Genomic DNA, 106,847 nt, shown 5'->3' on the forward strand with positions numbered 1-106,847 from the left:
CAAAACGGCCATGGTTCTACTCACGTTGAAGGTGCTGGAGAATCATCCCATCTGTCCTTGTAGTCAAGATAAGATTTTTACCCTAACATCTTGGATGGCTCAGCTCTTCATCATTGGCAAACATGAGGAGTCAGCCTTGGGCAGAGTGAGGCTGAGAGGGGCCCAAATTTCTCAAAGCTTCTCCAAGGAGAACACCTCCTGGTTTCTCCCTAACCCCTCCCAAGCTCCATCAGATTAGTCAGACCCCTGCTGGCCATGAGAGAAGCAAGCCCTCCAGAAATTTAACTGGGACTAGGCCAGGCAGGTTAATGAGAAGAGTAACTTGTTTGTATTCTTTAGATTTGGGTTCTCAGGGTATAATTACAATAGTGTACCTTCCAGTGTAATTTAATAACTAGTACTAAATCACCAGCATGCTTGAAAAAAGCCTGATCATGTCTGATAACTGAAGAGGAAAAGAAAGTGACCTGGAGTCGGACTGGTCAACCTCCCTTAGCCCTCATCAAGGAATAGTTGTAGGAGTGATGATGGGGGTTACATATGTGCACACACACATGCACATGCACACGTACACACCCAGATACAGATGTATAAAAGAAAAAGATTGCAGTCTAGTGTCCAAGCTGCTATGCATAGTGCCTTTTTCCCAAAGATGTCCCAGTGCTCCACATGGTGATCCTAACTTCATACAAATGGAGACCCAAGGCACCCCAGGAGAGAAAGTTTACTGCTCTTGGGCATGATCAAGCAAGAGTGTGCCTTCCACAGCAGTTATTCATTGTTTTGTAGAGTCTAATGGCAAGAACCTTGCTCAGCAGTGAACTCAGTTCATCCTGAAGTCCAGATCTTTTCTTTCTAAGAGGTCTAGGACATCATCAAACCTGCCTTCCTTAGACTGTGTGAAGGTTGCGCCACACAGTCAGCATGGGTCAGTCTCACTCATTTTCCTTGCAGGGATAAGCAGCCAGCCTGGGAAGCAGCTGTGTGCTTCACAATAGACTCTTTGTCTACATTTATTTAGGTGGAAAGAAATCACCTATTTGGTTATTCTCACTTACTAGCAGTTATGGCATAGAACTAAAATGTCTTCTAGCTCCCACTTATTTCCCACTCTAAAGTTGTGGACTTTCAGTTGCCCACTGGTAGAAGAGGACTTGCTTGGTGACTTCAAGATTAAACCTTCACTGTCTGTAATTTTCTTTCTTCTAAATCTACAGTGTATTATCTGAAATAAAATATGGCATATCCTAGCACATCTGTATCTTTGAAGACCTTTCTGGCATTTGTTATTTTAGCTGGCTCTTGTAATTTGTGCACAGATGGTTCTGAGTGTATCTCAAACATTTCAGAAAGGGACCATCCCTCCTACTAATTGGACTTTCTTTCAGTTACCTAACTTCTGTGTTCCACATCCGATTATATTTTTAAAAGATTGGAATTTGTATAAAGTAACTTCCAAGTTTTATAACGCATTGTTTTACATCTTTCATAATTAAAAGCAGCACAGTAAAGTTCTGTACTTGCATTTGGTGTCTTTTTTCAGCCCACATGTCATTGGCCTGGTATATCCCCTGAAGAAACCATTTGGGTCAGGGCTTCTTAAATTTTTTCCACTTTTCAAGACCTCTTTTCCTGTTTTGGCAGTGTTTGTTGGTGTGGCATGGCCTAAGGGCATGCAAAGTGAAGGTGCCTTGTATTCAGAACCAAGGCTGCAGTGAAGTTGTTCAATACAAAATGGGCAAGTGCTGTCAGAAACACCTGGGATTCTTTATGAGTTTGATTTTTTACTAATTTTTGGTTGTTGCACATTCAGAAAACTTTTACTGTTGCCAAATTTTTCATGAAACCCACAGTTTAAGAAGCTTTAGGTAATGGATAAGGGGAGGGTGCATTTGGAGTTGGGGTCTTTTTCTGGCCCTCATTCCTGACCACACAGACTGACTGCCCTTTCTTAAGCACCTATGAGGAGTATTGTCCTTCCCTGTTCTAGCTCCTTTGTATGGCTCCATAGGAATTCCCAGCAGAAGGATTGAGGCATTGATATGATGAGTGTGATTTTGCTGCACTGCCACCCTCCCCCCCTCAATTCTCAATTTATAGAATGTATTGCTTTAGTACATCACAGCTCTGAAGTCTCATCAGTGGGGGTCTTCCCTCCCCTGACACAGATTTCAGCCTCCCCACAACTTGGTAGATGGTCTTTGAAATTTCAGTTTGATTTAACTCAATAAATAACTGAAAACCCCACTTTTTGCCTGCTATTGGAAATTGAAGTTGTCTTATATCAAACCTGGTTTCCTGAGCCCATGACAAACCCTAAGCAAATGTCAGCTATTATTGTTAGAAGTTTCTGGGGGCCAAAATGTTTACTCTCCATCAGTTAATGTGGTGTTTTGTCCATAACTAGCCTGGGCTAATGACATGTACAGCTGCACACTTCCCATCTTGATTAAGAGCAGCTGAAGCTTTCTCTAGGCTACCAGAAGGTGAGTACAAGCAGATGCCTGGTGAATCCCAGAGGTGAACATTGTTTAAAGACCATCATTAAAAACGGTGTGTCCTAGAAATGGATTACAGCCCCGACCTGGGAGTGAGGTGGCATCAGCCAGCAGGCAGTGGCAAAGGGAAAAGAGACAGATATATTGGTTATTATTGTTAAAATACTTTTTTCCCTTGAGATCCAGAGGGAGGAGGATGGACGTGCTTGGAAATGACAGCAGTGTAAAAACAAAAAATATCCTTTTTGCCTGGGGAAAAGAGACTTCAATTCAGTAATTGTTCATTAAGCACCTACTGTGATCTAGGTACTGGGTGGAAAGAAGCATCCCTGTCATGGTGGATCTAATGTTCCGCTAGGGATACTCAGATAATAGGTGATCCCAACTTTAGATAGAAATAAACCTAGCAATTTTTCAAGTTTTTAACTTCAGGAATGGTATTCTTTTCCCCCAAAATTAATATCAGTGAGGGCAAGCTTTGGCAAACACTGAAGAAATGGTTTTGTAACAATATGCACAGAAAATGTGTGTGTGTGTGTGTGTGTGTGTATGAGAGTGTATGAGAGAAAGAGAGAGACAGAGAGAGACAGAGAGAAGGTACATTTACAAACAGACCAGAATCTTCAAGGGTTTAGTGCTTTCTGGGGGCCTTGGAGATAGAATGATAACAAACTAGCTGCTGCTTTTTTCCTGACTTCCCAGGTTTGTTTTTATGTTATGGTGTGGTTTAGAGGGGACTTTAGCCAAGGTTTCTGCAACTCCTGGGAATGACAGTAATTCTGGATAAGAGTCATCCCTGCTCTCAGTTAGGGGTGGGCATTTAATTTCATTTTCAAGAATGTTCACAAGGGACTGACTGCAGAGCTTTTCCCCATACCAAGGGTTGTCAACCCATTCTTTGCCCATCCACATTGCCTTGAGGTAGTAGTCCCTGAGAAGCTATCAGATAGCCTGGAAGCATTAGACTGTGTTTGGGCAAAATGCTGGTTTTAGAGTCTAAAGAGACTTGAGCTTGAGCCCTAGGTCTGACTCTAAGTTAACTGGACAGCCCTTCCCTAAATCTCAGTTTGCTCATCTGTAAAAGGGGGCTGCTTTTCTTATAGGATGGCTGTAAAAAAAAAAAGCAAACACCTAGTTAATATGAAAGTGCTATAGAAATGTGAACTGTTATTACTCTGGGATGAAAAGTCTCCAATGACCCAAAAAGCACCTAGAAATTAGGTTTCTGACTTAAGAACTCTGATCAACACAATGTCTAACAACAGTTCCAAAGGACTTAAGATGAAATGTGTTATCTACCTCCAGATAGAAAACTGAAAGATTCAGACAACAGAGGAATTGAGCACTAGGCCTGAAATGGGAATGACCTAAGTGCAAATCCAGCCTCAGACACTGGCTATATGACCTCAGTTTTGCCTCAGTTTCCTCAACCGTAAAATGGGGATTATAATAGCATAATAACCTTCCAGTGTTGTTGTGAGGATCAAATGATAGATTTGTGAAGCACTTAGCACAGAGCTTGACATATAGTCATATATAATATAATAATATATGTGACATATATAATACTGTACTATCCTTTTTTTGGAAATGGCTAATGTCAGAATTTGTTGTGCATGATCATATATATTTGTAATGTAATAATCTTTCATGTTCTGCTTGCCTTCTCAACAGGTTGGGGAAGGAAGGAGAGAGGGAGGAAAAGAATTTGAAACTGAAAATAAAATAAAATTTTAAAAACCGCAAAAGGTGAGATTTCTAAAAGATTTTAACATTTAAAATTTTAGTTTGCAGTAGCCTCCTGATTGGTCTCTGTTTCTCAAGTCTCACCACTCCATTCCATCTTTTACTTAGTTAACAAACTGATCTTCCTAAAATATTCATCTGATTGTCACCCTCTCACCGCATTCAGTAAACTCCCAAGGGTCTCTGTGATCTGCAGGATCAAATATAAAACTATCTATTTGTTTTTGCTCACTGCCCCATACCCTTTGATGCAGTGATCCTGAATTTTCTGTTCCCTTTCCTGACTCCACGTTTTCACTAGCTGTCCTCCATACACAGAATTCTCTTCCTCATTTTGGATTCTTCAATTCTCTGGCTTCGCTCCACGTCCCAACCAAAACCTCACCTTTTACAAGAAACTTTTCCCAATCCCCCTTAAGGGTAGTGCCTTCCCTCTGTTGATCATCTCCAGTTTATTCTGCATATGTCTTGTTGGCATGTTGTTGCCCCTCATATGAGACTTAAGTTCCTTGAGAGCAGGAACTATTTTTGCTTTACTTTGTATGCTCTGCACTTAGCACAGTGTGTGGCACCTAGTAGATACTTAATAAATGGCAGGATTTTTAATTAGATCCTGAACCTAGCAGAGCTAAAAATACATAGAAATTTAAAAATCTACTCCTGCACCTGGTATACAGGGGCCAAGTGCAACATCCCATAGTTGTGGAGATGAATTGAATTGAATCAGCTGGCCAGATGTGCTGCCTGGTCCTGAAAAACAACATTCAATGTAAGAGTTTGGTCCATAAGTTCTCTTTTAGAAATCACCTGAGAGTGAAACCACCTAGAAGAATGAAATGATTTACCCAGAATCACTCAGGTAGCAAGTACACAGAGCCAAGGTTTCATCGGGAGTCCCCTGACTCTAAATCCATTCCTCTTTCTGTGTTGCTGGTACCTCACTGGCTGTGTGTGCTTTACCTAAACAGGAAACCTCTCGCTTGAGGCTCATCTCACTGATAAGGCTATCATCCAAATATTGACTTCCAAGGTCCCTGGCAACTTCCTTTGATTTGGTTCTAGTAACAGCACAAGCAGACTCCTGTTAGAGCTTTAAGGTTAGCCCTATCATCGCTGAGATCATTGATAGCTATACTCTTATATGCCACCCCCCCACCTGCTCATCATTGGGCCCCTGGACTTAGACATGACCAATAGTTCTTAGAGACTCTGTTGCTACGCTACTGGTCTGGGGGATCTGTATGAATAGGACTTGATGATTCCATCCTGAGTTTGAGTGCTATTGCCATATAGCTTGTCCAGATGAGTGCCAGAACTTTCCCTGTGGGGGAACCAGAGAGAGAGACAGAAGGATATAGTGGGTAGAAGATAGGTCTTGGAATCAGGAAAACCTGGATTCAATCCCATCTTTGATACATGGTGACTCTGTGACCCCAAGGAGAGTCCCTCTCTGTCAAAAGCCCCAGACAACTCGAGACTATAAATTGCAGAATGTTTGCTGACCTGAATAGATAGGGGTAAAGGGGGTTTCTTTACTGGACGTTATATGCATCAGTAACCTCGAAGGTCAAGGACCCCTTCCCCTCACCCCCGCCCAAGAAAAATTTAAAAAGGAAACCAGGCCTAACTTCGCTCAACAAATAGCAAAATGTCCAACATGTATTCAGTCCCATTCAGGTCAAAGTAAAACCTTCTCTGTCCTCAACATCACCTTGACTGTACCATCAAGTTCACAAATCTCAGATTTAAAACAGGAAGGGACTTTATAAGCAATCTAGTCAAATCTTATTTTACAAGTAAGAAGGAAACTGAGACCTGTAGAAGTTAAGTGATTTGCTCAAGATTCAGCAGTAAAATATTAAGTGATATGTGACAATCTGAGGGGTTCAGATGACTTCAGATACATCTGCTCCCTCTCAGACTAACAGACTTTGGACACTTCATGAATTCTCCACAGGCCCATCTGATCTTCTCCTTCTCCTATTAAGGCTCCATCCTATTTGTAAAGAAATTTTTAAACAGCAGTTAGGAATTCTACCTCCAGGAGAGGCTGACTGTTGGGTTCTTCATACCATTCCTGCTGCCCATGGCTCTGACAGGCACTGCCTTTGGTTTCAGTCATGAAGCTGAGACCATCAGTGCATTCAAACAGCTTAATGAACTTTAATATTCACAGTCCCAAGCAGACAGGCCCTGAATCAGTGGAGAGTCAGAGATGGGAATAGCTAAGTATTCAAGTGCAGGAAGTTCTACACCAGCAGGTGGCAGCTGACTGCTACCAATGACAGAGCAGGGACTCCAGGGGAAGGATAGCTTATTCAGGCAGTGCTTGTGAACTGTACAGAGCAAAGTGCTCAGAGCAGCCTCATGAGGGAGGTATTACAATTATAATCATCCTCTTCCTGATGAGGAACCCAAGGACAAAAAAGCTGTGACTTGCCCAAGGTCACACAAGATTTGACTCAAAAGTCAGTGCTGCTTTGGCCATGCCATCCTGCATCCCTTGAACTGGGGAAGGATGGTGGAGGCAAGAGGATGCAGTTAGGGATGCCCCTAGGCGTCCTTGCCCATCAGATCATTTCTGAGGAGTAGGTGAAGTGCAAAACTGTCTGTTAGAGGTGATGCAGATGTCAGGAATACATTCTCTGCAGAGGACCAAATTTCAGTTGTTCATGTCTAACTTCTTTGGGGGTCTGGGTGAGGAGATTCTCAGTCAGCAGCAGCTAATTCACTCCATCACTGTGGAGAAGAGCCAGGGCCCATGCAACTGAAGGTAGGCAGATATGATTCTTCAAAGAGAGGAAGATGGATTCTTTAAACTCTAGTGAACATGAGCTTCACTTTAGTTCCTGGCAAAATTCTGAAATGATTTGTTAAATGGATCACAATTCCCAGGAGAGAAGTGGTGATCACTAGCAATAGATGTAAGTTCATTGTCTTCCTTCCTTCCTCCCTCCCTTCCTCCTTCCCTCCCTCCCTCCCAATCTCCCTCCTTCCCTCCCTCCCTCCCTCCCTCCACAGGATTAGTAGACTGGTAGACTAGGGGAATACTGGGATTCAGCAAAAGATTGTCTCAACAATAGCCTTGTGGACAAGATGGGGAGCAGTGAGCTGTATTACCATACAGTTGTTGTTCAGTTAGATGGATCTTTCTGTATCTCATACTGGAGACGTAAGACACATGTTGATTTTTCATTTAAATCTCTGTTCTATTAAACTGGCTATCTAGGACCTCATTTGTCTTTGAAAAGGCTTTAAAACCCTGTATTCAGTTCCTCAGCTAGTGAGTTCTCTACCTCTTCCATCTTGGGCCATTCACAAGAGGGAAATCTATAAGACATGAGAAGTTCCCAGTCCCTCCTCTTGCTGGTGCACCCCTTCCTTTGGTTACTTGTGTGATGGTGGCACCAGTTCCTGTGGACCTTCCCGCAATTTCCACAGCATGAGTCAGGGCAGTCACAAGACAGGAGAGAAGGAACTAACAGCTTCTCCCCTAGCCTTGATCAAACACATCCTGTCTGCTTTAACAACCACAAAGAATACCATGTTTTCCTGCCCAATCACACATTTCTTTCCAAGTATTATTACTTTTGATAATGATTTAAGTTTACAAGATCTATAGCAGATTAGCCTTAAATCGGTCCAGAGAGAACGTGCCTGCTGTGTCACCTAATCCACATAGGAATGCAGGCTCCCTGGCCCCACCTTCAAGTATTCCATGAGTAACAAGGTACCAAGGGAGGCATCTTCTGACCTCAGTCTGTGTCAGTCTAAATACACCCCTTGATATCTACTCCTTGTCACCAGTTATTTGATCCCAGGAATAATTTGGTAGGAGGGTGAAGTGGGGAGGGGAAATCCATAAGGAAAAAGTGTTTAGGGAACCAACAATTTGCCTCATTTTTTTTTTTTTTTGCCCATTATCTTGGAGCACCCTGACATACACAGGGGGCCTGCTACCACAGGTTCTTTGATCTGCTTTTCGAAAAGGAAAGGCAACTTTCAAGGGGTCAACAATCACTTTAATCAATCACATGTATCATTCTCCAATAGAGACAAATTTCTTAAGAGAAATACAGAGCAACAGACAGGCTTCCAATTGTCTGATTATAAGCAATATCACAGATCAACAGACAGGTCCAACTGTCTGATCATGGTTACCAGAGAGAGAAGCACCAACATCTGGGTTTCCTTAGAGTCTCATCTGGCCAAACAAAACACTTCCAGTCAGTAAGCACAAAAATAAAACCTCACCCTCAGAGTATTTATGCATTTTTTAGAGCTGGAATGCATCACATTCCTTAAGAACCAGTGCTTCATTAGAAACTTAACAAAAGGTATGGACCTTCCTACAAATCTTCCCTAATCAAAATCCCTTTAATGGGCAGGCTCACTAATGGGTGGGAAAGATCTTCTTTAATCACAAAATAGCAATACAAATACATATTCTGTTTCTAATTAAAGAAACTCTTGTTTCTGTACTTTACTCCTAGTAAAGACTTTTGGTTGATGAAGGCAAAATTCAGTCAGAGGCCTTTATACTAAAACAAAAACAGCAAAAGATCCCACTTTGCTTGCCTTTACAGCATCATTACTGAAATATATCAAGAACTAACTCCAGGCAGGAAATAATTGCCCATTGTTATATCACAGATCTATTCCAACCTAAAATTCTTGTTTTATTTTCTCTGAGTCATACCCCATAGTTTTGGGAATAGCAGCATCTCTCTGTTGTGTTTCCCCTAGAATCACAGAGTCATAGATTTAGAGCTAGGAGGGACTTCAGAGGTAATCTACTCTGTTTTCATTTTATAGATTAGGAAACTAAGGTCTAGATAGATAAGTGACTTACTCAAAACCACACAAATAATAAATGCCAGAGCCAAGATTTGAACCCAGATCCTCTGACTCTAAATATTTTCCATGGAAAAGCTCTCTGTGGTACTTCACTACCTCTTTGGAATCTGGAGTTCTACTCTGATTCTCATGGCCTTGGTAGAGGGGTCCTCTTCTACTAATTCACAAGAGGTTGGGCTACTTTAAAAGAAACTTACTAGTGACTTAAACAGGGGAAAAAATTAAGAATACCAGCCTTCAGGAAAAGAGCTATGAGCTGGGCTAGGCACTAAAGTTACTGAAGAGTGGTGGGAGAGAATTGGAGGGATGTAATAGAAGGTGAGTACACAAGTATCTTGGAGTAGGGAAAAGTGAGAGAGTAAAACAAGGCAAAGCAGTCATCACTAGACTTTGCCAGAGCCAGCACTAGCAGTTACAGCACCCTGGATAAGTAGCATAAAACATGCCCCCAGATTTAGTGCTGAAGACAAGTTCATTTCAGGAGTACAACAGAAACTTCTGAAAAGAGGGACTGTTTTATCCCTAGCACCCAGCATGGGATCTTGTATGTAGGAAGAACTAAATAAATGTTTGTTTAATTCAATTGAATTAAAGACTCTGTATGGGGAGAAACTCTGATACCTCATGTTGAGAGAACAGGAAGAAAGAAGCCAAAGTTGTGAAGACAGTTCAGCGGAGGTAGGTAGAACAGCTACTGGAGAAAGGTGCTATCTGGCAGCTTCTCATTCTACCTAATTATTCCTGCTACCTATATACTAAGGTGATTTTAATGTTGTTGTAAGAGGAGGGTGAAACAAGGATGTCCATTGTCACCACTGTTATTCAATATGGTACTAGAAATGTTAGTTTTAGTGATAAGAAAAGAAAAAGAAATAGAAGGAATTAGAATACGCAAAGAAGAAACTAAATCATTCTCTGTAGTCAATATAATGATATACTTAGAGAATCCTAGAGAATCAAGTAAAAAACTACTTGAAATAATAAACAACTTTGGCAAAGTTGCAGGATACAAAATAAGCCTGCATAAATCATCTGCATTTCTATACATTACTAACAAAGCCCCAACAGCAAGAGGTAGAGACATCCCATTTACAGTTACTGTAGACACTATAAAATATTTGGGAGTCTACCTGCCAAAACAAACCCAGGGACTATATGAACACAATTACAAAACACTTTTCACACAAATAAAGCCCAATCTAAATAAATGGAAAAACATCAGTTGCTTATGTGGGTAAGCCAAGCTAATATAATAAAAATGACAATTCTACCTAAATTAATTTACTTATTCTGTGCTATACCAATCAAACTACCAAAAATGATTTTATGGAGCTAGAAAAACTAATATCAAAATCCATTTGGAAGAATGAAAGGTGCAGAATATCAAGGGAATTAATGAAAAGAAATGATAGGGAAAGTGACCTAGCTATACTAGATTATAAATCAGCAATCATCAAAACCATTTGGTATTGGCTAAGAAATAGAGGGGTAGACTAGTGGAATAGGTTAGGTACTCAGGACACAGTAGTCAATGAATATAGCAATCTACTTTTTGATAAACCCAAGGACTCCAGCTTCTGGGATAAGAACTCATTGTTTGTTAAAAACTGCTAGGAAAACTGGAAAATACTGTGGTAGAAACTGGGCATAGACCAATGCCTGACATCGTACACAAGAATAAAGTCCAAATGGATACATGATCTAGGTATAAAGGTGGATACTATAAGCAAATTAGGGGGAGCAAGAAATAGTTTATTTGTTAGATTTATGGAGAATGGAAAATTTATGACCAAACAAGAGATAGAGAATATTATGAAGTACAAAATAGGTAATTCTGATTACATTAAATTGAAAAGTTTTGCACAAATAAACCCAATGCAACCAAGATTAGGAGGGAAGCAGAAAACTGGGAAAGAATTTTTGCAACTAGTGTCTGTGATAAAGGCCTCATTTCTCATATATATAGAGAACTGAGTCAAATTTACAAGAATACAAGTCATTCCTCAATTGATAAACGGTCAAAGGTTATGAGCAGGCAGTTTTCGGAGGAAGAAATTAAAGCCATCTATAGTCATATGAAAAAATGCTCTAAATCACTATTGATTAGAGAAGAGATGCAAATCAAAACAATTCTGAGGTACCACATCACCTATAAGATTGGCTAACATGACAAAACAGGAAAATGATAAATGTTGGAGAAGATGTGGGAGAGTTGGAACACTAGTTCATTATTGGTGGAGCTATGAGCTGATCCAACCATTCTGGAGAGCAATTTGGAACTACAGGCAAAGGGCTACAAAAATGTGCATACCCTTTGACCCAGCAATATCACTTCTAGGGCTGTGTCCCAAAGAGAATATAAAAATGGGAAAAGGACCCACATGTACAAAAACATAGCAGCTCTTTTTGTGGGGGCCAAAAACTGGACTTGAGGGGATACCCATCAATTGGGGAATGGCTGAACAAATTGTAGTGTATTAATATAATGGAATACTATTGTGCTATAAAAAATGATGAACAGGAGGACTTCAGAAAAACCTGGAAAGACTTACATGAATTGATGCTGAGTGAAGTGAGCAGAACTAGGAGAACATTATACACAGTAAGAGCTACAGTGTGTGAGGACTATATCTGATAAACTTAGCCCTTTACAGCAATGCAAGGACCTAAAACATTTCTAAAGGATTTGTGATGCAAAATGCCATCCACATCCAGAGAAAGAACTATAGAGTTGGAACACAGAATGAGGCAGACTATTTTCTTTTGTATTATCTTGTGTTTTGGTTTTGTTTTTCTCATGATTTCTCCCATTTGTTTTAATTCTTTTATGCAACATGACTAATGGAAAAATGTGTTTAATAAGAATGTATGTGTAGAACCCATATAAGATTGCATGCCATCTCAAGAGAGGGAGGGGTTGAGGGAAGGGGAGACATTTTGGACTTATGGAAGTGATTGTTGAAAACTGAAAACAAATTATCAAGAAAGAAAAAAAGAAAGAGGAGAGTATAGTACCTTGACACATCTAGGATCGCTTGTTAGCACAGGTTCTTAGATCTGTTTTTCTAAAAGGAGAGCAACTTTTGAGGGGTCAACAATCTTCTTTAATCACATATACCAACACAGAAAATACAAGCAGAGAAGTAAAGACCAACATACAGGGCTTCTAGCTCTCTGACCATAAGCAGTACATACATCACAGATCAACAGACAGATCCAACTGTATGACCATTTAGGGTTACCAGTGAGAGAAGCACCAACATCTGGGCTTTCAAAGCCTGGATGGAGGGCTTCTTAATAGCTACCCAGAGTCTTATCTGGCACATGAACCTTCTCCAAAGAGTAAGCCCCCAAAGCTTCCCTTAATGGGCTCCAACTGAGGTCTATTAATGGGAGGGGAAGGCCTTTAATTGTCATTGTTATAGAGGGTGAGTGCTTTTCTGAGTCCTTTAAATTGCATTGCCCCAAGTCAAACCCCCATTGCCTTGACCTAGTTGTACCTTTAGGGCAACTAGGTGGCACAGTGAATAGAGTGCCAGGCCTGAAGACAGGAAGACACCTTCCTGAATTCAAATCTGACCTCAGACACTTACTAGCTGTGTGACCCTGGCCAAGTCACTTAACCCTTTTTGCTTCAGTTTCCTCATCTGAAAAATGAGCTGGAGAAGGAAATGGCAAACCACTCCAACATCTTTGCTAAGAAAGCACCAAATGGGGTCACGAAGAGTTGGACATGACTGAAACAACTGAACAGCAAATAATATTAAGCAAGAAGCTGTGACTTATGTATTGGCCAGCAGATGGCACCATCTTCAAGCCATCAGCCTAGTATCTGTCAATGTCCATACATGGCTTTTCTCATTCTTTCACCTCTGACTAGGCGATGTTCCAACCACACAAAAGTAACCAACTCTACTCCTGGCCTTGGGTTATATGGAAATGAAGAAGCATGACCTGGAAAGTGTTCAAAATTACCCAAATTATGGAAACCTCTTGTTTCTGCTCTTAAGCCCCCAACCCACATTTTGGGATCTCTCGTCATTCAAAGAACTCCTTGCTTTTTAAATGAATTGCCAAAATGCTGTAAAAAGGAATACATGCCTAAGCACACTGGAAAGAGCTTTGTAACCACCCGCTGTAATGGAGATGCATGCAGGGTTGACTCCCCTCTCCATTCCTTCCCCTGCCCAATTGATAAATGGTGGGATTGAAAGTTTAGGTAACTTATTATGAAACACTCTTAGAAAGTGGAGCAGAGAGAAGAGGGGCATCATCTCCTATTCACTGCCTTCCTCAGCCAGTCTGATTCCATTGGTCAACAATGACAGACCCTGCCCCCACAGTCTTCAAGAAACAGTTACAGCTCTTATGCAGTCCCAGCTAGAGCAGATAGTAGTTTTTAGGTCTTGAGTGAATCCTACTCAAAAAGTTCTATTTGAGTGTAGGAGCTGATGGTTCTCTGTGTCCAGAATGACCAAGAAAGTGAGGCACTGTGCCTCTGCTGTTCCTGAAATCTTGACACTCATGGCAGGAATTTTCTTCAAGGACAAAGGTGAACAGCAACCAAAGGACTCTGGAAAATGTTTCCCTACCAATATTTCCTACTTTTGCCATGTTTTTCCCACATATATTGCCTGGTTCTTTGGGGAAGCTTGAGAAATACCCTTATGAGGCTGCTTTCCATTTCTAAGAGGGGAGTTAGAATACAACTAGTGGAAAATGAAATATATTTATCTTACTTCAGGAGCATATCAGGTTAGAACTAAGGGAGACTAATCACAGAGGATAAAAATGGAAGCATAAAAGGAATATTTGTGACCTGTAGTATATGTCTTTGTTGTTGTTCAGTCGTTTTTCAGTCTTGTCAAAGTCTTTGGGACCCCATTTGGGGTTTTCTTGGCAAAAAGACTAGAGTGGTTTTTCTATTTTCTTTTCCAGCTCATTTTACAGATGAGGAACTGCGGCAAACAGGAGTAAGTGACTTGCCCAGAGTCATACAGCTAATAAGTGCCTGAAGTCGGATTTGAACTCAGGAAGATGAATCTTCCTGATCGCAAATATATGTCTATCACTTAATAATAGCTAACATGTAGCTCTTTTAAGTTTTGTAGGGGGGTGGAGCCAAGATGGTGCAGTAGAAAGACGCACATACACTAGCTCATCACCCACAGCCCATAAAATACCTGTAAAGAAAGACTCTCAACAAATTCTAGAGCAGCAGAAGCCACAGAACAATGGAGTAGAGGAGATTTCCAGCTCAGGGTGACCTGAAAGGTCTGTCGCACTGAACTCAAAGCAGAGCCCAGCCCAGCCTTGGCCATGGGGCATGGCGCTGGGAGGAAGATCCAAGCAGGCTCTGAGGATGGAATCCCAACTGTAGTTGCAATGTTTGCAGATCCCTCAACCCACAGACACCAAAGGTCAGTGAAAGGGTTTTTTCAGCTGTCCTAGAAGGGAGCAGGGTCTTCTCGTAGCTCCGGCCTCAGAGGCTGCATCAGGCAGCACCAGCTCCCACAGCAGCCCACATCCATTGTTGGATGGTAAAACCCCTGGGGGAACTGAGCAGCTGATCCTTACCTCAGTCCTGTGCAGCCAACCCCCACCTAATACTCCTGGAGGAATTGAGCAGCTGATCTTTATCTCACGGCAAATGGCAGCCCTACCCCCACCTAAAGCCCCTGGGGGAATTGAGCAACTTATCTGAATCTCAGCCCCCAGTGCTGGCTTGGTGGAACTGGAGGCCAGGTGGTTGTGGAGAGGAAACTCTACTACTCACAGATTCTGGGCACAAAAGCTTCTGGTTGCTCCCAGACCAGTGTACACACTTGATTGTGCCACCTTGGAGGAACTGAGATCTTACAGATCCCCAGAGTATACCCTACTTTTGACAGAGGACCCAAAAGTCAAGTAACTGGTTGGAAAAGTGCCCCAAAAAGGGGAAAAATAAGACTATAGAAGATTACTTTCTTGGTGAACAGATACCTTTTCTGATGAGGAAGAACAATGCTTACCACCAGGGAAAGACATAAAAGTCAAGGCTTCTGTATCCCAAACATCCAAAATAAATATTCAGTGGTCTCAGGCCATGGAAGAACTCAAAAAAGGATTTTGAAAATCAAGTAAGAGAGGTGGAGGAAAAATTGGGAAAAGAAATGAGAGAGATGCAAGAAAATCATGAAAAGTGAGTCAACAACTGGCTAAAGGAAACTCCAAAAATGCTGAAGAAAATAACACCTTGAAAAATAGGCTAACTCAATTGGCAAAAGAGGTTCAAAAAGCCAATGAGGAGAAGAATGCTTTCAAAAGCAGAATTAGCCAAATGGAAAAGGAGATTCAAAAGCCCACTGAAGAAAATAGTTCTTTAAAAATCAGAATGGAATAGATGGAGGTTAATGACTTTATGAGAAACCAAGAAATCACAAAAAAAACCCAAACCCAAAAGAATGAAAAAATGGAAGATAATGTGAAATATCTCATTGGAAAAACAACTGACCTGGAAAATAGATCCAGGAGAGACAATTTAAAAATTATGGGACTACCTGAAAGCCATGATCAAAAAAAGAGCCTAGACATCATCTTTCATAAAATTGTCAAGGAAAACTGCCCTAATATTCTACAACCAGAAGGCAAAATAAATATTGAAAGAATCCACCAATCACCTCCTGAAAGACATCCAAATAGAGAAACTCCTGGGAACATTGTAGCCAAATCCCAGAGTTCCCAGGTCAAGGAGAAAATATTGCAAGCAGCTAGAAAGAAACAATTCAAGTATTGTGGAAATACAATCAGGATAACACAAGATCTAGCAGCTTCTACGTTAAGGGATTGAAGGGCTTGGAATATAGTATTCCAGAAATCAAAGGACCTAGGACTAAAACCAAGAATCAGCTACCCAGCAAAACTGAGTATAATACTTCAGGGGAAAAAATGGTCTTTCAATCAAATAAAAGATTTTCAAGCATTCTTGATGAAAAGACCAGAGCTGAAAAGAAAATTTGACTTTCAAACACAAGAATCAAGAGAAGCATGAAAAGGTAAACAGGAAAGAGAAATCATAAGGGACTTACTAAAGTTGAACTGTTTACATTCCTACACGGAGAGACAATATTTGTAACTCTTGAAACTTTTGAGTATCTGGGTAGTTGGTGGGATTATACACACACACACACTCACACACACACACACACAGAGAGAGAGAGAGAGAGAGAGAGAGAGAGAGAGAGAGAGGGAGAGAGAGAGAGAGAGAGAGAAAGCACAGAGTGAGTTGAATAGGAAGGGATCATACCTAAAAAAAATAAAATTAAGGGGTGAGAGAGGAATATATTGGGAGCAGAAAGGGAGAAATGGAATGGGGCAAATTGTCTCATAAAAGAGGCAAGAAAAAGACTTTTTAATGTAGAGGAAAAAGGGGAGAGGTGAGAGGGAAAACATGAAGCTTATTCTCATCGCATTTGACTCAAGGAAGGAATAAAATGCACACTCATTTTGGTATGAAAACCTATCTTACAATACAGGAAAGTGGGGTCAAAGGGGATAAGCAGGTTGCAGGGGATGATGGAAGAGAGGGCAATGGGAGGAGGGAGCAATTAGAAGTCAACACTCTTTGGGAGGGATAAGGTCATAAGAGAGAATAGAAGAAATGGGGAGCAGGATAGGATAGAGGGAAATATAGTTAGTCTTATACAACACGACTATTGTAGAAGTTATTTGCAAAACTACACATATATAGCCTATATGGAATTGCTTCCCTTCCCAGAGGGAATGGGTGGGAAGGGAGGAAGGAAGAGAAGTTGGAACTCAAAGTTTTAGGAACAACTGTTGAGTATTGTTCTTGCATACAACTGGGAAATAAGAAATACAGATAGTGCGGTATAGAAATTTATCTTGCCCTACAGGACAAAAGAGAAGATGGGAATAAGGGAAGGGAGGGATGTTAGAAAGGAGGGCAGATTGGTGGTAGGGGTAATTAGAATGCTAGGCATTTGGGGGTGGGGGGAGGGGAGAGATGGGGAGAAAATTTGGAACTCAAAATTTTGTGGAAATGAATGTTGAAAAATTTAAAAAAATTTGTAAAGCATTTTACATATATTGTTATTTGATCCTCACAATGACCCTGTGAAGTAGGTACTATTTTTATCCCCACTTTACAAAAGAGAAGACTGAGGCCATTTGCCATTAAATGACTTATATCAGTACAACTATTTCAGAAAGCAATTTGAAATTATGCAAATAGAGTGATGAAAATGTTTATACTTTAACCCAGAGATTACATTACTAGGTGTACATCCTAAGGATGTCATTGACAATAACTTTCCACATACAACAAAATATTTATAATGGCACTTTTTGTGATTGCAAAGAACTGGAAACAAAGTAAATGTCCATTAATTGAAACATCTAAACAAACTGTGGTACACGATTGTAATGGAATAACTGTACATTAAAAAATGGCAAATATGATTAATATAAGGAAGTATGTTAATAAAGTAAACTGAGTCCTCCAAAAGGCAATATACACAATGACTATTTTTGGTTTAGTCATTTTTCAGGTATGTCTCACTCTTCCTGATTCCATTTGGGGTTTTCTTGGCAAAGATACCAGAGTGGTTTGCTCCAGCTAATTTTACAGAGGAGGAGCTGGGGCAAACGCCCAGGTCACACACTTAATAAATGTCTGAGGCTAGATTTCATCTCAGGTCTTCCTGAGACTCTAGACTTAGTGCTCTATCCACTGGATCACCTTGCTGCCCCCACACGATAACTACAACAGTGTAAATAGAAAAAATAACCAACACAAAGTAATCAAAAAAGAATGATACAAAATTACAAAAAAAAAAAAACCCCAAGAATCACCTTAAAGAAGAGACAAGAAAATCTCCCCTCCTCACTCTACTGCTTTGCAGAGGAGGGAGATCTATGGGGATGAAACATGGGATATATTTTCAGACTTTTTGGATGTATTAATCAGTTTTTGCTAATTTTTATTTTTCTTTAAAATAATTCTATGTTATATGAGGTTATTCTTTGGGAGGAGTTATACTGGGAAATTTTGTGGTATATTAAAATTTTGTTTAAAAATTTTTTAAAATTATATGTTAGATTGTACAACCAGTAAACGTCAGAATTCCAATTCAGGTTTTTTTGCCTCAGTGTCCAGTACAATGCCACCTGCCTGCTTCTAGTTATGACATAGAAGATATTTAGACTCAGTGCTCGTTTGGGTCCTTTCAATCACAAATACAACTGTTTCATGCTGCACGTTATGGGAATGGGGAAAACAAATATTGTGTTTAAGGGAAATTAACAAGTCCAGAGAAAGAGAGCACACTCAGAGAAAGGCATGGTCTAAGCCTTGAATCAAAAGGGTAACCAGAAAATTGAGCAGGAATCAAGCCAGTTCAGACAAGAGCCATGGAATGGATGCCACCAACGCCAGAGGGTGCTGCGTGTGTCAGCCAGCCTGCATAGTCTGGTCAGAATTTCAGAGCAAGAGGTTGTCAACCTTCCCTTAGCTCTACTCTCTGCCCAGGTGATGCTTTGATGGAATGAATAGGTTCCATGCAAAAATATAACATACATATACATTAATAATGTGTGCATATCATTAATATGAGTATACATATTAAAAAGCATAACAGTAAAAAACACATTGCACAGCAAACACGTAATTGCACAAACAACACATAAGATCACGCTTACAAAGTATACATTACATACATTCCAATAATGGCTATCATTTGGTGACAGATTTCTCATCCATATTTTAGGAGGATTTATTTTTTTTGTTGTCAAGCCTTATCTTTCCCCCATTCCTGGACATTTTTACTTCATTATGTCTTTGGCATATACTTTACTAAGCAACCTATATCAGTTGAATTTATTTTAGAAAAGTGTTTATGCAAAATAGGTAGACTGAACATAACATTAATATCAAACAACAGCCAAGTATATTATATATGCAGAGTTTATTTTTGGGTCCTTCCAATCTGAAAAGCAGAGACCCTCTCTCTGCACTGGTCTCTATTTGTTTACCAGGTGAAGTTTGAGTCACAAGGTAGCAAGGATCTGTCTATAACGATCTTAGCTCTCCAGTAAAACTAAAGCCAAGTACTTGTGATTGACTCACTGACTTATTCCACTATCAAAACCTGGGTTATTTTTATAGGTTGCAGCTGCATTGACAGATAGGAGAGCAGCAGCCTGCAAGATACCACAAGAGCTTTCAGAGAGTGGGACTCCCCTGATTTCACTTAGCAGGAGATCAGATGTGGGCTTTCATCCCTTCAGCACTGGATAAAAGTCTACTGGATTTCCCCACAGAGAGGAAGCCTTTGCTTGTTACCCAGGGTACCTTCCAGTTCACATGGAAAAATTGTACATGCTGGAGCTATAAGCCCTCATGTCACCATGCTCTGCAAGTCCACCAGCTGGGAGGGGCATAGCCATACATCTTCTTCCCAGTAGAGAATTTGTAGTCCCTGTGAATACATGGGGAATACTTGAACATCTGCAAACATGCCTCATGAGCATTTGTACTCAGAATTGAACCACAAACTTGTGACTGGCTCAGGCTGACTCTTTGGTGTCTGCTGATACTCTGTTCCTTTGGGACCTCCACCACTGGAGTAGCAGGGGAGAAAAAGGAGATGCCTCTGGGTTCAGCCTTCCTGGCATTGGTTTCCTGGATCACAGGATGGTAGGAGTCAGTACCCATTCAAAACGATCCTAGCTCCAGAATCTTAGCAGCTAACTCATGCCTGGAGCACTATGAAAATCGTGCTCTCCTAATCATTACTGCAAACTACAGAAACAACTACACAACGAGGTCCTCCAAGGTGTCCTGGCAGCAGGTATAAGTGTCAACATGCCTGGCTCTCCATCAGTTTGTCTTCCTGTGGAGATCAAGTGCATGGATACCTCTCTCCTCTGTCCCTTTAGGAGCAGAAAAAGTCCTCTAGATTTCTCTAGGGGAAGTAGCCATTGCTTACTATCAGAATCTTCCCTAAAGCAAAAGCATGGGAGAGGGAGCAGGGAATTGATCTGTCACGTGCTGTCAATTTTTCTTTCCCAATGTCTTTGAGATCTGGCAGGGAGCATAGTATAGTGGATAGAGAGCAAGCCTTAAAGCCAGAAAGATTTGGATTCAAGTCCCATCTCCGGCCTTAGGAAAATCACTTAACCTCTCAGTGCTCTAGGGAACTCTCTCTGATCATAAGTCACAGAGAAGGTGATGATATGCATTGGAAGAGGGAGTTTACTCACATGAGAGTTCCCTGTTAAATCAACAATCTAGTCCCTATCCTCATCCCCAATGTCCTTGAGAAGTAGACAAGTCAGCCCAGTGCCTGACACATAGTAGGTGCTTAATAAATGTTTCTTCACTTCATATTATTATGGTCTGCTGCGGGGTTGGGTTGGAGCCACACCTCCTGCTCATTCATTAGGTTAAGGTCTTAGCAGGGAAATGGAGTAGGTCAGGGTAAGTCAGCCAACACAATGGAAGAAACAGCACATGGTGTCTTCCCTAAACACCATTACCATTCAAAACTCAAAAGTAAGACAGCATCCTTTCATTGCAGGTGAATAAGAGCTGCCTTGTCTGGTGGCTTGTCTGAGTCAGTGCTTTGATGGGTCTCGACAGGATGTTTTCCTTTTAGGCTTTGTCTTTGGAGGACCATTTTGACAGAAGGTTTCTATTACCCCTATGTTGCATACCGTGTTTTCTCCTTGGGGCCATAGTCATGCTTGTCTATGAGGCACTCCTACATCTCAGTTGCCTCTATGAGATCAGGGCCAGTGGACTGCATGTATTCCTGTCCATCTATGATTAGCAAGTGTAGCTGGAGGTGCCGTAGATCCAGTTCATAATTGAGGTAGGGCTTGGGGAGCACTAGATGAGAGTGGGGTAGATACACAGCCAGAAAGATAGCCAAAAGGCCACAGGGCTTACCACCTATGCTGTAGTCTCCATAGAGAGGGAGACAGACTGGACTGTGCAGTGCTGGGAGAGTTCCTAAAACTCTTAGGGTGCTTATGCAAAAAATGCCTGAAGGGAAACTGAAGTTCCCATATCACCTGGGGTGGGGGGTGGGGGGCCATGAGCCAGAAAAAGGAGAGGTTCCCAAAATGAATCCAGGTCGTTTGTGTTAGGAGGGAGCCCCAGACCCAAGGCTTACAAGTACTAGATTTCAGTATTCCAAGGATCTGTGATTTTCTTTCTGACAGCATCCCCTTTACTAATGCAGATCACCACCCCTCCTCCACACCCCAGTAGATGATCTCCATGATCCCCCAATTAAAGCATTCTGCAAGTGTACTAGGCACTACTTAAAGTGGAGCTATCTCCCACTTCCCATAAAATAATCTCTCTTGAGTTTCACTTCCTGGATTTGGTAAACAAGTTTGTGTTCACCCCATCAGCATCCCTCATGATTTCACAGGGGAACTGGACCTTGAATTATGTCATAGCAGGTAAGGGTAAATGCCAGGAGAGAAAACTATTAGAGCCTCTGCTTTAATAAAGGAGGTTCAACAGAGGGTCCTAGATTCCTGAGAATTTTATATTTTCCTTCTATCACTGTTTATCACTTCTGTCTTTTCTCCAGTCAATCTCATCTTTTTGCCTCAGAATCTTTCAGGATTCCTCAGAATCCTCACTCCCAAAGAAAAACTCATCCCTCTGCTATCAGCCTTTCATCCTGTAAGGCCACTGAAATTTTCCCAAGTCCTGTTAGTCTTAGCACTCATTTATACTCAGTCTTAAACTGCTACTTAAAAGCTTCACCTCTGGGGATCATGTTTATCCAACTAAATTGCAAACTCTTTCTTTAAGAGGAAGACCTTCAGTAAGAGCCCCCATAGTGGCCAGTTTATGACTTGTCTAGTGGATGGATGGTAGGAATGAAAACCCCTCTGGCAATGATGTCATTCCTGAGTTCTTTCTCTTGTGTCTGCATTGGTCCAGCTCTTGGCACCAAGACTCTCTTCTAATATTTGTTCTGTCCTTTTGTCTTTCCCATTTCATCATTAACAAATGTTCCTTTGTGCACAATGCTAGCAAAAGCTAAAGAGTGTCAACTTTCTTGGAGCCTTCACTTTTAACCATAAAACTGTCTTTAAACTATGCTTTGTCCTCTGTCACAGAATTCAGAAACTTCATAGAATTAAAAACAATTGATCAAGTCCATACTTTCTGAATACCTGGATAGATACAAAGAAAAAGAACACATGTCCCCAACCTCAAGGAGTTTAAAGCAATCCAAAGGATCGTAGAACCTTAGAATGTCAACATTTGAAAGAGACCTTAGGGTCCAACCTCCCTCTCCATAGAGGACTCCTCTCTCTGGTAGTCCTAATTAGTGGTCATCTAGCTTCTGTTTAAACATCACATAAATTCTTATATTGAGCCAAAATGAATGGGTGGATAAATGAATGAATAAAAAAGTATTTTAGAAAGCTTACTATATGCCAAGCAATATGCTAAATGCTAGGGATACAAAAATAAAAGTAAGATGGTCTCTCCTCTCATATAACTTACATTCTAATGGGGCAGACAGTGTGTGTGTGTGTGTGTGTGTGTGTGTGTGTGTGTGTGTGTGTGTGTGTGTGTGTGCGTGTGTGCGTGTGTGTGTGTGTGAATGGTGGCCAGGGAAGGGTGTTTTGGTTTGGGAAGTAATAACGATGGTAAGTAGAATCATAGGAGAGTTGATTGACATGTCCTTTCTAGTAGCAATGGCAATACTGATTTCATTATATTTCCAGAGTGGGAAGGGAGAAGAGGTGAGGCAGAGAGGTCCCATCCCTTGGCAGGGCAGGTGGTCAGAAGATGGCTATGGTAGAAGGTAAAACTTGAAGGGGCTCACTAGATATGATGGGCCATGGGAAATACTCACCAATTGCCTGACATAGTGCTTAGTAAGTACTTATTGAATCACATTTAATACTCTAACAACCCTGTGAGGTAAGCATTACAGGTATTGTTGGCCTCATTTTATAGGTAAGGAAACAGAACTTCACAGCTAGTAAGTGACAGAGGCAGGATTCAAACTCAGAATCTCCCAAACAGTCTCTCCCAACTCCAAGTCTGGAAAGTACAATGTATCCTTAATGTGGCTACTTATCTATGTCTATATCTATACCTGTATCTATATGCATGTGTGTGTATATATAGATGCAGGCATATGACAAATCCAGCTACAAGGAAAAGACATTGGCCTCAAAGTCATGTGATATTGGGTTGTTCAAATGACAACACTAGACTGAGGATTTAACCATCCAAATTATTCCAATTTGTTTCCTGAGACTTTTGTAATTTAACATATATTTGAGATAATGATTATAAAGAAAAGGTAAATTAAATTAAAGTGAAGCCAGTGTGACATGATGTTTTCATAATATAAACACAAAGACCAAAGTAAAACAAATCATAATAAAATGGGATGTTTTAAATAAAGCCAGTATGTTCCATATCTCTCCACAGACTTTGGAAGTGCGAATTTCTGGTGGCACCCAAAGCCCAGGCATGTGCACTATGTGGCCAGTTCAATATCCATCATGACTGCATTCCTATTTGAGCTTGCTCAAGAAGATAGATCTCCCAGCCCCAAGAAAAATGCTCTGCTCATTTTCTATGAGCACAGCCTCTGACTATGTCCTAGAGTGTAGACTTGGAAGGACTCTGAGAGCTCATCCAGTACAACTCTCTGATTTTCTAGACCTACAGCTGTGTGTACTCCTATCCTCTCATACAAATGGGCTTTGTTTCTCCATATTGATTTTAATTTCTTTTTGGGTGGAAGCTACCAAACACTTTTTATCTGCCTCTACTAGTTGGTTGGTTCGTCGGTTGGTTGTTGTCCTTCATTCTCAACGAGGACCAAAATAGCATCACCATGATAAAGGAGATGGTATTCAGTTTTAGGAAACACCAAAACAATATCATACCCAAATATCTCTTATGAATTCATATGCTGAGGTGTTACAATCAGTACATACAGCCTTATGGCCTTCATCCACCTCTTCTCACTTTATTTATCACCTCCTGAGAACTCAGATATTTGAATGGAATTATTTGAATGTGTCAAACTGCATGTGGAAGATAGTATTCAGTTTTAGGCAACACCATTTTGGGGTTTTTTTTTAATGATTTTTTATTTTTTCCTCAATTACATGTTAAAACAATTTTAACATTTTTTAAAAAGTTTTGAGTTCCAAATTTTATTCTTCTCTCCCTCCCCTCCCCTTCCCTAAAACAATAATTAGTCTCATAGGGGTTATACATATAGGCAGGGCCATTTTGAAAGGAGCTTGATAAAGTGGAGTGCGTCTTAAGGAGGGGCTTTGAGATTATGCTACATGAGAACCATTTGAAGCTTCAGAGGACATTTAGCTTGGAGAAGAGAACCAGGGGTACTGATAACCACCTTCCAGTCTTTGAAGGGCTTTGACATGGAAGAAAAAATGGATTTGTTTGACTTGGCCTCAGAGGCCTCTGAACCAGGAGCAGTGACCAGGCAGAAGTCACAAAGGCCTGATATCAGAAAAAACTCCCTAGCAATTGGAGCAATAGAAAAGTGAATTGAACTGCTGTAGGAGGTGGGGGGCTCCCCCCTCAATTGGGTCTTCAAATGGGAGCTATAGAGTTTTTTCTCAAGTATGTTTCACCCAAGGGGAGTCTTGTGGTACAGAATAAAACTTACTATTCTGACGTCCTTTCCAGCTCTGAGGTTTTGTGATTCAGTCAATAGCTTGCAAGTTCTAACTGAGCTTAAATGAGATCACTTCTCCTGTGATATTAAAATTCATGATGAGCTGAGTTTCATTTAATATTTCACAAGTAAAAAGACTGAACATATTTAAGACACATCAGCTTAATGTAGACAAATAGGATATTTTACATTTGGGAAAATTTTTGTAAGAATAGTGGCATATTGTAGGTAGTACATATTTTTGTTACATTTTCTAATAAATCAACAAGGATTTATTAAGCGCTGACTGTTCCAGGCACTGTGGTAAGCATTGGGGATGAAAAGAAAGGCAAAAGACAGTTCTTGGCTCCCAGGAAGCAAACAGTCCAGTGGGAGAGACAATATGCAGACAAGCTAGATACAGAATAAATTAGGTGTAATCAAAAGAGGGTAAACACTAACATTAAAAAGAACCAAAAGATAGATTGAATTTGGCAGATACACTATATCAGGTGATATAGAGTTTTTTAAATTTAAATTGATTTTTTTATGAACTAGAAATTCATCAACAAATATTACATAGGTCCAGAAAATGGAGCTTGTCCATGAAATTGCGAAATATAGCTTGTTTTTTTTTTAGTATATATTGTATTATATATTCATTATACAATGATTACATACAGTTTGTTTTCTTTTAGTAGATTATGCATTAATTATATAATTATATACAAGCTTGTTTCCTTTTAGTATATATTAAATTAAATGTGGTAGTACAAATATCAGAGTAGGGATTTATTGATCACTGATTGCCCGAACCCACCTAAAATTATTTGTTTTTATTAGCTGCCAAAATGTTAAGTAGGAGCAAAGGGATCCTGCTTCATTTGAATGAAGGGACTTGGTCATCTCTTGAAGAATTTGTATGAAGGAAGGGGGTGGAGAATCGGGAGACATTCCCAGGGTCTGGCAGTGGAGAGGAAGGGGACATCCAGAGCTGAGCCAGAAAGGCTGGACAGTCAAGGAGCAACCAGCAGAATGGAGAAAGAGAAAGTAGGACTGAGATGGACTGAGAAGGGAGATGTCTGGAAGGACCATCGGTTCTGTGCATTTAGGAGCAAAAGATTTGAGCCAATGCCCTCGGTTGTACCAACTTCCTCAAGAACAGAGGATAGTTCTAGAGTAGGGTTGTTTTTTCTCCAATTTTCCCTTCCATATGCATGATAATCAATAGATTCTCCAACAACCACAAACACAGCTGCTTCTTTACCCAAATTTCCCTGGTAATCTGAACTTTGCCTTAACCATAAAGGAACCAGGGGTTAGCAAAAGATAAATATAAATGGAAATTAAGATAAAGAGTCAAATTTCTGCTTAAATATTAGAAATTTTCCTGAAGGCTTGACTTATTTTTGTTCGTAGCTTTTCATTTAACATAAACTCCCTAAAACAACAGAAGTAATCACTCAGATCTGGTAAGTGGGTATTTTATCTGTAGGCTTAAAAGAGCTATTTTTGGTATCAGAGGGTCACAATGACATTGGTCCACTTGTGGGTGCCCCCTTCTGAAGCCCCCTCTGCTCCTCTTTGTGTGTTTCATTGACATTTCTTTCTTTCTTTCTTTTTATTATAATTATCATTTCCCCCATTATATACTTATATATATTCCCCCACTCCCTACCCCTCCCCACATAGAAAACTCTCTCTTGTAATGAAAGTATTGTAAAGCAAAACAAAGTTGTGTCTAGAAACATCCGTCTCATTCTGCTTTTACCATTTTGCCTTAACTCTCCACCAAGAGGTGGGAGGCAAGCTTTATTATCAGCAGGCTGGAACCAAGATTGGTCATTCCATTCCATTGATCAGAGTCTTAAATCTTTTAAAGCTGCTTTCCTTTATGATGATGGCATTATCATACAATTGTTCTCCTGATTCTGTTCATACAAATTTTCTCAGAATTCTCTGCAATCCTTTTTTATCATTTTTTTGGCACAATAATATTCCATTACTTCCATGTACATCAATTTGTTTGGTCATTCTATAGTTGATGAGCGCTCCATTCAGTTTCCAGTTCTTTGCTATGAAAAAAATCCTGCTGTAAATATTTTATACATATGAATCATTTCTGTCTTTGACTTCTTTGGAGTATATGCTCTGCAGCTGGGTGGAGCAGTGGATAGAATTCAGGGCCTGGAGTCAAGAAGACTTGAGTGCAAATTCTGCCTCACTGCTTAGACACCTACTAGCTCTGTGACAAATCATATAACCTCAGTTTCCTCATCTGTAAAGTGTAATAATAATAGCACTTACCTCTCACGGTTGTTGTGAGGATAAAGTGAGATTATAATTGTAAAGTGCTCAGCACAGTGTCTGTCATATATATATATATATATATATATATATATATACATATACATATATATATGTTAGCTATTATTGGTTAGTATCACTTGTATGCATACTTTAGTGACTTTTTGAGTATAATTCCAAATTGTTTTCCGAAATGATTGGACCAGTTTGTAGTTCCATTGACTGTGCATTAGTGTGCCTGTTTCCCCACAGTCGCTCTAGTAATTGTCGTTTTCTTTTTGTCATTTTTGCCAGTCTAATGGGTGTGAAGTGGAATTTTTGAGTTGTTTTAAGGTGCATTTCTCTTATTATGAATGGCAGAGTATTTTTTGATATGATTATTGATAGCTTGGATTTCTTTCCTATAGAACTGCCTATTCATATCTTTGACTGTTTATCTTTTGAGGAATGGCTCCTGTTCTTATATGTTTACATAAATTCTCTCTATATTTTGGATATCAGATCTTTATTAGAGAAATTTGCTATGAAGATTTCCCCCAACACATACACATAGAGTTAACTGTTTCCATTCTAATTCTAACTGTCATGTCTATTTGGAGGTTATTGTGCCATATAATGATGATTTAAATATAATTTCTCCCAGACTCCTTTCCAATTTTTTCAGCAGTTCTTGTAAAATTTTTGTTCAAAGTACTTACCCTAATAGCAAATAATCTTTATAATTACATACATCTATATTTATTCCTCTAGAGAGGGCTTTGTAAATGCATTCATATAATTCCTGTGGGCATCTTGGTAGAGTGAATTCACATGAGAAAGTGTTGCAATCAGTAGCTAGAATTATAATAATATTCTGTATGCTCTGGAGTAATTTTTAATGGCATGTCTTATTCCATCTCTTTTGATTAGATTTTGTTGTCATATACAGTCAGGCTAAGGATTTTGTGAATTTATTTTATATTCTGCTACTTTACTGACATTATTAGTTTCTTTTTTTCTATTTTTTAGTTGAATATCTAGGTTTCTCTAATTAACCCATCATAGCATCTGCAATAAAACAACACTTTTATTTCTTCTTTGTCTATATTTACTCCTTCTGTTTCCTTTCCTGTCTTATTGCTATGGCTAGTAAGTGTAGAACTATGTCAAATAATAGTGATGACAATGGACAACCTTAATTTACCCTTGGTCCCACTGGAAAGTCTTCTAGTAACTGATGCCCAGGGAGGATCACAGTGCTAGTTAACCATGATCCTAAAACTGCTTTTCTCCTTTCCCTTCAGCTTAGTCAATTTGCCAATTTCCTTTGTTTACCCATTGGCATGCCTTTCTCTGCCTAACATAGAATGAGGGAGTAGTGAAATTAGAGAGATGGAAACATGGAACAGTAGAACATTAGAATGTAGAAGGAAGAACTCTGAAGTGAACATTGAATTTAATGTCTCAGACTCCCCTCCACACACACACCCTAGTTTGGAAAGTGGTGGTGCAAGTCACTTAACTCCTGCCTTCCCTTTCCTTGTCTGCACAGTGAGGAGGATTGGACAGCTTTGAATTTTATGCAGTGTCCTCCTCTTCGTTTGTACTCTCTCCCCCTTTCCCCCACCTCCCAGTCTACGATGTGTACATCTTGTATGCACAGAGTTGCACGCATGCAGTCTCCAACAGTGGAAGGCAAGGTTTTTGAGGGCAAGCCCTGGTTTTGCCTATTTTTTTTTTTGTATCTGAGCACCTGGTATAAGCATTTAATAAAAGCTTGTTGACTAATAGATGCCCTGGAGCTATATGCGATCACAGTCCCGAGGAGGCGAGATTTAAATTGGGGTGTGTGTGTGTGTGTGTGTGTGTGTGTGTGTGTGTGTGTGTGTGTGGTGTACACTATAGTGGTGTGTGCAGGGTCTCAAAGCCTGCCACAGGTTGTGGGGTTTTTCTCTGGAGGAGGGGTGAAGGAAGGAAGGAGATAGTTCTGCTACCGTCGGCAGTGAGGCTGGGGCAGGGTCTAGCAAGCCCTGAGGCTGGTGCTAAAGACTGAGGCTCCAGGTTTGCAATCCTACTTCTCACTCTCGCCCTGCTGCAGACCTTTGGGTACCTTTGCTTAACCTTCTTGGGGTTCAGTTTTCCTGTTTGTAAAATGAAGACCTTGGACCAGAAGGTCTCAATTTCCCTTCCAGCCCTAGACCCAGGATCCTAGCAACCCCAGCTAACCGGGGCAGGGTGGACAACGTTGGCTTTGGAGTCGGGAGCGGGGAGTTCTCCCTCTGTCCCACAGGAAGAGTGAGGTCACCTTGCGGGGTAGAGGGGGGAGGTCCCAGGGTGGGGCGTCGGACCTCAGTCTCCGCCCCGTCTCTTCACCCCTCTGGGCTGCGGGTGGCGGGAGTAGGAGCGCTGTAGCCCCAGCGGTGGCTCTGGTCCTCCTGCGTGGCCCCCCAGCCTCGCCATGCCCTCCTACACCGTGACTGTGGCCACGGGCAGCCAGTGGTTTGCCGGCACCGATGACTACATCTACCTGACCCTCGTGGGCTCAGTGCGCTGCAGCGAGAAGCACCTGCTGGACAAACCCTTCTACAATGACTTCGAGAGGGGTGCGGTGAGTACTGGAGGAGGGAGAGAGTCCTCCTGGAGTGGTGCTTAGAGATCCCGGGACTAGCACTGCAGAGAAGAACCCCCAGAGCCCTGAGAGCCTGGCCTCTGAACCGGGAGTCTCGAGCTGCAGGAGACTTCCGAAGGGCATGGCGGGGTAGGGGTGAGACACAAAGGTTAGAGGGAGGGAAACTGAGGTCCAGATGGGGTGACATCACACGGATAGCACAGTCAGCATTCAAAACCTGGTCCCCAGACTAGAAATTTAGTCCTGGATCCCCTTCACCACACTCATGTAAGATAGAGGTTCCCCCTCTCTTCATCATCATGACCCCCTCTAGTTGGGTAGCCCTTTATTTCTCACAAAGAGGGTTTAAGTTCTAATCCCACTCCACTGCTCACCAGGCTAGAGGGAAGCCCAGAAATGTAGGGTGACTTATCCAGGGTCACACACCTAGTCATGGCAGCAGAACTGGGACCAGATTTCAGATCTTCTGACTGTCCAATATTGGACAGGGCCCTGTCTAACATACCAGAGGACAGGGTGGCCTAGTGGATAGAGCCCCAGATTAGGAATCAGAGGACCTGGTTGACTTCAAGTCCTGACATTGCAATTCAATACTTGAGTGACTGAATTCACTTTTCTGGGCCTCATTTTCCTCATCTGGAAAATGAGGGGGTCCGTAGAGATGTTCTGTTTATCTTGGCTCCTGTATGGTCTCTCTAGGGCCAGGCTGCCAGGGAGAGAGAGGCCAATTCATGGCACTAGGCTAGATAACCACCATTATCACCTTCACGAATATTGTTATATTTCATTGAAAACTTGACCGTCCCTGCCTTGAGCATTTAGTAAATAGCCACCACCCCAGCCAGTGACCATAGGAAGGAAGAAGCAATAATGATCACCCCTTCCTGGGGGTTGGCAGTTGGATTGATGGCCTACAGTAGACTGGATCCTACGAATATCTCTGTCTTGTCTAAGTCAGCCATAAGAATGTAGGGAGGGTTGGATTTGAAGTTTAAAAATCTGTATTCAGACTCCACCTTGACACTTGCTAGCTGCGTGCCTACAGACAAATTATTTCACCTCTCTGAGCCTGCATTTCTTGGCTCACAAGGCTGCTGCAAGAGAGTGTGAGCTATCAGCACGATTATGTAGAGATTACCTAATAGTTTTGGTCAGGGAGAGCAGGGAGCATCAGGCTGAAAGTGTTTCAAAAGGGACTTTAAAGAGGCCCAAAGCTTTCCCATTGGGGTGAAGGGGGAAGGCCAAAGACAGAGATGTGGCCACTGAATATTATTTTTTTCTTTAATCATTGTTAGGAAAATTTTCTGTCTGAAAGTGGAACCTGTGGGGCAGGGGATAGAGGGCAGAAAATGAGATCCTGGAGGTTTGCAAGAAAAGCCTGCATGACTCCCTGTTGGATGTGTTGTAGGCAAGAGTTAGACTGGACAGCCCCAAGGTCCCTTGGAATTCTATGAATCTGACCCCAGAGTCAGAAGCTGCGAACTAAATCCATCTTGGTAGGAAATAATTTCCTTCATTAGAGCAGATTCCACAGCAGTGCCAAGACAAGGAGAGGTTTGGAAATGATTCAAATATTTTATTGCAAGTTCTAATCTGCAAACATTTTGTGAGCATTTACTATGTGCAAGTGCTAGGAAGGGGGAGGAAGAGGGCGAAGAGATGAAATTAAATAGTAAATAGGAGGCCCTGGCCCTCAAGGAGATTACAGGCTATAGAGGTTCCAATAAGTTGTACTAGGGACTCTGAACAGATCTAATCCGGATAAAGTTGTCTCTAGATCTTGGAAGATGGTGGGACTGAATGAGTGGATGAATGAATGAATGAATGAATGAATGAATGAATGAACGCCATCAAAGAAAGAGGGTTTTTTTCCTTCCTAATTTAAATCTTCTCATTTGTCCATCTTAACAACCTAAAATAACCCACTAAAATACCCACTCTTCAGCATGCTGTTGTTCAGTCATGTCTGACTCTTCATGACCCAATTTGGCGTTTTCTTGGCAGAGATTCTAGAGCATTTGCCATTTCCTTCTCCAGCTCATTTTACAGGTGAGGAAACTGAGGCAAGTGACTTGCCCAGAGTCACACAGCTAGTAAGAATCTGAGGAGGGATTTGAACTCATGAGGATGAGTCTTTCTGATTCCAAGCCCAGTACTCTATCCACTGAACCACCTGGCTGCCCATCATGGTACTAAGTAGATAGAATTAGTGGAGATATTTTCTTTTCTGACTAACGCTGTTACAAGTTTGATTCTAAATGAAGTACCCAGTATCACTGGAGCCCTGCGTAGTAATGACAGGGATTGAACATCATTTTTTCTCTGCCTCCTAGGCTCTTATCTGAGTGGGATAAAGTACTTGGCATGCCAAAGGGACCTCATTTCACACTAGGGTCTTGTGATGGACTCCAAGCATGGGATATAATGAAGTTTCTGGGTAGTATGATCCATTTTTATTTAATTTTATATTGATACCTTTTGTTTTTCACATCACCTCCATTTCTTTTATAACAGAAATTAAAAAAGAAAGAAAAAAGTTGAGCAAAACCAACCTCCACCTCAACCATGCCTGCTATTCCATGCAATTGTATCATTCAGTTTGGATGACAAGTGTATAGGCGCAGAGATTTAGAGTTGGGAGAACCCCCCATGGTCATCTGGTTCAGTCTCCCTCACTTTACAGATGAAGAAAACAAGGCCTAGAGAGAAGTGACCAACCCAAGGTCACACATCTGTATTTAAATCCGAATCCTCTGACTCCAAATCCAGTGTTCCTTCTAATCAATTGAGCCACAGATAGTTATTAAGCACCTACTGTGTTCTCTCCTGGGTACTAAGGATACAAGGACAAACAAGAAGCAGTCACTTCTCTTTAGGGAGCTTGCAGCCTATGAGGGGAAGACAGAAGGAGAGGGAGGAGATAGATGATAGCAGTAACATTAGTTAGCATTTATATAGCACTATAAGGTTTTTGAAGCCTTTTACAAATATCTCATTTGGTCCTCACAACAACCCTGGGAGGTGGGGGCTAAAATTATCCCCATTTTACAGATGAGGGAACTGAGGCAAACAGAGGTTAGGTGATTTGTTCAGGTTCACATAGCTAATGACTGTCCAAGGCCATACTGGAATGCAGGTCTTCTTAACTCTATCCACTGCACCATCTAGCTGCATATGTTCAATTAAAAATATAGGCTATACTTTAAAAATACCAAAAGGGGAGGGTGTGGCGGGGGAGAGTGTGGCAGGGAAGCCAGGTGGTGAACTAAAGGCTAGTGAAATCAAGAAAATCCTCTTAGCACGTCAGCTGAGCCTTGAAAGGAGTTTTCTGGGAGTGGGAAGTAATGAGGGAAACATTCCAGGAACCATAAACAGCCTGCTTGAAAGTAGGAAGCAAAGGTGGGAGATGGAAGCCAAATAACAGTTATTTGGCTAGAAGATAAAGTGTATGAAGGGGCAGTAATGTGTAATTAGCTGGACCTCAGTTATAAGGGGCCTTAAATGCCAAAGAGCAGTTTCTATTTTAACCTCAAGGCAATGGGGATCCACAGAGGCTTCTTGAGTTGAGGAATGACATAGATTTTGAGCTCCAGGAATACCAATATGGTGGCTGTGTTGGGGATGGGTTGTAGAAGAGAGAGACTGCCTGGGTGCATATCTGAAGGTTGTCACAATAGGCTACGCAAGACAGGATGAGGATCTGGACAAGGGTGGATGTGGTATGAGTACAGAAAAGGGATAGACAGGAGAGATGATGGAGTGGAATCAGCCAGACTTGGCACCTCATATAATCACATTAATAGGATCTTAGATTTAGTATTCACAGGTTCATCTAGTCCTTTACTTACAGATGAGGAAACTGAGACCCACAGATGGGGAAGAGCCTTTCCCAGAAGTCATAGATATAAGAAGAGCTGAGGGTTAAGCCTTGTTCCTCTGCTCTGTCCTAACATCTCTTTAAAGTGTCCATTTTCCTGACTGATATTCGCCCCCTAAGTGACTTGGAACAAGTCATGTGACCTTTCTGGGCTTCCATTTCCTCAGTGGCCTCTTAGGAAGTCATAGCTCAGTGTTCCTGTGGTCCTCTACAGTGCCTGGCACACATGAAGGGGACCATGGTATCATGGGCTCCTTAGAGATTATCTGGTCCCATCCCACTCCTTTTCCAGATTGAGGGACTTTTTGTTCCATGAAACTAAATGAAGTGACTTGGCTAAGGTAACACCACGTAGTAAGGAGGATTGGCACCCAAGTGCTCCAGCTCCAGATCCAGCCCTCCTGCCTCCATGCTGTCTCCTATGCATTTTCATTTTGATGATGGTAATGTCTTTTATGGACAAGACTCGGGTACCTTCCTACTGACCTACTTTCTCCTTCTTCATCTCTCCTCCCTCTTGCACATCCATCTTTCTATGGAACCATGAAAATGTTATTGATGAATAAATAAGGCTAATAAGACCTCCACTAGAAGATTTTGTATGAGATTTGCATGATCAATATTCCATTTTCACAGACTGAAACCAGAGAAGGTGGAGAAAGGCTTAGAAGCACTCCAAGTCCTGGAGCCATGCAAACCAGCTGGGGAGACTGAGCCACTATTGTTGAAGAGCTCATTTGTGTGGGGTTGGTTTTTTTTTTTTTTTTTAGCTTTTTGAGAAAGTTCCTGTTGATGCAAAAGACTTTCACATTTTCTCTTGCATAGTCCCAGAGAATAGTTCCTCTTTTTCTGGCTCTAGCACATTCTGACATTTCTTCTCAGTAGCGGTGAAAGAGGCATCAGGAAATGTTTTTCTGTGAACAAGAGTGGCTTTTTCCCTTGGGGGAGATGTTTATTGTCGTCCTGTTCAGACCTGTCAGCACCTATCTACCTTTGGGGGCAGACCCGGCGGACTCTAGGAGTGATCATCCCTTGCTCATTGGTTTTTTAGTCTGGTACTAGGATTTCATCAGTGTGAGGAATTTTCAGTACTAAAACTTCCTCTGCTGATGCTGATTTTTGACTCCAGTAAGAATACTAAGGACCTTAGAAGTCATGTTGTACAGCCTTTTCATTTTATAGATGAAGAAACAGAGGCTAAGATGTTAAGTGACTTAACCCAAGATCACATAGCTACTAAGAGTCAGGATTTAGACCCAGGTTCTCAGTCCAAATCTAGCCCCTCCATCCATTATACCATTCTGCCTTTCTAACTTAAAACCTTAAAGAGTGTTCAGGAGTACTAAGAACCTAAGTGACTTGTCCTTGATCACAAAGCCAGCATATATCAGAGGTTCCAAGGCAGTCCCCCTCCTGCTGCCTCTGCTTCTTTGTTTGTTTTTTCCCTAGAGGCCATGAGGTGTCATAGTGGCTAGAGTTTTAGTAGTTAGAGTCTGAAAGATCAGAATTGAACCCTGCCTCAATCACTTTTTAGCTACATGACCCTCAGCAAGTTACTTAACCTCTCTGTGCCTCAGTTTTCTCATCTGTAAAATGTGTACTTGAAAGGAAAAAGTTTGAAGGGAAGTAACTCTCACAGAAAAATAGAACTTGTTGCCTTCTCCCTCTCCCTCTCCCAGGTCTTCCCATCTTTCTTCCTCAAAGCTTAAATATGTAGCTGGTTTTCACTATGTCCCTGGCTACAACCAGGGGCAATGATACCTGGCTTTACTCTGGCCAAATACCCACAGTTCTGTTCTTCCTCCCTTAGCTTTTTCTTTTTTCTTTGTCAGATTCTGCGCGACCTGAGCTCATACTATGCTTACGCTATTTTTTCTCCATCTCTTTTTCTTCTCCTCTTTCTCCTCATCTTCCCTTTCTTCCATTGCTTCTTTCTCTTTCTTCCTCCTCCTTTTCCCCCTTCCTCGATTCCTCCTCTCTCTCTTTCCTTGGTACCTTTTGCTTTCTTGTAGTTGCAGGGCTTTCTGGACTTTCTGATACTTAACAGTGTCAGAATAAAGTTCAGTATTGTTGAGAACTTACTTGTCATTTGCCTGTGGACAACACGGGAACATTCATTTTTAACAGAATGAAACAAAATCAACACATTTTCTAACTGCTCTCTCCAAAGCCACCTGTGATTTCTCCACTGCTAAATCACTGACCTTTTTTTGGTCCACAGGTTATTGGACCTTTCTGTGTATGACTGACCACTACCTCCTCCAGGGACACTCTCCTCCTTTCCCTCCTTCACTGGATTTTAAAATAGTTCTCCTTCTACCCAGATGACTCTTTCTCAGTCTTCTCGCTAGTTAACGTTTTTTTTTCCCCAAGCATAGATGACTTCTGTCCTGGGCTCTCTTCTTCTCTACTCTACCTTGATGAGGTTTCTCCATTGGATATTATATTAGCTCATGATAAAATGGGTGCATTTTATCATATCCTCATAATCCTTGAGGAACCATGCAACAGAGCCCATAGGAGTTAGGGCACTCAGCCTTCTGTGACCTGTTCCTGGTTTGGATTTGGAGAGCATGCCTCAGGGGAAAGGGGCCTCCCTTTTTCTCATACTCATTGGCTTGTTGAATTCTCCCCTCCCCCAGCTCCCTAGGAATAATTTTAATGATAGTAAATTAGATTATGGCTCACAAAGCTAACAGGGCCTCTAAAGGAAAGAGGTAAAAGGAGAGTTCTCAATGTACACAGTATTAACTGGTCAGGCAACAGGTAATTCATATTATACATACAAGGAACACTAATTTCAAAAAAAGTCACAAGTATCCATGAACAGAGCTGGGATCGGTAACAACTTGGAACTACTTGTACAGTATGTTAGGATCATAACATTTGTGCTTTGTCAGAACATAAAGCATCTTGCAGAATTGCTAGACATTTTGATTTCATCTTGGCTGGACAATGTCCAAACAACTGCTGGTACATGTCTGCTTGTCAAATGGGCCAGTCTTCTCTCTGAGGAAGAGGTTTCCCCTGCTGTCGCTCGTAAGGCCTCCAGTCCTGGACATCCATCCAGGGATCCTTGTTTTACCTAAGATCTGGAAAAAACAAACATTAAAGGGATAAAGGCATCCCGACTCCCCTCCCACCCGTCTTCCTAGTTGAGTCCATGTCACATGGGAAGTGGTGGTAGAATTGCCATGATACCAGCGTAAAGAAGGGCTCATTTTTCTGCAGTCCTTTATTGGAGTCCCATGAGGGTTATAGTCAAGACAGTCCCATTTATACCTTTTAAAAGGTCCGTTAGCCAATGAGGGCACTTATCACTGGCCATTCTGCCTCTTCTAGATCCCAAAGCAGCTGTAATGGATTGGGGCAAACTGGAATGTAAAAATCTGTTAGTATCAAGAAACCAGTAAACATAAAGAATGATATCATGGGTGGGAATTGGACTGCCTCTTTTAGTTTGCACCAATCTGCTCCTTTGAGAATCAACTTTAATGGGATTGTTTCTTCTGGTACTTAGCACAGTCCCTGACACATAGCAGGCACTTAATCTTTATTGACTGTATCTTCCTCAGAGAGACACATTTGAAACCAGTGGGATGTCTTCTAAACCCGAAGTAAGGGCTCAGTTCCTCAGTCCTCGGAAAAATTGCTTAAGTAAGGACCACACAAGACCCACAGTATACAGAAAGGCAATTTCCTCTTTTCAACCTCAGTGGCGTGTCGGTCAATCAGAATGCTGAAAGTGTTTACCCTTTGTGTAAATGATAAGACAAGGAACTACTTACTCATGTTCAGAACTACAGAGATATTTTAAAATTTCACTAATCAAGTGAGATTACATTCAGATCTCGCAAAATACACAGAAATACCGAAGTGGATCATTGAGCTAAGTGGATCATAAAATACTGGAAGATAATGGAATGGCATCCATAGCCATTGTAGAAAGATAGAAAATGTTTAATCAACAAATAGAATTATAGAAGACAGATGAATTTTAGTACTGAAAATAAAAATGAATTTTTGCACAGCCCAAAGCAATGTGCCTGCAGTACTTACCTTATAGTGTTGCTGAGAGTCCCTAATGAGCCCACAAACATTTTACAAACCTTGAAGTAATATATAACAACAATAATAATAGCTAAAATGTAAATACCACTTGAAGGTATGCAAAGGGCTTTCCAGATTGAATCTCACTGGAGCCTCACAAATGTGTGCAATAGATGCTACAAGTGTTATTCCATTTTACATATGGGGAAACTAAGGCACCGAGCACTCCATAGAATCATAGGATTGTAGATTTCAGTTGAGTCCTACCCTCTCAGAGCAGTCTTTTGACATGGTGGTGAGTTTTCTTTCCCAAAAAGTTCAGCACAGCTCTCCTAATTTTCATGGCACCATCCTGTGATTTAGATCTACCTCAGAAGGTAAATAGAATTTGGGGATCACTGAATAAGGAGTAGCCTTCCCCTTAGACCTGTCCTGCCCAAATAACTAACTGCAAAGAAACAGGTCTCCTTTTGTCCAGGTATTTGCTGAATTCACCCCTTGGGAAAAAGAAAGAGGAGAAATTTACCTGCCCTGCACAATGCACATAACAGGCACTTCATTAATGCCAGCTAATAGCAGTTAATACATTAATAGTTAATAATTAATTAATAGTTAATAGAAGTTGATCTATTTCTTGAGCAAAATTAGGTTTCTATGTCTCATTTTTCAGTGGTGTGATTATTCTTGAAAATGAAACTGTTGGTATTTCCTGGAGAATCTCAGTTCAATTTAACACAAATCTGTTTTTAGCCACCTTTTGATGTATACCAGGTCCTATACTAGACACTGGAAATATAAAGAAAAAGATTAATAGCCCTTGCTCTCAAGGGGTTTACATTCTACTTGGGGTCAGAAGATAATAGATTTAGAAATGGAGGAGAGTTTTGACATCATCAAGTCAAATTTCTTTATTTACCAATGAGAAAACTGCAGTCTAGGGAGGGGAAGGGAGTTGACCATGTCATGCAAGTAGTAAATGGCAAGGCAGGATTTGACCCCAAGTCCTCTTGACTCCAAATCTAGCCCTCCCCTGCACAATGCTGTCTTTCTTAACATGATATGATACAAATTCAGGTAAGTATAATCCAAGGTAAGCAGTGATGAGAGCAAAGGAGAGATTCAGACAAAGTACACTAAACCTCTCTGAGGTTGAAGAGAAGCTTTTGTCTTGAAGGAAGCAAGGAAGTCTAAATAGGGGAGGAGGTGATCCATGAGCTAAGCTTGGGAGGAAGATAGATTCTGAAAGGCAACAAGAAGAAGCAAGAAAATTCTAGGCCTGGGTAAATGAACGGAGGGAGTATGTTGCTCTAGAGTTTACGAAGTACCTAATGGTCCAGTTTGGCTGGAACGTAGTGTGTATGAAAGGATGGGAAGAAAGACTGGAACAAGATAGTAGAAGACCTTTAGTGCCAGGCTAAGGAAAATGTATTTGATCCTAGAGGCAGTAGGGAATCACTAAATAATTTTGATCAGGGAGTCCGATCTGTGTTTTAGGAAAAATATTTCAAGAGTGGTCCAAAAGCCAGATTGGAGAAGGGGGAATTGGAGGTAGATAGAACCATCAGAAGGTTCAAGCAATAGAAGTGATGAGGGCCTGAATTAAGGTGATAGCTGTGTGAATGGACAAAAAATAGAGGGTTCAGAGATTTTATTATGAAGATAGAATTGATGGGCCTTGGCAAATGATTAGCTATAAAGGCTGAGGTATAGAGAAGAACCAGAGATGACTCCAAGGTTTTGGACTTAGGTGACAGCAAGGATGTTGGTACCATCACTAAATCTGATCCTCTCCATAGACAGAAAAACTACCTCAAGTAAGGAAGTCCTGAGTTTGAATTCTGACTCAAACACTAGCTGTGTTATCCTAGACAAATCATTTAACCTCTATTTACCTCAGTTTCTTCATCTACAAAAGGGGATAATAATAACACCTACCTCCCAGGGTTGTTATAAGGATCAAATAATATCATATCAAATAATTATCATATTTGTAAAGCACTTTGTTATACAATGCTACAGAAATGCTATTGTTGTCATTGTCATATAACATTGTTATTCACACACTCTGCATTTTAGGTTGTTTTGTTTTCTATTGTTTCATTTCCACCATTTCATCACTTGCCGCCTTGTCTTTGCATCATGTCTAGAATCTGTTTCTCCTCATAAGATCCCTAACTTCTTTAAACTTAGTTCACCACTCTTTCCTTGTTTCCCCAGGGATTAGCACTCTTCCTTTTTAAAGGATTTTGTATTCTTTGTGCAGACTTTGTATGTGTGTTTGTATATATGTTGGTACCTATGTGCACACACACATACACATATATGACTGTATTGTACCCACCGCCACCCCCAGCAGACTAAAAGCTTCTTGAAGGCAAGGAGTATTTAGTTTTTAACTTTATATCCCAAGTGCTTTGCCCATATGAAGTGCTGGTGTTGGACTGAACTCCAACTTCAGATTCTTTCACCACTCATTTTGCAGAATTTCCCATATTCTTACAAATTTGTGCCAACTACTTATAGATTTTAGATGTTAGATTTCTATCATAAATGTTTATTGCAGATTTCTCTCCCCCTGCCCCCACAGTTTTCTTTCCTCTTCATTCTAGATACCTTGCTTTTTGATTGTGCAAACGCTTTTTGTTTTCTTATATAATCGATTCAAGTATTTTGAACCTTTATAATTTTACTTAAATCATGAAGAGTTTTTATTTTCTTCACAGCTGTAAAAGATATGATTCCATTCCCTTCAACATTGTTTTAATGATTTAAAACACTGGATCATTGCTCCATTTGGAATTTATTGTGGTGTACAGGGTACAGGGTGTCTCTTTATATTTTTCACCAAATTGTGATCCATTTTTAACTGAATAATGTTCTGGTGTTCTGACCACCTCCCTCCCCCCACGACCTGTATCTTAAATATTTACTCATTATCTCTTCCCAAAGCCAATTTGTTTACTTCAGTTACTAAATGATACAATTTAGCTCCTACTTTGTTTTCCCATCAATGGTATTTACATTGAGGTATATGTTAATAAAGCCAATTGTTTCTTTCATACATTCCCATAGTAGTTACAGTTTTCGTTATATAAACACTCAAACTGTCTTGTTGTACTGCCTTTCCCCCCAAGGTGGGGGGATTCAGTCTGTGATTCAAACAACTCCACTACTGTTTTATTACCCCTGTATAGAAATTACATGGAGCCGATGCTTGGTTATGAATAGTTTTCAAGTTCAATGGGAGTTTTTCTTGTTGAAGTTCTTCATATCTATTTGTAGTATCAAAGATCTTACATGACCTTGGCTGATTCTCTAGGAATAGCTGAAATTCTTGTGTGCATTATTAAATGATCATTGATAGTATCATTATCAAGTGATTATTTATTAATATTGTTATTAAATGATATTAAATGACTTGGAAACATTAAGCCTAATCTATCTAAGGAGACAGTTTTAGGATGAAGTGTAATTTCTCTAGATTCATAACATATGATATACCAGCTCTTTGTATTATTCCTTATTATGGGTGAAAAATCTTGAGTAATTAAGATTACTTTTTTTTCATATGAGATTTTTTTTCCCTTGGTTCATTTTAAAATAATTTCACTATCATTATAATTTTGGTAGCTACTGATAGACTATATGGGTGAGTTGAATCTGAGTTTATCCTTTTTTTGCCATTTAGTGTATTCCATAAATCTTCAGTATGTCCCAATTTTAATATTTCTGAGAAATTTTCTTGCGTGATTTTCTGAAATCATCAGATTCTTTTCTTTTTTATCCTTTTTAGGAATTTCATCATTTCTTAGTTTATTTCTCTGAATCTCCTCTAGTTCTTTTACCCTTGTTTGAAGGTTATTGGGTAACTTTCAATCGTGTTTATTTTTTAACTTATTTTTGCTGATGGTTCTACTACCTTTACTATTTCTATTTCCAGTAGAACAATTCTACTTCTCATCCACATTTTTTATGTTATTCATGGATAATTCCAAGTTGTTTAAGTTTTATTGTTCTCTTGTTATGTGCCTTTTTTCTTTTACTTTTTCAGTTTTACCTTTATTTAATTAAGCACAATTATAATCCACAATTATGTCATATGATAGTTTCAGCTCCATTGATGGTGGACATTATTGGTGTTAAAGTAATCTTTTCCCTCCCTTGATATCTCCCTTTCAATTTTATTTAATGTATAATATTTATTCATTGTTATAAGACTTTTAAAAATCAATTTGCTATATCTTATTCTTTGCTACAAGTTTCCTTTGGCAATCTATTGCTGCCTTTTTTAAGAAAGATGCTGGAGTCAGATACTTGTATCAAGTATGCCAAGGTATCTCTTGGCAAGGGAATTAAATATCCATGGGGATAGGGGAGAGAGTGGAGTCTCAAATACACCATTAATCTTCTGTTTGTTCTCCTACAAAGCAAGACAATTTCAAATGATTACTTTGTATTAGTTGACGTGGATCTGTTGGAAACTTGAATATGTCTATTAGATTGCAAGTTGGATTTGCCTTTTATTCTGTACAGGTAGATTCTTATGATGTGACTGTGGGTGAAGAACTTGGAGAAATCCTTCTGATCAAAATTGAAAAACGAAAATATTGGCTTCATGATGACTGGTACCTTAAGTATGTCACTGTGAAGACTCCGTATGGAGAATACATTGAGTTCCCCTGCTACCGCTGGTTCACTGGGGAGGGTGAAATTGTCCTTCGAGATGGGAGAGGTGAGTGCTAGAAGACTTCCTTCAAGGGCCTAGATTGCAATGTAAATATGTCCTGACAGATGCTATCCCTACCAGAGAACTAAGGTCATGGGAATCATTTTGTCTGACACCAGCAGTTTGGAGGTGAGGAAGCCCAGAGAGGTTAAATGACTAGCCTAAAAACACACAAATACTCAATACTAGAGCAGGCATTTGAATTGAGGTCCTCTGATTTTAGGTTTCTTTAGGTGAGTCCATGGGTTACTAGTAGCTCAGTGCCCTGTGAACATTTATATCTTAGATCTAGTTGGTTATTAATACCTGAGCTGAGAAAACAGCTCTTGCTCTTCTGTAGGTCAATATTGCTTGAGATCATTAAGACTGATGGGCAGCTGGGAGGGGGTCACTAAATAACTGTGAGACTCCAAGACTCTGTATCTTGAGAGTCAATCTCTGGGCCTCAGTTACCTTACCTGTAAAATAAAGGATTTTCACCAGAGAGTCTCTAAGGACCCTTTCAGCTCTAAGCCTATGATCCTATGAATAATTAAGACCCAGAAAGAATCTGCTTAATTAAATGTGAAGGATGCCAGGTAAGTGGGAGTAAATCTTAACCACCTACCATTTCTAGAACTGATGTGCACAGCTTCTAGGCTTGATAATTTAATAATTTGTGCTTTTGGACACAAACCTAGGTACCCTTCTGACTTCTTAGCTTGGGACTAGAAGGGTTCATGGAAAGCCTCACCTCATTGTCTGACATAAACTGACCTTAGGACTTGTTTTTCTTGCTTGAAATCCCTCTTCTCTAATATAAAGTGTAAGATTTCTGAGTGGGAGAGCTCCATTCTCTTAGTAACATCCCCTCCCTGCCATGGTCATGCTCCTCTTGATCTCCTTTAGCCAGTGATGCCAAAATTCAGGACTGAAGAGGCCTTGATGGATGCCTAGGCTTGCCAGGACTTCTGAGAACAGGATCTGATACCATAGAGCCTCCATTCCTTCCTAAAAGTTAGATGATTCCCTCGGATTGTATCTCTACTTGTCTTCTCTTCATTCCTTCACAGCAAAGCTGGCTCGGGATGACCAAATTCATATCCTCAAGCAGCACAGACGCAACGAACTGGAAACTCGGCAGAAACTCTATCGGTAAGTTGTGGTATTGAAACAATTTGATGTTGTGATCCTGGTTCCTGATAAAGCCCTTTCCAAAATGTTTGCACATTATGGCCTGTGTTCCAGTGGACATGACCTGCTTGCAGTTCTCTGTATGTGACATTCCATTTCTTGGCCCCAGGTCTTAGCACAGGCTGCAACCCCCCCATGCCTAAAACACACTGCAATCTCACCTCCATCTCAAAGAATCCCTGTATTTCTTCAACTGACCCCTCCTCACAAGAAGCCTATCCTCCTCTTCCCTATCTCCCAGATACCTCTATTACTGGGTTCCTTTCCTTATGAAATTGTTTTGTATCTCTTTCATGTTTAATTTTCTATGTAGGTGTTATCTCCCTAATAAAATGTATGCTTTGTGAGGGCAGGGACATCCATTTCTGAGTTTGTGTCCTTAGTGCCTGGCATAAGTAGGTGCATAATAAATGATGGTTGAATTAAATTGGATTCTTCATGTGAGCAGCTGCCCAGGTCATAAAACTCTCTGGCACAAAGTTTCTGTGACCCTTTCTGCTTTCATGTTGCCATGGAGTGAGCTCAGAGTGGCTGACTTGCTTTTCCCCCTGTCTCATGTCTCACCACTAGATAGATGAAGAGGTGGGAGGAGAAAAGGGGATTCAACAGAGCTAAATAACAGCTGTATTGACCCCTGGGAGGGGAAGAGGCATCCATAGGCTTGAGGGAGGGTAGGCACTGGATTCCTCAGACCTACCTGGTTTAAGGTGGGGCAGCTCTTTTCCCCAAGATCAGACCTAGCTAGAGAAAGGGAATTTCTCCCTGTATCAGGAAGTGGATGGGAGGACCTATACATCATCCTTCTCCAAAGCTCTCTTTTTCTCTCAGCTGAAATTAGTAACATTTAGCCCAGCTGTGGACAAGTGATTTCTTTATGGGCACAGCTAACTGTTGCAGCCCTAGCAACTAGTGTAGCAAACAGCTGTTGGGCCTTCTAAAGGGAAGTTGCCACTGGGAGAGGTTCCTGGAGCTTTTTCTGAAGAGGGTGGGGAAAGGCTGGTCTTCTATTACATGAGTTGACTTTGTTTCATCAGAATAACTTAGCATATCCCAGGGAAAGGTAAATATAGACAAAGATGATCAGGGGGACTGCATGAACATCAAGTTTGAAGTTGGATCATGAGATCACAGATCTAGAACAGACGGGACTTTGGGGGCAACTCGTCCAATTGACTCATTTGACAGATGAGGAAACCAGTGGAAGACAATCCAGGTGGTGAAGGCCAGTGCCACGTCATGCAAAGACTGGTTGAAATGATTAGGAGAAGAAAGATTAGGAAGACAGGGAGTTAAAATCACAGAATGTTAGAGTTGGAGGTAACCTCTGAACTCTTTTTTCTGTTGTAGATACCTTTGGCAGACTGGTGAAGCCTATGTACTTCTTATCACAATAATGTTTTTAAATGCATAAAACAAATATATAAGATTACAAAGGAAATAAATTATGTTGAAATATAGTTATCAAATATTAAAAGAAAGTTCATGGTACACAGGTTAAGAACTCCCTGATCTAGTCCAAACTGAACTTCTCTAAGTAAAAGACTTCTCTAATAGACCCAGCATTTGCTCAAAGACTGTGATGACTTTGATTTGGTTTGCTTGATCTTGTTTCCATGTCCCACTGTGGTTCATTCAGCTTTCAGATTTACTGTGGCTGCCCCTCAGGTGTTACACTTCTGTTTTCCTCTGTCTTCTCTATACTGAGTCAGACTTCCTGGAAATTATATCCGTGATATCCTGGCCATCCTTAGATTTCTCAGATTTGCCCTGACCAATAGGTTAAAGTACATCCTGTTTAGTCTCAATTCAGTGACTTTTAGTCTGATGGAACCCAAGACCAAATACTGCCCTCTGGCCAATCTCCCAAATGGCAAAGACGGAAAACCTTTCTGAGCTTCCACATTTCTGCTCTTTGTCTTCAGTAGCTGAAGCCCCTACCTTCCCCTGAATTGCTTGCCCAGTGCTAGTCATGCCCTGAGGCCATAATGTCTTAAGTTCTTTCCGTTTTCCTAGCACCTGTTGCTTCATGTGAAGTTCTTGCCCTTATTTAGATGAACATGTAGAAATTGATAAGATGGTGGGCCTCCAGAAGGGGACAACCCAGCTGGCGAAGGGCCTCAAGACCTGCTATCTAGAGACAGATGATGTTTAGACTGAAAAAGAGAAGACTACAGAAGGGATAGAATCACAGAGTTGGAGAGAAAGCCATAGAGGGAAAGTCTTACCCCCAGAACAATCACTTCAACAGTATATGTGACAATTCACTATCTGACCTTTGCTTGAACACTTTCAGTGATGAGAAACCTGCTGCCTCTCACAGAAGCCCATTCCACTTTGGGAAAGTATAATTGTTAGGAAGTTTTTACTGAAATCCAGTCTAAATTTGCCTCTTTGCAACCTCTACCCATTGGTCCAAGTTCCACCCTCTAGAACAAGAACATGTCTAAGCCCTCTCCCGAATGACTGTTTCAGGTACTCAAAGATAGCCATAATGTCCTGACTCTACCATCTTCCCCATCCCGAGTACAGGGAGAAATCTCCAGTTCCTTCAACTAATCTTCTAATGTATGATGGTGCAATGGAAAGACAACTGGATTTGAATCCGAGGACTGAGTATGAAATCCTATCTTCACTATCTCCTAGCTGTGTGACCACCTGTCTGTTATTTAACTTCCCAGTGTCCCAGGTAGCTATGACTGATATGCATCAGCAGAAGGTTCCACACCAAGATTGCTACCCCATAGCCATGCACTCATAGCCCCAGGCCCACTCCCACAAAACAAAATACACTTTGAAGCCTATTTTATCTATTGAATTTCCATAATACTTAGAAGGTTCAATTTGCCTCCTTGAGTTGGAATCACTACTTCACTTTATTTGCTTCTTGATCTCCGTATTTCCACATTGCAATCCTTTTGTGGATTTTGTCACATGAATTTTCAAGTCTCTTTGTTGCTACCCGTCTTCCTCCATTTCCATTTCATGCTTTGTCTCAGCTTAAAGAGTCGGTGCTTGAGTGTCAAAATTCAGGTGTTATTGCATCTCACTTCAATTAAGGTACAAGTCAAGACACCACCCATGATATCATTGTTCCCTTTGAAAATGAAGGACAGACAACAATAACCAAAAAATGCACCTCATTTACTACCAAGATCCTGCTAACTCTTTAAGATGCAAGTGTCACAGAATCATAAACTCTCCAAGATAGAAAGGACCTAAAGGCCATCTCCTCTAGTTCGACCCATGCCCCGAAAACAATCCTTTCCGCAATATACCTGACAACGTCTCAGAATTTCATTGAGAGGGACCAATGACTTCCCAAAACAATTCCATTCCCCTTTCATCAGCAGCCTTCAGATTCTACCCATTGCTTCCAGTTTTGCTTTCTAAAACGAAGCAGAACAAATCTCAACCCTCTTCCCAATGGGAGCCCATCAAATAACTGATGGCAGTGATTACGAGCTCCTGAGCTCTTCCTCAGGCTAAATATTCCTAGTTCCTTCAACCAATTCTCCTCTGGCATGAATTGAATGAGACTGCTCACACCAAAACAACTTAGACCTAGGGCCTTTATTGCCTTTTGAAAATTCACAATTCTTCTAGCTTAGAATGAATCTCAGGCATCTATCTGAACACACCAAGCATTTTTTTTTCCTTTGACTTCTTTCTCTCTCTCTAGTTACATTTTCCCCTCTATTTTCAAACATCATCTTCAATTTTTTTTCCTACTTTCAGCTGTTTCCTCTTTGGATTGTTTATTCATCACATCATATTTCCTTCTTCCTATTTAGATCTTAATTCAGGAAGCCCTGAATTTTGCACTGTTTGCAAAAAAAATATCCTTAGATCTCTGGAAGTAACTATAGTGCTTTGAAGTGAAATAACAACTGAGGAGAAAGCCAGGAAACATACATACACACACACACACACACACACACACACACACACACACAGATTTTTTTCTTATCAGACATGATTTTATTGATATAAGAAGCTCTCTCCCAATAAGAAGCTCTCTCTACTAAAGCAAAGCAATACCTGCTCCTTAATTTCTAGTCTCAGAGAGTCATCTCAGGTTAAGTAACTCGTCCAGGATCACACAGCTAAAACATGTCAAAGGCAGGACTTGAGACCAGGTCTTTCTGACTCATCTGAGGGGAACCATGGCAAGATTAAAGAGAGAAAACGAGGCTTGGAAAGCCTTTTTTGGTGAGTGACTCAAGGAATCAAGCAGGGATAGGATTGCCTTGCTGCAGTAAGGGGCCTGTTGATGTCATTTATTATGAATTATTAACACACTCCGTTAACAGGGTATTATGACCTATCCAGCTCAGTTCAGTGGCAGATGCACTGGAATAGAGAAAGTGGGTAGTTTTGTGTGGGCTGAAGTTATGAACAAGGGATGAGCTGTGATTGTACAAAGCGCAAAGGGATTCTAGAGTAGAAGACAAAAACAGAGCTGAATCTGGCTAACTATTGAGTCAAGATTGCAGAGGAAGAGAGATGAAGTCAGAACAAGAAAAATGGCCTAAAACACGGAGAAGAGGGGTTGGAGATTGTCAGGGGTTGTCGCTCCAACAATCAGGGTGAAGAATGGGTTTTTAGGAGTTTGAGGCATTAGAGAAAGATGGAGAAATAGGAAACTGTGGTCAGGCAGTAGAATGTCAAAGTTTAAAATTAGTAAATTAATTTTGAATAAATTAATAAAATTTGTGATAGTGAGATGTGGTATACAATGATGGTCTAGGTGTGATTGAAGAATTGGGAGGTTGAGGGATTTGAGAAAACATAAGCATGGATATTGAAGTCACCTAGTATAAATGGTAGGAGTTGGAGAGGAGAGGAAGACAATGAGCTAGGTCCTGAACTTGAGAAAAGAGGGAGAATGATCTTGGGGCCAAATAGACAATTACCACCATAATCTAAATTGGTTAAGAGATGTGAATACTGTGATCAATATTAGCACTATATAGTAAGACTATAAAAGTAGGTTGAAGCCAGGTGGTGAAGGACTTTACATTCCAGATATTTGATCTTAGAGGTAATAGGGAGCCACTGGAGTTTATTGAGTAGGGGAGTGACCTGGTCACACCTGTGCTTTAGGAAAGTCACTTTGCCACATGTCAGTGTCATTCTTTCAATTAATAGTTTCCCTTTAACTTTCCCACAGTTTTTCTCAGTTCTGGTTTCCTTCTTCTTCCTTCTCAGGTGGATGGAGTGGAACCCTGGATTCCCCTTAAGTATCGATGCCAAATATCACAGTGATTTACCACGAGACATTCAGTTTGATAGTGAGAAAGGAGTGGACTTTGTTCTAAATTACTCCAAAGCGTAAGTCTTTGAATTCGAGAGCTTGACAAGCTCAGAGAGCACCCATTTCTTTCTATTTACATACGTAAATTTGAAAGCCAACTGAACTTGGAAATAGCCTTAGTCTTTAGGAAGCCTGATGCTGGTAGATTGGTTCTCAGGGCAAACTTATAGGCTGGTCTGTAAGAATGGGTAAATGAATGGCTAATACTCTCAACCAGATTCCTTCAATGTCTGTGACTTGGCTAGGGAAGCCAAACCTTCTCCAGTTAGCACTAAAAACAACCATATGAGAACAACTAAAAAGGGATTCTGGCCTCTGCCTTAAGGTAGCATGAACTCATGTAACCACAATTACTACCCCTTCAGTTTTGCACAAAATTGATCCACTGTGGGTATTTTTTAAAAAGTGGAATTGATTTTTAGTTTTTACATCATCTTCATTTCCCAATGTGTCACTTTTTCCTTCCCCTCACAGGAATAAAAAACAAGGAATAAAGGAATTTTTAAAACCAAAATAAAAACAAGGAATAAAAAAATTACAAGGCAAGGCAACACACATTTACTGAGCAGTTATCTATGTGCCAGATACTGGGCTAAATTCTGAGGATACAAATACAAGCAAAAAGAAAGACAATTCCTGCCCCTAAGAAGCTTTCATTCTGATGGGGGAAGACAACATACCAAAGGGAACTGAATAGCTTAGAGTGTAGAACACAGAAGGGATCCTTTTAGGGGAATGGTATCCAAGTCTGGAATATAGCACAGAAGGAAGGGGAATGAAGTGTGGGTGGCCTGGGCTATCTCCAAAATGGAGGACTCTAAAGGATCTCACCAATGGGAGAAGGACATGACATGACAGAGGGATATTCTAAGATGAGAAAGTCCAGGATACTGAGGGAAGTTCCACCAGGAGAAGGAAACTGAGTAATAGTGGTGAAGATCATGGAGGGGAAAAAAGAAGGGGAAAACAGATCAACAAAACTCACCAACACATCCCCAATTCCAATAGCATTTTTAGGGTTCCACACCCATAGTGTTCTACCTTTGCAAAGAAAGGGGGCAAGAGCATTTTTCTGTCTTTGATTTGGGATCAAGCTTGGTCATTATAAGTTTGCAGCATTCCATTTCTGTGATTTTACTGTTCTTTTAAAAAAAACATATGATTTATTAATTTTTCCAGTTTTCAACATTCACTTGCACAAGAATTTGAATTCTAAATTTTCTCTCCATCTCTCCCACCCCTCACCCCAGGAAAACATGCACCCCATCCACCCCTTCCCCCAGTCTATCCTCCCTTCTATCACACCCCCTTCTTCCATTCCCCTCCCCCTATTTTCCTGAAGGGCAAAATGGATTTCTATACCCCATTGCCTGTACATCTTATTTCCCAGTTGTATGCAAAAGCATTTTTAACATTCATTTTTAAAGCTTTCATTTCCTTATTCTCTCCCTTCCTCCCTCTCCACTCATCCTTATTGAAAAAGCAAGAAATTCGATATAGGTCATATATGTGTAGCCATGCAAAACACTTCCATAACAGTTATTTTGTGAAAGATTAACATACAGTTGACTTTTTTCTGTCCAGCCTCCATGTATTCCATTCTCTCCCTTGATCTGTTCCCCCACAATAGTGTTTGCTTCTGATCATCCCTTTCCCCAATTAGCTGTCTCTTCTATTATCTCCCCTCTCCTATTCCCTTTCCCCCCTGCCTTCCTGCAGGGTAAAATAGATTTCCATACCCAAATGAGTGTGTGTTATTCCCTCCTTAAGCAAAATCCCATGACAGTAAGGCTCACATATTCCCTTTCATTTCCCTCCTCTTCCCCTCCATTTTAAAAGCTTTCTTGCCTCTTTTATGTGAGAATATTTTATCCATTCTACCTCTCACTTTCTTTTATTCCTAGTACATTCCACTAAACAGTAAATTTTATATTTTGGGTATTCTCCCTTCATATGCAGCTCACCCTGTGCCTTCTGTAAACATACATACATACATACACACATATATATACATATATATACATATTACACACACACATTCATCCATATATACATATACCTACATATATATATAATATACACATACATACCCATATACACCTACATTATATATATGTGTGTGTGTATGTGTGTGTATATATGCATATATATGTATGTATATATATATATATATATATATATATTCTTTCTAACGACTTTAATACTGAGAAAGGTCCCATGAGTTACAAATATCTTCTTTCCACATAGGAATGTAAACAGTTCGACTTTAATGAGTTCTTTTTGGTTTCTCTTTCCTATTTACCTTTTCATGTTTCTCTTGATTCTTGTATTTTAAAGTCAAATTTTCTATTCAACTCTGGTATTTTCAACAAGAATGCTTGGAAGTCCTTTATTTCATTGAAATTCCATTTTTTCCCCTGAATGATTATACTCAGTTTTGCTGGGTAGGTGATTCTTGATTTTAATCCTAGCTCCTTTGACCTCTGGAATGTCACATTCCAAGCCCTCTGATCACTTAGTGTAGATGCTGCTAAATCCTGTGTTATCCTGATTGTATTTCCACAATACTTGAATTGTTTCTTTCCAGATGCTTGTAATATTTTCTCCTTGACCTGCGAAGTCTGGAATCTGGCTACAATATTCCTAGGCATTTTCCTTTTGAGAACTCTTTCAGGAGGTGATCAGTGAATTCTTTCCATTTCTATTTTACTCTCTGGTTCTAGAATATCAGGGCAGTTTTCCTTGATAATTTCTTGGAAGAAGATATCTAGGGTCTTTTTTTGATCATGGTTTTCAGGGAGACCAATAATTTTTAAATTATCTCTCCTGGTTTTTTTTTCCAGTTTTCACATTGTCTACTATTTTTTCATTCTTCTGGTTTTGTTTTATAATTTCTTGATTTCTCATAAAGTCATTAACTTCCATCTGCTCCATTCTAACTTTTAAAGAACTATTTTCTTCAGTGAGCTTTTGGACCTCCTTTTCCATTTGGCCACTTCTACTTTTTAAGACATTCTTCTCCTTATTGGCTTTTTGGACCTCTTTTGCCAGTTGGGTTAGTCTGTTTTTAAGGATCTTATTTTCTTCAGTGTTTTTTTGGGTCTCCTTTAGCAAGCTGTTGACTCGTTTTTCATGACTCTCTTGCATTGTTCTCATTTCTCTTCCCAATTTTTCTTCCACCTTTCTTACTTGATTTTCAAAGTCCTTTTTGAACTCTCCCATGAGACCATTTCACATTTTTGGGGAGAGGCTTTGGATGTAGGAGCCTTGACCTTGCTATCTTCCTCCGGTTGTATGCTTTGGTGTTCCTCTGGTTATATGCTTTGATCTTCCTCATCAGAAAGAAAGGAAGAAAATACCTTTTCATCAAGAAAGTACCCTTCTATAGTCTTATTTTTTCCCATCTTGGGGCATTTTCCAGTCAATTACTTGACTTTTGAGCCCTTTTTCAAGTGGAGGGTATACCCTCCTAGTCTTTAGAGGTTTTGTGTAACTGTTCTCTGAGATATCTCTAGGGACCTGTAAGTTCTCAGTTCCTCCAGGGTGGCATAATCAAGGGAGAGGTGTTTACTGCTCTGGTCTGTGAGCAACCACAAGCACTCTTGTCCTGGAACTATGAGTCGGATTCCCTCTCCACAACCACCACCAGTTCCACCATACCAGTGCTCCTTCTCACCCCAGAACTGCCACTCAGGGCTAAGACCCAAATTAGTCACTTGATTCCCCCACTGTCTGTAGGCTAAGAGCTCCAGACATAGCTGCTGATGCTGCAGTGGCTGCTGCTGCCCTAGGGCAGGGCCCCAACCAAGTTCCCCTCTCACTCAGGTGTAAGAGCTTTCTCACTGACTTTTGAAGCTGTCTTTGGCATTTGTGGGTTGAGAAATCTGGAAACCACAGCAGCTGCCAATGATCCAGAACCCTGAACCTGCTCCAGGCCCATCTGTGCCAGCGTGACCCACACTGGGCTGCGCTCTGCTCTGAGCTGGTACAATAGACCCTTCCTGTTGGCCTTCCAGGTTGTCTTGGGCTTGGAATCTGTTTCACTCTGTCGTTTTGTGGCTTCTGCTGCTCCAGAATTTGTTTAGGGTCATTTTACAGGTATTTTAAGGGCTTCTGCCATGTTGGCTCTGCCCTCTGATTTTACTGTTGTTCTTTCTGGTAATCATGGTATACATTGTTTTCCTGGTTCTACTTACATCATTTTGCATAAGTTCATATAATCTGTAGGATATTGTAAATGATTAGTTAGGCAAGATTGATCCCCACTTTACTCTTCTTTTAAAAACTTTGTTGGTAATATATATCTCTATCTATATATCACAGTCACTTCTAGATATGCCACAATCCTTCTGAACCCTCAAAATTGACAAACAAATTAACCATCACTGACAACACATTGCAACAGTCCCAACCTAGCCCCTGGGGAGATGTCCTCAGCATCCAGCCATGACCTTTTTGGCCATTGAAGCCATTCCCTTCTGATCCTCCTCTCCAACCCTCAAGAGGCAGCCTCATAGGTCTCAGAGGTGGAATTCTCCCTTCCCCCACCAGGGTACATCTAAATGATGCCAAACATCCAGATGAAATCTGGAAAAAAAATTAGTTCCACAGCCTGCTCTGTGTCCCAGTTCTCCTGACTTTGCCCAAGAAAATTGGGCCTAAGAGCTCCTTCCAGGGTCATTCTACATCTCTACCATCACTTGGGCCACATGATGCCCCTGCTGGGAACTCCTTCATTTGTCCACATCTGGACAATTCTACATGGATGATCACATTTCTCCCTTCCCAGGGACCGAAGTCCATGCTTGGATCTCTTGACTCTGTATCTATGCTCCCAATTCCCAGGGTTCAGATCATACACATACTGACCATACCTGGCCATAACTTATTCATTGTGTAGTATATCAGGTACTGGACTTGGAGTCAGGAAGAATTGGGTTCAAATCCCACCTCAGCAATTTACTATCTAAGTGACCCTGGGCAAGTCACTCAGCCTATCTCAGCCTTAGTTTCATCATCTGTAATAATAACTTGCAGCTATATAATACTTTAAGATTTGTCATGTGCTTTATATATGCTATCTCATGCATAAAGGTAGGCAGATACTGTTGGTAAAATGGATAATTCCCATTTTCCAGATAGGAAAACCAAGGCTAGGAGGAGTGAAAAGATTTGCCCAGGGTCTTATAGCTAGTACATGCCTGAGGCAGGATTTGATTTCAGGTCTTCATGACTCTGCTTTTAGTGCTTTCTAAACTGCCTCCGAGCTACAGATATCCTTCCACATCATGACTTTCTCCATTGTAGTTTTGATATATCACAGGTTAGCATAAAAAATTAAATGGGAATTTGGGGGGAGTTTTTCAGAAGCCACAGACAACACATGAAGGCCAACATATGACACAGAAAAAGTTTAGAAACTCAGAAATGCATAAAATATATATATAGTGTTGTATAATATCAACATATTTCATCTTTTAATACCATAAACATGCACACTTTCTTTTTAAAGTTAAAATAAGTAAAAGTTAAAGCTTTCAGAAAGAATGTGAAAGCCAGTAGAGAATACACAAAAGCTAGAAATGTAGAGATATCCTAAAAAGTTTAGTAACTTAATAGGATGACAGGCACCCAAGGCAGGCAATGTGGCACAGTGAACAGACAACACGATTTGGAGTTGGGAAAACCTGAGTTCCAAACCAGCCTCAGCCACTTATTAGCTATGAAACCCTGAGCAAGTCTTTTCACTCCTCTCAGCCTCAGTTTTCTCATCTGTAAAATAAGAAGAATAACAGTGTTCATCTCCCAGGGTTGCTGAAAAAAATAATATTTCATCCAAATTAAGCAATATGTCAAAAAGTCTTCAGTGTTCCACAACCATAGCTTCTTGCTCTGCAAAGAAGCAGAAAGAGATCTTGTCTTTTGATCCAGGATGCTTGGTCATAATACTTTTATAAGCATTCAGTTTTATATATCTTGTTCTTTCTATTTTTGTTGTCATGGTCATTGTACATATTGTTTTCCTTGTTCTGTTCATTTCACTTTGTATCAGTTCACTAAAGTCTTCCCATGCTTTTCTGCATTCATAATGTTCACTTTCTTATAGCACAATAATATTTTATTTCATTCACATACTGTAACTTGTTTAGAAATTCTCCAATAGATGAGTATCTACTTATTTGGGTTCTTTGTTGCCACAATAAGTGCTGCTGTGAATATTTGGGTATATATGGGACCTTTCTTTTTTTATGTTGATCTCCTTGGGGTATGTGCCTAGCAGTGAGATCTCTGATCAAAGGGATGGAAAAATTTAATCACTTTCTTCATGTAGTTTCAAATCATCTTCCAGAATAATTAGACCAACTCATATCTCCATCAAGAGTACATTAATGTGCTGATCTTTCTACAATACACCTTATTGATTATCCCTATCTTTTGTACATTAATTTTTTTTGCAGATTTTAAAAATCTTCTATCATTTGTTATGAGGGAGGGCTTCCTTCACTATTTACTGTGGTGTTGTTGTGTTTGTCCTTTGTTCTTGAAGAGGACCATGACTTGAAGATGATGACATGACATGACTTTGATTTGAATGAGGGAGGGCTGTGCAAGGTCACCAACTTTACTTTCTTCTGAGTCATCTGGTTCCAGTGGCTTGATATTCATCAAGATGACGGAGATGGGTCAAGATGCAATGTGAGACCCTGGCCCTTTCAGGCTAAGGTCTTATCACATTCTCACTTTGAGTGAGATACACCCATTCAATGAATAGGCTTCTTTAAAGGGATGGTCCCTTTAATAAAAAAAAAAATCAAACTGGGAGAGGAAGACTCTCAAGGTTCCTGGGTAAAAGAGAAACAGTTACTATTTAGTAATTATATTTAGTTAACACATGCTATTGATTCTAGCTCTGAATTTATCACATCCTTGTATTCCCACTGCTATGACCCCAGTCACAGATTTCCATTGCCACCTATCAGGATTTTTGAAATGGCTTCCTATGTAGACTCCCTTCCTCTAGTCTCTTCTTCTCCTTCATCTCAGTGCCGGATGAGTCTTTTTAAAATCTAAAATGTCACCCCAGTGGTCAAAAATCTTTTAATGATCTTTCTTACTTACTGACCAAATATAGGTCAGACTCCTTACTCTTGTGTTCAAGTCCTTCAGAGAGAAGCAACATGATACTAAAGAAAGAATTCTGGATTTGAAATTGGAGAGACTGGGTTCAAATCCTGCCTCTTTTACTTACTACCTGGGTGACTCTAGGTATACCATTTAACTTCTCTGAGATGTAGTTTTTTCATGTGTAAATGGAAAGAGTTGGACTAAATATTTTCCAAAGTACTCTTCACTTCTAAATCTATCATCCTAGGCTCCATATATGCTTATATTTAAATGGGGGAGATGATATATGTGTCCCCTCAGAACACTGTCATCATCAAGGGTCATATAGGGACTTTAATTTCCCAGAGGGTATGGGATTGGTTTTCTTACATTTTGAAAATCTTAAAAAGAAGGAAGAAATGAGGCAAGAAGATGAATGTGCTAGGAAGGGAAGGAGGAAGAGGAAAGACAGGGAAAATTGTATCACAAAATGAGGTTGTACAACTGGTCAACAAAGGGAAGAATACACACCCAGATTTGGGGACAGAAATACATTTTATTCAACAGGAAAACAAAAGGGAATATGAAGAGAGCAGGATAAGAGAAAGGGTAGATTAATGGGGGGCAGGTATTAGTCTTAAGCAAACAAAGTCTAACTAAAGGAGTGAAGATTTCAAAGAGGGGCTTTAAAAAAAAAGAAAGACAGAATAGACACCTGTTATTTGGCTCTGGAGAGAAGGGGAAATACAAGGGAATAGGATGGAGGGAAATACATAGTTAACATTCACAACTGTGAATGTGAATGTGATGAACTCACCCATAAAGTGGAAGAGGATAGCAGATTGGAATAGAATATGTTGTTTATAAGAAGTAGAACAGAAAGATGCACACAAAGTTAAAATAAGGTGCTGGAGCAAAATGTATTATATTTCAGCTGAAGTGTAAAACAAAAGGCAGGTAGCAATCGTAATCTCAAACAAAGTAACAGCAAAAATAGATTTAATTAAAAGCAACAAAACTACATTTTTCTGAAACCATAGACAATGAACTAATATTAAAACTAAAAATATATGCACTGAATGGCATAGCATCCAAATACTTAAAGGAAAAGTTAAATGAGTTTAAGGTAAAAATAGATAATAAACTTATAGTACTGAGGGACTCCAATTTATCTCCTCTAAGATCTAGATAAACCTAACAAAAAAAGAAATTCTAAGAAGAATTTTACAAAAGTTAGATATGATAAGCCTCTGTAGAATATTGAATGAGAATTTAAAGGAGTATAAAAATTTCTCAACTCTACATGACACCTTTACAAAAGTTGGCCATGTATCAGGGCACAAAAACTTTGTAGAGAAATGCAGAAAAACAGAAATATTAAGCATGTTCATTATAGATCACAGTGCAATAAAAATTATATTCAATAAAGGGCAACTGATATAATTAAAATTGATTGGGGACTAACAATTCTGAGAATGGGTGGGTCAAAGAACATATTGTAGAAACAATAATTTCATTTAAAAAAGTGACAGCAGTGAGATAACATGCAGAAAATTCTGGATTGCAGTCATATTAGTCCTTATGGAAAAATTTATATCCCTAAACACTTTCATCAATTAAACAGAGAAAGAACAGATCAATACATTGGGCATACAACTAAAAATAACCTAGAAACCTAACAAATTAAGCCCTTTCCAATTAGACACCAAAAGAGAAATTCTGAAAATCAAAGAGCTTAATAAAAATCTATTGAATTAATAAGTAAAACTAGGAGCTGTTTTTTTTGGGTGGGAGGAATTAACAATAAGGCAATTTGATTTTGAAAAGAAAGAAGATTATAGAGGAGAGAGGAGGAGGGGGTAAATGGCAGTCTGAAGTTGGAAAGAAGAAGGGCAAGTAAAGAGAAAAATAAACCAGGAGTTTAATAAATGTTTGTTGAATTTGTCAAATATCTGGCTGCTAGTAACCCTGAGTTAATTTTTGCATTTCCTCCAGAAACTTGGCATTGACTAGGCAAACTCCATGTTGATGTGTTTGAGACTACAACAAATAGGTTTTAAGAGGGACATCTGAAGAGGTTGTTATATAGTGAAACTGAGCCTCATTGGTGATATTGACCTCTATCTGGCCAGCCTCACGCCGAGTCAAAGGGTTTTTATCTTGGCCCTTTCCCATTCCACTTTCACTTGGTTCTCTGGGAACTATAATCAGATCAATAATATGACTCCCATTTCTTCTGGAAAGGGTTTGTCAATGGATTGCCCTTTGGCTCCACCCACCATCCCTGTGACTCCCCAGTTAAAAATTTCCTTCTTTGGCCACAACTCTCTACATATGTTGTCTTTCCTCTATCTGGTTTTTGTATTTGTATGTATTAAAGTATACATAAATGTTTACTCATTTAACCATTCATTCATTCATAGAGCACGGAACTAATTGAAGGAATGTTATCACTGGGAGAGAGAGAATGCCAGCCCATATGGACATGAAATGTGTCCTATGATATATAAGCTTTGGCATCTGGAGACATAGGTATGGTGGCTCTGGCGGTCCTTGAGGCTTCTCTCATCTGTATTTAATTTCACTCTGGGAGTATATTTCAAGTGTAATGCAATGCCAGACTAGCTCTGAGATGCCTCTGCTTTGCCATTTAAGTCACTGATGGATCTACCTCTAAGGTATTCCTTCTGGTAGAAGACAGTATTGGACACAGCAGAGAAATAAGGAAGTTCTTCAGGATAACTTCTGAAGGCCTTGTAGAATTTAAGCTTCTTGAAGAGAGAGCCATTTACATTTTTTTTATCCTCAGCAAATAGTGTAAAAAATACTAATTGATTGGTTATCTTGAAATGGAGTCTCAATGTACAGAATTAATAGTGCTCCTTTGACAATTTCTCGTAAGGCATCATTTTAGCTCCCATAGCTGTGGTAGAACTGAGCTCATGACCAGAAGTTCCTGTTTTTAGGTGCACAATGATCTCTCTGACTCAAAGTCCTGGTATCTTCCACCCTCACTGTCCTTCCACACAATGAGCTGCGGTTTTGTGGTCTCTGGGTGTTTGGCGTTTTGTCTTCATCAGTTCGCACTTTGTTCCCAAGTGATGAGGCCAGGATTAGAAAACACCACCTTCCTTATGTGAAGTGGTTTGTACCACAGATGAGGTCACAGAATCACAGAGTCTGAAAGTTTGGTGGGGAAGGAGCTGCCATCTTATACTGAGTCAGTCTTTTCTGTAATATAGTAGGCAAGGTCTCAATTGGCCAGTGACCTCTAGTGAGGAGAAGTCCACTACACTATATATATATCACTGTCTAGGGAGTCATAGGACCTGAGTTCAGATTCCACTTTGGTCACTTCTGTGTGGACTTAGGTAAATCTCAACTTCTATAGACTTCAATTTTGTCATCTTTCAGATAAGGTGATTGGCCTTAAAGGGCCTATGAGGACCCTTACAACTCTAGATCTGTGATCCTGTGATCTTCCTCTTCCATTCTGGGGTAGCTCTAATGGTTTAGAATTGTTTTTTTTTTTAATTTTTGAGACAAAAATTCATCTCTTAGCAATTCCCTTCTCCAACCCCACCTTCCACCCTCACTTCCTTTGCTTCCTACGTCTGTTCTTTAGAACTTGGTAGAAAAAATTTGGGGCAATTAAGTGGTACAGTGCATAGAGTGCCAGGCCTGGAGTTAGGAAGACTTACCTTCATGAGTTCAACTATGACCTCAGACCCTACCAGCTGTGTGACCCTGGGCAAGTCATGTAACCCTGTTTGCCTCAATTTCCTCATCTGTAAAATGATCTGGAAAGGGTACACTACTCCAGGATCTTTACCAAGAAAACCTCAAATGGGGTCATGAAGAGTAGGATATGACTGAAAAGTGACTCAACAACAAGAAATAGTTGAATCTCTTCTAGGATCATAGATATAGAGATTTAGAGCTGGAAAGGATTTCCAACCTTCTCACTTGACAGATGAAAAATCTCAGTTCTAAAGAGACTGAGCTACTTTCCCAAGGTCACATAGATAAGACGTGGTAGAGTTCAGGCTTCTCCTGCCTCCAAACTTAGCCCTTAGCTTCTTTGCATTCTGCCTTCCAGAAACTTCCAGCCTAGGAAATAGGATGAAAAGCACACAAATAACTCTGATGTAATTACCTCAAGAGAGGTAGGGACAGAGTGCCGTCGGGGTTCAGAAGAAGCCTCAGCCAGTTGAGATTTATGGAGAGAAGGTTCTTTAAAGAGTTGAGTTTAAAGAGAGAGATAAGATTTGGACAAGTGGAGCTGGGGAAAGGAGAGTGGAGACACGGGAGGAGGGCATATCTGAGAAACAGCCAGCACTAATGGAATCATAGAATGTTAAGGTAGGAGGGACCTTGGAGATCACTTGCTGCAAACTTCCCATTTTTAAACATAAGTTTTCTTGATATCTTTTTTTTTTTTTTAACATGACAGTCATTTCTGGAAATCCCTCCATCCTTCTCCCTCTGCTCTTCCATCTTACCTTTCAGATCAAATCTTCCCTTGAAGTAAAGAAAAATTAAGCAACAACCCCTGATATGGTGACCACATATGGCAATGTATATAGTATCCTATCCTGGAAGTCCCCTACTTCTCTGCCTTGAGGGAACAGGGGGAGCAAACCTGCCTTGTTGTCTGTGAGGAACTAAGCCAATCACATAGGGGTTTTTGACGCTTTTGTCCAGTTTTGCTTGAAGTAGAGGATACCTTATCAGGAAATGGTGGGAGATAAGAATCATAGAAGAATTGGAAGAGATACCAGAAGTTATTTTTATTATTATTACCATAACCTAGTCCCATGCCTTATCTGAAGTTTGTGTTTCATGTAGAACATTCCAGATGGACAGTCATCCAGATTGAAGACGTGTAGTGATGGTTAAATCACCACATCACAAGGCAGCCCATTCCAGTCTTAGTACAATCCTAGTTGTGAAGACGTTCTTCCTTTTATTCAGTCAAAATCTGCCTCTCTGGAGCTTCTCTCCATTGGTCCTACTTCTGCTCTTTGGGCTAACCAGAAGAGGTTTAATGTTTTTTGTCCATGACAATCTATGGATGTATTGGTGAATGTCTAACAGTTGACTAGCTCAAAAAAAGTATGCACACAGCACACTTCTAAGTTTAATTTTCTTTATTAAAATTTTCTCTATCACTCTCTTAATTTTAGTCAGTCCACAAATCAATATATCAAGGCCTGATTTGTAGAACTGCCAATTTCTAAGGCTTTCATGCTCATATGGAAAATTTGATCATCAGCTGTTATGAGCAAATTCAAGCTGTCTCCAGAACATGCTTGCCAACCCTTTAAATACAGGAAGACGGATCACATCCCCCATCTCTACCACCCTGTACCTCCCTACAATCTATGATTTCTCATCATAGAATCATAGATCTAGATTCAAGGGGACTATAGTGGCCATCCAGTCCAACCTTTACATTTTATAGATGAGGAAACTGAGGCACACAAGTGTGACCCAAAGTCACACTGCATCAGAGGAAAGGTTTAAATCCATTTCCTCTAACTCCATCTTCTTTTCACTGACTCCAACTGGTCTCCACATGACATAGATTTGAGTCTCTTCATCATTACACTTGTCCAAGATACTCTAAATGAAGTCTAACTAACTAGGGTAGAAACTAGCAGGACTCAGCTCCTTTGTCAAAACATCATTAGCCTTGGTGTAGTAGATTTGTATTTGCAGTCAGAAGGCATGGATTCCAAACACAATTCTGTTACTTACTAGTGTGACCTTGGCTTTGTCATAAGTTCCCTGGGCTTCAGTTTCCTTATCTATAAAATGAAGAATGATGTCTTCTGAGGTCCCACTTCTAGCTCCAAATGAATGATTTTTTTTAAAAAGCAAATTTTTCTCTTTTGTCTTCCATATCATACTCTTGACTCCTATTGGACTTTCACCAAACCCTTTCCCCTTTCCAGTCTTTTCTCCCCCACAAGAGTTCAATTCAGCAAACATTTATTAAGTGTCTTTTATGTACCAGATCCTGGAAATACAAAGAAAAAAAATATAGCCCCTGTCCTTAAGGCACTTACATTCTATTTGTATAAAAGGGTATATTTTCTCTCCATATCTACCTTATTTGTACTTGAAGCATTAATTTTTCGAGCACAGATGTAGTATTTTATCTTTATTAAATTTAATTTTGATTCTTCTAATGATTAAATGTTTTAAAACTAATTCCACTTCTATAACATAGGAATTAGAATGGCTCACCTCAGGCAAGTTGGGGCCAGGGTAAGAGGAGCCAAAGATGAGCCACAGAGGTGGGATTTTTATACAGTAGGTAGTGGGAATCCATTGAAGGTTCTGAGCTGTATAGGTTACAACATAAACCTGTCAAAGCCTGCTTGGGCCCTGACTGTAAGCCACATGGGCAACCTTTCTCATGCTTATAATAAGTTAAGTATATACGGGTGACTTCGCAAAGAGCAGAGACACAGTTGTTTGGTTTCTCTGACCACTTCCAACTGCTCAGTACCTAGTTGCAGTGAGTCAGCAGGGGTGATAAGAAAACACATCCTATAAGGGGAAGTTGAGTAAAAAAGACCTTATTTCCCAAGGTAGGAAGACAATGCAGAAGTGGCATTTATGTGGGCATCAGCCTAATACCCCTCCCTACCACAGGCGAGAGAGAGTCTAGAATGGGTTTCGGCTCCTAAGCCTAGATTGACTGGCCAACATGAACCTTAAGTCAAGTATGACTGTGTAAAAACACCTCAAAAAGCATAAAATAAAATAAGGCATAGTTATTGTTACAATATCTCATTTTCATTCCCATTTGAGCTGCTGAGTTTTACTGGAGAAAGACATGAAATTATGATGATTTCATCCACTTTAAATGTATTCTGTCTCATCTTATCTGAACCCTCTGCTGCCCCACAGCCCTTCTATTCTACTGCTACACACTCCAACACTTAAAAGAATGTCTGGCACCTAGTAGGTACTTTGCAATTGCTTGTTTATTTGACTGCCTTTCTTATTACCCAAAATGACAGTTCCAAACTGTTTCACCTTTTCTCAAGTGCCCAGTCACATACCATCTGTTACATATAGAGCAGGTGACTTGACTTCTTACATCATTAAGAAGATTGAGGCCATCTGACAGATCTTCCTCCATTTTCATCTTCTCTACTCCCCAACACTTCTCAATACCACCCACTCCTTCCTTCTTCCTTTCTGATTAAGAAGAAGTATCCCTCCTCCTCACTGAGGCCAGTCCTTCCCGCACTGTTGATCCCATTTCCTCCTGCATTCTCTGTGACCTTCTTCCATCCATCTTTTCTTCTCTTATCTATTTTTTCATTTCTTCCTCTCCTTTAGTTTCTCTACTGGCTCCTTTATATCTGGTTACAAACATAATCAGCTCTCTCTCATAAGGTTAGAAAAGGATACAAAAACCAACCAGACAGTTGCATTATTCCTACCTTGTTAAAGCTGACATGTACTTTTAAAAACTGTAAATAATGTAAGCTGCAAGTAATGAAAGTTAAATATTTCAATTACAGTCTTTTTTGTTCTTACAGCCATTTTTTCCTTGAGTATATTACTACTTTGTTGATTATTTTTATAACTTAAAAATATATAGTTTTAAAAGTGTTGACAAACCACTGTTTACAAACCATCATTTTAATAATATGCTCTAGAATTTTGCCAGGAGTTGAAGTCAGTTGAAGTCAGTCTGCAATCTCCATTTTCATCCCTTCCATCCTGCAGAATGCTTTAAAGAAGTCACTTTAGCAATCTTTCAGTGCACTAGGATGAGGTTCATTAGATTCATCAAGGACACCCAGGTGTCCTCTTCCTATCTCCTTATCCTGTCCTGTTGTGGATTCCAGCTCTTTGTTAACATTTTGTGTTCAGTTCTTCCCAGGCCAAGGATCATTCTCTTTGAAAGAGAAAATGGGAGCAAAATAAGCTTGGAGTAGTTCTACCTTCTCTCTGTCTTCCATCAGCATTATTCTAACCTACCTGGGCAATGGTCCTATCCTTTCTTTCCTTCTCTTGCTGCCCCCATCATAGTTATTACAAAGCCCTTTCTGTTGTCTCTAGTATTTGGTCACCTATCACAGCCCATTCTGAGTTTTAGCACTCCTGACCACTCTTACAAGACTTTGCCCCCGAGTTTATCCTCTATATCCTATCCATATTTCAAATGCCTACACATACTTTTCTTTTTTTAAAAAATGACTAGATCTCCCTATCTTACCTAGGCTGGCAATGTCATGGTTACCCATGGCCTTCAATCAGGATGGGGGCTTTAACCAACTCCTTTTCTGATCTGGACCCCTGCTCCTAGAGACTCACCATATTAATGTTGAACTTAACACAGCCCTGATTGGCTTAGCCCACTTCAGCAAAGAACTTCAGAGCTCAAGACATCCACCAACCTCTGTGTCAGTGATTATAGGGATGACAGATATATACCACCGCACCTGGCTTCTCTACATGCTTTTAATCCAAGTTAATCAGTGGCCATCTTTAGTAGTTTCTTTAAAGAACTCTTTTTCTTAGGATCAAAGATCACAAAAGGGCAGTGCTGGGGTCATCTAGTCTACCCATCCCATGAAGAAACTTAAGACAAGAGAGGTTAAGTAACATGTCCAAGACCACAGAGGTAGAAAATGCCAGAGCTGAGACTCAACCTCAGGTCCTTTGACTCAAAATAAATGCTTTCCACACTGCTGTCTCTCTTTCTTCCCCATTAGAATGGTTTCTCTTTGTGTTGTCAGAATTTCATTCTCAAGAGTCTCCTCTTCCTGCCTATATGTCCTTTAAAATCACTCCCCTGTAGCTTTAGGGGTTGAGATTCTCTCTCTGCTTTCCCCTAACCATTCTCTAAGTCTGGGATACATATTGGAATACCTCTGACTTTCCTTTTTTTTTTTTCTCACTTGCCCCTAATGTTCCTATCATTTTCACTTCGGTGACCAGTTCCTTCTTGGTCAGAATCAGGTCCAAAATAGAAGTTCCCCTTGTTGTTTCCTCTACCTTTTAAAGAATTAGTCTAGTCTTATTGGAAGAATTAAGACAACAATAGAAATAGCTAGAATATCATGTACCATTGAGTAAGTCTATTCAAGAGTTACAAAATAAGGTACTATGGTTAGTCTAAAGGGGAAACTCACACTGAGGTTATGATCCTGGTCACTTGGGTGCTATCAGTAGAAATAGGGAAATTGGGGCAGGGCAAGAGAGACAGATATGGAGTCAGGACTTGAACATACTAGAGTTTGAGGCAGTGGATAGAGCTCTGAGCCTGGAGTCAGAATGGCCTGAGTTCAAATTCAACTTCAGATACTAGCTGTATGACTTGGAGCAAGTCATTTCACCTTTGTCTGCCTCAGTTTCTTCAGCTATAAACTGGGGATAATAATAGCACCTACCTTTCAGTGTTATTATGAGGATCAAGTGAGATAATATTTGTAAAATGCTTAGCACAGTATCTGACACAGAGTAGGTACTGTGTCAGGAGATCCAGGTGGAAATATCTAATAGCATTTGGAAATATTAGAGTAGAACTCTGGGGAGAAGTGAATGTAGAGGCAAAAACTTGGGAGTCATCTGCAGAAAGGTAATAGCTGAAATCATGGGAGCAGATGAGATTTGCCTAGAGATAGAGTATATAGAGAGTAAAGGATCAGGTTTAAAACTATAGGGAGTACCTGTGTTGTTGTTTTTAATAGATTTTTATTGACATCTTTTATTTTTACATTGCCTGAATTTTCCACTGTATTCCCCCTCCCCTCCCTGAAAGCTGTCCCATACAACAAGTATTGTGTTTATTTGTAAAAGAAAAAGAGGAAGAAAAAGGGAGAGAAAACAACAAAGGCAATGAATACATAAAAAAAAAATCTGACTACAAGTACAGTTCTCCACACCCATGTCTTCAGCCTCCCCACCAACACACGTTTTTAAGGGACAAAAAGAGCAGGAGGATCCATCAAAAGAGAGAGAGGAGTGTATAGAGAGGTCAGAAAAACCCAGAAAGTTCAGTGTTACAGTGTCACAGAAGCCAAACAAGAGGTTATCAAAGAGGGGGCCAGTCTGATGGGGTACTTGGGTGCCTGTGCTTGGACCCCAATTCTAAAATCACATTTTGCCCTAACCTCAAAACACAATCCCAGACAGTTTCTCTCAAGTCCAAGGACATAGTCTGACCTAGCAACAATCATTCTCTCTTTCCTGATACAGCAGCCAACTGCCCCTATAGAACTTATTAGTCTGGGCCATCTGTGTACTGGCTGAATGGGCTGTGCACTGGATCATAACGACATTTACTACTCACTGATCAATCATATGTATCCTAGACTTAGACGTATGTATACTTCCTTACAATTATCTTGTCTAACAAGACATTGATGTAAGCAGTCTGGTATTCCTTAGTCAGTCCTGACTGATAGTTGACTTAGTGATCTTTCAGGCCTAAAGCCACACCTCCATGTAGCCCTCCCTTGGGCTATTTCCTGAAGAACTTTGGGTAAAATACCTGCAAAGTAGATACTAAAAGTGCATGTTCCTTTAAGAATTAACCACTCTTTAACCACTCCCTAATCCCTCTCTGAATCACCTACTTAGCATAGTTGGCACATGTTTTACTTTACAATATCCTATACAAACTTTACCTGGTTGCAGGTGTCCTAACAAGTCTTGCCTGCTGAAAAGCATAATAAATCTTTATCACCTTGACCTCAACAATGCTTGAGTCTGTGAATTCTTTTCCAGAGGGTCCATGCAGGGAATTCCAGTCTTGGAGTTCCTGTACCTCTGTCTCTCCAGCCCTCATCACGTCCACTGTGTCTAGTACCATGGAGAGTTCAAAAAATGTGAGGAAAATAATCGAGAGACTTAGTGGTTAGGAGAGCATTAATGACTTTCACAGGATGACAGATCCAGAAGTGGAGGATCTTAACAATGTCTCCATTTTCAGTTACCAAATGAAGAAACTGAGGACTCAGAAATTAAGTGACTTTCCCAACATCATACAGGTAGCATGTATCAGACGTGGAATTTGACCCCAGGTCTTTTTACTCTAGAGTTAGGACTCTTTCCACTGTACCATGTTTCAATAAGGTGATGGTAGAAAGGAGGCAGAAACCATATTATAAGAGAGAGTAGACTCTTTAGAAGTTTGGCATTAAAGAGGAGAGGGCATTATAGGATGATAACTGGAGGGAGTGACAAGGTCAAAAAAGTTTTTGTTTGATTTAAATAGAGGAGATCTCAGAATGTTTTAGGATTCATCACAGTGAACTGAATGAAAGAATTGTGTGGATTGAGTTTGGTTCTTAAGTAATGAGTCATTATGGGAATGAGAGCCAAACTCAATCCAGCAATGTATCCCAAAATGTATCCCCAAAAGATCTAGAGATCTTGGTGGGCTGTAAGCTCAATGTGGGTCAATAGTGTGATGTGATTGGCAAAAAAAAAAGTTTAATGCATTGACAGTTGTACTTTGCAGAAACTAGGGAGGAGAGGTGATGGTCCTGCTGCGTGTTCTGGGCAGACCACACCTATCATATAGTTTTTAGATCTGGGGACCACAGTAGGAAGGACATTGATAACCTTTTAGAGGAGAACAACCATAATAGTGGGGGCTTCAAGATCAAATCAGATGAAAATAAATAAAATCCAATTTAAAAATCAAATTCTATGAGAATTGGTGGGAAAGAAAACTTATGGGACACACGATCATTTTCATCAAGTATCTGAAGGATTGTCATAGGGAAGGATTGTCATGTCTACTGAACCCCGGAGGGCACAAGTAGAAGCAGTAGATGGAAAGTACGGAGAGACAAATGGAAAGAAAAGCTTTCTACAAATGAGATCTGTCCAGCAGTGGAATGGGCTGCATTGGAAGGGAGTGAGATACCCTTTCCTGAAAGTTTTCAAGCAAAGACCCAATGACCCCTTGTTGGATTTGTTGTAGAGTCACTTTATTTAGAGTGAAGGACAAACAACAGAAACAAGACTTAGGTATAGCTTGGACTCAGTAGTGGCTACCGAGGTTATGTTCAAGTCAGATTCCATCTCTGATTCTGAGTATTTTCTTCTTATTAGCTCCTTTTTGTTTCACTGAGACTAACTATAAAGAATGTGCTTTGACTTGATTACAAATATGGGCATCAAATGTGTCCTTGCCAGTTTCCAATCTTCTGCTGAAGGTCTTTCCCCACCCCCAGGAACCTATCCATTGTTTCATGTCTGGAGTACCTGGCTTTAAGCTGTCAGTTAACTCTGGCTAAGGTTAGTTATCTTCCATGGATTAAATAAAGGATTAAAACTATTGAAAACTTCAAAGAACCAGATAGCAGGTGGGAATGTTCTCCCCCTTCTCACTTCTGCCTCTTGCAATCCCTGGCTTTTATCACACGTTCATGAAGCAGAATTCTAAGGGCTGGAGAGTCAGTTAGACTCTTCTACTGTTCCTCCAATTTAGCAGCAAAATGAATATGGGCATAATAAGCAGTTTTTTGTGATAAGTACCAATAAGAGGTGAAAGCCAAAGCTGATGCAAAATAGATACTAGTGAATTTTATTTGCAGGATAAGAGCTTCATCTGGCTCAATCCATATGGATAGTGAGTATGAGGAGTGCCTGGACTGACAGTTTCTTTGGGTATTACCAGTCCTGCCTATCTGACTACCACTTCTCAGCCTCCTTTCTGGCCCATGTTCCATACCTTGGCTCCTTAATACGTATGTAGACCCTAAGTCTCTGCCCTGGGTCTTCTCTTCCCCCTCTTCACTTTCTCTCATCTCCAAATGCTCTTGATGATTGGAGTGCTAAGTGGCCATGCCAAGCCTGAGCTTGGAGACAATCTTTTCTACACTCATGATTGGTCTTTGAGGAAATTTGGACTTTGTAAGTATTCAGTTGGCCTCAAATGTAGGCACCTATTGACTGAGGTTGAACTCATGGCACCTAATTAACCTAAAGATGATAAATAGTCGGTGACTTTGAATGGTAGTGACTTATCTCAGGATGAGATGTCTGCTCAACTTGGGTACTGGTCATAATCCTGATGATGCCTTTAACCAAAGATATTGTTATCTCAGAATTTAAATGTTGGGGAGAGGAGATAGGGCAAAACCTTTTGCGGGAGTTATAGGGAAAATAATCTGCTGACCTTTAGCGTGTAACCTAATGAGGTTTCAAATGGCTATGCTGCAAAATTGACTCAACATTCAATCAAAAAGGATTACAATAAACTATGTTTAATATAATTTTTTTTTCTGTTTAGGAAAGGCATCTCCCCCAAAGGGAACTGCCCTGACCATTTCAATAGAAAATAATAACAATAGCAATCAGAAAAACAGTAAACCATTCTGACTTGATCCATCAATTTGCCTCACTTCTATAGGTGGAAAATCACACGTTGGTAACATATCAGTTGCACTTTAAACTGGGGAGGGGGTCACAACCGATGACTAAGGACCATCCAAGGCAACTTCCTTCCTTCCTTCCAGACCAAGTGCAGGGCCATGTTCTGTTGTTCAGTCATTTCAGTCGTGTCTGACTCTTCATGACCCCGTGTGGGGTTTTCTTGATAGAGATACTGGAGTGGTTTGCCATTTCCTTCTCCAGCTCATTTTATAGATGAGGAAACAAGGTTAAGTGACTTGCCCAGGGCCACACAGCTAGTGTGAGCTAGTCTGAGGTCACATTTGAACTCAGGACTTCCTGAATCCAGGCCCCCACATTTTATCCACTGTGCCACCTAGCTACCCTACATCCTATGTGACAGCAACAATAAAATAGTGATTTATAAAAATAATAGCACTTTAAGGTTTGCATGTCACTTCACACAGGCTATCTCATTTGATCCTCATGACAACCCTGTAAGTAGGAGTTATTATCCCCATTTTACAGAAGACAACTCTGAGATTCAGAATAGTTAAGTGACTTGCCCAGGATCACAAAGCTAACAAGCATCTGAGGCAGGATTTAAGTCCAGGTTTTGTTGACTCCAAATCTAGTGATCAAGCTACACCTAACTACCTACCCAGAAAATTCTACCTTGATTCTCTCACCCCTACCCACCTAATGCCCGGCCCCCTAAGAATTACTTTGTATTTAATTATCTGTGTATATCTTCCTGTACCCTTCATTCAATGCAGGGAAATTTTCAGTTTTATATTTGTATCTAGCACACAACAGATGTTTAATGAATATTTATTGAATAAATGTATCTAAGATATATAAAAAGCCTTTAAAAATACAAGCCAACCCAGGCCTATGGGTTTTTCATGGTTTCCAGGAGCTCCTGGTGTGGATCTTCCAGCATCAGCTCAGAGGCTTTTACCTTCAGAAGGTGCTTGGGACACCAAGGGTTAAATGACTTACCCAGGGCTACCCAGTCAGTGTATGTCAGAGGCACAACTTGAATCTGGGTCTTGCTGGCTCTGAGGGTAACTTTCTATCCACTAGACTCACCTTTCCACAAACATTAAGCCAAGACTTACGGGATTCAGAGCTCTGCCTGTGAGCCTACTCAAAACCTAAGTTTGTGGGTAGAGGCCTAAAGTGGGGGTGGCATGGGAAGGCAAGGGAAGGAAGCCCTCACTGATGAACTTCCTGTCTTCCTTTCAGAGACTCTTAGGGCATCTAGTCCATTGGGAAACTTTTTGGCAATTTCCTCTAAAAGATACTCCCAAAGTAGCTATGCAGCTTCTGCTGAAACACTTTCAGGAAAAGGGACGCTTCTGCGTTATGAGGGAAATCATCCCACTTCTAGAATGTTCTAATTGTTAGGAAGTAATTAATATTGAGCTGGAAACTGCCCATCTACAATTTTTAGCCAAGCTCTTTCCTATAACCCTCTCTGCCACAAGATGGCCCCTCCAATCCTCAAAGTAGCCCTCCTGTCATCACCACCCAGCCTTATCTTTTCAAAGCTAACCACCCCAGGTCCTTTATCCCATACATCCTCATACAGTCCATATCCTGGCCCTTTCACTTCAGCTCCCTCCTCCCAACAAGGGCTACCATTGCCCTTCCTAAAGGGACATTCTCAGAACCCAACACTCTATTTCCAATGAACTCTCACTAGATCCGAATGTGAGGGGACTGACTCCGTCCTCCCTCTTTGCATTCCCATTGCCTGGCACATAGTAAGTGCTTTATAAATGCTGGTGGGTCAGCTGATTATGTTTTGGTGTTAACTGTTTCTGTCCTACTTTTCCTCATGAGAAGGTCATTCTCCTTGAGAGATGAATAGAGCCGGCCTTCTCCCTCTGGGCCTCTTTCATGTCTGGCCCGAAGCCACCCTCATGTTTTCGGAAGTACCCCACATAATGCGGTTTCCATCTTTGCCATTTTGCCACTTCCATAGAACTGGGATGACATGGCTGTTTCCTCCCATTTCCTCCCGTTCTATAAAGATATTTTTCCCTTCCTGAAAACTTGGAAATGCTTTCACCCCACTTTCTTCATGATGCTGTAGGACTTCCTCAATTTAAGAACACATCCAAGTCCATTAAAGGAGTAGTTCTCTTTTGAGGGATTTAGGGCAGAGGGAAGTATGACTCTACACACTGGCTGAGGACCTGGGGTTGCTTCTGGTCACTTCTGCAACAAGGTCTGCTGGACACATCCTACACAGAAGCTTTTGGATACAGCCAGCCCTGCAGTCATTCTGGTAGATGGGTAAAATTTTAGATCTGCATTTTCAGGTCAGCCTTGTTAGTATATAGAGAAGGTGGCCACCTGTATTGCACTATGTCAAAGGCACGGGGTAGTTTTCTCTTCTACCATATCCCCAATTATCTTCTTGTCCTTCCGTTGATGGATGCCTGAAATTCCACAATTAGATTTTAATTCCTTTGGAGTAAGGCCACTAACCTATACTATATTTGTTTCCCCTAGAGGAATGACTAATTAAGCCTTTTTTGGGTACCTTATTAGTGTGAATATATTTATCAGGCCTTCCCTAAGTATGACAGGGAAAGAAGACAACATTAGAACACTAAAGCAATTGACGTCTTCCAGAATGAGGAAAAAGAGGTCATTTCAGAGCACAGAAAGCCAGGCTCCTGATAATTTTGCCATTTGCCTTTGGGTACGGTTCCTATTCAAATGCCTGATGCTTCCTCAGAATAGGCTGGGCAGACCACAGGGTGCCACGCCAGTCAAGTGGACTGTCAGGAGCAGTCACTGTTGATATCTCCCTTTGTTCTGGAGAGATGCAGAAAAAAAGCCAAGAAAACCCTGCTCTCATTGGAGGAGAGTCTAATGAAACTATTCAGCGTGCCAACCAAGACATCTGTCAGCTATCTAAGCTGTTCAGATGGAGGGAAGGGCTTGACCTTGACCCTGGAGACCTACAGTTGGCTCCCGAAGGGTCCTAACAAATGACCCTCATCCACTGGTAACTAGTAAATAGGACATCCATGGCAGTGTTTTAGATCTACTGATTTGATCTGATTGCAGGAGATAACTTTCTGTGTTCTCCAGTGAGAAAAGAAATTCCTCAAGCCATAATATTATCTTTCATCTGCAGTGAGTCAGTATCAGGGTAGAAGAATAGGGAAGTGCTCAGCAGGTGTTATCAGCAATGTCGTTGCTGCATCCCTCTTGTGGTGACCACTCGCTCAGTGTCTTTCCTGTCTGGCACCTCAGAGACGCTGAAGTCATACATAAGACTTCTCCAGGGCCACCCACAATGTGGGGAGGAACAGAAACACAGCACCTAAGGACAGTTCCTCGGGAACACTAGACCCTCAGAACCTCGTTACACAGCAAGGAAGAGGTCACTCAGATGTCTTATTCTCCCTCTGTCCAAGAAAATCATCTCTGTGCCTACAACATCAGGACCAGCCTAGGAATGCCAGGGAATCTGGGCTTTTCGGATTATCTGAAAATAGCTTCAGAATGGGAAAAGGACCAGTGCCCTCTTGAGGGGACTTCACAGCAGCTGCTGCCTTCCTGCTCACAGTACAGTTGTCCTGCCTCCCTTCTTGTGGTAGAGAATCAAAGTTTTACTATAGGCTGAGTTCCTCCTCTAGAACTCCCAGTTGTCCATTTTGGGGTTTTGTTTGCTTTTTCCACTCAGCTCCTAAGTAGCTCCTTTTTGTATGGAACATCTCAGAGGAGACCCTTCCCAGTTAGTCCTGTAGCTTCTCACTGGTTTGTGTGTATGTTTGTGTGTGAAGCTGGTGGTCTTTTCTTCTAATAAAGTTAATAGTGGGGAGTCCCAGGATCACAGAAAGCACAGAGTCCATCTAAACCAACCCCGACATTTTACAGATGAGAAAACTGAGGCCCACAACAGTTAAATGACTTGCCTTGAGGCAGATCAGAAGAAAGTAGCAGAACTGGAATTTGAGCCCAGGTCCTCTGACTCCCAAACCTGCCCTCTTTCCACCCCATCCGTTTGCCTCCCTCTGCTAAGATCCTCCAATGCCTCCTCATGGTGTGGAGGAAACTCTGGATGGTTGAAGCCCCCATAGAAGGGTACAAGTGCTGCCAGTTTCTACCAGTCTAGAAGGACTATGAGTATGGGCTGGTGAGGTACGTGGGTTCTGTCATCTCAGGCCCAGCATGGCCACATATGGAGAGCATTGTCACCAGAGAGGTGGCACCAAGTGATATGCTTTGGAGCCTTGGTAACTCCTGGAGCAAAAAGGGGCTAGAGCCTGTGCTGGCGTGGGGGCATTGACACCAGGGATAGCCCAAGTCTGTCCTTGTAGTGTGAAAGCAAGAGGAAGGAAGCTGGATCCTGCAGAAATGGTGACCCCGGTGCAAAACATGCACATGTGTTGGCGTTTTTTTGGGGGGGGGAAGGGAATAAAAGGAATGCTTTGTGATACTTAACAGAAAGAGAAACTAAGGCACGCTGATTCCTCATTACAGTTCAGATCAGATACAAGAGTTCCTGCATCACAAACCTCCACAACTAGAGCGACCTTCAGAGGTCATTTAATTTGACTCTCCCCCCATTTAAAGATTCAGAAATTAGGCTCAGAGAGTGACTTGCTCCAGGTGACTCGTGTCAGAGGTAGAATCTGATCTGACTCCAGAGCTACTAAGTTAAGTGCTTGGAGATACAAAGACAGAAAGGAGCACTCCCTGATTTCAAGGAGCTTATTTGTTGGTGGGGAAAACAACATATACACATATACTCAAAATAGGTGCAAAATAAATACAAGCTAATTTGGCCCCAGGGCAGGGGAGCCCCTTAGCCGTGGAAAAGATCAGGAAAGACACAACATAGGAGGTGACAGGCTGAGTTTTGAAAGAAACTAGAGATTCTAAGATATGAAATAGAGGGAGAATGTATTCTAAGCATGGAGCACAGCCTGTGCAAAGGCACAGAGGGAGGAAATGAAAATTAATAAATGAACAAATAAGTGATTAGTGGCACTTATTATGGGCAGAACAGCATGCTAAGCACTGTGACTACAAATTTAAAAAGTGGGACAGTCCTGGTCCCCAAGGAGTTCACTTTAATAGGGGAGGGGTGGCTGGAGAGTCACAAGGATGGTATATTAGTTAATCCACAGGGCAGTTAATTGACACATCCTTTCTAGAAGCAATGGTAATAGCGATGTTATCACTGTGCCCAATGTGTGAGGAATGTCAAAAAGGTAAGTTTGACCAGACAGAAAAGTAAGGGCAAGGGCAGCTAGGTGGCATAGTGGATAGAGCACTGAGCCTAGAGTCAGGAGGTCCTGAGTTCAGATGTGACCTCAGATACTAGCTGTGTGACCCTGGGCAAGTCACTTCACCTCAATTGCTGAAAAAAGGAAAGAAAGAAAAAAAATAAAGGGTAATTAAGCTTGAAAATATAGTGTGGAGCCAGGTTCTGAGGGGTCATTCTCTGTGTCTATCAAAATCTTACTCATCCTTCACAGGGCCATGGAATTTAGAGCTAGAAGGAGGGGATATGCTGGAGGCAGCTCAGACTGACTGACTATTACATCTTCAGTGTAATCATTGATACCTCAGAAATGGGCAAACACTATAAATCAGGCCTTGATTTATCGTTTTGTTGATTGTCTAGACTTGGGAAAATGATCGGGAAAGTGTTAATATGCAGATTATACTTAAAAGTATATCATGTTTATCTTTTTTTTTCTTTCTGGAGAGCTAGTGGTTAAACATTTCCTAGCACACTTCTGGCTAGTCGGGATCTTAGAGACTCTCACTTTATAATTGGAGGAACTAAGACCCAGAGAGAGGAAGTGTCCCCAAGATCACACAGCTGGTCTGGGGTAGATTGGGCCTCCAAGGTCAGTGCTCTTTTTAGGACCCAGTTAAGGTCAGGTGCTCCAATCCACAGCGTTCTCTCTCACCTTAGAACTCTACTGGGGGACCCTTAACCATCAGCTACCTCGAGTTATCACCAGTGCAATACACACCTTGTTTTCTTTGTTTTTTTTTTTTTTTATTTATTTAACTTTTAACATTTATTTTCACACAATTTTGGGTTACAAATTTTCTCCCCTTTTATCCCCTCCCCCCCCCAGACCCAAGCTTTCTAATTGCCCCTGTGATCTATCTGCTCTCTCCTCTATCCTCCCTCCCTGCCCTTGTCTGCGTCTTCTCTTTTGTCCTGTAGGGCCAGATAGCTTTCTTGACCCCTTAACCTGTATTTCTTGTTACCCAGTGGTAAGAACATTACATTTGGTCCTAACACTTTGAGTTCCAACTTCTTTAGCTCCCTCCCTCTCCACCCCTTCCCCTTGGAAGACAGGCAATTCAATATAGGCCATATCTGTTTAGTTTTGCAAATGATTTCCATACTAGTTGTGTTGTATAGGACTAACTATATTTCCCTCCATCCTATCCTGTCCCCCATTACTTCTATTTTCTTATGGTCCTTTCCCTCCCCATGAGTGTCGACCTCGTATTACATTCTCCTCCCCTCCCCTCCCCTCTATCCTCCCCCCCACCCTGCTTGTGCCCCTGTCCCTCACTCTCCTGTATTATGAGATAGGTTTTCCTATCAAAATGAGTATGCATTATATTCTTTCCTTTAGTGGAATGTGATGAGAGTAGACCTCATGTTTTTCTCTTGCCTCCCCTCTTTATCCAACCACTAATAAGTCTTTTGCTTGCCTCTTTTATGAGAGATAATTTGCCCCATATAACTTCTCCCTTTCTCCTCCCAATATTTCTCTCTCACTGCTTGATTTCATTTTTTTTTTTAAGATATGATCCCATCCTCTTCAATTCACTCTGTGCACTCTGTCTCTATGTGTGTGTGCGTGTGTGCATGTGTGTGTGTGTGTACTCCCACCCAGTACCCAGATACTGAAATGTTTCAAGAGTTACAAATATTGTCTTTCCATGTAGGAATGTAAACAGTTCAACTTTAGTAAGTCCCTTATGACTTCTCTTTGCTGTTCACCTTTTCATGGTTCTCTTCATTCTTGTGTTAGAAAGTCAAATTTTCTTTCCAGCTCTGGTCTTTTCATCAGGAAAATTTGAAAGTCCTCTATTTCATTGAAAGACCATTTTTTTCTCCTGAAGTATTATACTCAGTTTTGCTGGGTAGGTGATTCTTGGCTTCAGTCCTAGTTCCTTTGACTTCTGGAATATCCTATTCCATTCCCTTCTATCCCTCAATGTAGAGGGTGCCAGATCTTGTGCTATCCTGATTGTATTTCCACAATACTTGAATTGTTTCTTTCTAGCTGCTTGCAATATTTTCTCTTTCACCTGGGAATTCTGGAATTTGGCCACAATGCTCCTAGGAGTTTCTCTTTTTGGATCTCTTTCATGCGGTGTTCTGCGGATTCCTTGAATATTTATTTTGCCTTCTGGTTCTAGAATCTCAGGGCAGTTTTCCTTGATAATTTCATGGAAGATGATGTCTAGGCTCTTCTTTTGATAATGGTTCTCAGGTAGTCCCAGAATTTTTACGTTGTCTCTCCTGATTCTATTTTCCAGGTCAGTTGTTTTTCCAATAAGATATTTCACATTATCTTCCATTTTTCGAATCTGCGTGGTATGTTCTGAGATATCTGTCTTTCTCATAAAGTCCTTAGCGTCCATCTGTACCATTCCAGTTTTGAAAGATCTATTTTCTTCAGTGAGCTTTTGAATCTCCTTTTCCATTTGGTTAATTCTGCTTTTGAAAGCATTCTTCTCCTCATTGGCCCCTTGCACCTCCCTTGCCAACTGAGTTAGGCTAGTTCTCAAGGTGCCAATTTCTTCAAGATTTTTTTGGTTCTCCGTTAGCAGGGAGCTGATCTGCTTTTCATGCTTCCCCCTCATCCCTCTCATTTCCCTTCCCAGTCTTTCCTCCACCTCTCTAACTTGATTTTCAAAATTCCTCTTGAGCTCTTCCATGGCCCGAGCCCATTGGGTGGGCTGGGACACAGAATCCTCGATTTCTGTGTCTTTGCCTGATGGCAAGCATTGTTCCTCCCCATCAGAAAGGAAGGGAGGAAGTGTCTTTTCTCCAAGAAAATACCCTTCAATAGTTTTATTTCTTTTGCCTTTTCTGGGCATTCTCCCCAATCAGTGACCTGACCTCTGAATGTTCTCCTCACACCCACCTCGCCTCCTGGTCCTCCCAGCCAGCGTTTGGGGACTGAGATTCAAATGCTGCTTCCTGCCTTAGGGTTTTTGGCGGGGGCAGGGCTGCTAATCAGTGTGAGAATTAAGTTCAGGTGGTCAGGGGCAGGGCTGCCTCTCTGGCTCAGTTCCCTCAGGGGGTTTATGCACAGACCTTCCACAATGGATCCAGGTTCCCGCCCGTTTGGGGAGCCCCGTCTGTAGCCGCCTCTCAGCTTCTATCTCCTGGGGGGGCCCGAGCCATGGGGGCACCCCACTCCCCTCTCAACCCGCCAAAGAGACTCTCTCACCTACCCCCGTCAGTCACCTGTTGGTGGGGGGGCTTGTGCCGCCGCTGGAGATCCCGTCTCTGGAGCCTTCTCAGATCTGTGCCTCTCGGAGCCGCCGCCGGCAGGTCCGGGCTGGGCTCCGCGTCAGCAGTGCAATGGACCTTTTGCGAGAGGTTTGCAGGTCCCTCTGTGGGTGGGGGGACCCACGTGGCCGCTGGAGATCCCGTCCCCGTAGCCCTCTCGGATCTTTTCCTCACGGTGTCGTGGCCGCGGCAGGGCTGCCCTCTGCTCCCCGTCTTGGCGCCCAGTCCATGGCGCGAAGGACCCCCCGCGAGAGGTTTGCAGGTCTCTCCGGAACAGAAATCTCCCTCGCTCCAATATTCCGTGGTCTCTGGGTGCAGAATTCGCCCTGGGTTGGTCCCCTCTAGCCATTCTGTGGTTTGTGGGTTCGGAGCTATGTGTATGTGCGTCTTTCTACTTCGCCATCTTGGCTCCGCCCCCACCTTGTTTTCTTTGTGACCAAAGACGATGTTATGCATCTGGCTTGTGTCCTCCTAGGGCCAGCACAGCCCTTACGGGGGGCCCTTGACTGAGGAAAGGCTTCCTGCTGGCATCCCTGTTGTGTAAAGTTGGCACAAATGAGAGAACTGAGGAGTAGAGCAAGCCTGACCAAACTCTGCCTGCCCCCTGACTAATTCATCATTCTCATCTCCACTGACCAGACTCAGAGATCCCTAAGACCTTAAGTGAACATAGTGATTCAGATGCTTAGGAAACAGAGAAAAAGAGAAAAAAACTAGTGCAATCGTGGGACTCAAACTTTCCTCTTGGGTCTAGACCAGATTAATAGGATTAGAATGGGAAGGGGCATCAGAGGTATCTGACTCAACCCCTTCATATTACAGATGAGGAAACTGAAACCCAAGTCACATAGCAAGGGAGTATCTGAGGTGGGATTCAAACTCAGGTCTTCCTGATTCCCCACCCCATGCTCTTTCTCTTATACCAAGCTGCCTCCATTGGATGCCCTCTTCCAAGGTCAGAGTAAAGCCCAGTGAAGCTTGGCTGGAACCATCAGGAGAAGCACTTGGAGGGGGCCCTTTGTTTGCTGGGGCCGAGGGTCTGGGCTCTGCCAAGGGTCGTGTGCCCTTGCAAGGGCAAGACTCCATCCATCCTCTACAGATGATGATCTCCCTTTGTATGCAGGATGGAGAATCTCTTTATAAACCGCTTCATGCACATGTTCCAGTCTTCCTGGAGTGACTTTGGGGACTTTGAGAAGATCTTTGTCAAGATCAGTAATACCATTTCAGGTAGGCTGCCCATCTGGGTGTGTGGCACACCTTCTTCCCTCAAAGTGAGAGTGTGCCTCCTTGAAATCAAGGAGAAGGGGATCTTTTTCTTATGTTGGCCTCTCCTGAAAATTGGCAAAGGGTCCCTGGATGCCAACTCCAGAAATACAGCCTGGTCACTGGAACAGGATGGGCAGGGTTGGCAGCTCCTGGTGTGATAGGATTCCTTATTTCCTTTGAAGTTCAGTTCAAGAGCCATGTGCTATGTGAGACCCTACCTGATCCCCATGGCCAGTGGTGCCCTCCCCTGCTCATTATTCTGTCTGTCTGTCTGTGCCTCTCTCTCTCTTTGTAGACAGATGGATTGATGGATGGACAAGTGGACAGACAGATATGGAAAGATAGTTATAGATAGATATCTACTATACGCAGATATGTGAATATATCTGTATACACCGATACACACATACTTACACACATATTCTAGTGGAAATTATATTTCCACTAGAATATAAGCTCCCTAAGGACTGTGTGGGGATAGGGACAGGACCTATGATTTCATTGGTATAGGGAGCTCGCTGATGAGGAAGCTCCCTCTGCTGATGCAGATGGGCACCTTGTCTATGATTCATAGTCTCTGGGAGTTGCCTCCAATTCTGCGAGTTTGGGTTAATTCACCTGAGGTCACATAGGCAATACGTGTCAGAGGCAAGTCTTGAACTCAGGTGTCAAGATCAGGAACTTTTGCATTTTGGACTTTGTATCGCTAGCACCTAGCACAGAGCCTAGCACATCAGAGATGCTTAATCTATGCTTGTTAATCAACTGGTTAATTGATAAGGACAGAATCATGATCAAAGATACAGATGTAGCGGGCCCAAAGGGTTGCTTCTATGCCCTTTCCCTACCAAGGGCTTCAGTTCACTGGAGAGTGAAGAGGAGAGTTGGGTCAACTTCTCTTTTAGGTAGATTGGAACCCTTATGGGGCTCCTGGAGCTGATCCCTATACTCCAGTGTCTACTGGAAGACTAGTAACAACCTGAATCAAGAGACAGCCCCATGGTATGGTTGTGCTGGTCCTGACCTAAACCCTTGGAGACTTACTATAAACCATCCCCAGAAGACACAGACCTTTGGGTTTCATTGTATTGCTCGAGAAAGAAAGCCCAAGCTGGCTCTCATTGATCTGCTCCTGGATCCCCGGGGCTCTCTGCTAGCTGGCTGAGCTAGGAGGTGCCAAGGACTCAGTGGAGTATTGTTTCCCCCATAGAATATGTCATGCAGCACTGGCAGGAAGATTTCATGTTTGGCTACCAGTTTCTGAATGGATGCAACCCAGTCATGATTCAGAGATGCACCAAGATCCCAGAGAAGTTCCCAGTGACCACAGAGATGGTGGAATGCAGCCTGGAGCGGCAGCTGACCTTGGAAGAGGAGATCCAGGTAGCAGCAGCACCTTGGCCCAATGGCTGCCTTCCTTTCTTGCTTTCATTATTAATAGAAAGTTAACTCTTTGGGACAGGGATAGTTTCATTTTTCTTGTATCTCCAATGCTGTGTGCCTTGCCTAGAACAGAGTGATGGTCATTCCAGTCATTTCAGTCATGTCCAATTCTTTGTGACCCCATTTGAGGTTTTCTTAGCAAAGATACTAGAGTGGCCATTTCCTTCTCCAGTTCATTTTATAGATGAGGAAACTGAGATAAACAGGGTGAAGTAACTTGCCCAGGGTCACCCAGCTAGTATATGTCTGATGCTAGATTTGAATTCTGATTCCCTCTGTACCATCTTGCTGCCCCATGGTACATAGTAGGCATTTATTAACTGCTTATTGATTATGACATGAATCATATGCTTGAAGGGCAGGGAGTGATTTAGACTTGTGATTTCATCAGTTTAGGGAACTCTTGGCATGGGAAATATCACCCACCTATGCAGATCAGCAACCCCTCTATAGTTTTAGAACACTGATAAGGACACAAAGCTGTTGAATGACTTGTCCATGGTCACATAGTGTTTTGTAGAGGCAGGTTTTGAATCCAGATCTTAGTGATGCCAAAATTGTCCTTCTCTCAGCTATGAAATGTCCTAGAGTAGAAGTTCTTAACTTTTTGTGTGTATCCTGGACCCTTGGAAAGTCTGGAGAAGTCCATGGAATCTTTCTCAGAATTATGTTTTTAAATGCCCAAAATAAAACACCAAGGATTACAAAGGAAACCAAAGGTTAGTGAAAATGAATGTAATTCTTTTCTCACCAAATGTCACAGGCCCACTGAAATCCATTCACCCCTGCTCTATTGCAGAATATTCTTTTAATAGCTTAAGACTGCACTAAGACTTTTGGTACACCCTGTGTGTAGTAAAATGTAATATGATCATGTATTTATGTTGTCTTCATAACATCATTGTGAAACAGAAATACCATATCATAGATGGAGAGCTAGCCTCAGATCCAGGAAGACCCAGGTTCGGGTGTCATCGGTTCTGACACATATTAGTTGTGTGACAAGCCTGAGCAAGTCATTTTTAACCTCTAAGTAAGTATCTAAGACACTGAGTTGCAGATAAAGTTCTGACATACATTAGTAGAGGGACTTTTTCTCTTGGGATGTCTCTTTCCATTGAAATGGTAGACCCAGATCTGGGCTCCATCTCTCTTCCTATCCTACTGTTGTCAACAATAGCTCACATTTCATCTTATTCTTCAACAGTCAGGGTTGACTGACTTGCCCAGGGTCATACAGCTAGTAAGTGTCTGAGGTCAGATTTGAACAGAGGTACACCTTACTCCATGACTAGTACACTCTCCACTGCGCCAACTAGCTGCCCCAGGAGCTCACATTTCAATAACACTTAACAGCAGCTCCTCCGACCAACAGAAAAAAAGCACACCATGCTGGCTTGATTATTCCCATTGAGCAGACAAGGAAACCAAGGCATTTGCCTATAATCACCTGCTCCAAGTCCAGTGCTTTGCCCTCTACTCTGAGCTGATGGGAGGATCTCAGAGCTCATAGAATTATAGACCTATAGAGTCCATCTAGTCTACTCTCTTTGTTTTATAGACAAGGACTCCCTAAGGCCACATGGGAAGCATTTGAACTCCCCAACCTCTGACTCCAGAGTCCATGATCTGTAACCAGAGATTATCTGATCCAACTTTTCACAGAGCCACTGGGCTCCATTCTGGCCTATGAACCACTCATCATTATTATCTACAATTTGGATGATGATATAAAAAGCAAAAAAAAATTACATTTCCATAGCACTTTAAAGCTTATAAAATGCTTACCCTGCAGCCATCCTGGGATAGGATGGGCAAGTATCAATATCATCTCATTTTACAGATAAGAAAACTGAGGTTCTGAAAGTTATGTGTCCAGGGTCTTTGACTCAGGATAGCTGAGAATGGGAACCTGCCTAAGTATTGTCAACCATGGCTCCTGGCTCCTCCTGCCCTTTGGCATTAGATACTCTATTCTGTTTCTATTACTTAGTCCCTAGTGTTCTTGATAGTGGTGACAGCAGTAGCCTCAGTTTTTGGCATCCCATTCTTGTACCACCCAACACTATCAGAGAAACCCAGGTGAGCCTCACCCCAGCCTCCTCAGTTCCCTGGCTACCCAGTGATAAGACCAGGCAAGTTGTCCTACAGAAGGCAGTTGGTCAATGAGTCAACAAGGGCCTGTTACATACCTGGCACCATGCCAAGAACTGGGGCTACAAAGAGTCAAAAAACAATCCCTGCTCTCCTGCAGCTCCCAGTCTGATGAGGGAGACAACATGCAAACAGCTATGGACAAACAAGATAGAGACAGGATAAAAGGCACATCTTAACAGAGGAAAGGCTTCCTGTAGAAGGTGAGATTTTAGCTGGGACTTAAAGGAAGTCTCTGAGGAGGTGCAGATGAGCAGAGAGCATTTCACAAAGGGGAGGACAGACAGTGAAAATGTCCAGAGGTGGGAGGTGGAGTATCTTCTTCAAGGGAATAGCCAGGAGGCCAGTGACTCTGGATCACAGAAAACCAGTGGGGAGGGAGAGGTATGAGGAGTAAGAATGTTAAAAGAGGAGTGGGAGGAGCATTAGGAAGGACTTTGAATGCCAGTCAGGATTTTCTGTTTGATCTTGCAAGGGATAGGGTGCCACTTGCATTTATTGAGTTGGCTGGGAGGGGGAGGTGACATGGTGAGACCTGGACTTTAAGAAGCAGACTTATTCTGTCTAGCTTCAGGAGGTAGAATTAGGACCCGTGGATAAAAGTCACAGCCTGGAACATTTCTGCTCCACATAAAAGAAGCATGCTCTAACAATTAGAATGGTCCAACAATGGAACACACACCATCACTGGCAGTAGTCAGGCAGAATTAGAAATTAGGTGATAGTTTTCTCTATCAGGAAGGAAATTCAGAAAGGAAGTTCAGGGTTGCTCTAATCTAAGTGAAGGAAGTGAGAGCTAATGAATCACATGTTAAAATAAAGCTCCAAAGTTTACCAAGTACCTTTCTTACAATTACCATCTGAGGTGGTTGATGGACGTATTATAAACCCCAGTTTACAGATGAAGCTTAATGACTTATCCAGGGACACGGAGCTAAGAAGTGTCACAGCTAGGATTTAAACCCCAAACTTCTGGGGCTGACTCCTCTGCTCTTTCTACTTATACCATCCTGCTGCTGGGCAAATAAAACTCGGCTTGGTGACCGTGCTTATTGTAAAACAATGTCCCAGAGAAACTCAGCAACTCCCTGAGACCTTTGATAAAAGCTGCCACAGCTAATTAGCAGACCCCTCCTTCAGGATTCACTATGACTCTTTAGGTAATGCCAATTGCCTCATCTCTCCAGAGATGCCAGCTTGTCTGAAGTGCTCAGAACTAGATATAGTTGCCAGCTGTCTGCACAAGGCAGAAGTCAGACAGCAGGACTTTTACTTCCTTGGTCTTGGACACTGTTTCTCTCTCAATACAGTCTAGGATATTTTTATTATTTTTGACTGCCTATGTTGTCTTCCAGCTTCTTCTACTGTGTTGGGGGGTTCGAGGTGAGAGGGTGGGACAGGGATGGTAGAGGTGTCTGAGGACAAGTCAAAAGCAGAGCTTAGGATTCCATGGAAACTCCTCCCATTCTCTGTCACAGAACCCACTGCTTCAGTACTTTGGGGATGGGGTCAGGGGAGCTGGAGAGATTAGTCTGATCTAGTCCCTCTCCATGGACCAAGATTTCATGTTACTGGATTGTCAGTCATCCTTTGAGGTTCCTTCCAGCTGAATATGAGATGAAAAATTGACTTCTAGTTGAGAAAATGCACCTGTTTCCCATGATCACAGAGGTGAAGATTATGGAGACTGAAAATTGCACAGTCATTGGGGTGATTAGTTTTACTTACCTGCTTTTTTCCCCTTTTTCCTCTTTGTAACATGGGGTGGCTCGGTGGGTGGAAAATGGAGCAGGGCTATATTCAAAAATTAAGGTGATTTGAAAACAAAATTAATATAAACAGGCTTAAAATTGTCAATAGAAAAAAAGTGGTTTCTATTCCTTTTGACAGCAAGGGAACATCTTCATAGTAGACTTTGAAATTCTGGATGGCATCGATGCCAACAAAACGGACCCATGCACGCTGCAGTACCTGGCAGCCCCCATCTGTCTGCTGTACAAGAATCTAGAGAACAAAATCGTCCCCATTGCCATCCAGGTAGGTCGCTCCTTAGATGACACCAGGCTAGGGCTGTTAGCATTCTGACTATGAGGGTGAGATGTGTGCTTGCCACCTTCCAACAATGAATGGGCAACCCTTCACTGATGTCCACTTTGTATATAACCCTAACCCTAACCCTTGTCTTGGAGAGCGAGGTGACCCTGAGTTCTAGATGGCTTTACCACGATAGCGCAAGGCCTGGTAGCCCTTACTAAGCTATGAAAATTTCAGATAGGGGCATGATGATGGTCAGTGTGCCTCTCATTTGAGAACCGACTTGCTAAGTCCTGGGAGGTTCATGGGCAACTTGGCTGCTGACATTTTTACACACTGCAACTCCTGAAGACAATCCCTGAGTTGTGGAAGGGTCTCAATATGTATCAGCAGAGGGAGTAGCCACAAGGAAGGAAAAGAAGAGACATGGAACAAGAGCTTGAGGGACTGAAGGTGGGGTTGGGATTGGTTTGTTTTGTTTTGTTTTCTTAGGATAAGGAAGATCTGAGCACTCTTATAAGATGCGCTTCAGTCTACCCTCTTATGGCCCCATTCACCATCCAAAACCAAATACACCTCCATCACTACTCTTCCCCCTCATGTGTGATCTCCCAATATTAAACCATAAGCATCTTGTCTGCCTTCACTTTTATATTTGTATTCCAGCACTTAGCACTTAGTAAGCACTTAATAAAAGTCCCCCACCCCATTCAGTCATTTATTCATTTAGAGGCAGAGGAGGAAATAATAGTAGAGAGGAAAATGTGGAATAGAGAAAAGGACATGGCATCAGGAAGGTCATCATATGAATAATGAGTGTTGGAAAGGATTTGGAGAGACCACCCAACCTTAGAGATACAAACAAAAGGGGGACTGGCCCAGGCCCTTCCCTTAAATCTCCTCGAGGGAGAATAAGCCACGTACAGAGTGACCAAACAAGGAAGAATGCGATAAATACTCAGGGGAAGTCATCCAGAGAGGCATGAGAAATGTGAAGGAGGTCATGAAGGAGAAGACTCAGCCTTCTTCCCATTCTCTTGGACTGGAGAAAAGGGGAGTGGAAACAGGCATTTATTAAGGCCCTGTTTGCCAAGCGCTTTACAGATGCTATCTCATTTATCTTCATATCAACTCTGAAAGGAGGTGCTGTTATTATTCCTATTTTACAGTTGAGGAAACTGAGTCAGATAGTGTTAAGTGAGTTGCTTAGCATCATGCAGCTAAGAAGTGTTTTAGGCTATATTTGAACTCAGGTCTTCCTAAACTCCAGGTCACGTGCTCTATCCCTTGAGCCATCTTGCTGTCTAGGGCAAAAGAAAAGTGGAATATTCCAGAGGGGGACAGGATCTGCTACCCTGTAGTCTCCAGAGTTGAAAGAAGACTTCAAAAACTCATTTCAGCTACTTCCTAGCTTCCTGGTACTGGAGTTTGAAGGTTTCTCAGGAGTCATAATATAACCCCCTCCTCTGACAGATGAGAAAACTAAGGCCTGGGTGGGTTGTGACTTGTCCAAGCAGAGAGTATAAGCCAGAGGCAGGATTTGAACCCAGGTCTTCTGTCTACAAAACCAGTGCTCTTCCCTCAGATCAGAATTCATTAACACTAGTCCCAAACACTATGCTTTTCTTTGCTTCTTTTTTTAGTAATAATAGCACAAATTTGTAAAATGCTTTACACTCTTCCAAAGCACCCGTTGAGGGGGTCAGAGAGGGTGTAATGTGAGGTCTGCCTGGGAAGGGCTGAACCAAGCAGAGAAAGATGGTTCTGAATGTCGCAAACAACTCTCCCCTGATACTCTCCCCTCTCCCCCTGCCTTACACATGCATGCCTCCACATACATGTGCATACATGTGCATTTATGCACACATGCCACATGGCTGTCACCATCTCTTTTGTCAATAGAAGAAATGGTGGAGAGGGAGAAATCAGAGCCAAGGAGACAGATTTATGGAGGGGGGTGTCAGTCATGCCTTTCTATTTTATACCTTCACTCTGCCCCCCAAGGATGGGGAGTGACCATTTCCCCCATCTCCCTCCCCCTCCTCTCTTCCTTGGCTCAATGGCTCAACTTCCTCATCCAGTGAAATGTACAATTAAGCTCTTAAAGCTTATATTTAGGTGTGACTGAAGGCACCAACCTTATGTCCGGCCATGGACAATGTGAAGAGTGACTTGTCCAGAAGCAGGGCCCTTCTGGAACCAGAAGCAATGTGGGCAGTGGGGACGTCACTGACCCATGCTCACACGACTAGTGGCAAACTTGACACTAGAAGCCTCCCAGTTCAAAGCTCCATCCACTGCTCTAAATGCTCGTATCTATGGATAATTAAGCCTTAGAGAGGCAGGTGGAATCAGGAGAGGCAACTGGAACCAGGCACAAAATTTCCCTGAAGGATGAAATAAAGGAATATTTTAGCATCAGAAGCAAATGTGACTCACTGAGTCAGAGAAAGAAAAAAAAGGTAGTGGGATCCAGTGAGGAGCTGATGTTTCATTCAGTGCTGAAATGAGGAGAGACATTTCACAGGACCAAGGGACGCAGGAAGCCAAAATTTAGAACACACCCCAGAACTCCAGAAAGTCGGAGGGTCTAGATCAGTGGTTTGTGCTTTTTTTTGTATCATTGATCTCTTTTGGTCTAAGGACTCTTTCTCAGAATAATGTTTTTAATGCATAAAATAAAATATACAGGAATATATAAGAAAGCAATGATACTGAAATAATTATTAAAAAAAGATAAAAAATAAATCCACTGACCCAGATTAAGAGCCCTTGGTCTAGAATTTAGACTGAATTTGTTTCTCATGGGTCAGAGCTGAGAATCTGAGACTTATTCAGAAGAGGGATCTGTAGGACTGGAAAGACAGTGAGGTATATTAGGAGGGACAATGGGATGGGTAGGCATTAGGGGATCTCCTTGGGGTCTGGTCCTGAATCTCCAGGAAAATTACTTTGAAGAGCTTTCTCTTCTCCTTGTTAATCAATGGTAAATAGACACAAACCTGAATTACGGAGGCACTTGGTGCAAGGGATGGGATATTAGACTAAGAGGCAAGAGTACTGGATTCTAGTCCTGACTTTGTGTGATTGGAGAGTGCAAACAAGGGCAACCAACGTGGTGAAGGGCTTTGATCGAGTCCATGTCATATGAGGGTCAGTGGAAGAAAATGGAGATGCTATCCTATAGAAGAGAAGAGCCAGAGGGGACATGAGAGCTGTCCTCAAGGCCTAGAAGGACTGCCAAGCAGACAAGGGATTCATTTTTTCTCCTTGACCCCATATGGCAGAAGCAGGATCAATGGGAGGATGAGACACAAAGAAATACTTTCTAACATTTCAAGCTGTTCAAAGTGGAATGGGCAACCTCAATAGGTGATGGGTTCCCTCCCTGGAGGCTCATCTAGAGGCTGAAAGACTCCTTGTTATGTAGGTTATAGTGAAGATTCTATTTTGAATCAGACTGAACTAGAAGGCACATGAGATCTTTACCAACTCCAAATTCTGTAATTCCATTAACTATTTCCCCTCTTTGGTTTTCCACTTGTAAAATTAGAGGGTTAAACCAGATGGTGACTAAGTTTAGACTTGCCTTATAACACTAGATAATCCACAAGTGTGCCCTAGGAGCCAAGCATTCTAGCTTTTTTTTTTCTTTTCCTAATTTTTCAGATTAATCAAACGCCAGGAAAGGATAATCCCATTTTCCTCCCTTCTGATGCTAAGTATGACTGGCTTCTGGCCAAAATCTGGGTTCGATCTTCTGACTTCCACGTCCACCAGACCATCACCCATCTCCTGCGAACACATCTCATGTCCGAGGTGTTTGGCATTGCCATGTTCCGGCAGCTCCCAGCTGTGCACCCTGTTTTCAAGGTATAACAAGTTGTCTACCTCACCTCCAGAGAAACTCAGGTGAGAAGGGACCTTGATGAGAGAACAGGAAAAAGAGAGGGAAAAGAGGAGGCAAGAGGGGACAAGAGAAAAATGAAAGTAGACTAATGAAAGCAGGCAAGATTGTGGTTGATATAAGGAAAGACTTCTTGACTGATGAAGTAATGAAATGGGATGGATAGGGAGGATGAGATGTTTTTCAACTAAAAGGCATTTATTTTCTCTATCTCCCCCCCCAAAGAAAAATAAAATCCTTGTAACAAATATACATAGTCAAACAAGATAAATTTCCACACTGGCCACATCCAAAAAATATGTGTCCTCCATATTTAGTCCATCATAATCTCCATTGTGATATTAGTAGCAATCTTTATCACTGGTCCTTTGGAATCCTGTTTGATCATTGTCCTCATCAGAATTGTTAAGTCTTTCAAGTCTCAAGTCTTACTTCGCCAAGTTGTTATCATTGTATAAATTGCTTTCCTGGCTCTTCTCATTTCCCTTTGCATCAGCTCATCCAAGTCTTCCCAGGTTTCTTTGAAATGGTCCCTTTCATCATTTCTATGGCACAGTAGTATTCCATTACATCCCTGTGGCATCTTGCTGGGCACCCCTTCAGTTTCCAGTTTTTTGCCACCACAAAATAAATATTGTTGTACACATGGGTCCTTTTCTTTCTTTGTTCTCCTTGGCATCCCAAATTTCTGAAAAAGAGAAGAGACCATTCCCTGTGTTGTGTAGCTTAGCTGCCTGAAGGCAGGAGGAAGGATTTGGGAGTTCCTTCCCACCTTCGGGGTGCTCCCACTTAGCTCTTCATTCCATGAGATGCAGAAAAGAGGAATTTCCTGTATTGTGTGATTCATTCAACAATTAGACAAACATATATCAAACCCCTGCTATTTCTGGGCATTGTGCCAGGCTCTCGGAATTCACAAAAATCGAAACAGTCGAGGCCTTTGAGGTGGCAGATACATGGTGCACATGAAACAGCGTGAGGACCCCAGGATGGGAGAACCAGGACAGAAGGAAAGCTGAGTTTTCTGGCCTTCGCATGAATAGTGGCTTGCTTCTCTGGGCTACCAGTGATCATCAGTGGCTGAAAATTAAATTTTATATTCTTCTGATTATGCATTAATATCATTCTTCAGTGCCCAAGGGAAGAATACAGTGTACTCAATCAACAGGCATGGAGGGTTTTTTGGCAGGTGTCACCTAGGGTAGGTATCTCCACCCTTTAGAGCCCCACAGGCCATAATATGTTGCCCTTTTGTTCAGCAGAATAGGTAACTGGATTAGAGTCTTTGTGAAGAGAAATAAAGGTTTACATAGTACTATAAAGAAATGGAGCAAACATGCAAAGTAAGTTTGAGACAGCTGCTCTGGGGCTCCCACTAGAGCTTATGTCTGGCTTGGAAGCATCAGCTGGCCCAGCACCAGCGGGAGGGCAGGGGGAAGGGTCACTGACTCGTGTGTTGTCATTACGGTGGACCCTACGTCTGACTTGGCTTCTCGCCTCCTCCACAGCTCCTGGTGGCTCACGTGCGCTTCACCATCGCCATCAACACGAAGGCCAGAGAGCAGCTCATCTGTGAGTGTGGCCTCTTTGATAAGGTAGGTTTCTTTTTGCTTTTCTCCTTCCTTTCCTCCTTTGCCCAGCCTTACTCTCAAGAGCTGACCAAGGGATGTCCTTCTTTTGTGCTTCAGTTGTGAGGGTTGCAAACTCAATCTATAATGCCAATAATGTTCACCAAACACAAAGCAAGGAATTGTATTAAGTGCTAAAAGTTTAAAAAAAAGATAAAAACAAAGCTGTTCCTGCCCTCAAGGAGCTTATGTTCTATTGGGTGAGTACAACATATACACACACAAGGTGATCTGAGGAGGCAAAAGGCACAAAAAACTAGGGGACTCAGGGAAGAAGTCATGAGTGGAGACAAGGATGCTGAGAATAACTGTATTCCACCTGAGCCTTATGCAAATGTATGGAGGGGGGAGATAGCATTTTATTGAAATAGTTCAATTTGGCCAGACTCAAAATGGAGAGAGTTTATAAAATAGAGAGAGGTGAGATAAGGCTGAAGACCTAGGTTAGAGCCAGATTTCTGAGAATTTTAAATGCCAAATTGAGGAGTTTGTCTTTTATGCAGTAGGTAATAGGTAATCACTGAAAGTTTCTTGGAGGGGGGCAACATGGTTAGATGTGGGCTATAGGAGGATTAATTGAAGAGAGAAAAGACTGAAGGCATGGGTGACTAAGGCAAGAGGTGACAAGATCTTAACAAGGGTGGCAACTCTGCCTGGAGAGAAGAGATGTGAGAAATATGGAAGTAGAATGAGCAGGACTTGACACTGGATTGTATATGAAGTATGAGGGAGAAGGAGAAAATAGTCAAAGGTGAGTCAAAGGTCGTTTCTGGGAGGATGGTGATGCCTTCAACAGAAATAAGGAAGTTTGGAGAAGGGAGAATGAGGATGCATTCCGTTTGAGATGTTGATGGGTCATTCAGGGGTCATTCATGTGGGCCTAGGGTACAGAAGAGATGTTAGGGGTGGATAAATAGGTTTGGAAGTCATCTTTGTAGAGAAGAAGGATCAGGATAGGGCCTTGGCAGACACCCAAATTAGGATAGATGACTTTAATTAGTAATACAGTAAAGGAAACTGAAAGAAAGTAGTCCAAAAGTTGGGAGAAGCCACTGAGACAGAGCAGTGTCATGTGAGGAGACAATTTCTTCCAGGAAGAAGAGTAAGGTCAGAAATTGCAAAGATGTCAAAAAAATTGAGGACTGAGAAAAGGCTGCTGGATTTAGCTGTTTGTAAAATTATTGGTAACTTTGGAGAAAGCAACTTCAGTAGAATGGGGTCATCAGAAGCCAAACTGAGAGAAGTGAAGATGACATTAGGTGGTAAGAATTTGGGAGCACTTGGAAGACTTTCTGGGGGTTTGACAGTGAAAGAGAAAAGAGATTTATGGGCTGAGGGGATTACATTCAATGCTTGCCATGTGCTGGGCACTGGAATATGAAGCCAAAAAAAGAGACCGTTCCTGCCTTCAAAGAGATTTCATTTCAAAAAACATGTAGAGATAATGAAGAGTGAAATGAGCAGGGCCAAGAGAATGCTGTACCCAGTAACAGCAAAATTGTACTAAGCATAACTGACTGTTACAAATACTTGAATCAACTACAAAGGACCTATGAAGGAAGATGCTATCAATATCCAGAGAAAAAACTGAGAAGTAGAAGAATGCATAGTACAGTTTTACATACACATACATATTTGTGTCTAATGGTAGCCTTCTCTAGAATGGGTTGGGGAGCGAGGAAGAAGAAAAAGTGCACAACGGAGAGCAAAAGAAAACTTAGAAGGAAGTTCTGAAAAGCAGGGTAGCTTTGAAAACAGTATGTACTATTTATTACATAGTTTTTCCAAAAAAAAGTAAACAGTGTGAAATGGAAATTCATGGTATATTGAATCCTATTTTTATGCTGTGCTGTGTGCATGGAAATGTTCTTTTTTTGTCTTTCTGTATGTGTGTTCAAAATGAATAATTTTTTTTACATTTGTGGGATGATGGAGGGTCTAGGATAGAACCACACTTTTGTGTAGCAGGAGTAGAAGTGTAGGTCATGATCATTAAGGAGGTTCATGAATTTGGAAGCAAGATGTTTAAATGGACATCATTGTGAGTCCTGACCTTGCCAAGTATGAGGCAAAAGCAGGGCTGGAGGAAGAGACTGTGATCCAGAAACCAAGAGCTGGCAATAACAAAGATGTAGATTGGACAATAAGAGATGGAATCACTTCAGCTCAGTCCAGTGAGTATGTACTAGAACATGCTGAAGAAATGTTCATTGACTGCCAAGCACAGTGTGAGTCATTATGGATGGATGTAAAGGCAAAATTAAATCATCTCTGCTTCCAAGGAACTTAAATTATCTTGGGGAGAAAGGACATACACCCACATGAGTAAGTACAAAACACATCATTTAGGGGAGAGGCGAGGCAGGGAGGGCTACTGATGAGAGTGCCCAGGGCCTCATCCATTGCTCATCGTTGGAGCTCATCTGAGGGTGCTGAGGGACAGCAGCATCAGGCAGTGGCCATAGGGAATATGGGGCAGGCCAGCTCCTCCTCTTGGCCCACTGTGTCAGGGGAGGTGAGAAAGAAGCATCTGCACTGGAGAAAGGATGAGAAGGAATGAGAAGAATGCTAGATTTCCATGAAGATGGGCAAAAGAGGGAAAGATCTGGATGAAAGGAGAGTTTGTTAGCAATGGTGCCCAGGGGACACAATAGAATGGGGGCACAAGAAGAGAGGATCTAGCGAGAAATGGGGCAGAGCTAGCAAGGAACGAGGGCAGAGATAGGAGAACATAGGGTTTCTGTAGATGGGGACCAAATTGCAAGCACTAATAAGGAGAACATGAGGTTTGCCAGCCACAGGACAAGGAAAATGCCATCTCCTGAACTCAAGATTTTTTCTGACTTCCCCCACAGTTGCTAGCATCCCCCCAAAATTATTTTGTATTTTATATTTATTTATATGTGTACATGTTTGGTAAAACATAAGCTCTTTGAGGGCAGGAACTGTCTCTTTTTTTGGCTTTGTATTACCATGTCTAACACAGAACCTGGCAAAAAATAAACATTTAGTAAATTCTTTCTGAAAAAATAAATGGATTGAAGTGCTATATTGATTGAAATTGGAGACAAAAGGGTTGATGGTAATAGGTAAAGTCACATGGTGATGAAAGTCATTAGTTCTGGGCAGCTCGTGACAGGCACAGACACTTCCCTTCTGACCCTTTCCATCACATTCTTCTAAGGATGTGGTACCAGGACACAGGAGATCAAAATCAGTGGTGGCTTGGAGGATTGTATATCATGTCATGCTGTGGCATGGGCTCTTGGTGATGCACAGAGGGCTGAGTGGACACTGCTTTGGAGGGTGAACTTTCCAACAGCCTTTAGTGAAGACTTCCATCTTCCTTGGTCTTGGTAATGTGGGACTGAGTAAGTGCTGGGCAGGTAGCCAATGATCAGTTGGGAAATTACTGCAATACAGCACCAAATAGGTGAAGAGGGTTTAACTGAAGCAGGTGCCAAGGAGAATAGAATAGACACAGTAGATTTGATAGGTATGGTGGAGCGCTGATGATCGCTTAATTATGGGGACTTGAGAGAATGAGAAAGGAATCAAAGATGTCTCCAGTGTGGGTGATTTCTGCAGGAATGGGGAAGTCTAGATTGTAAGGTCCTCAAGAGAGGGGGACTATGTCCTAGCCCTCTTTGCATTCTCCCCTCACCTCCATCTAGCCCGTGGTAGGGATTTAGTGTTGAGGTCAATCATGATTTTCTTTTGTTGATTCTGGAAGGGAGAAGGCAGGGATGTCCTCCAAGCATGTTTTTTTTTTTAATTTTTAAACATTTTAATTTAAAGTTTTGAGTTCCAAACTCTATCCTTCCCTCTCTTCCACCCTCCCTGAGAAGGCAAGCAATCAGATATAGACTATGCATGTGCAATTATGTAAAACTTTTCCATATTAGTCATTTAGCACAAGAAAACTCAAAGGGAAAAAATGAAAGTGAAAACTAGCATGCTTCAGTCTGTATTCAGTCAATATCAGTTCTTTCTCTGGAGGCAAGTAGTATGCTTCATCATTAACCTTTTGGAATCATTTCCATTGCTGAGAATAGCTAAGTCATTCACAGATCTTCATTGAACAATATTGCTGATACTGTGTACAATGTTCTCCTGGTTGTGTTCACTTTATTATATTATTATCATGTAAGTTTTTCCAGGTTTTCCTGAAATCATCCTGTATCTCATTTCTAACGGCACAATAATATTCCATTATAATCATATATCACAGTTTGTTTAGTCATTCCCCAATTGATGGGCATCCCTTTGATTTCTAATTCTTAGCCACCACAAAAAGAGCTGCTATAAATATTTTTGTACAAGTAGGTCCTTTTGCATTTTTGGGGTATCTTTGGGATATAAAACTAGTAGAGGTTTTGCTGGAACAAAGGGTATGCGCAGCTTTATAGCCCTTTGGGCATAGTTCCAAATTGTTCTCCAGAACAGTTGGATTGATTCACAACTCCACCAACAATGCATTAAATGTCCCAGTTTTCCCACATCCCCTCCAACATCCATCAGTTTCATTTTTTGTCATATTAACCACTATGATAGATATGAGGGGGTACCTCAGAGTTGTTTTAATTTGCATTTCTCTGATCAGTAGTGACTTAGAGTATTTTTTCATATGACTATAAATAGCTTTGATTTCTTTGTATGAAAACTACCTGTTCATATCCTTCAGCCATTTATCAATTGGGGAATGACTTGAATTTTTATAAATTTGACTCAGTTCTCTATGTATTTGAGAAATGAGGTCTTTATCAGAGATACTTTTTTGTAAACACCCCCCCCCTCCAATTTTCTGCTTTCTTTGTAATTTTGGTGAAACTTTTAACTTTATATAATCAAAATTATCTATTTTATATTTTGTAATGCACTCTGTATCTTCTGTGGTCCTAAATTCTTCCTTTACTTACAAATCTGACAGATAAACTATTCCATGTTCTCTTAATTTGTTTATGATATCACCCTTTAGGTGTAAATCATGTACCCAATCTGGCCTTTTCTTGGCATATGGTTTGAGATGTTGGTCTATAGCTACTTTCTGCCATACTGTTTTTCAGTTTTCCCAGAAGTTTTTTTAATCAAATAATGAGGTTTTGTTCCAAAAACTTGGATCTTTGAGTTTATCTTATTCTAGATTACTACAGTCATTTACTATAATGTAATTTGTACCTAATCTATTCAACTGATCCACCACTGTATTTCTTAGCCAGTACAAGATTGTTTTGATATTTACAGCTTAATAATATAGTTTGAGAGGTAGGCCAGCTAAACCACCTTCTTTCACATTTTTTTCGTTAATTCCCTTGACATCCTTGAGTTTTTGTGTTTTTTTCAGATGAATTTTGTTATTATTTTTTCTAGCTCTATAAAATAATTTTTGATAGTTTGGTATGGCACTGAATAAATAGAATAATTTAGGTAGAATTGTCCTTTTTCTTATATTGGCTCAGCCTGCCCATGAGCAGTTAATATTTTTCAAGTTGTTTAGATGTGACTTTATTTGGGTGAAAAGTGTTTTATAGTCATGTTCATATAGCTCCTAGGTTTGTTTTGGTAGGTAGACTCTCAAGTATTTTATATTGTCTACAGTTATTTTATGTGGAATTTCTCTTTCTATCTCTTGCTCCTGGACTTTATTGGTAATATATAGAAATGCTGTTGATTTTCGTGGCTTTATTTTATATCACCTAGCTCCTAGGACTGTTGCAAGGATCAAATGTCATATATGTAAAATGCTTTGCAAACCTTTGAGCCCTACACAAATGTGAGTGATGAGTATTTCTCCTGTTAAAGGCCAATGCTACTGGGGGTGGAGGACACGTGCAGATGGTGCAGCGGGCCGTGAAGGATCTGACTTACCAATCGCTGCTCTTCCCTGAGCACATAAAGGCCAGAGGCATGGACAGCAAAGAAGATATTCCATATTACTTCTACCGGGATGATGGCCTCAAGGTCTGGGAAGCCATACGGAGGTGAGAAATTTGGCCCTGTGGGACCCTAGAGAACCACTTGGTTTCTTCTTTTGTAATTCTTCCCCATCTTAGCAGAGGAAAGAGAAAGTACATCAAAGATCAAAGATCTGTGCTGGAAGGGATCTTGCAAATCTTCTGGTCCAGATGCCTCATTTTATAGATGAGGACACTGGAGATTAAGTAAGATGCTGAAGGGTCCCATTGGCAGGATTTGAACCCAGGTGCTGTGTCTCCTTTACCCAAGCAGCTCCCTTATTGTTGACCGAGGACCAGTGGAGTTGTATGCAGTGACCTAAAATAAGAGTGGAACTCTTGAGTCCAGGGGACTGTCCCAATCTAACATCATATGGATAATTGAGTATTATGCTCTCAGGACATGATGGCTTCTCCTTCTTCTTTAGTTTCACAACGGATGTAGTGGAAATCTACTATGAGAGTGATGAGGTGGTGATGGAGGACCCAGAGCTCCAGGACTTTGTGAATGACGTTTATGTCTATGGGATGAGGGGCAAGAAGACTTCAGGTAGGAGGGCTCTGCCTTTTCACCCCTGATATTTCTGGGAATGCTTCTAGCCTATCCCCATTACAGATAATGCTTGCTGAAGGTTTTAGATAAATAGTATTTATCATTTATTCCTAACACTAGACAGCATCTTTAGTGGAAGATGAGAATGGGATCATAAGGGAAGACAAGAAGGTACTTTTTGTGTGTGAGTCCATCCCTGTAGCCAACCCTCTCCAATCTTTCCCCTTCCCATTTTCTTGCTTCCATGGAGCCCTTCTCCCTCCCTTCCTCACCCTCAGCAGCTAGAGACTACAACCTCTTCCAGCTCATAGGGAGAAGTGGTTTCTCCTCCACTATTGTTGGCTTCTTCCTCTTCTCTTTATCCATCCATCTCTATGGTAGCAGTGTCCATGTTCCTGAGAAGTCAGACCAAAGCTGAGTCAGCTCTAATACAACTTCTGTGTATCCCATGTAGGCTTGTCTCCAGAAGATTTTTCTGAAGAGTGCATTGCCCCAATTATCAATCACTTGTATGTCATTTGTGTCCTTGTTGATAAGGACTGCTCTGTACTATCATGTAGACTTTGTAAAATGAATACTCTACCTAAAATCCTAATCCCCTTTCCCTACCTCCCATATCCTGATCTACAGCACCCAGGTCAAGTTGGAGGACAGTGATCCAGACAAGACTACTCCCAATAGTTCTGTCTGGGATAACCAAAAGATCCAGTCCTGGCCTCATTTCCGGATGTCTCTGGGTGCTGACTCAATTCAGGAAAGAGTATAAGAGCCCAATTTTGTTTGAGATTTTTTGTGCCCCTCTCAGACAGCATTCAAATACCAAATATGATAAGAACTCTGGCTGGTCCCAAAAACAAATGTCAGACAAGTCCAGGCCAGACCTTTGGAACCTGACTTTTGGTCTAAACTCATGTCCTCAGAGTAGCGGAGGGAAGTTCCCAGAACTGGCTCAACCTCTAAGACTAGTTGGTGTATACCTAGCAGGAATGAATAGCAAGACCTGAGTAACCTGGTATATTCCAGGAGCTCCGACCTGTTCAGCCACTAGGTGACTAAATCAGAAATAAAAGCTTGAACCTACCCTTCAGCTCTGGACACCACAAATCTCAGACCACTAATTCATATAAACTAAGAGTCACTAGATCCTTGAACTCTCCCCCTTCCTATGGAGGACCCAGACTATATGGTGTGTGTAAGAGGGGTAGAGTCAAAGAAACTAGAAGTCCTATGGCTCAGACCAAGTTTTAGGTATGGTCCATTCTGTTTCATTATAGACACCTATTTAATTCATCTTTTCCTGAGGTAGCCCAGACCACTTCTGGAGGGCTGAGGAATTTCTTCCTTATCTTAAGCTGAAATTCACTTCCCTGTGATTTCCCAATGGTTCCCAGTTTTGACTGAGTGCAGTATCTGCTCATTCCTGTCTCTGCTTTTTGGAATGTGAAATTTTTGTCAAGATGCCCCCTTTGTCTTCACTGGGGCTGCTCCACTTGTAGGTCTTGGCTCCCTTCATCAATGGGATTGAAAAAATGATCTGGAGCTCAGCGTTCACTCACCAACCTTTTTTATCTTCTCTCTGCAGGATTCCCCAAGTCCATCAAGACCAGGGAAAAACTGGCAGAGTATCTGACGGTGGTGATCTTTACCGCTTCTGCTCAGCATGCTGCGGTGAATTTTGGCCAGGTACAGAAAATTGTCTTAAGAGGCAACTGGAGTGGGAAGGTGTTGAGTCTACTGGAGGCTACATTGACTTACATAGCAGAGGATGGAGGGTAGAGAAGAAACACCACTGGGGTAAGGGTGAGGGGTATATTGGCAAGGTTGGAAATTCAATATGCATCAGTCACTCAACACACACTCAACACTGCAGTTGGTGCTTTGTGGGGAATTGTGTTCATGTTTCATGATTCAGTCCTTATCTTCAAGCCATTTAGGAAGGAGAAGATTTATACATGCCAAACAATTTGAAAGCACAACATGACAATAGGCACCCCAAAAACCAGGATATGTTATCATTAGGGGGGAGTAACCACACTAATGAAATCCTAGATCCCCCAGGGTCTCAGTATGTGTGAACCTGTGCATATTGATTCATTGCTGTAAATCAGAATGGCATGGAGTTATCAGGGAAGGCTTTGTGGAGGAGCTGGATATTAAGATGCATTTTAAGAAATGTTAATGACTTTGAGGAGGCAGAAGGGAGCAGAGAAGGCATACCTGAAAGGAAATTAACATAAGGTAGAAAAGTAGAAATAAGGGGTTTATTATCACAATCAGGGAGATAAGGCTGTTGGACTGTAGGTTCATCAGAGGAAAACTATATCTGCTGCCAAGTGTATGTATGTACAGCCAACATACCTCCCCTGGGAGGCTGCTTGTAAGCAGACTAGAACATCAGAGAAACTTCAGACCTCAGGTGCTGTCTCTAAACTTGTCCTTCTACTCATCTCTGGAACTGAGTGTGTTGGAGAGGAGATTAAATTAGCCAGTCAAACCTTCTTGGCAGCAGTTCTGGGGATCCATGTTCTTGGGTGACTTTATGTGATTCTGTTCTCCCATGTCTTGTGTGTTCCTGGTAAAGTCTTGTGTATTAAATAGTGCTGCAAGTTGCATGTGATATTGAGAACACCCAAGGCTAGGCATCATTTAATCCATTAGTAAGCATTTATTAAACACCTACTGTGTGCTGTGCATTAGAGATGCAAATACAAAACTGAGGCAGGGCCTACCCTCAAGGAGTTTATAGTCTATCATTCCTGGATATAACAAAACCCACAAATGAAAACATTTGGATCTTTGGGAGGGCTTAATGGCAGCATTCTGTTCATTGGAGCTGCATGAGCTATGTGGCTCTCCTCAGAATTTGGGTCTAGATAAGAAAGAATAGGGAAACCAGCTTCATCTAGGACCTGACTCCTGACGACAAAGGCTTCCTGGAGAAATAATGAATCCAGATCAGCTGTGAGCCTGTGATCCCAGAGGGTTATAAGATAACTAACCAACTGTGCTGGGAGGTATTCCAGCTTCTTGAGCTGACTATTGAAAAAGTTGCTTGCCCAGAATCATTTGTAGACCTGAGAAGATTCCCTAAGTCCATCCCAAGCCAAAACCCAGTGAAGGTCACTATGGTGACCCCAAAGTCACCCAGAATTTGGAAATAGTTACTTTTTTGAGCATTGAGTACCAAGCTACCAAGAACAGGCCAGATGTGTTCACCCTGTGGCTGCTCAGGCCCACCATGCTACCTTCTAGCTGTCCTCGTCTTCTGCCTCCTCAATCCAGCTTCTGGCCTCAGATGCTCAGACCCTGGCTCTCCTCTAGGCCTATGAGATTGGGGAGGAATCTCCATATATAGCTCATATCCAGACCCAATCCCCTTCTACTGTCCACCTTTAGCTTTGGACAGGGATCAAATCAGCACTAGCATTCCTGGAAAGGATAAGTCAATCCACTGCCCATCAGCTCCACTCACCATTCATATAATTTCCCAGACCAAAACACCCTTTCCTAGAAATCTCTTCCTCCTCTCCATGTGGCTTCCCCTATTTGAATGTAAACTCCTTGAGGGCAGAGATTGTCTTGCTTTTGTATTGGCATTCCCAGGATAGCACAGTGTCTGGAACACAGTAAGCACCTGAAAAACTATTTTTCATGCATTCATTCAACAAGGTCCATTTGCTACATGAAGAGTGAGCTAGTGAAGCCTCATAATGGCTCTTCCACTGTAACCAGTCAAGTAGACTTGTTAGAAGCTCCATTCAGTGAATTCTGTCTGGCTAAAGTCAAGAGTACCAGACGGTGCAGGGGCCAGAGTTACAGAACTCAAAGGTGGGAGGGGGAAGCTATTTGGAGCAAAGGACAAATAAGTGTTAGAATAGGTTAGTAATGGTCATGAACTTATGAATCATGGACTTCATGGATGGCTTTGAAATTTGCTGCTTGTGTGACTTTGGGCAAACACTTAAAGCTCTTGGGACCTCAGTTTCCTTTTCTGCAGAAATGAGAGAGTTGGACTTGTTAACCACTGAGATCCCTTCCAATTCTAGATCTATGGTCTTAAGGGCTCAGAGATCATATGGTCTCTGCCCAATGCCGTGGTTCCCTTGACTGCATCCTAACTATATGTCATCCAGCCTCTAATTATAGACGTTTACTGAAATCACAGAAAGTCTGTGGCAGCCCAGGTCGCTTTAGGATTGCTGAGGAATTTCTTCCTTATCTTGAGCTGAAATTCACTTCCTTGAGACTTCCCATTGGTCCCTACTTCTTTTCCCATGAGAACTCTTCGAACATGTGCTTATAGTGATCATGTTACAGTGGAAATAACAGTGGCCTAGATGTCTAAAGGCCTTGGATTCTACTCTTGGCTCTGCTACTAATTATAGGCATGACTTTAGACAAATCCCTTCATTTTTCTGGCTGCAGTTGATACTTTCTCAGGTCATCCCTACCCAATGAGCCCTTCTTTGTCATCAAACCAGTTAATCATAATCAAAAGCCAACAGGGCCAATTCTGGCGATTACACAACCAGAGCATCCCATCCCTGCTGAGAAAAAGAAAATGAATTATCTTCCATTTTTCCCAGAGCAGATATTATTTGCAGTTAATTAATGTTTTCATTTACATTATTGTAGCAACTGTGTTCTGTTTTCTTCATCCCACATCACTTCATACAAGTCTTCTCATATTTCTTTGAACTGTTCCTCTTGGTAGTTTCTAATGATTCAATCATATTCTGTTAAATTCATGTGCCATAATTTATTCAGCCATTTCCAGTTGATAGGCAGCCACTGTGATCCCAGTGTTTTGCTACCACAGAAAGTACTATGAGGGCTTTCTTGCAGTCCACGTACTCCTTGGGCTATATGAGAGAATTTTCAAGGAGTTTGGTCACTTGTTTTCCAGAAGGAGGTTGGACCAATTCAGCCAGTTGGTCAATCACCATATAACAAGCACTTACTCTGTCACAAGTCCAAGAGTAGTGTGTTAGTACATCTGCCTTCCCACATGCCCTCCATCAACAGTTTACATCTTTTATCATCTTGCCAATTTAATGGGTGAGAGATGAAACCTCAGAGTAATTTTAGTTTTCGGTTCTCTTATTTGGAACATATTTTCCATATGGTTGGTAATAAGTTTACAATTCTCATGTCCTTTGAATACATTCGGGAATGGCTCTTGGTCTTATACATTTTTGTCCGTTCCCTTTATTTTTTGTATATCAGACTTTTATCAGAGATATTTTATGCAGAGATTTTTTTTCTTTGGACTTCATTTTTGACCCAGTTTGTTCTACTTTTCCAAATTTGACAATCGTTACCAAATAGGAGGCAGAAGTAGAAACTGGAGTATAAACATAGTTCTGCTTTCTTTTGGTCTTTTGGGAACATCAGACCATCTGCTGCAAGAAACAGACCTACCCCTTTCCTTGTTTTTCTTCTTGTCCCAAACATATCCTTAAAAAGCTCTTTATATTTTTCTTTTTTACCATTTTCACAAGTTTCAGCTAATTCTGAGTTTTTAGCCTTCCTGACATTTTTTCCTAACAGTGGCATTCATGCAACTGCTTTGTATTTGCCCATGACTCCCATCTCTTAACTCATGCATGCCTGTCCTTATCAGAGAGCTCACTGTGCAGCCATCTCAGTCAGGTATTTTAGATCCCTGCCCAGTTTCTTCCCTCTCAGGATCATACTCACTATTGTATTGTCAGAATGCTTCATTCTTAAGAGCCCCTCATCCTTTTAGAAACATCTGGCCAAAGACCAAACCAATGACTTCTTTAAACCTTTAGTAATCATTTTAGTAGTCTATATTTCCTCCTCAAATTTTTATATAAATAGTGATCTGTCTACATGTCATATCCCCCTCCTGTCAGTAAAGGAAATGTTGTTAGTCTGTATTGGCCAGCTCATGATGAGCCCATGCTGGCTCTGATTACCATTTCCCATCCTAAGTGCTCACAAACCATCCTAAGACATTTTAGAATTTTGCCAGGAATTTGTCGAGTTTATATAGACTTCACCATCATTTCTTTTCATATAGAAAGTGCTTATACATTTTTCATTTATTCATCATCGTTTTTGAAAGTTGGGACATTTGCATTCTCCTATTCTGTAGAATTTTTTTCTGAGATCCACAATAGGAATTCAACAATCACACTGACCAGTGCTTTCAGTATCCTGGGATTGCAGGGTGCCCTGCAATCACTAGATACTCTCTTCATTTATCTTAGGAATCAATTCTCTATTAACCATTTTTGATTTATCCTTGCCAGTCTGATAATTCATCTCTATAGTAGAAAAAAATACACAAAATAGAATCCTGCCTTCTCTGTCATCTATTATTCATTCACTGAAACAGCAGCACCCCCAGATCAATGATCCTGCTTCCAATCCAGCTCACAAAGCCAATATTCCTGTGGAGAAGGGGCCAGCCCTCTCTATTGCCAACCCATGGCCATCTACCTATAGGGCAGGTCAGCCAACCTAGCTAAAGCAGCAAGGCACAGCAAGGGAGAGACAAGAGGTGGCATTTACCAGGCAAGTTAAATGATCACCATTGACCATTATTACCTCCTCTCTGATCCCAAAGGAGATATCCCTAGGCATTGTCCTCCTCAGATGATCGAAATCATACTTACCTGATTTTCTGTTTGGTCTCTGCATCCCAAGTCCCTGAGTGATTTGCTTGTATATAGTAGGTACTTAACAAAAACCTGTTTGATGGAATTAGAAGGTGGGAATTACTCAGATGAGGACGAAAAGAAAACACGTGAATGACAAACTGAATGCCTTCATGTGCTCCTGTCTGTCTGTCTCTTGGTGAATAGTATGACTGGTGCTCCTGGATTCCTAACGCGCCCCCAACCATGCGGGCACCGCCCCCAACAGAAAAGGGTGTGGTCACTATTGAGCAGATAGTGGAAACTCTGCCAGACCGGGGGCGATCCTGTTGGCATCTGGGAGCTGTCTGGGCACTGAGCCAGTTCCAGGAAAATGAGGTAGGTCTGAGACTGCTGCTCCTTTATATATTTGGAGAGCGGTGGCACTGTGGAATGGTGGCATGGTGGAAAGAGTGGAGGGAGACTTGGTTGCAGGTTGCACTCTTGACCCTTGCTGGTCATGTGCCCCAGGCACCAGGGGTATTAAACCCAGAGAGGAATGGGGCTGCTAAGAGGAAAACCACATCTTCACATTCTCTGTGGTATCTTGTTGGACACTTCTCAATCACATTTTAATGGGGCTCAGGCTGCACTGGGGAAGGGCAGACATCATATGGGTTGCCTCTGCTTTGCCAAGACAATATCCCATATCCTGGGGGAGGGAGCTTCCTCACCAGACTTCCCCACTGTAAGCAAGCCACGGATTCAGGAAGAATCAGGTCGTATGAGTGATGTGAGAGAAATTGTTATTGAGAATAACACTGATAGCTGGCACTTAACCTCTGCAGAGTGTTGTCTCTTCTGATCCTTATGACTGCCCTGGGAGGCAGGTGCTGTTATGATCCTCATTTTACACATGAGGAAACTGAGGCTGGCAGAAGTTAGATGACTTGTCTGGGGTCCCACAGCTAGGAAGCAGCAGGATTTACACTCAGGTCTTCCTGCTTGGTTTTTTGGTGGTTGTTCAGTCATTTTCAGTCACGTCTGACTCTTTGTGATGCCATTTTGGGTTTCCTTGGCAGAGATACTGGAATGGTTTGCTGTTTCCTTCTCCTGATCATTTTACAAATGAGGAAACTGAGGCTAACAGGGTGAAGTGACTTGCTCAGAGTCACACAGTTAATAAGTATCTGAGACTGGATTTGAACTCATGAAGAGGAGTCTTTCTGGCTCCAGGCCTGGTTGCCCCTGCTTTATGCCCATATAGAACCTTTAATGTCCATTAGCTCATCAGTCTTCTCAGCCATCTATCTTGTGAGGTATCATCCCTCCCCATTTTACACCTGAGGAAGCCGAGGTGACCCAAAAGAGAAAGAGCTTCCTCGGGAGGTAATGAGTTCCCCATCACTAGAAGGTGCTTGGTGACCACTTGGGGGATGCATTGCTGCGGACCTTCCTTTTCAGGAAATGGTTCCATTTGATAACCACTTAAGTTCCTTTTGATCATGTGATCTTGAGGTGCTCAGGTTAAAGGGGGGGGTACAGTTTAGTGACTTGCCCAAGGTCATAGCCTACGTAGGAGCCAAACTAGGTCTTCTGGATTTAAATTCACTTCTCTTTCCACTATGACTTACATTTTATTTCCACATTTATTTATTTATAAACCTCTCAAAGGTAAGGGATTCATAGTGTCATAGATTTGAAGGTGCTTTGAAGCCCAGAGAAGATGACTTGCCTGGGTCCCAAGGAACCATTTCATTTCTTATTTTTGTATCCCCAGTGGTGAGCATCATGCCAGGCACATAAGAGGCCCTAAGTGAACGTCTGAATGATTGTCTTGTTATAGAAAGTTGTACCAATGAAGAACTCAAAGAAAGGCGTGTTTGGTCTGGAAAGGGAACAGGATTCACCTAACAAGAGGCAGCGGGTGGGCTTGCCTGGGTGGTGTGGGGGTGAGCAGAGAGGCTCTGGAGGCGAGTGCAGGACAGTGGCAAGGCCTGACCTGTACATGTGTATCTTGGCCCATCAGCTGTTCCTGGGCATGTACCCAGAGGAGCATTTCATCGAGAAGCCGGTCAAGGAGGCCATGGTCAAGTTCCGTAAGAACCTCGATGTCATTGTCAGCGGGATCACTGAGCGGAACAAGAATAAGAAGCTGCCTTATTACTACCTGTCCCCAGACAGGATCCCCAACAGTGTGGCCATATGAGCCAGCCTCCAGCTCCAGCTCTGGGGACCAGGAAGGACCATTCTCTCACTGAAGCAGAGGGAAGGCCTTTGTCTCCTCTGGGGGTCCGAAGGGACTTTCCATGCTAGGTGCCTACACCTGAACAATCCTCATTTTAGCAAGAACCTCTCAGGACATATTACCAGCCTAAGGAGCTTACGATGCCACTCTTGGGGTGTCAAACCATAGGACATACAATGCTATAGCCCCCATCCTAACAAGGGTCTTCCCTACAGAAGCCTTTGTGTCCCAGCAAAGTGTAGAAATTGAGACCCTCCCTCTCAATTCCCATCATGTACCACTTTCCACCAGGAAATTTGTACCTTCCCTATAGCACATGAAATCTGAATGATCACAAAACAAATTCCTGCTTGCTATGGAGAATGGAATTTTCTGGCACTGAAAATATGTGCCTTTATAGAAATACTATTAGGTGGTCCCTCCTGCCCCATCCTGAGTGTCCCACACTGGACAGCTGCCTATTTGTCCAGTCCTGGCTCTGCTTCCAGGCTATCTGGTCATGAGCCCCTTGGATCAACTGGCACTAGACCATGGTGATTCATGAAGGGGTTCAGCTGATTAGCCAAAATGTCAAGTTTAATTGAATCACCTGATGCTCTCTAGTTCTGGTTAGAACTCCTGGCTGATGCCTGGGTGTGTGGCCTCCCCACTCCCCCAACCCCTATGGAGCACAGGGACCCAGTGAGAATGGGAAACAATCACTTCAGGAATGACAAGCAGGAGCAGCAGCAGCAGCAGCCTCGGATTGTGCAGTCAGTTTTAGAATGTAGAGGGGTTTCTTATGGTTTTCTCTTTTATTCTTGTATTTGATAAAATTAAGATTCCTGCATTTTCATTACTCTTTTTGTCATGACTATTTCGAAGGGAGCAGAGGACACAACCCCTAGCCATCATCTCCAGGTGAGGGGGCAGGGCAGTGATGGAGCTGACAGCAGGCAGGGCCTCACATTCCTACCACTTCCTCTCCCTCTCCCCCACATCAGTAATCACAATAATAACAGAGTTTTAAGGTTTGCAAAATGCTTTACAAATATTAACTCATTTTCAAAACAACCTGGTGAGGTAAGTGCTACTGTCATCCCCTGAGAGTTGGTGACTTGCCTAAGGTGACATGGTAAGTGTCTGGCACAGAATTTGAATTCAAGTCTGAGTCTAAGGTTGGTCCTCTTTTCCCTGGCTGCCCTCTGTGTGTC

General features: G+C 41.5%; 1 protein-coding gene across 1 annotated transcript; it reads left to right on the plus strand.

Annotated features, from left to right (window-relative positions):
* The first annotated feature begins 29,440 nt into the window (after window positions 1–29,440).
* On the plus strand, window positions 29,441–106,483 carry ALOX5 (arachidonate 5-lipoxygenase). The gene is made up of 14 exons (XM_072628507.1): window positions 29,441–29,681; window positions 42,163–42,361; window positions 43,408–43,489; window positions 48,737–48,859; window positions 78,983–79,089; window positions 80,339–80,511; window positions 84,616–84,762; window positions 88,429–88,632; window positions 90,175–90,261; window positions 96,097–96,275; window positions 96,677–96,798; window positions 98,384–98,484; window positions 103,635–103,805; window positions 105,436–106,483. Exons 1-14 carry the CDS (start codon window positions 29,532–29,534, stop codon window positions 105,613–105,615), a joined length of 2,025 nt encoding a protein of 674 aa, XP_072484608.1. The 5' UTR covers window positions 29,441–29,531; the 3' UTR covers window positions 105,616–106,483.
* The last annotated feature ends 364 nt before the right edge of the window (window positions 106,484–106,847 follow it).

Source organism: Notamacropus eugenii, chromosome 1 (assembly GCF_028372415.1).
Source record: "Notamacropus eugenii isolate mMacEug1 chromosome 1, mMacEug1.pri_v2, whole genome shotgun sequence".
Taxonomy (NCBI): domain Eukaryota; kingdom Metazoa; phylum Chordata; class Mammalia; order Diprotodontia; family Macropodidae; genus Notamacropus; species Notamacropus eugenii.

Bases quoted from the DNA above. Each gene is read 5' to 3' on its own strand.
- ALOX5 (XM_072628507.1), top strand. From the start codon at position 29,532: ATGCCCTCCTACACCGTGACTGTGGCCACGGGCAGCCAGTGGTTTGCC. The intron at 42,362-43,407 runs GTGAGTGCTAGA...ATTCCTTCACAG, and splicing joins TGTCCTTCGAGATGGGAGAG to CAAAGCTGGCTCGGGATGAC. The intron at 80,512-84,615 runs GTAGCAGCAGCA...TCCTTTTGACAG, and splicing joins CCTTGGAAGAGGAGATCCAG to CAAGGGAACATCTTCATAGT.